Genomic DNA, 135837 nt, shown 5'->3' with positions numbered 1-135837 from the left:
AAAATAAAGCTTGGTGAGTTATAGTAAACTGTAATGTGCACAGTACTAAACGCTAAAAATACACCTTTACGTAGGTCGATTATAATTTGCCTTAGTTGCTCGTTGCAGAGCAAGTTAATCTTAATATTTTGAGTCAGTATTTTAAAATGTTTTATCAGTATTCGTCCTGCATTTTTAAAACAAAGTTTTGGTCATTTATCACGTTGAATACCATATAAAACGAAAACCGTAATAGCGTAGAAATAAAATAAAAATGCAGAGCCGACATAAACCTTTACCAGCAAAATATTACTTCAGGATCTTTAATATGACACGAATTACAAGAAACAACCAGGGCAAATTGCAAAGATGGAATGATTTTCTTAAATTTTGCGAAATTTAAGAATGCGCAATATAATTTATAGTTCTGCAAACGAATAATATTTGAACAGATATGCAAATTTGCTACGGCAATCTGCATGTTCCATGTCCGCAATTTCTAGCCATTGTGGTCAGTGCAGCTCAAGGCTCTTACGCATTACTGCAAGAACTAGGCTAGATCACTACCGGTTAGTATGCTATACAATGTTCCACAATTAGCCTCTTTCAGGCGCAAATGGCAACAGCTACCAACATCATTGAATGAGCTTTAAGTTTAAAAGTGCACTTCAAACGAAAAGTTTATGTAAATTTTGATGGCGAAGTCCCGGTGGTATTGGAGACTTTAAGTAGCGACATTTTTAGCAACACTGGTATCACGCGTACATTAGGGAGGTTAAGATCTACTTCCACTACCAGTACCGATACAAAAATACATGACGTATTACTGTTTGGCAGCGCGGAAACTTTAAAGCGTTCAGATTGTGACTTCCGTAAGAAGTAAATAAACACGGCGGAGAATAGCGGCTATATTCACATCAAAAACTCTAATCACAATCCTTAAGTCTCAACAAACAAAGCAGAAACATTACACAACTAAAAACTAAATAATATTAGAAAAAACTGCAGGAAATGCAATAATACAGTAAATATAATTCGGTACTTCGCCTACCTATCCACTTCCATTTTCAGCCCCAAAACGGTACTCGCGACTTCCGGTGTTATCACATTTTGGACGATTGTTACGTCTGCGCATGCGCGTGACTGAATATTGGTATCGGTACTCGTAGCAGAAGTCGATCTTAACCTCCCTATTATTTGGCGGTAAACTCCCGTGTCAGCTGTTAGCGATTGACTGCATAAAAAAACAGTGTATTATATTTCAAGAAAAAAATATTAGAAAGGTATTTCGATGTGAAAATCAGTGTAAATATGTGTATTTGTTGTATTCCTTAGTATACGTATTAAGTGTGAAACTCTGTCAGTATATAGCACTTTGGAATATCTCAGTTCTTGCTTAACCCATTGTTTCAACGGATTTCTTCAGCTGACATTCTCCAAATATTATTTTGGATGCTCAGAAACGAAGTGTTTCGGTCTTATAAATTATTTCGCGCGAATTCGCTCATATAATACAAACACTGATCATGCAGCCTCGTTCCCAGGCGCTTTAAAAAATAAAATATATAGGAACACTACAGGCTTTTTCATAGATCAGTGGCTAACAGAGCGAGCGCGCAAGGAGTTTTCGGGAGGACACGACGGAGAAATGGAGCGCCTGGCAGAAAATGCAAATATTTTTTTCCAGAAATACGATTTCTGACAAATCGAGCTTTTCGGCGTTTTACTCGTGCATTCTTGCGTTTTTGATGGTTTGTGGCCATATGGATGACCTGGATCAATTGCTGAAGAAGTTCTCATTTGACGGTAATATTTTTTTACAGAATTTGGTTGCATTTTATATAATATTTAGTACGTTTTTAGAGTAGACTGTCAGTGAATCTTTCGTGTTGTTCTTAAATATGCTAATAATAATATCTGTCGACCGTTATCATATTTTGATGATAAAATTATCATTACAATAGCATCTTCAAGTTCTGATGATGATTTGGATTTATCGTCGCTTGGGTGACAAAATGTTCCAAGTAAGTCAATTGGTATAAGCGTTGGAAATTTATTCTCCCTGCTGAATACATTAAGCTGATATATTTTCCATTGACATTAAAAAATATGAATGCGCATGTTTCTATGTTTTAAATGTCATACAGTATGTATATTTCAAATACTTTTTAAGCATGTTAACTGGGCCAGCTCCGCCAATCAAACCTGAAGTTGACATTTACATTGATTTGCCTCACAGTGTGTCTTTCATTCGTATGCCGTCACTATGCCCCAACATGTTCCTGTGTTTAACAATAAATACTGTACACATGTTCACTGTAATATACAAATGTGTAATGTGTAAAATAACTGGACAATCTAGGAGAGCATTTTAACCAAAATGAAAATCCTGCAACAATTGCTATTTTTTGTTTATGACTGTGTGCTAGTTAGAAACTTTCAGCTATTTCATATAGTTATCTCCTGCTGGAGATGTGTGCTTGAATACTCTAAATGTAGTCTAGCAGCCAACTAAAGCTATCTTCTCTTGCAGATGGATGTCTGGGTCAATAAACCACCATAACGCATGGAGATTAAAACTTAATTTATAATATAATTCATATATACACTATATAATAATTATATTAACCATATTACAATTATAATTCATGTATGGTGTTGCACACTGTCATAGAAAGAGAGTAGGGGGTTACAGAGATTGCTAGACAATAATTATATTTAGTGTTCTTTGTGTTATTGCCATCTACATGCAACCTCATGGGTTATGTTCAACAGGTTATGATACAAATTTGTGTTTTTAAAACACCTTTTCAAAGACATCTAGAGCCTGATGCTACTAGTCAGCAGTTAATAAAAGACCAGCAGTTAATAAAGGAAAACATCCGCTGTCTCTGCATGTTGTTGAAATTTTAATCCAAGTCCAATAGGTTTGCATGTAAGTAAGCATTTTGTAATATATGTATTCAACTTGATATATACCTCTTATCACATTTCTAATGAACTTGGGTGTTAACACAAAATATCTTTAGAATCTTTTTTAATGCATTAATGCATTATACCTACTGGCTACTATATTCTAGCATATAATTTGTCAAGTGGCCAATGCAATAAAAGAAGGCACAGATTGGCTGCAGATTAGGAATGAATTGTGGAATATAATATGGATCCAAATGTATATGTAGAACAGTCACTGTTGATGGCTTCCCTCGATTTGTCCAGTGAGGAGAAAAGCATACTATCAAGGGACGTTTCCCAAATTCTAATAAAAATACAAAAATGTTATATTTTAGAACTTCATAAGAGTTAAAATAAATGTATATAGAGGTGCATACCTTTGTTCTACAATAATCAAATATCTTATCCATACATTTTCTTGTTTCTTCATGTAGAATTTTGCAAATTCGAATGGATTCGCCTTTTGCCCCGCTTGAAAATTCTTTATTTGGAAATGATGACAGTGCGATACCTAAACACTCGTGCATAAAATTTTCCCCATGCATATAATTCTGTGTATCGCTCTTAAAAAGTCCGGCAGAATTAATATTTTAACAAGTTCCTCTTTTGCACTTTTGAATAATAAATTAACAGCAGCGAAGTGAACTCATAAATCGTGAGCCGCCATGTTGTATGCATTTTCTGCCAGGCGCTTCTTTCTCTGCGTCCTCCCCAAAATTCCTTGCGCTCTGCTTAGCCACTGATCTATGTAAAAAGCCTGTAGTGTTCCTATATTTTATTTTATTTAAAGCGCCTGGGAACGAGGCTGCTGATCATGCATGTCAGAAACGTTTATAACATGCATCGATAACGTATGCAACAGCAGCGCGTGCATGGAAAAGCATACACGTGAAAGCTAATGGTTTTAGCTAAAGCCGTAAACCCTCAGAAAACTTTGATTATGGTAAAAAACCCGGTGGTAGCTAATCAAGAACAGCCCAGCGATGTTTTTGTAAGAAGGATGCGTTAATAGATTGTACGATTATTGTGCATGGTTGTAACGACACCATGGTTAGCAATAAGTTAATCAACTAGAGGGCACAAAAAAAATTGTGTGCATGTGAGCGCGCGTTTTGACATGCAAATTGCATGGGTTTAATATTACGTTTAAAAAATATCCCCTAAGAGACAGGATAACTTTCAAGACTTGTGGGTTGTACTAGTGAGTTTAGTAATGCTTATTGCGCCTTTGCCTACGCAAAGAAGCCCTATTTTACCTTCCCCTTTGCATTCAGTTATACACTATACTCGATTTTCATTTATTTGGAGAGATGAAATGCCTCATCAATTTCAATATTTATCACTCTACCCTAGCTGAGATGAAATATTCAAAAATAATCAAGTTCTCGTTACATATTTCACAAATTCAATGCTGTATTTTTTGAACAATAACAAACCATTTTCATTTTAGCATCGCAAGCTATTACTGCTACCACATCACGTCCCAAGGAGAATTTTGTTTATTAAAAACTGGTTTTCACATATTATTGTTTGGATAGTTTTATTTCTGAATCCCTTTTCCCTACTCTCAAATAGATCCTTAAAGAACGGAATTCTGAATAGCTTCTTTTAATAGCTGCTTTGCATTCGAATTGTTTTAGAGGAAAACCAAAGTCGTATAAAAATGGCATACGTTCCAAAAATCTATAGTTATGGTCAACTTCCTGACACCAGCGGAAATTCGACTGTATATATCTTCACGACGCAGGCCTCCCTGGCACAGTAAAGGAGGTTCTCGTTTATATGTGGGCCACAACCAAGGGTGATGAGGCATTTCATCGTTATTACTATGAAGTGTCCACCAAAGATGGAACGCAAAAATACAGTCAATACATGAATGTTGCTGCGTCGAGAGATGTTTCTCTTAATTCCGCCAATCTCTGGCTGCCTGTTTTCCCAGGCAACGGTAGGTAACTCGTTAGTTTCTACACCTTGCGATGCTGCGAGCATTGAAATATAAGCACTGCTTGTTCAAAATTTTAGTAACATGATTACGGTAGGTTTTTGACAATGTAGCAAACAAATTCATCATTTGGGTTTTACTTTGAGATGAGAAGTTATTTTAAGATCATTTCCGACAGCCAAATAATAAAGATAATATTCTTGAGATTAAAAAGAAGTAATAGAATTTAAAAAAATAATATAAGTTAGTGGGAGCATTTAAATTAGTAATTTTAATTTTTGATTGCATGTAATTTGTTTTAATAAGTTTGCATGCATAGCTGATTTCGCAAGCTTCAAATATGCAGCCATAAAGCCTGTCGAAAGCTTGGTGGCAGCTAGTTCCGGGCTTGCAACAGAAGTTATACAGAACATTTTTAAGTTGCGTAGGAGAAGTAACAATTTGAATAGATGGTGTGCTGCCGTGTTAAATCTATAAAAGATTGCCTCAAAACCAACCCGAGTTACGAAGGAATCAACATCTCTGCTTTATGTTATTTTAACAATAGTTCACCTGTTGGTAACTGTCCAAAATTATTCTGACTGTTCTTGTTTTGCTTGATTTGAGCAAAGCATTTGACAATATCGACCACGACCGTCTGTTCCACAAGTTGCAGAACTGTGGAATCTCGTCAAATACACCAGAATGGTTTGGCGCTGAAATATAGGACTAACTTCACATAACGAATAGATTTCCCCAAACTGGTATACTGGACCCCTCCCTTATTGTTCAATCTGTTCATCAATGATCTTAAAAAGTAAGCTGGAAAGTTATGTAGATGACTCCAAACTCTTTTTATCATCTTGTACTGGAAACTTGAAGATGTAGCTATAGTAACAACAGTAAATACCGTAAATGATCGATTAAGCGCCGCGGCGCTTATTGCAAATATCGATTTTAAGATGCGGCGCTTATTTGACAGCGGCGCTTATTCGACAGAGGCGCTTATTTCAAAGGGAGCAAATAGATTATTTTCTGAAGGCCGATGAATCGAACAAACGTATGGTAGAGGTTACATGAAAAAGAAAGCGCGATGTTGGGCTGGTGATTCCTGCTAAGTTCACAGCATTTACGGCGAATCGACGACTTGCCCAAGTATTAGACACGGAGTTAATTAGGAAGAAGGAAAATTTTAAACTATCAGAACTGTCATATGAGCCCGTTTGTAAAAGATATTCGACAATAAAACTTTAGTTTTAATACTGGCAGTCGTTCTCAATAGTTTTAATGTTAAGATTAACGCGTTTAAATAAAGAATCGTTTATTTCTACATTTTTTAGCGTTTATTTATATCTTCCTAAATGGTCGCCGCGGCGCTTATTCAACAGCGGCGCTTATTAAATTCTTTTTATTGAGGTGCGGCGCTTATTCGACAGCGGCGCTTATTCGAGTAGCGGCGCTTAATCGATCATTTACGGTAATGATCTTTTCACAGCTGCTACTTATATATTTAAGTAACAATTGCCTTCTTGCTAACCCGGATAAAACAAAGATTATGTTCCTTGGAACACAACAAATGCTGAAACACATTCCGGCCGGTACCTCATTTATGTTTTTTGGGAGACCTATACAACCAGTCCAACATGCCAAAGATCTTAGCCTATAATTATGGACACAAGTCTATCATTTAATAAACACATGTCAAGCAGTCATTATTATGTTGTATGAAGAAACTGCATCAAATAAATAGAATTAAGAACATTTTTAGGCAAATTAACTCTGGAAATGATAATACAAATCTTATGTCTTTTCCATCCTCAACGAGTCAAAAAAACATTTTTAAATATAAGACAGTGCAAAACTTTGCTGCGCCATAATGACCGTATCCCGCAAATATGGCCATATAACACCTGCTTTAAAGCAACTGAAATATCTTAGCTTCCCGTTGAGGACATTTTGTATCTGCGGGACTGCGTTATGACGTATAAATGTATGAACAAGTTCGAACCTGATTACCTATGCCAAAAGTTTGTTACTCATTCTTTGATTAGCAAGAACGAGTTTTTAAAACTTCTAAAGCTCAGAGGTCCTTTTTATATAGGACTTCAACAATTTGAAATAGCCTTGACGACTCACTAAAATCTAGATTGACAGTCCAAAGGTTTAAACTTAATATGTAGAAAATTCCTCTCACGGATTTCTCAGATAAGTAATCCTCTGTAAATGTAAATTTGAGCCAATGTTTAAAACTGGAGTTTTTCGGTATTATCACGGCATATTTGTAAATTAATTCAAACCTTTGTAAATAATGCGATATAGGCTACAGTAGTATAATATGAAGAAGCGTAAATTCGAGCTGAAAAGCTTCGCGAGGAGCTTCTAATGCATGCTCTATAGATGTATATGGATGTATGTCAACCGACCCTTACGCGTTAAACAAATCATACAGCGATTTTCGGCCTAAAAATGGTTTGAACAAAGAATCCGAAATAGGATTTTAGACGGTTCAATTTCACCAACAGGATTGCTTAAAACCTGAGTTAGAAATGTTTTGTTATCCGACGGGAAAATGTCAATTGTAAGGATACCTAAATCGATGTATGTGCAAATTTCCACACTATACGCTCTGATCTTCTTTAGGAGTAGTTACCGTAAAATTGGTGGACGCTGATCCTGCTGCAAAATCAGGTAAATGCATTGCTCACAGATGCGAGAAGAAAAGCGGAAGAAGTGGACAAGGAGAAATGACCTTCAGTGAATTCTTCGTCTTGGGTTATCGCACTTAATTTTAAACTAAAACATCGTCCTAAGCATATTGTTATTTTTTTCCGATATCAGGTGTGATGACGTTGATAAATACATTTGTTTAACTTTCTTTACTGAATTTGTTAAATTTTATTCTCCTGCTCTCCTGCATGGTTAATACTTACATGGCCGATGGTTTTCGGGGTGTGAGAAGCAGAACATTCGTCTTCATAAAGCTTATAACCATGCAGTAAAGCAAAGCATCTTGTATGTCAACCAGTATCATTTATGTACACGAAATGACACACTTGTACGATACGTTATAGATTTGATGTTTTTATAAGAATTATTAGCTGCGAACGAACGAGGTACAGTTTTTCCCCACCAGGACAAAAATCTATAGCTATTTTCCCGCAACAGCAAAAATACTTGACGAAAGTATAAATTTAACATCTTGGAAAAAGTGTCTGGCAAAAAAAGAGAACATGCATGGGTACGCAACGCGCACATCGGGATAAGCTTGAAAAGGAGAACAAAATTATCAATTTATTGAACAACTGACCTGAAATATTTTGACGTAAATAGTTTTATTTTCGATGGAAGTACATATTTAAAGCAAAAGATGTTGTCTAACCGTTTAAATCTAAACGCCTTTCGAACAACCGGCCCCTGGTGGCGATAAAGCTATAAGCCTTGGCAAACTGAAATGGGCAAGTTTTGTTCACTTAATACAACTGTATCATATTATTACAATTAATGCACTAATTTTACACTCCCTAACTCAAATTACATACAGTATTTGCTCCACTGCACCTTAAAATTCGAAAATACTTTTTAATTATATCTCTACTCCTTCCACTGATATTAAAACACATGCAGTAACATAATGCTGATTGTCTTGCACGTAAATCTTGTGAATGTGAATCAAACACTTTAAGTACTTCACGAAAGCTTTGTATCAGAAATATTTAAAGAATTTGAACGGACCGAAAAAGAACTTCGCATTCAACTAGCAATAAAAAAATAGGTTTAACCCTCTTTACGTTAAAGAAACTTGTAAAATCAAAGTGTCATTTCTTGTTTCAAGCTTTATTCATGCTCAGATGCCATGGGCTTGTGTATAAAAACCGGCGTAGTTTTGATGTGTAATTTCAACTAGGCGGCCTGGAATTTGGCCTCAGGGTTCGCGACCAATTATCGTTCCATGCATTCGTTTTAGTGTTCAGTCCGGGACCGGTTGCAACAGACAAATACACTTCAAAATAAACCTGTCCAACATCATAATTTTAGCGGTTCAAATTTAAAAGAGGTTTAAAGAATTTTGAAAAAAAAGAAGTGAAAATAGTGAAGACCTTAACAAGAATCAAACCGGGATGTTCCGTATGCAGGGCAAGCGCCCCTTTCGACCACCGTAACGTTGCTGGATTCGAAAGTATTTAGTTCTATTTACAGTGCTCAACATAGAAAATGGATTAAACAGACATGGTTACAAAGCTAGACAATAACAAGCCGGACTAGATTCCTGTCTTCCGCAGCAAATACCGCTTCGTTTGGACGCCATGCTGTCTTCGCTCTGTAAATAACCGTGGTATCATGCTTCGTTGTGGGACACATTGCATATTAGAATGGGTGAAACTGGTGTGCAATGTTCAATCTGCAAGTACTTTCTGTGCATTATCTTTTTGAGGTTCCCTGTATAACGCGCATGGAAGATTCCACACAGCAAGCGCGACTTGCTTTTTACTCGAGCTAAAGCGAGTCTTAAATTCGATCTGGGTATTTTTCGCCCAAAACTTATTCTCCCACGCGGCCAATCTTCATTTTGGCCAATCAAAATAAATCGTTGTCGCATGTATACGGGCTCAGCCGGTATTATTGGTAGCTGCTGATATATATCCTCGACAATTTGGTTTGAATTGGTTTTATTCTAAGAAACAAATTGCAACATATTACTAATCTTCGCTTATCAAGCTTTACAAAATTGACATATCACATTCAATACTTAGCATATTACAAGACAAACACAGCAAGTTGCATGTTACATACAGTGCATGGGATTTTATTTCACTTAATTAAACGGGATCATCGAAGCAGAATAAAAAAATTTTTAAATAAAAACATTTCGTTTGATTTATTTGATAACAAGGGGAATTTCGTTTTAGACCAATCAGCAAATTTGTTTTTATTTTAAATAACCCAATCAGAATGCATAAATTTTTATAAAAAGTACAATATATACCATTTTACATGAAGTATTTAAAATTTAGGCATTCTGATTGGCTTTGCCTAAAATATGTAAACAAATATGGCGATTAGTTTAAGACGAAATTCCTCCTTGTTTTATTTATACTATCGAAAATAAATACCTGGGACCCGCAGCCTCTCTTTCGGCCCCCCAGAGAAAAACAAAAATTCTCATCTAATTTGTTCCACAGAAGTGCGACATAATTTACATAAACGAGGCGAAGAGCTAAAACATGCTTTCAATATCAGTTTTCCTTGAATCACTACTACACAATTCAGTTTTTTCAATTATTAGATTTCCGTGGTTGCACTTGTTAGCAATTTTATTCCGTTTTTGCTGCAGTTCTCCTCTTGTACTTTGTCCCCAAATCATCCCTCTGAACATATTCTTGAAAGCAATTTTATAGGTCTGGTCAAGACAAGCATATATAAATGGATTACATAGACTATTTACAAGTGGAAGCACTTCTATTACGTAATTCGTGATAACATGACGATGCCATGAGCTTGTTGAATCTTCTTGTTTTGGATCGTAAACGTCGGGGTTATTTAACATGTCAAAAAGACGAACAACAATTGGTATCCAGCAAAGCATGAAGACGCCAACGACGACTAAAAACATTCGTATAACTTTAAGATCTTGGAAGAAGCCATTTCTGTGCCGGAGTTGACTGTTCGCTTGCCCTAATTCACCATTCTGCAGCATTTGTCGTCGCTTATGAACAACATGGAAGATAAGGCAATACATGACCGCCATAAATATGATTGGTAAAAATATCGATATTACAGAAAAAGCAATGTAGGTACTCGACTTCATAGTAAAACAGTCGAGGCCTTTTGTTAATCCGTTGCTTCCTGAATTCGGAGCGGCGGCGTACGAGGCAATGACAGCGGATATAATCCAAATAAAGCAAATTATCTTCAATGACGTGGAAGTCCTCATTCGTGTTCTATACTGAAGTGGTTTGCTGATTTTAAGATACCGGTCGAAACTAATGAATGTTAATGTATAAATGGATGTCACAAGGGAAAATATACTGATCCACACTAGGAAACGACACAGATGGACATTGCGCTCATTAATTTTGAAGTGCGACAGTACTAGCACAGGAGCCACGAATGCGCCCACCAAAAGATCAGCGGCAGCCAGACCAGCGACAAAATATTTATTCGGTTGATGGAGACTCTTCTTTTTCCACGTCACAACTAAAACCAAAGCATTTCCCAGAATTATTAAGATGCCGGTAAACGTCCCAACGAATATCATTACCGATTCTATGGTTTCGTTTCGTTCCATGAAATTGTCTTTTGTTGGACTCATGTAGTTACAATCTGTATAATTACTTTGCATCCTCACTGGCAATCCTGGCCGATTCTAAATAATATCAATATCATTGGTAACTCCTTTTAACATTTACAAATTACATGAACCTAGTCGTTCTTTGTATAAAAATTTTAGCCGAATTATTTCTATTTATTATATAATATGCAGTGTTTTATTGACGAATCCGCCATTTTGAAAAGCGATAATAACACAAGTACGATTATTCATGATAATAACACATGTGCGATTATTCATGATAATAACACATGTGCGATTATCGTGTTTGATCCATCGATCTGGAATCAGGAAGAGGGACAAAAAACTTTTCAAAGGCAATCACCTGCCAAAAAGCCATTTATAAGTAAATCACAAAATCGTTATCAACGTTTCGACTTTAATATCTTCTTCAAGTAAACTAAAAAAACAAGCATCTACTTTTATCCCCGAGCCGTTGGGAGCACCGTGCGAGGGACTAATACCGCTCGGATATTTACACCCACGATGCGCAAAGGATATTTACACCCACAATGGACCTCATGTCATGGGCGGTCCTCTACGTTATGCGCATGCGTCACTGTGAACTTCTACACTTTTCATTTTTCAAACGTGCATAACTGATAGTGGTTGCATAACTGCCATTTCGCAAAATTTTGATGAAATTTTTAAATTTATATTTTCATAAATATGGAACATATATTATATAATTACATTAGAGGGAAACTCGAATGGTCAGGACTTTTTTCGTTTTAACAATTAAGTTAACAAGACCAAATTTTCGACCAAATTTATTGTGTAAAATGAAGTCGGATGATTTTACGCTTGATAATATTTCACCCGGCACAGCTTTAAAAAGTCATCATTCTTTTTTGGTATAAACAAAATTTAATATTCTCAAATGTATTTAACTATAAATCTGAATGTTTTATGTGATAGATTACATTATAATTTGATTTATAAATTCCAATGACAAAAAGAAAATCAAATCAAAATATTTGCGTGCAAAAACCGGTCGAGGCGTAAAATAAAACTTTGGAAGTTGTATGAAACGTCTGATGTGATATTTCATGGTAATTAATAAATAAAATAATTTAACGCTAACTATAAATGAGTAACTTAACATCCAGAAAAAATAAGAATCTTTACATATTTTTGCCATTTTTTTCACAAAAATATGATGTTAACTCATAGGTTACCCGAAAATGTGTTTTTTCATGACATTAATCCACAATTAGCATTTTAATCCGTTATAATTTCCATTACAAGAAGTAGCGCACGCACTCATAATTAAAAAATGTCAATGATCTCTTATGTATAAAATATATACAAGGTTGGCAAGTATATTACTGTATACAAATAATATATCAATAAACAAATACATCAAAAACACTTGATTCGCCCAAGCAGCGCCCACGTCAACACAGTGTCAGCCAATCACAGGGCATAAATCTGTGAAGTTTCGCTAAATTCAGCCTTTTTAAGACAAAAAATTACAGGAAAGATGTTTAAAATTTACTCATGCTCATACTGAGCTGTTTTTTTAACAGATTGAAGTGTTTTTGATGTATTTTTTATTGATATATTATTTGTATACAGTAATATACTTGCCAAGTAATATACAGACCAAACACAATTAACATACCCATCCAAGTAGCAAAATATAGTTTGTTCATCCACTAGCTTTACTTCACCAGATGTTACCTTAAACCCAACTTCTTCTTTTCTTTCACTTTCTTTTTAACAACATCAGTAATATACTCTTTTATAGATAAGAGATCATTGACATTTTTTAATGAGTGCGTGCGCTACTTCATGTAATGCAAATTATAACGGATCAAAATGCTAATTGTGGATTAATGTCATGAAAAACACATTTTCGGGTAACCTATAGTAAACTTTGATTCTTTGAAAATATACCGCCCTTGCGAGTTGCTATGACTACAGTGCTTCCACGCGCAGAAAAACATTTCCATACCTCATTTCCCCAAACCTCCAACCCACAAAATTTTTTTAACTATCATGTTACCATCCCTGGACACCGCAGAAATTGGTGTTGGAAGTCAAATATCTCATCAGTTGCTCACATTTGAATCCTAGTATTCAGAAACTGCTGTCAAAGAAAATACTATCAAAGTTGAAAACAAGTTCAATTTTTTTCCAATATCGGTTTTGGAAACTTTTGAAGGCTCTTCGTATGCATCTGCCACCGTAAAATGGCCATTTTGAGACATTTTCAGACATTTTCAGATGATTTGTTTTTGCCGTGTGCAAGCTTCAAATCTTTTCTGCAAGATATATTTTGTTGAGTATTTATAAATCTTTTAGCTTGCCGAATTTAAAGTCTAAGTATTGAGAATTACGGCTAAGTCTACCAATTTCCGCGGTGTCCCATCCCTGTAGACACGGCGGAAATTGGTAAAATTGAGAAAACTTCTCAACACTTATAGGCTTTAAATTGGTAAAAAAAAAGATTTATAGATACTACACAAAATATGTCTTGCACAAAAGATTTTTAAAAAGCTTGCACACGATAAAAACGAATCATCTGAATTAATAACCTTGGGTATACTTTAACCAACAAAATGGCCATTTCACAGCGGTCAGATGTGTATGATGATCAAGAGCATAATGCGTACTCGGAAGAAAGACCGAATTATTCAATAGTTTTCTCTTTGATAGCGACACAGCAATGCACAATGTGAACCAGTGAACCAATGTGAACCATAAACACCAATTCAGTCTGCGGTATACATATAAGTTAAAATGTAAAGTTATTATCATTCGGTATTTTTCGTGCAAAGCAACACTTTGTTGTAGTTTTAGAGCTCTGAAAGTGTACCGGTTAAGAAAATAGAATATTGCCACCTGCATGTATCCAGTCAATCATGATCTTAAGAAATTAAGGCAATTTATTATTTTCATTCGATATAATAACTCCAGATCGGCTGTTTTTTGCGAACACTTACTCTCCGATTCCTATAGTATATCAGTGGTTTGCTATTTTGAAAAAGAATTCTGTGTCACTCAAAAAGCCACCAAGAAATTTCTTGATCGTGTAAAAGCAGCCAAACCTCTTTAAAGCTTGGTTTTCATATGTCACTGACAGGCGGCAATTAATTGTGTGTGGTGGGTGACGAAGCACATTATTCCATGCACTCTTCGTCGGTGACATTCTCTGAACAGGTTTAATTGAAAGGCAACGGTTAAGCCAATTTTCTATTGCATGTGTCCTGATAAGTCATTTTTAACCGATGTTAAATATAAACTGAGAATGACTTGTATTAAATAAACCATAATATAGCATATAGTTGATTAAGTTTGTTTTTTTAGAGGGTGCATGTGCGCGATCGATTACAGTCAATTACCATTACTTCTAATCGCTTCTTAATTTTGTCTGTTATGCGGGATCTTAATCAGGAATACGCCTCCCAACCCGATATCGATGCTTCCTATTCCACTTCCGTGGAAAGTTATAAGTATAGGTAAACAACGTGCAGTGGCCTTTATCAATAATTTGCAGGGTAGGTAAATAAAAATTAGTAAAAATTAGTAAAAATTAGTAAAAATTAGTAAAAGTAGTAAAAATTTTCTGTACAAGCAGAATCTTAAATGAAAATGCTTTTAACCGCCGTTGAAATCATACCGGCGAGTCAACCTTAATTGATTTGCTATACTCCATTGCTTTCTAAATTGGGCATCAAACCCATAAAATAACTTCGAGATAATGTTGAAATAGATTAAACACGAATAATTAAAAAGCAAGTGCGATACAGTCAGCATGTAGTCATTATCCTCTTTGTAGTTTAATAGTAAGGATAATGTCCCAGAGTCGCAGTTGCGTAAGTTTGATCGATTCTTGCAGGAACGCGTAGTTGCCTTCCTCTCAATGCATGTCCCGCTTTGGCTTTAAAACTTGCAATATTATATAATATATCGTTCTGTCGACAAATATCCCATATTATATAAAGGTAGGGAAGAGTTCTCTCACCTTTGATATATATATGACCCACCCACACTTGGGAATTCCGCTGAACTGTGTACAGAAATCAAGCAATCAAGCTCTGCGTCTTTTATTTCACGAACATGCAGGACTTAACTCTTGGGTTGTTTTAGCATAGGCGGCACCTGATAATTGATAATTAGCAGGTAATTGACGTCACGCGCGGTGTTGACGTTCATATGAAATATCAAGTCAGAGGTATCAAGCCAGATGAATATATATTCATGGCGGGCTAAAGTGTACGTGCGTAATCGATTTTTATCTCAAAATGAAATGATTCAGTCCTTGCAACTTTATATATACGTATACGTCTTATAGTTTTTGATACTAGAAATGACAATGATTATGATTTAGTTTTACCTGCGTGCTCTTATACGACAGTTTATACTGCTGTTTGCAGATCGGAAGGCAAAAAAATATTGATGTTGACATACCATTGTGGATGGCGCACGACTAAAGTTGCGGGAATTCATAAAGAGTTTTATTAACACTGCGGTAAAACGTCAACTCACGCATCAAATCTCCATGTAAAAGGCATTAAAAAATAATTGTTCTGAAAGTTTTTCTTATAAATGGCAACTCTATAACCTAAATGAGTGATATTGCGTGTCTCTCAAACCATATATCGAGCGCATAAATAATATAAACGCTTCTATAGATACTAAGGATATAAACAGAGAGAAAGTTCAAGAAGTTTCATGCGACAAGGACTTTGCTACATGAACTTTAGTTTAAAGTGGAGGTGAATTTCATTAAATATAGCTATTAGATGATACCTCAGCAGAATTTTTTAAAGTGGCCACGATCCGTTTTGCCAAAGTGACTCTGAAAAGCCAGTCTGACTCATGACAGAATTTGTGAAATTGAGCAATCACGAATAAGCGCTTGCAATAAATTCCGCAAATACAATTAGAAAAATTGTTATCAATAATCTGCCTTTCCTCCAGTTTCAATGCATGTTGAAACAGACAAGCTTGCGCACCGAGCAAATATCCCTCATCTTATATATTTTGACAAATTAAATTTCACTCGCGAAAGTTTAGTTGACAAGCGCATTTACATGTTCGTGACAACTTTTTTTCTAGCTCATACCCAATATTAACGACTCGATCGTATATGACCTCCACAATATCGCTGTCTAGTCCAATCCTTTCTGTTTCGAGTGATTATATACATTTGCATATAACTATAAGTCCCCAGCCTCGTTCCCAGGCCCCTTTAAATAAAATAAATATAGGAACACTACAGGTTCTTACATAGATCAGTGGCTAAGCTGAGCGAGCGCGCAAGGAGTTTTGGGGAGGACGCGGGAAAGGAAGCTCCGTCGATTGCTCCGTCGCGTCCTCCCCATTTTCTACACATTTTTGCCTCATTCACGAATATTTTACCTGGTTGCACTATCATAATTAATAAAACACTAAAACAGCGGGGTTTTTACCTGTAATTTATTCTTAGTCCTAATCAACAATCTATAATTATATATTTTTAGAGCCTATTCCACGTCGTCTCGAACGCGCGTGCATCTTTTTCATCTGCTGGCAGATAACTGACTTATATGCAAGTGAGCCTACGGTGGTTAACAAGCGGTATTCATTTGAATGTATTTATGTATTAATAATTGATGTATTTTTGGATGTTGTTATTAAACAAGGTTTTCATTCGTTAATACTATGTTTACTATTTTTCAAACGTATAATAAAACAATTATTGAATTCGGTTTTTGTGATATGCAGAGTTATCAAGGTCTCGCTAAGCTCTGCATATCACAAAACCTCCATCCAATAATTGTTTATTATCATGTAGCAGGAGCCTTCGATCGCTAGTTAATATCGACTATGAAGACTGAAATGTTGGTTCCCCGTCAAGTTATATGCAGTCTGCATGGTGGTGATGTCAATTAAAGATTTTAGCCTAAAACACACAGCTGATGTCGCACGTGTGGGGTTTGCGGACAGAATATCGATTATCGTTATTATATTGGTGATGCATTATACACTGGCAGTCAAAAAGAACTGCTCAAAAGTTATTTTTTACGATGAAATACAGGAATGCATAAAGTCACTCTTTTGAAACTATAAATTAAATGAAATATGTACAATTTTTGTATTTAGTATTTGGTAGGCCTTCCTCTCGCCTTTATGATGGCTTTACACCTGCGAGGCATGCTATCTATCAAGTTCCTTAGGTTATCTTGAGGGAATTCTCTCCAAGCAGTTTGGACACTGTCTCACAGTTAATCGTTATTTTGGGAATTTTTCTCTTGAACCATAGTTTTAACATGTTCCCACAGATTCTCTATCGGGTTGAGATCTGGTGACTGTGCTGGTCAGTCCATGACTGTAATTTCCTCTTCCTCAAACCAATTCCTTGCTACCCTGGAGGTATGGCAGGTGGCATTGTCTTGCTGAAATATCCAGGCATCAGGCAACATGTGAGTTGTGGGAATAATTGCATTCTCCAAGACAGAAATGTACCCAGGCCAGTGAACTCAAAAGAACTGGAAGGCTACCTCCTGCCGGAGATTTGAAGCCAAATTTTGGGGTCATGCCCAGTCTTTTCACGCAACTAAACACGCGGTTTTTTGAGACTTCAAAAATAATACTTCAACATGCAAGCACTAAAAACATCTTTTAGAGATCATAAAGTACGTTTTGCACAGTTTTTTACGATAAAAGCATCCGTGAAAACTACAGAGTAAAGTATACTAAATTTATCTGTATCAAACTCGCAATTAAATTAACACATAACAACAAAATATATATTTTTCGTTTTGTTGCCTGCAAACCTTTTTGAAGTAGTGATCGTTTTCGAACAAACTGTTTACATTTTCCTAATAATTTCACCACGCCGCGGTTCGAGGTATGCTTTAATCAGCATTGATTACAAAATTATAGCCTAAATCAATCCTGAAAAGGCCCTCGCGAGAATGTCTCGCAACATGTACACGCGTGTCTGGAGGTAAAACACGCGTGTCTGGAGGTCAAATTTGGCTTCAATAATTTTGGCTATTTTAATCAGGAGGTAGCCTTCCAGTTCTTTTGAGCTCAATGACCCAGGCCCGTTTAGCCTACCGTTCACCTTAGAGAAACATCTAGTCCCCCTTGAATTCATGCATCCCCATACCATTATTACGCCACCGCCATGCTTTACCGTTGGTTGTACACAATATTCTTTGAGGTCCTTGCCAACCATTCTCCTGACATACACCCGACCATCAGTCCTATGGAGTAGAAATCGTGACTGGTCAATAAAGATTACTTTTGACCAGAGATGAGACGTGGCTTCTTCCTTGGTTTGCAGCCATTGAGACCAGCTTCTTCTAACCTTCGTTGGGTGGTGGAAACAGAGATATTGACTCCATGCTCATTTGACATCTCTGCTTTAATCTCGAGAGCGGTTTTAAAGCGATCAGCTTTGCTTTTTCGAACCACAATGTTGTCTTATCTTCTTGTTGTCTTTCTTTTCCTGCCCGGTATCTTGCAATCTTTAACGCTTCCAGTCAGTCTCTTCTTCCTGAGTATGTCACTGACACTTCCTTGGCTGCAGCCAACTCTGCTAGCAATCTTGCGTTGAAAGTGGCCTTCTTTTGACAATGCTTTACTCGACGTTCAAGATTGATTCTTCTTACCCACTAAATAACTTTTGTTGGAACTGGAATAAACCGACTTTTGATTAACGCTTATCTACGTCAAAAGATTTGGCGAAGAATGTGGGAAATCACGAGATAGCTGTACTATTAAGCGCTCTTGATTTCTATGCTCCAATACTTATGATAAAGCAGCGGTTAAATGTAGTATAACAACTGCACAGACAAAAATACTTTTAATCGTTTCATCGAGAAGTGTTTTATAATACGAAGTTGTCTATTTTAGGGAGTTGATCATACCACATTTGAAGCGAACATGATTTCTATATAAATTAGAGATGATAGTCGATACGGGGTTCGCCCTGATGGACTAATATTTCATAGAAAATTACCTGCATGCATCGTGTGTGCATATAGCTAATTTGTTTCTTCCCCTGCCCCAAGAGGAGCCGTAGCGAAAGTATAGGGAAATCTCACTTATACCCCTTATTATTATATGTGTATAGAGATTCATGCACAGCAGAATGATGAATAAAAATCGTATTTCACCGTGCAAATTAATTTCATGCAATTTGATTGGACGTACGATGTTTTTCACGTGTGAAAAAATGCCATACACGGCTTTTGATTGGACGTACGATATTCTTCACACGTGAAAAATTGTCGTATGTCATTTTGGCGGCAATTTGTTTACATTTCTCTCAAGATGGTGTCGAAATATAGGAGTGAGATTCAAAACATAATTCTCATATTCAAGATATTTTTACATTCAGCATTCTCAAATCTTTCGGAAAGAATGTCTAACTTCTATTGAACAAAATTACAAAGAAACTGAACGATAATAAATATGTTTTCATGCATAAAGTTTCGATTTTGTTGCTCGCTGTGTTTTTGTATATTAAAAGCGTGTCGTTATCAAATTGATCTCTATACACATTTAATAAACAAATTACTTCATGGTTGGCTCGTTTGTACGATTTTTATTATGCACTCGTTGCGACGGATCGCAAACCCACTCGTTCGCTGCGCTCACTCGTTCGTATTGCGATCCTTCACAACTCGTGCATAAAAATCGTACGCACTCGCCAACCATGAAGTAATCTCTATTTAATAAGTGTGATATTATAAAAAATATAACGTCCATAATTATTATGTGTGTTTATTGATAAACCTTTCTTTACAATCAAGTTAATAATAAATAAGTGGAAAATGGCAATCGCAAGAACTAAAGAGAGCACGCACGTCGGAGTACATGCATGCATCGATGCACGTTGGCCGATGAAGGCTTGCATGATAATTGATTCAAAAGAGTCGCAAACATTACATGCGTGTGAAAATAAATGTAGTTGGTCAATGCCAATGTCCATGACAGCAAAGTGATAACATTTGCATTTAACTATGAAATGTGAACTATTGCAGCAATGCGATTAATTACGCATTTTAAACATCATGAATTGCTCGCCTTCAAGTCAGATAACGTGACATTACCCTTCAAAAGGTTAATAGAATACCGTGACACTGAGTTAAATAATTGCGAAAGACAGTGGAGATTCCTATCCTTCCCACGCTTCTGGATCGATATTTCCACACACAATTTCCTTGAGTGCAGACAATACAATAACCTATATCGTAAAATGCCATAGCTTATTTCTGCTCAGGCTTAAGCTTAAGGTTATATTTCAAACGGCAAACGGTAGGCGAGGATTTTATGTCATCCAGACTATAAACGCAGTCCTTTTTTCAGGACTCCAGGCACAATCAATGTTTTCACATGAAAAATAAATTATTAAACGAAGAATCAAAAAATTGGAAACATACATTTTTTTCTATAGGCGGTTTAAAGGCGAAAGGTTGAAACAAATAGGGTCTACTATTATTTCAACACGTAAACAAACCCGTGAATTAGTTCACGCTTCATAAATGAGCGCAAACAGTCGTGACTGTTTGATTACTGCTTATTATCTAAACAGCATCACAATTCTTAAACATTGGGCAATTGAACTCTTTTTTAGACGTTAAATCATTCGCGAAACATTTTTGTGCTCTCTCAAAACATTTTATACGAAGTATATTAACTTGTTATATTTGTAATTTCCCGTATATGTAAAAATTGTTAAAAGAGACAAGCTTGGCCTATAGAGATTAATTATAAATAACCTTATGGTACAGTATATATCCAGGCTACTTATACTATAAATGTTACATTCAACTCATTTTCGTAGACGTAGAATAAGAAATTAACAGAAAAACAACTTTGTCGAGATTGTTTAAGTTTATCGCATGCATTGTGCGGAAAACCACTATTATACTCTCCCATTTTCCCGGGTAATTTCTGACCAGTAAACAACATTACTGAGATACGACCCACCACTGAGTTACTTTTCTGTCAATTTTCTACTCTGTGACATCTCCAACAACCATTTCGAATTAAATTCTAAAATCATTGTACACAACCATATATAGGACATGTATCTACGTAGAATATTGTCCTTATACGCATATTTACTCCTATTGGTCCTTGATGGTCCCTTGGATCGTACGGCCTCTGTGGTTTCAATGGCACTAAACTTGGCACTAAAGATAAAGATGCATCTAATTAACAATTAACCGCCGCATGCGACGCGAATATCGCTGAATTAGAGCCGAGACGAAGTGATAGTATAGCTATAATTACAAAGGTAGTTAATAAAAAACAATCTTTTGCAGAAAATCATTTTTACTAACTTAAGGTAATAATCACATCAAAATTTTTTCGGTCGTTTTTTTCCCGCTGCCATGAAAAGTGATCAAATGTCAAAATGTTTATGCATAATTATGGAATAGTCGAAAATAGAATAGCCTCAGCCGGATGTATGTATGACATAACAGATAAGATTTATGTCGTAAGTACATGACATAACCGAATCGCGAGGAACGAGTTTTCTATAGAAACGTAGCTAATAATTAGTAGTTTTTTATGACGGTTTTTTTATAACTTGAATTCCTCCCGGAGAAAGGTTGAAGACTTTCCTTTAGAGAAGCCCTTCGCCACTGGAATATAGTCGGCCAAGGAAATATATTAAACTAACAAATTAGCTTCAAAGTTTTATTAGATATAATGTACGGAAAATAAAGAAAATGCGTTTTTCGTTTCGCCTGCAACCGCTTAAAGTTTTCCGCATTATATACGAACATACCTATATAAACAATGATATACAATGAAACAATAGAATAAGCAAATAAATAACTTTCGGATTAAATGCCATCTGGTAGTCTTACCATATCCCAAGCCTTGGAGAAACAATCTGAATGCGCCAGCCATCTTGGCTGGTTGCTCCTCCAGCGGAGTTCCACCGCAGTCACTGACCTCCATCAAAGATGAACAGGTCGGATCCATATGAGAATTTGTTAATAACACCTCTTCGAGATGAGGAGAATAATCGCCAGCGACCAGTAAGACCTTAGGAAATAAGAAATCACCATATAAAATCATATAAAATCCTTTCAACGTAAATTACTAACGAGTATATGATCTATACGCGAAGGAGGTAATACGATAACATCAGAACATTGTTCACTAGCTAGGGCTTGCACTGTCTGCGATTGGTCAATCTTATTATTGAGACCTTAATTGTTTATAACCTGTGCATACGAAAACGTTGATTATAGGCAGGTGTTGACTAAATCAGGGATGTTCACGTGGCATCCGTGATCCGTCATTATACAGTGGCGTAACTAGAACGATAATTGGGGGGGGGGGGGGGGCTTTAAATATTCATATATCCAGTTCTGAATATATGACTATTCATCCCCCCCCCTACTTACGCCCCTGCCGCGGTTTCACCTTAGCGGTTTCACGTTGCCGTTGTTGCAAATTTGACGTTTATTTAGCAGTCATTCACCTATACCTTGTTAGAACGATTCAAAATTGGAATATCCAATATGTCTGCTAGGAATGTTTATACGTGAAACGAGACACTATTGATTGCACCGACAAAACGCTAGGTAAATGAACTACGTGAAAATACATCCAGCGCCAGCGTATAAAACCCTGAACCTTAACGATCTCAGGCTAGTTCTATAAAAAAAGCGGGCTTTTCCCCTAGTGGACTGTTTCATAGCTAGAAGCCATAAACAGTGAAACACCAATTGCACGGAAAAGCTTAAAACCCGTATTTTTGTTATTGTTATACATCATGGATCATAAACTATAAATACAAATCGTGAAATGGTGCATGAATTTCAAACCTGGCATTTCAATGAAGGGATATTCGATGCTTCGCCTGGCAAAGGTCGTCTCATGTTGATTTCACTTCGCCTACTGAAGGACTCCACAAACAAACCAAGATTGAAATTATTGAAAGCCGTCTCCAGGCTCTTGCGGTAGGACGCGACCAAGTCACGATTTTCCTCTGTCGATCTTTTACCAAAATGATGCCAAACAAGGTAGTCTTCTGTGAATGCTGTCATGCCTTTACTTTTCAGCTGATGAGAAGATATCTATTAAATAGCAGGCAAATTGATCACATTTTGGCGAAAGATCTTAAATCTCGATGGCAAACGGGCCAAGTTAACCAAGAATTCACTGTCAATATACGGATAAAAATTGATCGTTTTTGAACCAATTGAATTGATATTGCATTTTACCTCCTGTTTGTCGGCTAAATAGATGGAAACAGTGGTGCTAAAATAGGGCAGTGGGGCCAAGCCTATAAAAGGGCAGGGGTGACCCCTTTCTAGTTTCATTTCAGTAAGAGTACTTCGGCGAGCAAAAATATTTTTCCGTTTATGGAACATCATAGAGAACTTTATCAGTGACAACTACGAGGTATTGTCATTTTCGCGCCAAACTTAGTGCTGCTTAGGGCGGATTTTCTTAGCCGTAATTGCCCTAAACATGTTACGTTGGTTTATGTGTTAAAGTAATGCTACCCGTATAAAGGCCATGTTACACGGTGCAATTTTTCTTGCAACTTGCAATGCAATTCCACTTTTACGAGATGTTAATTAGTGAAGAGTCTTCAAAATGTTAAGTGTAAGAAACACCATGGAATGTAATAAGGACAAAAGTTTGGTGGTTGCCAAATTTACATCTCTCAAAAGAAGAATTGCATTGCAAGTCGCAGGAAAAATGCACTGTGTAACAGGGCCTTAAGGCAACTGCGACTGGCAAGTGTTGGTTGCGTGATATTCCCGTCATATTACGTCATTGCTTTCATGCCCTTCGCTATGCGACCTATCCCGCCAATGTTTTAGTTTTATCCCTTAACAAATGTGATGGCGTGTGCATGATTTAAGAATTTGAGAGCACGAAAACTAACTCTAGTTGTACTTTTGGTAGTTTACGTACTCTGTACCGTAGCTGGAGCCTCTTATTATTGCCAAAATTTCCAAACGCCTACCTCGACGCCTACGGTGACAGAAACATGAATTCACGACATCTGCCCGTGTTTTCCAAACAGGCAAATATTTTACGAACAACCTACTTGTGAGGCCGGGCTTAAGTTTTCATATGACGACGATTTATTGTCTGCAATCAATCAAACATTGTCACCGACAATTGGAGTATTGGACACGCCAACGCCGGCGTTATTTGAAAACCAGGCTTAATTGTAAGGGGAAACACAGCCTAATATCTCAAAATATCCGTATGGAGAATTCGCATTGACAAACACCTTTTATATCCTTGTTGACTTTGAATGTCCCATAAAATACGAATGATGTTTGAAATATTCATTTAATATATTTTAAACGAATTCTTCAGGCAGCTGCTAAAAATTGAAATGACATGTTGATATTTATATATCAGCATCATGAGGTATTGGCCTTTCTACAATCAAGTAGCATTTAAAGCAGTATGGAATATTTTTTAAAAAATAACTTTATAAACACGCTAATTCGCATCCGTTCTTTAATATAACCTCGTTTATTAAGGAAGGCAGTTCACCTGTTGTCTTCAACAACATGTCAATTGGATATATATTATATAAAATAAGGCAATACGACAGTTTCCTTGACTTAGTGTCTGTGGTTTTATAGCGAGGATGTATAAAAATCTTCACATAAATTGCTATTTTTGGTATACAGTCAACTGAATTTACATATTGTTATGCGCTTCGCGATTATATTATATTGTTTATTCATTTTCCGTTTTCGTATCAATGACAACGGATATTGAATATTCCATAGAAAGCCAATATAAAACTTAATACATTTCACTCAAAAACATTGCTAGTTCATTCCCACGTAAGCAGAGTGCAACAGAAGAAGAAATTCATATACTTTCTTTTTCTGGCATTATTTGAAACACAAAACATGCAGGCCACCTATAGAACCAAATAGCTAAAACTGTATATATGCATAAGACACTGAAAACTACTGTCTGAACATAGTGTACTTAAATGCTTGTGATCATAAAATAAACTTACTGTAAAAATGATCAATCGCCATTTTTTGCGGTTATTTTAGTTCATAGAGCATTAAATAAATAAATATTAAAATAGCAAACAATTGCAATAACTATCTCACTGCCTGCTTATAACCAATGAGAATTGCACAAATAGCAACAGCAGAGCTTCGGGCATTTTGCACAGTCATGTTGCACGCCCACTGAGCTAACAGAGCTAGCCTTGTCGCTGGGTAGTAAACAACAAATATAAAAACCTAACCAAAATTAGTTGCAAAAATTCTAATACAAATAAATTATCAGCTTCATCCGCATCTGAAATCTAGCCTGTCTTATGCACCTTGAAGTCCATAAGAAACACTGGAGGTCTCCCATCATTAGCCTTCTTAGCCCTGAGATAAATCACCCACATATCCTCCCTTGTTTTAGAAGCCCTGTCCAACCTCACCCACTGAATACAAACTTGGTTCAAATCCTTCCCAATTTTTGCACCTGTAAGGATAGTTCTATGTTTCTAATCTTTCAGCTAAGGGGTAAACATTTGTTTAATAAGACCAGGTTCAAGTGTAGGTACAGTGTAGGTTTGTCAAAACCTCAGTGTCAACTAAACTTTTGGATAAATGACAGATCTTACAATATATTATTATTTTCATTTCAATGTACATAACACTGTCAACAGTAACCTTGGCACATATTGAATTCTTACTTAAACAAAGTTCATACTATTTGTTAAATGACATTTTAAAACATAATAGTCTTCTTTATAAGTTTGCTTTAAGGAAGAAATATCCAATGCAGGCAAAATACCTGTATATCATACATGCACAAGCAATTGAGAGCAAATGAAAGTTAAATTAAAGGCTTCAGCCTTACAGAAAATGTACATGTCTGTCAGTGTTTAAACACTTCTACTGCAGAACCTAAAGCATTTTAGTCTAGAGATATAAATTCTACACAGTGGTGATTGAGAGCCTGAGTCCAGTCAATAATTTTTCTTAAATTACGATAATTAACAATAAATGATATCTTGTAAGACGGATATTGGACATGTTCATTTGAACTTGCTTAGATATAGTAATGCCTCCCATTGATTTCTGGTTAATTCTCATCAGATATTGAAGTTAATAAGAAGTGCTTTTTTCTGAACCAAAGATGGCAAAGAGAGGGCCAACAATAATGGAATGTCTCAAAAAAATGAGAGAAATTGAGATTTACGGTTATATGTGTCAAACGAAAAGTTGGAAACGTTTTGTGAAATCTATGGCCCGAGGCATTACTATCATAAAATACGCAAGTTCAAATCAACATATCCAATCTCCAACTCACAAGATATCATTTATTGCAAATTATCGTAATATAAGAAAAATTATCGACTGGACTCAGACTTTTGATCACCACTGTATGTCATATAAATAACACACTTTCACTAACACTAAATATAACACTTTCACATGGTAGTTTGCATGCATATTCATCTTACTGACTGTGTATGCGAATCCAGAATAATATTCATTGTCTATAACAGTTGCTTTGAAAGTGAAAAACCTGCACATAAATTTATGTTTCTTATTCAACTTTGTACCACGGTATTTTAAAATTCAAGATGGTTTGATCTGTCCAAACTCGCTTCAATTTCTTTCTATTGTCAATTAGATGCAGTTTTTATAGAAAGTAATATGCCCCCATTTAAACTTTCTTAATACTTTTGATCTGTTTTACAATTCACTGCATCTAAAATGCATTGAATACAAATATACAATGGATGCATGATCAGCAAAGTGAAATACTCTATTATCTTTTGCCTCTAAGAGATTTAACAAAAGCAACTTTTGTTCTGGCCTTAGAAGCTAGGTTACTTATGAAGGAAAGTTAAACTAAATTGAGAACATTAAGAACCAAGAATTTAGCTCTCAATGGAACTTTGCCAGTATACGCACAACCAACTGACACTAAATCACAGGCCCTAATAACCACCAATGCCTATTAATTAAAACCGAACAGAATAAAAGCAGTGTAGTTTGGAGTTGGAAATTAAGTTGAAATAAATAAAATACTCTCGATGGCATAGAAAAAAGTTAAATCGCTTCAAGCCTTCAATGGATCTATTCTGTATCAACATTAAAATATTCCTATTTGTCAACATTTAATTGATATTACTACCAATGTATCATGGTCAGTTCTGATATCAGTTGGTTGTTCGATTTCAAACCGGATTAAATTAGTTGGTATATATTGAACAGTGTATCACGGTACCTTCTCGTAGCCCCATTCGACCCAGCCACTTTTCCCCGAGAAGCAATTGATAAGCATCAAACCGTCGACCAATTTCGGATATTTCAAGCCATATCGACAAAGAATGCTAGCTCCAGCGCCAATGCCCAGTCCCACGAAAGATTTCAATTTAAAATGCGCCACTACGTCCGAGATCATTTCGGCCAGGTCGTCCATGGTGGGATACTGAAATGTTTCGGGAAATTGTGAGGCCCCTTCTTGCTGGCCTGGCGCGTCAATATGATAGATTGTGAAATACTGCAATATGGGCGCCATTTCGCCGCAGTTGAGAAAGCTCTGAAAGGCAGAGACATGATTCTGTCCGATATCGTGAAATGTTATTATGGCCGGTTTGCCTTCGGTACCATGTAATGTCACATGTATTTTGCCGTGGTTTGTGTCGACTTCAGCCTTGCGAATGAAAGCTTTCTCTTCGGGCGAATGGAAATTCTGCCCGTCGCCTTGGTCAAGGAGTTTGATATTCTGCAACTGTAGTTCTTCCATCGAATTTTCGTCCTCTTGCCTTGCGACTTCGATATAACCAACTCGGACGAAGTTCGATGCGGTTGGCTGATCTGATCGGTAAATTTCCGCTTTCGCCAACATATTAATAAACAACTTTCCTAAGTTAATATTTAAATTTTGGCGAGAGGAGTTGAAGTGCTGCAATACCACCTGACACCATGTATGATGTAATTCGCGATTCGAACCGTCTCGCGTGGATCCCACGTGAATATTGTTCGGTCGAAGAATAATATCACAGTTTAATAAGGTGGCTGCTAGAATTTGCGCAATGAGAGACAGACGAGCAGCAAATATTAATTTATATTATTCGTCTGTGTCTCAGGGCAATCTCGATCGTGATTTAGCTAAGTTGCTTATGATTTAGCTAGCTGGACTAGAAATACATGCATGCAGCACACCAACCTCGTACCCAGGGTCTTTTACCTACGCTCCTCGGACACGCTGCGGCGAAGACCCTGGTTGCGGCTGGTCACGTGAACCCCTAGAAATTGGGGGTAATTCGAATTGGCGCCTCTTTGCCTCTTAGGGAGGAGTGGTAGAGGGAATTGTTAAAAAGCCAGGAGATTGATCATCAGGTGTGAACCGAAAAAATCTCGGCACTTTGTTGGCCTTGTCGGTTTTGCTTTTATTTTATATGAAATATGTCACCGCACAAAAACTTTTCACACCTCTTTGCTTTAATGTGCGTCGTTGGAGGTATGTTTTGCACCTTGAATTCGGAGCGCATAGTTATAATCGAATACAGACTTAAAAAAACTTCAGTATCGGTTGCTCCCAAGCTATGGCACAGCGAAAGGAAGCTCCAAAGAAACTTTATCCGAAATCTGACTTGTTGTCGGAGTGCAAGTGTCGCCTTTGTGCTGGCGTTTTCGATAAGAAGCACTGCAAAAATTTATTTCTAGTGCGAAATAAAAGCCTTCTTTGTGTCGCAGAATTTGTAAATGGTGGAACTCTTGCGAATGAGGACGGGCTTCCTAAACTTTTATGTCGGCCTTGCGAGAGAAGGCTTGACAATTTTGCCAAGTTTAGGAGAATAGTGACTGAAACCCAAAGTTCTTTGACATCGAAAAAGAGATGCATCAACGAATCATCGCCATCTGTAGCCATGAGCAGCATTAAGAGTTCGAGAACCAGTGAAGCAGATGGAAGTGTGGGCTCTCGCCGCAGCTTGTCTTTTGATACTGCAATTGATTCAACGCTACAAGAAATTGCCCCTTACCAGGTAAATCTTGTAAACAGTAAATTAAAATAGTTTACGGGTAGTACTATAATAATAAATTTCAGTCCTTAACATTATGCAAAATTGTTACATTTTGCTAGGACGCGTCATTCGATGAAATACTAAAAAGGATTAATGATGAATTGCGTGAAGTAGCTAGAAGAGAGACGAATTCAAAGCTTCGCAGCCGTCATTTTGAGGGATTGAGCACCTTTTCACCAGAGCAAATCATAGACGAGTTGCGCACGATATGCCCTGCGACTTACAGAATTTTAGCAGAAATGTTGGAACTCAATATTTCGGAAACGCGGATTGTTCCAATGACATTGATATACGGGGTGATTATGTTCAAAAGATGCCACGAGTTGAGTTATTTCCAGCGTATTAACAGTGTAATTCTGGCGGATAGTGGTGCGAATACCGAGGTAAACATGCACTGTGATATTATTTGTTCTTTTCCTTTAATTGTGGGTATTGAGTATAAGAGTTTTTTTTTCAACTTCTCAAGACTGCCGGTTGATTCGGTGTAAAAAAGTATCTACAGGCCAAGGGAGGATAAACAATAAACAATAGCCTAGTTTCAGTTATAAGTCATATAACTCTATGGACTGCAAATGTTTATTCAGCTGTTTGAGATTTCTCATTAAATAAGCTTGATGTGTCATCCCCATCCGCCGATCCCACTGTTACAAAGTTTTTGTCTTTTTTTTTGAACTCGTTCCAATTATGATAAGTGCAAATTAACTTTGATTCCCAATTCCTTGCAATCGCCAGTAAGACGATTATGCCCTTTATCGATTACGTTTTTTTATATATATTCAGCAATAGGCAAAATATGAGATAGGTTAACATGTGCCTGATGCTTTTCAATATCAAAGGCTTTTATCTTCTCTGCATTCTCTGCGGCACGCATTAGACTTTGTACAGGAAGTTCTCCAGTGCAGATTGCAGATGTTAAAGGTCAAACAGAAGTCTGTTTGAGCATTGTTGCCTGTTAAATAAAATTTTTTGATTAGTTATAAACATGAAATGATACAATACCTACAATATTTTTTAAGGTATATGAAAGGTTTAATAAGTATGGTATATGCCTCGAAAAGACAAAGAAATATACTATTCAAGATGAGATTGGCACACACTTTCTTGACAAAGTGGTTGAAGAAGTGAAGGCTGGGAAAACTTTCTCCTTTGTACTTGATAACATTGACTGGGAGGAAAAGGTCCATGATATGCGATCTGATCATCAAAACAAAAGTGTGCATGCTGTTGCAACATCTGTAGTTTTTGATCGCATATCATCAAGCCATTTGCAAGATGAAGAGCCCCAGCAGTCGTTAGCTCATACTGACATAGCCAAGTTGGTTGGTCTAAGAGATGATGACCTGGCAAAGCAACACCAAGCATACAAAATGATAGCGGCAAAAATCATGTGTGAGAACATCCCTGCATTTGACTTTATAAAGGATTTGGTAACAGCACGACCAGTCTTCCATGTATGGTGACCAAATGAAAGCTAAATAAATTGTTGTGCCATTTCCAGTTCTTTCAAAGGATGAAAAGAAATATGGCGAGATTGTCGATGTTCTGGATCAGCTTGAAACATGGGTCCATAAGAGTTGTGCTAAAGCTGGACACATTCCAGATAGTGACACATACAATGACTGCAGTCAGTCTCATTCTGAAGATGAACAACACCTACTCCTGCCTGCAACTACTTCTAGACCAGATCAACCATTGTCACATGTACATCCTGTGGCTGACCCTAATGACCCTTTGGCAACAGTTAGAGTACCCTGTTATGGTGATCAACTCACTAGAGTACGCCTGGCTGGTGCAAAAGATTTAAGAGCTGGATGTCATACAGCACGAGATCGACTGGATCATATTCATCCAATAAAGGTTGCTGATTGGCATTGTAAAAAAAGTTTTTTGAAGGTACAAATTGTGTCATGATAAAATGGCACCCAGTATATAATAACTGCATAATCTACATCCACCCTATCATTACTAAAAAATGCCTAAATCAAAACAACCAAAAGCTTTTTATTCTCTAACACCTGTTGGACATAGGTGAACCCCTACTCCTCAATCTAGCTATTACTTCCAAAATACTTCCTCAACATATCTCCCTAATCTTCTAAATTAGAATACATCCCTACCAAGATCCTAAAAAGTTACTAAGCTCACACTTAAATTCTTTTTAGGGTCTCTTCTTCCACATAGTTTTTCTACTAAAACTATTATTTCATGATTAATCATTAATGACTCATTTTTTATTGTTTATTTTTTAGCTTATATTCAAGATGCTATATAAAAATTCTACACGAGCAAGGCGTACACTGAGGTATTTCAGAGAGAAATTACAACGCAGAAATGTTACCCAGGATATTAAGCATTATGAGGATTGTGAACAATTATTTCTCACGGTCGGCAGGGCATACACCATTGTAGCATTGCTACAATTTTTTGGAATGGATGATATCAATGACTCTCCACAAATCCATATTCCACCACATGATGTACTGCATGGTGATGGGGAAAAACAACAGTACTTTGATGATGTTCTGGATAAGTTTGTGGATGAGTACTTGTTTCCAGCTCAAAATAACTCTGAGTCGGGTGAGGAGTCAGAAGATGAGGACCACATTGATAGGGTAAGGGAATATTCATTATGCCTTTTAAGATTATTTTTTACCCTTCAATGTGTTAAAGAAGCAGTGAAATTGGGGGACGGTGATTGGCTTGCATCTCTACGAAAGGTGCTTTTGAAACATTTTAAAAGTCACGCAGGTCATAACACTTATGCCATTGAGATGCTAATCAGCATCTTGCAGGATGAAGTGTTTCTGACAAAGAGACAGGCTTATCAAACTCGTTGGGCTTCTACTGTTAACTGGAAGGGTGGTGCAGCAAACAATATTGAAATTGATCTTCGGACCAGTAGACACATCAGATGATGAAGAATTATAAATATTGTTTATGCAAACAAACTGAAACAGCAGTAATTTAATTATAAGACTATAGCACTGAATGATTAACTAGAATATTATAGTATGGAAATATTAACTTTTTGGCCACTGCATAGAATTTTCCAAACCAAACCAAAAGAGCCTTAAGCACATGAGTTAGTGTGCAAATCTTTAACATATTACCTCTTCAGAAAAAAGTCCTTAAGTCGAAACACCAGGTTTTTTGTATATCCATATACACAAAAAACCTGGTGTTTCGACTTAAGGACTGCCTTATTAGTTATAATATAACAATTAAACTATTTAAGATTATTCAGAGACGTTTGTTAAAAAGATTGGTGCAGGAAACTTTAATTGAAATGGCTGTATGGTTACTATGATTATTATATACATCAAAATTTACATTTATTTGTACATATACTGTACTAGTATTAGCAGGTTTATTAAACAGCTAAACCACACTCAATACATAAGCATTGTGTTTTGCAAACACTGCAGCATGAATGTTTTGGTGAAACTGCTTCAGGCTGGCTAATGTCAAGAAATTGCAGCAGTAGAGTACGCAAGCACTGATCATCGCTGAGGCAATACATTCGTACTTCATCCTGGAATCCTGGTTTGTTCTTAGCAATGTCTCTGTTATTGTAATACAGTATGGCTTTGAAGGTTTTCCATCTCGACCTGCTCTGCCAGTTTCTTGGAGATATTCTCTAATGGTTCTTGGTGGCCCAATATGTATAATTTGCCTAATTGAGGGAATGTCCACCCCCATTCCAAAGGCAACTGTAGCTAAAACCACCCTTATTTTTGATGACTGCAGACTCAATTGTTCTAAAATTTCTTGTTTCATCTTGGCTGTCTGTGGAGCATGAAATTGTCCAAATAGTCTGTTTTTTGGTAGGGCTAGGGAATCTGCTGGATAATATTGGTTTATACCAAGTATGGTTTCAAATAGTCGGTATACAAACCCACACCATCGAAGTGGCATATATATAATAGTCAACGGGAAATCGATTTTCATATGTAGCAAATCGACTGCAATTGGTCTGCAAATGTGCTCAAATGCATCAATATCTTGTCCATATCTGAATGTCTTTTCATAGAAGATGTTTTTTCTGTTGGGGTTTGCAATCAATTCAAAACAACTATGCAGGCCAAGTGATTCCTTAATCTGCCTTCGGTCACTTTTATTTGCTGTAGCCGTCATAGCCAGAAGTGGTACTTTTGGAAAGACAGCACACAACACACTTAGCTTTGCATAATCTTGTCTGAAATCATCTCCCCTAAAAAAATTCACATAACATAGTTTTAATGACGAAATATGATCGTTTGTGATACATTATATGATACAACCATTAAGGGAGAATAAATTTAGATTTCAATATAGACCATATAAAGTATAGTTAAGATGGCCTAAAAACTGAATTCAGGACATCGTATAGGAATATTTAAATGTATATAAATATATATGACAAACAATAATAAATACCATTCAAGAATGCAGTGGGCTTCATCGATTACAATAGCGCAAACATGTTTTTGGTATATAGCGCTGTTCACTAGTTCTTTTCCAAACTTGCTTGATATTAGCGCTTCAGGATGAGCAAACAACAAATTATAATATCCTTTGATCAGCTTCGTTTTTTGTTCAAGTTCAGTTACATCACAATCGATTTCATCGTCAATATTTTGTTGTGGCTGAATATTTATCGCCGATGCTCTAAGTCCTATCGCACATAACTTTCGAACTTGATCGTTTATTAAAGCGTTCAATGGAGATATCACAAGCAGCACAGAGGTCACTTCATCCGTACAAAGTTGCTGATTTGTACGTTCTTCCAATGCTCTTTTAGCGAACAGCATCAAAGGCAAAAGCTGGTAAATTAAGGACTTGCCATAACCGGTTGGTAGAATTGCCAATATATCCACGCCAAGGAACAGCTTTTCCAAACAAATAACCTGCTTAGGTTTCAAAATAGCGTTCGAATACAAACTATTCAAAACAGAAAACTGCAGACAAATAAAAAAAAACATACAATTCGAATCTTTTCGCATGGCTCTCCTATTTTATAAAAATTCACTCGTGTCGCTTGTGTCGCTCCTCGCAAACAAAATTTTCACCGGAAGTTGTTTTACAACATATCGTATTTCAACCACCCACCCTCGGGACCTCCGGTGAAGGCTATTTCAGATATGTCAGAGCACCTCGTCACCAGGCCTCCAACTCGTACGCGGCCACAATATCCAATATGGCGACCAGACATGAGGAGTGTATATTTTAAAAATCCTTAAAAATACGTTAAGTGTACATGCAAATTCAGTATATACGAGTAGACTTTGTAGTTTAATTTTTTCCGCAATAAAATTCATTTCAGAATAATTCATACAAGTACATTATTGTATACTTGATAGAATATAAGGATAAACTTACTCTTCCTGCTGTCACTTGCCAGCCTAGCCGCTATGTGTATATCCGCCAGAAATTACTCAGAGGCAATTAACGGAAGCAATCAAGGGCAGACGAGGGATAGCACAGCAGGTAAGGCACCTTTGTTTACCAAGTCTGTCTTTATTCAATTATTGAAAATTATATGAACAAACTGCAACAAACTAGACAATCTTAACTTGGAAAAGTTAGACTGGTAAGATACATTCAATTTCCATGAGCATATATAGGGCAGGCTCCCCCGCTCCCCAGAAATTACTCCGCCTTGAAATTACTTGTTGTGTTAGTTACTCCGAAAGTGATTAATTTGAAATTACTATGTTAAATTTGATTAGAAAGGTCTAACCCCTTTGTCGAGATAACATTGATATTTTGTCAGCAAATCACTAGGTTCAATCAGGGGAAATTTGGCAGTAAAACAATGCAGTAAAATGTGTTTCCAAGAGTCTTGACATTCCAAAATTTTCTCAAAGTGAGCAAGACACTAAACCCTCTAACATGTTTGTGAAAAAAAAATGAAAAATGACATGACACTTCTCTGCTTACCCCTTAGGAAATTCCTAAGCCCCACCCATGAATTTTCAGTAAAAGGCCCCTTTTCCAAAACACTTGGCATTTTGTTCTTGTTCAAATACTAAAGTTTGATCTGATTACAGAGTGTGTTGGTTGTGGTTTGCAAGGTGTGGGTTCTACTAAAAATTTTAAGACCAACTTGCCTGGTAGAGAGTACTTAAAATGAGTGCATGGTCAGGCTACATACATACAACCCTGTATTATCATGGAGTAGCAAATTCACTTAGTGTACATGTTGAGAAGGGCAGAAGAATTAAGGTGCATTCTTTTGCTTGTCTAGTAGTTTGCAATCCCTGATTTAAACATTTGACATGGAAGCTCTGGCAACATTTTTTGCATTTGACTTTGTTGTCACTCATCTGATCTTCAACTCTACATAGTGGAGACTTAGTTGTCTTGAGACTCTCACAAACACATTTTTGCATCATGTTGCCAAATTTCCCCTGATTGAACCTAGTGATTTGCTGACAAAATATCAATGTTATCTCGACAAAGGGGTTAGACCTTTCTAATCAAATTTAACATAGTAATTTCAAATTAATCACTTTCGGAGTAACTAACACAACAAGTAATTTCAAGGCGGAGTAATTTCTGGGGAGCGGGGGAGCCTGCCCTATATATGCTCATGGAAATTGAATGTATCTTACCAGTCTAAGTTTTCCAAGTTAAGATTGTCTAGTTTGTTGCAGTTTGTTCATATAATTTTCAATAATTGAATAAAGACAGACTTGGTAAACAAAGGTGCCTTACCTGCTGTGCTATCCCTCGTCTGCCCTTGATTGCTTCCGTTAATTGCCTCTGAGTAATTTCTGGCGGATATACACATAGCGGCTAGGCTGGCAAGTGACAGCAGGAAGAGTAAGTTTATCCTTATATTCTATCAAGTATACAATAATGTACTTGTATGAATTATTCTGAAATGAATTTTATTGCGGGAAAAAACTAAACTGCAAAGTCTACTCGTATATACAAAATTTGCATGTACGCTTAACGTATTTTTAAGGATTTTTAAAATATACACTCCTCATGTCTGGTCGCCATATTGGATATTGTGGCCGCGTACGAGTTGGAGGCCTGGTGACGAGGTGCTCTGACATATCTGAAATAGCCTTCACCGGGACGTCCTGTTGCGCCAATTTCTAGGGGTTCACGTGACCAGCCGCAACCAGGGTCTTCGCCGCAGCGTGTCCGAGGAGCGTAGGTAAAAGACCCTGGGTACGAGGTTGGCAGCACACCTCGCCATTTCCAACCAATAAAATAATTCCTGGGCCTTAAATATCAGGCGCCATTGTGGAAGTCTGTAGGAAGCGATATGATGCAATTATGACATATTAAATGTGTCTCTAATACTCACCTGATTTTTCTTGTATAAGGCCTGTTTCCACTAAATATAGTCTTTATTCTTTTATAAAATGTCGCAATGGTACGCATAAGCTAAGGTGTATTTCTATTTATGTAATCTGACTTTTTATTATAATATGTATTCATATTAAGGTGGTTCCCTACAGTTTTAAGAATATTGAAAACTTTTGGTTTTGATTTAAAATTTTAGCACGAGATTTCTTGGTAAGGAAAAGAAATTTCCCAGATATATTAACCAACATTCTAACAGTCAGAAATTGCCGATAAGCATGACGTCATTACCGTTGTTATGGTAACAATGGCGATTCAATATGGCCGCCATTTTGCCTATTAACGCATTTTACTCGAAAACAAGTTCGGTTACCCCAATTTTTTATTTTATAAAAAGTTTTCTTACAAAAAAGGAAAATTTGAGCAAGTTTAAAAAAATTCAATAGAGCCAAAAAATCTCTATAACGAAAAATCACGTTTTTTAATTTAATAAATTTGGCTGTATAGAATTTTTTTAACTGGTTCAAATTTTCAATTTTTTTTGTAAGAAAACGTTTCATAAAATAAAAAATTGGGGTAACCGAACTTGTTTTCGAGTAAAATGCGTCAATAGGTAAAATGTCGGCCATATTGAATCGCCATTGTTACCATAACAACGGTAATGACGTCATGCTTATGGGCAATTTCTGACTGTTAGAATGTTGGTTTATATATTTGGGAAATTTCTTTTCCTTAGCAAGAAATCTCGTGCTAAAATTTTAAATCAAAACCACAAGTTTTCAATATTTTAAAAAATTGTAGGGAGCCACCTGTAACGTATTGTTAATATGCAATATCTAATGTTAGGCTAACTTTTAAGGTCCGAACATCATAATACACAATTAAACTAAAGTGAAGTGCACTGAAAAAAATTGCGGCGCCTGCGATGATATGTCAGCAGTTAATTTAAGGAAAGGGATACTTTATGTGAAGCAACACAATAGTGGCCTACTGTGGTAAAATAATACTTTTTAAGACGAGAAGCCTGTTTTAAAATGACCAATTGTTATACATGCACACGTTACTACTTGTATTTTTGTTCATTTTTAAATTGTATTGTTTTTATATCAATTTTGTTACATATGAGAAATTTTCAACCGGTACCTTAGGTACAACATACTTGCCAGCATGCAGTTTATCATGCTGTCATTGATTTATGTGCAAATACTTTAGTCAGCTTAACTTTATTTGCACCAGTAGCTGCCAACCTTGTACAAAGGGCTTTTTGCGCATGACAGAACTCCCCTTGCAAAACTTCTTCAGTTATTGTATGTAGATCAGCTGAAAAAAGGCGAGCGGGGGTTCTTGGGGTGGTTTTGACAAAAGGAAAGGCCTTTAGCAGAAAGTAATTTCAAAATGTAGACATCCAAATTCCAAATGAATTATACAATACAATTCTATTACATGAATTAGACTTCAGGTTTTATAGATACGCCGGTTTTAAAAAATATTATAGGTTGATTAATATTGGACATTTCATGTTACAAATTATATCCGATATTATAGTATCACGTATGGAATCAATTTACTTATAATTTAAAGTTGTTGCAATTTCAAATTGAATTCATCATTAAATTATTAAACCTGTAAACAGAGGAATACGAGTTTATATTTTATGTCATGCATAGAAACCTCTTATGCTCTTAGTTTTTCTCTGTGTAACAATAGCCATGCAATTAGTTTAAAAAAAACAGAAAATAAAAAGATTCAAAAGAACAGACACAAGTTCTGCATGGCTGGATATTAAATTAGGAAGACAGTTCAGACAATAAATTTTTAACACTCTAACATTTTTAACAGACATGTAAAAAAGCAAAAATCTTTGAAATGACGATCAAACGGTGAAATACATCATCGTATACACTTGTATTTTGTGTTGTAATCTAGCGGGCATAATTATTATACCAATACCGAAACCTCATGAAATAACACAAAATCTATATGAATATGATTGGACAGTTTTAATCTAACTAAAATTTTTTCGATATTTCTTAAAAAATTGCCCTTGAGGTTGAAACCAAATCATATTAACTTTTTTGAACAATTCTACATATATCAGTTTGTTGCTATGCTATACGCGGATATGGATTACTGATGTCATCTGTCACCTGTTAAAGGTAATTGACTGTAATGCGAACTTTACAGTCTAACATAAATTTTTGAACTTGCAATTGAACAAAAGCGTTTATCTGAATAAATCAGATAAACGCTTTTGTTCAATTGCAAGTTCAAAAATTTATGTTAGACTGTAAAGTTCGCATTACAGTCAATTACCTTTAACAGGTTCCCCAGTGATGTCATCTCAGCAACTTGCTAGCCATTATAATTTTATTTCAAGGAGCTAACGCGTTGCTGAGATTACATTACTGGGAACCAGCATGTTCAAAGTTTCTGCCCGTCTTATATCGAACTCTGCAATGGCAATATATAAGATAGAAGTTGCTTTCATTTCAAATTTTGTCTCGTGCTTTATATAATTCTATAATAACAAGGCAGCTTTCTTTGATTGCAAAATCTGGCATTATGAACTTTTATGGTAATTAATATCCTGAATTTGTGGTTATGACTCCATTTAGGCTATTCTTTGCTGGTAAATTGAGTGTGGCGTAACGGGGCTTCAGTGTCAAATATAAATTTCAAATGATTATAATAAAGTGGAAACTACACTTCATGCAGTGCAATTATATTTTGTCAATTATATTTTCCATTCGTAACGACGGGCAATGACATGCACAGGTTCGATCTACGCCTTTAATAAAAGTATATAATAAAAAAAATTAAAAGAGATTTAAGTTCAGGCATGTTTTAATGGAACAGCTTTTTAGCAAAATAGGATTAAAAATAAAAATGTTTAACTTCAAATAAGATTAGCGTATCAAAAAAGGGCCTACATATATTAAATACTTTTAGTAAACTACAGTTGAAATGGCGATTTTAAAAATATTGTCAAGCTATATTGGCTTAATTCGTCCAAATGAAACAATTCCGACTGGCCGAGACTTGCTCCACGGTGGCACCATTACGTGGTTTTGTTATCTTCTTTGGCTTTGGTTTTACAAACCTGCCCTTTCATGTCGAGAAACTTACAATTGCGCGAAAGGTCAGGTCACGAAAACTTGGTCTTAGAAGAATAATGTGCATGGGGGCGGAAGTGTCCTCTGGCTGCGATAAGAAATGCACCCTGTTGCGTGATATGCTGTCTTTTTTAAAGTGCTACTGCAACGAAATTTTCGACCCCATTTTTATTAGCCTAAACAAATATTCAGTCTTTTAGAAACAATTTGATGTATATATGACTTTTGTGTGTTAAGTAGAAGTTGACTAATTTTGCCCTCAAACCTCGGTATCAAATGCGAACTTTTATAGCCGCCATGTTTGCTGATGTGACGTCATAACGAGTACCGATGTTTCGAAGCTTATGGTAATATATATAGCTTGTGTGTTGTCTGTTTCGAATTTTCGAGCTTGACGCGGAGAACCAAATCATTTCATTTTGAAATGGAAGTGAAGTCTGTTACCTAACATATATTCAAGGAATGTCTGGTAAAGGGTCTGAAAATATACGCCGATTTGTTAGAAAATTCAAATTAGTCTTAGCCCGTCTGACAGGGATATAATGTAGTAATATATGCCATATATAAGCATGTATATGTTGTGCCGCAAAGTCCTTTATGCCACAAAGTCCTACATAAGACGATCTTGAAGAACTTAAAAAAACTGCTTAGTTTTTCAATAAACGAAGACGAAGGCAATGATATGATGCACCGTATTTTATAGGTGTGATAACTGACACACCAGGCCCGTCCCCACTGGCCCTGGATCGTTAAGCCAGCGGACCGGACAAAATGAGGAGAAGCGATAAACCCCAAGAGCTTTTATTGTGACTGACAACCAAACTTATATACACTTTTTTTTTTTGTTGTTGTTTTTTTGTTTGTTTTATTTAAAACTATAGTCTACGCAACGAGACGAGCTGCTACGCTGTCGATTACACTCGGCGGAGTTCGAATGTACACTTGATACGCGTCGCTTAGCCACCTGCCCATCGTCTTAATCAGATGGTCCGGAACGCCGACCATAGCGGCTGTAGTCGCCGCACCAATGCGGAAGCTGTGGCCCGAAAAATTACCCTCCAAACCTAGGCGTGCGAGAGCATCGCGCGTCCACGAAACGAGGTGATTGCGGGATAGAGGAGTGCCGTTCTCGAACACGAAGAGGGGGCCTGGAGAGCTGCCCCGGAGCTGGAGGAAGTGGACCACAGCATGCACGGCGCAGATCGAAGTGTTCGTACGGCCCAGTCGCAGCGTATGTCCTCGACGAAATTGATCCGTTTTGGAAGCTTTGATGCGTAGAAACAGAACCGACGGATTCACTCGCTGGTCCACCGATATGTCCGCCAACGACAAATGGACTGTAGGGTCGTAGGTACCGGTCGTGGTAAACTCGCCCGAACGCAGAAAACCGAAGAACCCTGTACAGCACGCCGCCCAGAACAATGCGTCCCGATAGTTGCGCAGGTCAAGCAGCGAGTATATCCGGCGAAGAATGGAGGCTGTTATCGGTAAACGCGGCCGACTGGCGAGACCTTGAGTACGTTTTATCCCGCGAAGAACCTGTTCCAATCGGAGACAATTAGAGAGAGGATTCCCGAAGCCGCTTTCGACATGTAAGGAACGAACTCCTGACAGATACACCTTTATCGAGCTCGCCTTGAGGGAGGAAGACAGCGCGGTTACAAACAGGATTAAGGTCCACTCGCTCGCTGGGAGAGGAGAGCCCGATTCGTGAAACTGCCCGCTCCAGTAGCAGAATTCGAGAAAAACGGCGTTGGGCCGCACTGTATGTTCGCCGGGTCGATTTGGCTAAGCCGTTGATAAGCAGGGCGGTAGCTTTCTCCCTCAAAGATTTGAGGTCAGTTTCGCTTGCAATTCTGGTGGAATCGAACGAGGGACCTTGTGCGCTTCGGGGGACAGGCGGAAGAACTCCTGAAAGTGGAATCGAGATAAAGCATCAGCGATTGAATTTTCTTTACCAGGTAAATGCACTGCTGAAATACGAAAATCGTGCGTGGCCGCCACAAGAAAGAGCTCCCGGACTAAGTCCATGATCGTATCGTCTTTGCAGGCACCAGACGTAATGATTTGCACCACACTCTGATTATCGCAGTGGAAGAGCACGCGCTGATGACTCCAGTGGTGACCCCACAGGTGGCATGCGATAACAATTGGGTACAACTCCTTATACGCCATACCGAAATGCAGTTGCCCCGGTAACCACGCTGCCGAGAACCATTCCTGGCGGTAAAACCCGCCGAAGCCTTTGTTACCGGATGCGTCCGTCGCGAGTTCGAAGTCGGGCACCGGGGTCCATTCCGGAAGGTCGAAAAATGAAATGCCATTCCACGATGGTAAAAACGAGTCCCACCATTGCAAGTCCAGGCGCGCTTGTTTGGTTAAACGAATAAACTTTTGGTGTGGCTTAGCTGTGCGAAGCAGACTGATCAGACGTTGGATAAAAGTCCGGCCATGTACGACGACCCCGCATGCATGATTAAACTTACCGACTAGCGATTCCATCTGTTTACGAGTGCAAAACTTCTTCCCCGCCCATTGCGTAATAAGCGTTTGTAGCTCCGATAGTTTTTCGCTTGGGAGGCGCGCGGTCATGTTAACGGAATCTAGCTCAATACCCAGAAAAGTTAAGCACGTAGTTGGCCCCTCGCACTTATCAGGGGCCAGCGGCACACCAAGTTCACGCGCAGCATCCTGAATGGCGCGAATCGAATCTTCACAGGTTGATGTCCCTGCCGGACCGAGAGTAAAATAATCATCAAGGTAGTGGAGCACATCTACTACACCGTATTGATGTTGCAAAAGCCATTCAAAGAGATCCGCTAACGTATTAAAAATCCCGGGTGCAGAACGAAGACCAAAAGGTAAAGCTAAGTCAATGAAATATTTATCGCGCCACCGCATTCCCAAGAAATGACGATCGTCCGGATGAATTGGGACAATACGGTACGCCTTTTGAATATCTACCTTCGCCATTAGCGCCCCCCTGCCGGTTTTAATTATGAACCGAATGGCGTCCCGAACTGAACTATAACTGACCGGAAAATCGAATTTGGATATGCCGTCATTGACACTGTGATCAAGCGGGAACGATAAGTCTAATATTAAACGCCACGAGTCCGGTCTATTTTTCTTGGGAATCACTCCAAACCGACTGACATGCAAATTTGGCAACGGTGGCGCGTCGAAAGGTCCGACCACTCGGTGAGCTTGAATTTCACCCTCGAGGTACTTGTCAATCACCTCCGGGTGTGCCAGTGCTGACCAACAGTTGTCATCCGCTGACCGTAATCGTACAAGTTCCGAATTAAAACCGATCCGGAAACCGTCGCGAAGTCCCGTAACAACGTAATTAACTTTACCTCGATCCGGATGCGCGATTAAAAGCGTGTCAAAAGTGTCAATTTTAAGTGGAAAGTTATTAATCACAGCTGTGGTCAAATAATTGTTCATTTGGCCGCTGTTCAACAAAAAGTTACACAACACAATATTACTAAGCGAGGGGTTGGATTGTTTATCGAGAGAAGGCTCGACGAGAGTCCTTGGGGCGACGTTCGGGGGATCGGTTTCGCTTTGCGGACACATGGCGCTGGTGCTCGAGCAACCGGTGATATCCCTGGCAGTCTGGGAACGAACAGATGTGGCGGAAGCGACATATCTGTTGATTGCTGTTGCAAAACCCGGCATTCCACGAGTGGCAGAGTAGCCGACCGGTGGAACTTCCCCGGGGTTCTTCGCGAAAGCTCCGGTTACCTGACGTATTGGGGGGCGTATCCTTTTTAATCAGGTCCAGCTGTCGAGTATTAGTCACCGCGGTATGGTAATGATACAAGTCGGGCCTCATCATGCTCCAATCGCGACTGTTGCTAGCCGCAGCTTCTCGGCGATATGCGCGATCGTAATGAAACCAGCCCATGCCACCGAACCGCTTCGATGTGCGAATTATTAGCGCCATGTACGCTAACAGGTCGCGAGCGCGCGTCGGGAAAAAGCTGGTGAGGACGGCCGTGTAACTGTTAAAGCATTCCACCCAGGTAAGAATGTCCGAGATGTCCCGTTTTTTCCCCGGTTGTGGTTTAGTAACAATTTGGGCCCCCACTATAGAAAAGGAGGGCAACTCGTTTGGCGGTTCTTCTAGATTCTCAGGAATCAGTTCAGATAAATCAATAAATTCGTGCGACACGATCTTTTTCACCAGCTTGGCCGGGATTGGCGACCGGCCAGGACCGAGGACAAAGGCGCTTTCAGGGCTAGCATTATACAACGCCCCGACCGTGCTAGGGCGATTTAACTGTTCGACAGTTTGGTTATCTACAGCAGAATTTATGTTCGATTGGTTGTTGGCTGGGGGACCCGTGTGTGCACTATCCTGATTAGTTGGGATGAATGACGGGACATTCAACATACCTTGACTTGGATCCGTCGCTGGGTCATTTCGAAAAGTGCGCGCCGGGTCTCCGAGCTGCTCTAGTTGTTGGGCCCGTTCTACAGGCCCTCTTGCCTCGTGAAGCACTTCATTCACTAAGGATTTAAAACCACTGACAAACTCCGCTGATTTGAAAGCGGCTTCCCATGAAATGCCCGTGGTCGCCAGGTTGTCCGAACTAGACGCTTGAGTTTCCTTTGCCTTTGGGTTATCGTTCATAATGATGTGAATACCAGCCAAGTTAACTCACAAACAGAGAAAGAAAGAAATTTACTAATAGCACTTTACCACAAGCTGCTGTTGTTGGCGTTGTCGCTCGTTCGCCGACGGGTTGTTAATGCCCTCTGCGGGCTCTGCTCCGCACCTTGCCTCCACTCGCCCCTCCCATTCGGTCACGTGCTTACCTGACGTCACTGACCGGTTTCCTCGTTGTTAACCTTGGTTATTGCATAACCCCATTATATTCCCGCAAATCATAAACAGTAATATGATACTGCACTATGGTAAATGCCACATTGCCACTGTTTTGCAATAGCGCGTATCGAAATATATCAAAGAAACACTAACACAGGTCCGTTTATCTACATAAATACTCAAGAAACACCATCCTTGCTGATTTAAATTGAACTTCAATGTCTCAAGAAACGACACTGGCCGTGCACATTAAGACACCAAGGCCAACATCACTATAATTCATCATGAATGCATGTGCGCGCGAAGTATCTTCGCATTGATGATAAAATCAGCCTTTGCCTATATATCTGTTAGCTTTCAACTTGTGCTACGATTCTTCAGACATCAAATGTATGCACAGAATCTTCTTTAAATACTCTTTTATTTAAGGGATCTTGCTAAACAAGAGTCATATACGAATCATTGAAATTGACTTAGCCGCGCAAAGAACCGCGAACCATGAAGCAGAAAGTCGAAAAAAAATTCAATATTTTCTTCGACTTTGGCGATCCATCTTTTCGTTAGGAACATATGTATAGATATTTAATAATTTTGATGAATACTGGCTTAGTAGGGACTGTAAGAAACAGAGCTTCTTCGTCGACGAGGCTACTTAACACTAGTATTTTTACGCCATGCTAAGAATCGGTACTCTTTTCTACGTCACAAACCACAATATGGCGGAGCAAAAGTTCGCACAGGAAGTGGCAAAAATCGCGACTTTGGAGAGCTATAAAAATCTTTTGAGAAAGCCAATTTCGATTCTTTTTTCAGAAATGAAATCAGGAAAGTGAATACTTTAAATTGAGCCAATAAAAAAGGGGTCGAAAATTTCGTTGCAGTAGCACTTTAAAAATAAGTATGCAATGCATACATGCATGTGGGTAGCCCCAAACTTGGCAAAGATTTTCAAGTTTTGTTCAATGTCAATAATGGCGCGGGGAAAGGGTCCTACTAATAACCGACAACAACCGACAAGCTAAAAATTACTGACAGAAAGCTTATTATCATCGACAACGATGAAATAGACGCTAATAAATCAACTGCATGATGCTTAGTTTTACGTTCTAATGCCATACGCAAAGGCAAAAATGGGCTAGTTTGCTAGTTGGATACAGTTATAACAAAGTAGATATAGGAATAATTAATTAAATACCAATGAAATACCATTTCGGCGATTAATTTCTCAGAAAGTTTAGGCCAGTTTACATCGATCAGGCTGACAAAATTCCAGCTCCGCCCAGTCTCTTTCGTCGATAAACAAACTCGGCGGACAGATGCATCATCGCTCATCGTTTTTCCGCGTGTAGCATAGTGGTTAACCCGCGAACGGGCTACCCACAAAATCCGTTTGCGATATATCATAGACGAATCTCTTGACTTCGCTGAAGCGAGTTACATTATTCCAAAACTGAGCCTGAGGTAAGTCCTTGCTAATCCGTTAGCCAATTCATTATGATTAGAGACGGAAACTCGTCTTAGATTTATGGGAAACTCATCGAAGACGGGAAACTGTGTGAATCTTTCCCGAACTTTCCCGTCTAACTTTCCCGTCTAAAGACGGGTACTGAGTTGGTCGGGAATCCCGTCTAGACGAGAAACTCGTCTTAAAATTGTATTTTGATGGGTAAATTAGACGAGTTTCTAAAATATCAACGCCAACGGGGTCAAAGACGGAACAACGCTTTGAGAAAAAAACAAAATTATTATCGCGTATATAAGAATTACGATACCTTTTTAGCATTACCCAACCCATGAATTTATCCATCTGGGGCCGGTTGTATCAAGCCCGTTTAGCTTGAACGGGGAATACGTCAAAGTTAAATAACATGCACTCTTACATCTTTCTTGAATGAGTGAACTTGAATATTATTCAATGCATGAATATGTATAGTTGTAAACAGTATCGTTGTATTAAGGTTAAAAACATCTATAGTTTGCTTCAATTGCTTGTTGAATAAAACGGCCCCATGGGGTCGGTTGTATCAAGCCCGTTTAGCTTAAGCGATAAGTTAAGTTCAAAACACGCTGCCGTTTTATTCAACAAGTTAACTAAATGTTTTTGACATTAATACAAAGATACTGTTTACAACTACATATATTCAGTGCATAATATTCAAGTTGACGCATTCAAGAGAGTTGTAAGAGTGTTGTTTCATTTTGACTTATCCACCATTTAAGCTAAACGGGCTTGATACAACCGGCCCCTGATCATATGAATATTGAATGGTCGTATTCAGACGGGTTATTTTTTGTGAATTGTATTCGACCCATGCAAATCACTTGAACTCGAAGACGCACAGACACGGAAGGCCGGGACTAGATTGAGTTCAGAAATATCACCTATCAGACCAACAGCTTTATTAAAACTGTTTGGTTACAGCTTTTTTTACATTGGGCACTTCTGCAATCCGCCAAATTTAATATATATATCGCTCAAGTCTTCGCTGTGTTTTCTCAACGTAGCTATGATATAGAAAGTGCTTATATTTATGAGTAGATTACCCCCCCCATATACGGATGAAAGGGATGCCGCCAATGACGTCACAATGGGTGTGCATGGGGATGCCACGTGAACATTATGTGGGGATACATGATAGTTTCGCGTGAACATCATAGATGATACATTTTGCGTACAATGACGTCATACTAAATGTACACGGGAGTTTCACGTGTACATTATGCGTTTGATGTGTGTAGTGTTTATAGGGTATGATATAGGAATCAGGAACAGATTTTAGTATGAATTATTTATTATTTCGATTTGTTGAAAAATCATGGTACAGTTCGATTTGTTTGTGAAATAATTTTTATTAATATAATTTAGGTACTCTACGACTATTAAATAGATAGTGATTTAGGATACGATTAACTATTGTTCTAAAGGCACTTAAACTTACGGTTCGTTGTATTTTGATGAAATGTGCGATCATCAATAAGTAAAAATTAATGTTTGAGGGAAATAAGAACGAGTTTAGTAGAAACATTTGATCACGTCTTAGCATGCAGTCGGTGACTTCTATCCACCAATTATTATCATAACTCATCGGCCATGACGTTTCGCCAATGTACACGCTGTACCCGATTGGTTCTTTGACGTTCACATAGTAGCCATATTTCTTTTGTCGCATAGGCGGTTTGTTTGAGTATACGCGGAACACTTTACCCTTCCTACCGAAATTATATTCACGTTTTGTACAGAATCCAACTTTGAGACTTGAGGATTTCATCATCTATCAGAAACTCAGTCACCCACATTAGCTTTTCAGTTATTTGTTTTTCAGTGTCAAAGTTATTCTGAGTCTTCGATAACGTTAGGAGTACAGTTTTAACGACGAGATCTTTTAGAGTCTGCACACGCTCCATCGCCAAGGGTTATGTACAACTGAACCGCATTTTATTAAGTGACTGTTGATATTGCACAACATCACATGCGTAATGAATACATTAACATATCATGTGAGCATTGTATACAGGATTTGAATAATTAAACAATGTATACGTATACAGATAGATTAACAATGTACACGTGTACGACGTTGACGCGATGTTCGCGTTAACATTTCACGTGAACATTGTATACGGTATGCGTGTTGTATGCGTATACAGATAAATAGATCATGTATATGTATACGACGCTGATCTGATGTACGCGTTAACATTTCGACGATGCTCGTTTGCAATGGTTTCCTTAAGAAAGGTTTAGTAAACCATTTGGCTAGGTTTAGATTCTAATCCTCATCATCATCATCGTCATCATCATCACTGCCTTTATTTTTTTTCACATCTTCAATCTCGTGGTCGTTTAAAAGCCTTTTAATGAGGAACTTTCTCTTATCAACTGCAGCTTCTATTGCTTCTTCTGGGTCAAAATCATCATTTTGAATAAACGCATCTTTTGTGTGCATTATTTTCTTATGTACTGGATCTTTTTTCATTTGTCTCATCCACAAAAGGCGCTCTAAGTAGATATTTTCTAATTCTTTCTGGAGTCTAGGCATAACATTGAAGTAAGCTTTCTCTTTAGCGGTATGCTGATCGAAACCACTGCTTATAAGACTTTCTTTCATTTCCTCAAAAGCTGTGTTACTTCTTTGTTTTGCTTCTTCTATTAACGGTATCCAGGGATCCATTTCTTCTTCAGATTCTGAGTCAGACACCGTCGAACTTCCAGACTGCTGGGTGGAAGTGGTCGAGACATCATCTTGGAAATCTCTTTCTTGACTGTCCGAGTCTGTTTGAGACATGTTTCTTTCTTGTTCTCGTAGTGGACAGTAATCCCGTTCGTGTCTGCGCTGATTGTAACCGCGGCTAAAGTATCTTCCGCAAAATTGACAGCTCATTCCCTTACCACTGGAGGAGTGGGAATGCCTTGTTATCGAGCAGTAATGCAGTTTTATGAGCAAATGAGCATGTGCTCATGAGCAGTTATGAGCATGTGCTCCTCTGCTCATCGCATAAAACTGTACCCGGTTCATAGAGATTTTTTAGGCCCAAACTCCTATAGTTAAGAATGCGAGAATGTGCTCATAACTGCTCATGAGCACATGCTCATCGGTCCATCGGCCAAAATCATGGGTACCAAATTTTTGAATATATTGATATTGATTCAGTGTCTTTTTCAACCTTTGATATAGCAACTTCAAGTGCTCGAGCTAAACACATTTTGTCAGTGTAATTAATACGAATAATTGATCGCTTGCTGATCAAGTAAATTGATCTCATATCGTTTCTTTCCGGTGCCTCCGTTGGGCATCTCAACGTTTCACAATATTAACATTTACTGAGTCGTTTAATCTGAATCCCCGATTAGATTGAATAACTCGTTCAATTTAAAATGAACTTTAATTTCTCACTAGATATAAAGTGTAAAGGGTAATTATTCACTTATTTTGATAAAGCTCTGGCACAAATTTGCAGAGGAAGGGTCACGCATGCGCAAGCGTTTACCCGGCGTTAACGTTAAGAGTAAAAATGACAAACACAATTTTATCAACAAGATTCCCATCATCAGTGTATTATTTATCGTCAATAAATCCTTGGAATATACACCTGTGCCAAACCTTTTTTATAATTTCTCCATCTGTAAATGCTTGATTATGCTATTTTTTAAAATCATGAGCGTTTATCACTTAGTACATGAATGTCTATCTTGTCGACATAGTGTTTAAAAACCCAATATTTGAGATCAACGTATCCGTGATCTACGCATGCACACCATAACTTTCGAACAAACTCTTTATTTGTAAATGTTTGTCTTTCATCAAAAACAATCTTCCATTCGTTTTCGTCTTTTACCAGCGTGGATAAGATTTTGTTTTCAAAGCTGGATAAGGTCATGTAGATAATTGGGTGCACGGCATCTTCCCCCCAATAAAAGATTAAGTCAGCTACTTTCATTTTTACAGCAAATAAAGCACTCTTTGCCTCAATTCTTGTCTATGATCCGTACGGAACGTGGTTTTCCGATTGATGCGTGTGTACTTGTGCATTTTGATTGCACTAACGCGGGGTTTTATATCGCTGAGACGCCGGGTAAACGCTTGCGCATGCGTGACCCTTCCTCTGCAAATTTGTGCCAGAGCTTTATCAAAATAAGTGAATAATTACCCTTTACACTTTATATCTAGTGAGAAATTAAAGTTCATTTTAAATTGAACGAGTTATTCAATCTAATCGGGGATTCAGATTAAACGACTCAGTAAATGTTAATATTGTGAAACGTTGAGATGCCCAACGGAGGCACCGGAAAGAAACGATATGAGATCAATTTACTTGATCAGCAAGCGATCAATTATTCGTATTAATTACACTGACAAAATGTGTTTAGCTTGAGCACTTGAAGTTGCTATATCAAAGGTTGAAAAAGACACTGAATCAATATCAATATATTCAAAAATCGAGTACCCATGATTTTGGCCGATGGACCGATGAGCATGTGCTCATGAGCAGTTATGAGCACATTCTCGCATTCTTAACTATAGGAGTTTGGGCCTAAAAAATCTCTATGAACCGGGTAAAGTTTTATGCGATGAGCAGATGAGCACATGCTCATAACTGCTCATGAACACATGCTCATTTGCTCATAAAACTGCATTACTGCTCGATAACAAGGCATTCCCACTCCTCCAGTGGTAAGGGAATGAGCTGTCAATTTTGCGGAAGATACTTTAGCCGCGGTTACAATCAGCGCAGACACGAACGGGATTACTGTCCACTACGAGAACAAGAAAGAAACATGTCTCAAACAGACTCGGACAGTCAAGAAAGAGATTTCCAAGATGATGTCTCGACCACTTCCACCCAGCAGTCTGGAAGTTCGAAGACGACTGACTCGGAATGTTATGAAGAAATGGACCCTGGATACCGTTAATAGAAGAAGCAAAACAAAGAAGTAACACAGCTTTTGAGGAAATGGAAGAAAGTCTTATAAGCAGTGGTTTCGATCAGCATACCGCTAAAGAGAAAGCTTACTTCAATGTTATGCCTAGACTCCAGAAAGAATTAGAAAATATCTACTTAGAGCGCCTTTTGTGGATGAGACAAATGAAAAAAGATCCAGTACATAAGAAAATAATGCACACAAAAGATGCGTTTATTCAAAATGATGATTTTGACCCAGAAGAAGCAATAGAAGCTGCAGTTGATAAGAGAAAGTTCCTCATTAAAAGGCTTTTAAACGACCACGAGATTGAAGATGTGAAAAAAAATAAAGGCAGTGATGATGATGACGATGATGATGATGAGATTAGAATCTAAAACCTAGCCAAATGGTTTACTAAACCTTTCTTAAGGAAACCATTGCAAACGAGCATCGTCGAAATGTTAACGCGTACATCAGATCAGCGTCGTATACATATACATGATCTATTTATCTGTATACGCATACAACACGCATACCGTATACAATGTTCACGTGAAATGTTAACGCGAACATCGCGTCAACGTCGTACACGTGTACATTGTTAATCTATCTGTATACGTATACATTGTTTAATTATTCAAATCCTGTATACAATGCTCACATGGTATGTTAATGTATTCATTACGCATGTGATGTTGTGCAATATCAACAGTCACTTAATAAAATGCGGTTCAGTTGTACATAACCCTTGGCGATGGAGCGTGTGCAGACTCTAAAAGATCTCGTCGTTAAAACTGTACTCCTAACGTTATCGAAGACTCAGAATAACTTTGACACTGAAAAACAAATAACTGAAAAGCTAATGTGGGTGACTGAGTTTCTGATAGATGATGAAATCCTCAAGTCTCAAAGTTGGATTCTGTACAAAACGTGAATATAATTTCGGTAGGAAGGGTAAAGTGTTCCGCGTATACTCAAACAAACCGCCTATGCGACAAAAGAAATATGGCTACTATGTGAACGTCAAAGAACCAATCGGGTACAGCGTGTACATTGGCGAAACGTCATGGCCGATGAGTTATGATAATAATTGGTGGATAGAAGTCACCGACTGCATGCTAAGACGTGATCAAATGTTTCTACTAAACTCGTTCTTATTTCCCTCAAACATTAATTTTTACTTATTGATGATCGCACATTTCATCAAAATACAACGAACCGTAAGTTTAAGTGCCTTTAGAACAATAGTTAATCGTATCCTAAATCACTATCTATTTAATAGTCGTAGAGTACCTAAATTATATTAATAAAAATTATTTCACAAACAAATCGAACTGTACCATGATTTTTCAACAAATCGAAATAATAAATAATTCATACTAAAATCTGTTCCTGATTCCTATATCATACCCTATAAACACTACACACATCAAACGCATAATGTACACGTGAAACTCCCGTGTACATTTAGTATGACGTCATTGTACGCAAAATGTATCATCTATGATGTTCACGCGAAACTATCATGTATCCCCACATAATGTTCACGTGGCATCCCCATGCACACCCATTGTGACGTCATTGGCGGCATCCCTTTCATCCGTATATGGGGGGGGTAATCTACTTTTATGGGAGGAATTTCATACCCGGATATGGTTAGCGAATTGTTTCAAAATTCAACAAAGAATTTTAGGAGTCAACAATGTTGTGCTGCACCCACTGACCTTAGTGACCATAATATTACATTATTGACTGAAAGCGCGATCTATTCTAAAGAACTGTTCTAAAGAACACGAACAAGTTTGTTACGTTAAACTCACGAGCGATTGCGTTCGAAGCATTTTTGCCGTTGATAAATATAAACTCGAGCCGAAAAATGAAAAAACAAAACATGAACGGAACGTTTATTTCATTTTTTTAAATACCGAGGTATACAATGACAATAACTGCAGAGCGGCATAGTTATAAACCCGGCTTCATATTAATCATATATCAACGTATTCAAATGCATATAACGACAATTCTTTAGTCAAAATTTTTAATGCTCTATCATGGACACTCAGACAATTGACTAGAATATTTCACAACAAGTAAATATAATGCACAAATTTACAAATATGTAAGCATTTTAAATCGATATTGGGCAGAATTATTTATTCGTTTGCGTACGTGTACTGTCCTTGTTAATATTTTTTGCACGAAGATGTGACAAAACTATTGAAAACACCGCATCTTGAACATCTTGAAAAGCACTCCTCGAATATCAGAAGTAATATCCTTCTTTTTTACAGATCGTCAAATTTGCACAATACACTCACTAAAAACGTTTTTAATAATCTAAGCGCGCCCACAAACTAAAAAAAATCAGTCTGCGGTAATTTTCATCGACGCGTTGACCTATATGACGTGAGCAACGGCGGGGACACATTTAGGCCTCGAGCGGCGAGCGCTTAGTCCATCTAATATAGGTCATTGGCTGCACCCCTGCCACCTCATGGAGCAGTATTGTTAAAAATATTCCTGAGAACAAACCTTGTTGAACATCAATGTTGTTGCGGCCAGTTGTTTTATTGATGGTTCAAAAAGGTTCAACAATGCGGAAACTACTGTGAAACCGTAGTTCTGTTGATCCAGGAGAGGTAGACAAACCGTGGTGGGCATGCAGGGCCTAGGCCAACAGCGACTAAATAGGCTATTTTTATAGTAAAAGTTGAAAGCTATTTTGCATAAATGAAATACAATGATTAGTTAGTATACACAATTATACATGCGATATTCATTACCTCACAAATTGTTCACAAGATGTTCCGGATCGTTGTGGTTTTTGATAAATATCTTTTTGATTTTCGTGCTAAATATCGTGATAAATTATCGTGCTAATATTTCGTGATAAATATCTTTTTGATTTTAGTTTTATAATTCAAAATATCAGTTATGCTGACGCGAACCAAAATTTTAATTTAGCCAATCGCACGCTTGCAAACGTTTGCTGCATGGTTACCAGTTTTAACTCGTCTTAAATTCACACATGCGCATAACTTACAAAAACGCCCAACGTCCATGACATAATGGCGGACAACTTTCATTTCGCATTTGCATTCCCGGGCGTAATCAAAATCTCCGGGCGGAATTAGTACCCTCGCCCGCTCGGGGATTATGCTAGTAGCTCGAGTCGTATATGAGCTGTAGCCGACGAGATGCGTACCACTGAGTTGGCTATCAGCCATATACAACGAGAGTGAGTGGTGTAATTGTTTTATAATATATAAATATAAATAAATATCTTTTTGATTTTCGTGGTTTCTTAAATAGTTTTCATTATATGTTATTTGTTTCAGAATTTAACTGTTGTAAAACGTCACGAAATGGCATACACTCCAATCTCTGAAGACGAGCTGCATAACTATGGTGAATTGCCCGAAATAAGCGGTAATTCAATCATTTATGAACTTTCGGATGCCAAGATCCCTCCGAATGCAAGAGAGATTCTCGTTTATCTCTGGGCCACAACCCAGAGTGACGAGGAATTTCATCGTTATTACTATAGAATCCAAACCACAGATGGCACGCGGTCCTTCACCCAGTACATGAATGTTGCTGCATCCAAGGATGTTTCTCTCAATTCCGCCAACCTTTGGCTTCCTGTTTTTTCAGGATACGGTAGGTAATTTTCAATATTCGCGGTTCTTGTAGAACGTCTGCTCACTAAAAGCTTTTAACATTTTCTTCAGGGCAAGTTACTGTACAATTGATTGACGCTGAAAATCCAGGGGCAAAAGGCAAAAGCATTGCTTGCAGACGCCAGACGAAATGCCAGAAAGTTGGAGAAAAAGTACCTATTTTCAGTGAATTCTTCATCCTGGGTTACAGCTATTAAAGTTTTAAAACTTTCCGGCTAAATATGTTGTACCACCTTTTTTGAAAATACCGTGTGATTACGTTTATAAATAAATTTGCTTCACTTTATTCTGATTTGATCAATTTTACTTCCGATCTAGTACCAAACTATATTCTACTCTTTCTAAGGCTAGTTTCCAGTCAGAAAAATCATATTCTTCGGACCGTATCGGGCAGAAACGTCTCTTTTATCATTTTTTTCTCAACTAATTGTCTTTAGCAGAAAAGAAACCGTACTGGACTGCATGTTTAAACTTTCCTGACTGGAAACCAGGCTTTAGGTGCTGTTTACATGATCCCGTTTAGACGAGCTTCGTCGAAGCGTGAGATTAGCTTGAGGTGTCGAGGTGAGTATATAACATTATCCTATCAGTGATGTAATCATCCTGACAATATCATGTGCTTGTTTGGTTTCGGCATAAAGACTTATTAAAAAAATACCTCAAAATCCACTCACGTTTCTTTGAAACTCGGGTATAACCGCGGGTTCGTGTAAACAGCTTCTTAATGTGGAATGATAGCCTGGACCGGTGGTTATTTTACTAAAGTAATAATAAGTTCGGCGCGGGGTTCGGTAAGTGGGTTTTATAATAAACATGCATGGATACTTGCAGGGAGGTGAAACCTGCAAGTATGTTTAGTTTTTTTCTCATGCCTTTTCGGGAAAAAGAGTTCAGAAAGTTACGCATTGTAAAATTTTTAGTACGTAATTTCTTGTTCAAAAAACGAATATTCTAGTCGCAAACACGGCAACATAAACACTCGCTATTACGCTCGAATTAAAGCAAAAAAAATCTAAAATGCTCCCTTACTTTCGAAGGAGAAAATGCACGTATTCTGCGAAAAAATTGCCATTGTTTGCTGATTTTGCCAAACAATTTTCCGCGGCCATCTTGAAAATCTGGAATTCACCGGTGAGTTCGGAAATATAAAAATATAAATTTCAAGTTGAGTTCGAGAAGGCCATAACGATGAACGATGTATTTTGGCTTTTCTCATGCAGGAGAAAAAAAACCCTTTTTTTCGCAACTGTTTATTTTTCAGTTTTTTAATGTGGCCCTACTCGCAAAACACTAGCTCAACGTATAAAATTTTATAAATGATTTATCATTTTAGTAAGAAGTGCTCGAGCTAACATAGCAAAGGCGTCTGAATCCTTGCTATAGCTTATCTCGTTTTAAAAAATCCATTGAGGTCCCACAGTTTTTAATGTTGTCTACAAATTGCTTTAAAAGTTAACTTTGAAGTGAAATAATTAACAACTAGAAATACATTGCATGCAAAGTCCCCTCGCCTGAAGCGATATTTATATTTCTTATATTTCCATCACTGAAATTCTATAACACTCGTTTCTGCTGAATGATCGAACCCGTGCAAGTAAAATCCTATATCTTGGTACAATTTATAAGTCGACATTCAACTATAATCGTAATTCATTATAAATTGTGCTACGAATAGTTTTAATACTACAATTTTTAGCGAAATTTCAATTCCTTTTTAAACAGATTGACCTTAAAAATATATGCTTTCCCAATCAAAATCATTTTAACGAAATTGACGAATAAATTCAAAGAGGTGTCGTACGTTTGTTCATAAATCTACAAGTTAAACTACGAAATACTTGCATGCTTTAAAATACAAAATCTACCTATTTACCTGTTCAAAAACACTCCAAAAATGCTTTAAAATCGTAGATTTTTCACCATCTATTTGAATCAAAGTTTTTCTATCCGAAAGCATCATCTACTTTACATTTTAATCATTTTTACGAGTGAATTTTTCCGTATATTTTCAAAACCATCCAAATGAAAAATATTTTTAAAAAAGTTTTATAATTCAAAATATCAGTTATGCTGACGCGAACCAAAATTTTAATTTAGCCAATCGCACGCTTGCAAACGTTTGCTGCATGGTTACCAGTTTTAACTCGTCTTAAATTCACACATGCGCATAACTTACAAAAACGCCCAACGTCCATGACATAATGGCGGACAACTTTCATTTCGCATTTGCATTCCCGGGCGTAATCAAAATCTCCCGGGCGTAAGCAAATTCTCGGGGATTCAGTGCTAGTAGCTCGAGTCGTATATGAGCTGTAGCCGACGAGATGCGTACCACCGAGTTGGCTATCAGCCATATACAACGAGAGTGAGTGGTGTAATTGTTTTATAATATAGCTACTATATATGAATTCCATTTCATGAACATTATATGAAATTTAACAATAACAAATTTAACTGCAATAAGAGAGCGTTCATCCTTCTCCGAGGCCTTTTCTTAGCTGTATGTTCGTCAAAATGCATTTTTGTAGTAGCCTACTGTACGATTCGCGCGTAAATTTATAACTAAAACAAATGAACCGATTTGATCACATGATTTAACCGAATTTGAACTTTGAATGTCAAAGGTCTTCTTCCTTTTGAAAATGATAGCGGTAGTGTCGGCAGCTTAGTGATTTTCGTAATCTATGAGCTGATATCTGGTGAGCATCTCCACCAATCAGATTGCAGAACAGCTCATATACAGTAACTAGCGAATCACAACCATGCAATCCAGGCATCCAGAAAACGGTTACTTCGAGAAAAATATAAGATACCGTACACATGTCAAATTCAAGCTAGGAACATGCAGCTGGGAAAATGTGCAACTATCGGTCTTCTGGTAGGAACGAAATAGAACTCCCGAGTTGCTGAGGGCACACCACCAATGCATTGAAGATTCTGGTCTATTTGGTCTATTTTTAGAAAATTCATCAAGTGGGCTGATGTGCAATGAATGAAAACACTGTACTTCTCTCAACCAAAAAGAATAGCCAGTAACTCTGGATCAGGCTAATAGTGAAATAAATTATTTTAAGTGCAGCGCTTACACAAGTGAAAATTGTTGGCAATGTTACTTCGTTAAGGTGGGCAGAAACAGTCTGGTTCGTCCAAAATTAATTTAAGATATCCTAAAACTTCGTGGCTTTGCAACTATTTGATAATCATTTGGACGAAGTATTGCTGCGGGGAAAGAAACCTTAGTGGTTGGTCTTTCCGCTCCATCAGGCAACAAAAAGTTGTAACGATGTAATAAAACTGACGCAAACGTGAACATCATCACCTTTGCCAAGGATGGGCCAGGACATTCTCTACGGCCAACGCCAAAAGGTAAAAAACTGTGTAGTTTGTTCCAGCCTACAAACTTTCCATCACTGTCGAGAAATCGTTTGGGCCTAAACTCATCTGGTTCGACCCATTCCCGTTCATCGTGATGAATTTTTGACAAATTCAGGTAAATGGACGTACCTTTTGGAATGTGATACCCAGCGATTGTTGTGTCACGATATGCATCCGTCGTGACAACAGGGATTACGTTGGATGCTCTTTGAGTTTCACACAAAGTAGCTTGTAAGTATGGCAAGTTCGGTAAATCCGCCCAACGGGGCAAACGATCTCTGCCTACGATCTCGTTAAGTTCTTCCTGAATCCTAGTCTGTACATGGGGATGCAAGACGATGAATAGAAAAAACCAAGTAAGCGAACTTGAGGTTGTTTCTGATCCGCCCATAGCAACATTCAGCATTAGGTATGGTATATCGTCTATAGAGCCAACGTCTTTCGAATTCTCCTTACTAATCTCCTTTTCGTAAGCACTGATGAAGCTATCGGTAAGATCGCGTAGAACACTCGGGCAGTAACTTTCCCGGTGAACTCGATATTCCGGTGGGAATAAAGAGTCCCGGATCTCTTGTGCCCGTTGGACATCTCGAGAAAATGACGTTGGAAGATACGTCAGAAATGGAAAAAGCTGAAATACAGGATTGAGGATAGCTTGTTTTGCAAATAGTTCTGCAAACTCGGCCAGTTTTTTCACTGTTGGATCATTCAAGCTAACATCTTTCGATGTGAGCCACTTCCAAAGCTGGACTAGAATGGCAGATTCCATAAGTTCTTTAGGCGAAAATGCATGTCCGGGCTTCGACTCGATCTCTTCGACCATAGTATCAACAGCATGTCTGGCACGATCGGTCACTTGTTCTATCGCGGGGCCAAAAACATGCAGAGCAGATAACAACACCCTCTTCCGAAAACGAAATTCGGATGAATAATCGGACGTGAGCACATCTTTACCGAACATCTTCCTCCAAGGGTCTGAAATCTTTTCCGATCTTCCTGCAAGGTCCTCTTGCCGTCCTGCTCGTCTTGCGTCGCGCGCAAGCGAAGCAGTGTTCAAAACCACACCATCTCGGCCATCGGGGAGTGTAAGTGTGTAAATATCTCCATATTTTTTTGCTAGTTCGGTAAAGGGCATCACGGGATCTGCAGCGATGATTTGAGGAAGGTTGCCAAGGAACGGATATGGGAACGGTCCAGGAGGCATGTTTCTTCGCTTTGTGTATGTATTGACTGCATACCAAGCGAACCACACCAGAAACAAGGAGAAAACAGTTTCAACAATCATGATCCAGAGGCTCTAACCTGTTTTAATATGAAATATGAGAGCTACAAAATGTATCTTTGATTAATGGAAGAAGGACGGAAAATTAATTAATGTTCTAGCCGTGCAAGAGAGCACAATGCATAGCTCCCCCCGGCCCCCCCCCCTCCCTTCAAAGTTCCCAGTATAAAGCTTGTGATTGTGTTAGGCCTGGTTCAGACCAAGTACCCGGCACCGATGCTCAAAGTCAAAACTGGTTCAATTAACTGTGGTACTGACATGCTGACAACAATGCCTCTGACCTTGTTAAGTACCACTTCTGGAGCTAGTGCTAGTGTTCAATTTCGAATCATCGTGTTCAACCTAGGTTTCAGAAAATTGACGCGCAACAAGCTTTTTGTAATTTGAAATGAAGCTGTAATTTGAAATGTGATTCCAATATATGCTTGATTTATTAGGGGGTACTTTTTCATTCACTCTGTAGTTACGCCACTGCCTGTACACTTTGCTACCGTATAAAAATAGCATATATTTGTCATTTCAATCATATAGAAACAATCACATACGCCACGCTACGCTTCGCTGCCATAGCCCACCCCCTAGCTGATTTTCCTGCGGGCAAAATTTCCCAGGAACAGTCCCAGTGATTGAAACGAAAATTACCCATGATGATTAGATAAATCTCTATTTTGGTATTTGACATCAAGATACAGTTTACCTGTACACTATTGATTTCTATTTAACAAATAGGTGTTCATAATTCCTTCAGTATTCGATCGTACTCAATCGAATGCTAATCGAGGGGAGACGATATTCATATATTCTTTTATGCCAGGCTGGTTTTTATTGAAACTGAAATTGTTTCCAAAAGAAATTATCCATGCAGGCACAGCAGAATATGGTCTCCTTTAATTAACGTTCGATACGATTGACGGCAATGCTTTCAGTCGTATGCAAAGGTGTATAAAAAAATAAGACCTTTAGATCAAACTATTGTTATAATTTAAATGCCTTGTGACGTAATTATAACAATAGTGACGTAACCTTAGCGTAGTGACGTAATTATAACAATAGTTTAATTTCTAAAAGCCTTCTTTTTTTATTCACCCTGTATTGAAAATGTAGAATTTTATTAGAATATACAGAGTGTATAAAAAAAAGGTAATCCAACTTGGCGCACTATTGCACGTGAACTGCTCATTCCATTAACAAAATTTTTTCACATGCGAAAAGTTTAGGCTCTTATCTATCAAATGAGATGTTTATAATACCAAATGGTAAAAAAATGAGAATATATGAGACTGATACAAAGTGTTAGTCAAAATCGCATATTTTCACCTCTGAGAGTTTGACTAAAACCATTGAAAATTAACTCCCTTTGGGACTTAATTGAAGAATTTACCCGCATAAGCATATTAAGTAGGAATAAATCACATCAGGAGAACATTCCAAGCAATGCTGGTCAAGTTGAAGCATCGGCGCATAATCTCTTTTTAAAAACTGTGACTGTAAATAATTGCAATAAACATGTTGAAAAAAAACAGTGCAAGATGAGACATGTTCGTAATTAATTGTTTTTTGGTCGCGTCGCGTAGCGACAGCGACCTATAGTTTCGGCTTAGTTTTTTTATTATTATTATTTTCCTCTCGGGTCGACCCCCAGCGTCGCTAGCTGCAGGCCATATTACCCTAATCGGGAACCTGCGCACAGGTAAGTTGCTAGTTATCATGCATCAAGAAAGGGCTATCTTTAAAACAGGGAACGGGGAATAGGGGAATGGAACGGGGAATGGAACGGGGAATGGAACGGGGAATGGAATGGCTTCGGGGAATGAGCCGGGGAATGAAATGGCTTCGGGGAATGTGCAGCTTGTGCGTCAGTGATTAAAACCTGTAAACGCTTCCATGTCACGAATCATGAGACAGCTACTCACAGTTTGAATTCCTTGAGGTAAAAGACAAAGCGATTACAAGCTCATAGTATAAATGCGATGTTTGCATTGTCATTGTGATGTACATTGATGTACATTAATATATAGATAGAATTTGCATGGGTAGGTGGTTCAATGTAAATCCTCCAAAATCTGAAGGCAATTAGTATAATACTGTAATAGTATTTTTTGCAGAAATCTTTTTAGTTCTTACTATGCCTTATAAAGCTCAATGTGTGTGATTAAAAGGTGAATAAAGATACTGACACAGTGTCACTTGTTTGTTTTTTATTTCAGGCTATGTGAACAAGACCTCTGGACAGTTTTGTTTAATAATTTTCTTGTATGATTGCATGGCGACTTTAGTAATTATAATAACTTGTAGGTACACCACGTAAGTATTAAATACTGCAAAGCTTTCGGTCCGTTAACCCGGACCTTCAATTCAGTTTTGTTTAAGCAGTTTTGTTTAATAAGCAGTTTTGTTTAAGCAGTTTTGTTTAAGCAGGAATAATGGTTGTGGTGGAAATGTGGTGAATGCATTGTTGACAAGTTAATGGGTTTGCTTCCAAGAATACACTGAAACTTGGAGCAACAATGACTTTGAATATAATTATGTAATTAATATATTATTTATTAATCTTAATTTATATGACTTTTTACCTCACATAATTCAAATAATGTTCAGATAAAGAGGTAAATATTTCACTGTTAATGGTGTAATAAATATTTTATATGTTGATTATATTCATAATGAATTATTTGTCCTGCTCCATACTTTGGCAATTCTGTTTAAGAAATCCCACCATAGTAGATCTTTTTTGAAATAGTTACAGTCAAGTTGTTGTCTAGTTTTAGTACAAAATAATACAAGTGCTACAATTAAACAAGGGAAAATAATAAAAATTAATTACATAAGCAAGCACATTTTCTATTTTGAAAAGGTCTATGAATTGAGATGACATGTACTAACAATTTTGTGCATTAATTAAAGACAATTGTATTATTACTGTGGGTTCTTTAATATTGTCCAATACTCCCAGTGACATCCCACTGAATTCCTGCAGGTGTCTCAATCCATCAAACCAGTTTATCTTTTATTTCTATATTAAAGTCAGAATCAATGTATTCAATATCAATATGTTATCTTTTTGGAGACCCCCCAAGAAGAAATCCAGAAATTTTTCAACACCCCCTTCTCATTTTGTACCATAATCATCCTGCCAAGGAAGGGGGTTGGCTTCAAGAACATGGTTCTCAATTCTGATGAAGAGAAAAAATTGCTTTTCTCCTTTAACAGACTTGTCAAAATAATGTTGTAGAACTTAGATATTATTTTTACATATTGATATTGAATACATTGATTCTGACTTAAATATAGAAATAAAAGATAAACTGGTTTGATGGATTGAGACACCTGCAGGAATTCAGTGGGATGTCACTGGGAGTATTGGACAATATTAAAGAACCCACAGTAATAATACAATTGTCTTTAATTAATGCACAAAATTGTTAGTACATGTCATCTCAATTCATAGACCTTTTCAAAATAGAAAATGTGCTTGCTTATGTAATTAATTTTTATTATTTTCCCTTGTTTAATTGTAGCACTTGTATTATTTTGTACTAAAACTAGACAACAACTTGACTGTAACTATTTCAAAAAAGATCTACTATGGTGGGATTTCTTAAACAGAATTGCCAAAGTATGGAGCAGGACAAATAATTCATTATGAATATAATCAACATATAAAATATTTATTACACCATTAACAGTGAAATATTTACCTCTTTATCTGAACATTATTTGAATTATGTGAGGTAAAAAGTCATACAAATTAAGATTAATATAATATATTAATTACATAATTATATTCAAAGTCATTGTTGCTCCAAGTTTCAGTGTATTCTTGGAAGCAAACCCATTAACTTGTCAACAATGCATTCACCACATTTCCACCACAACCATTATTCCTGCTTAAACAAACTGTCCAGAGGTCTTGTTCACATAGCCTGAAATAAAAAACAAACAAGTGACACTGTGTCAGTATCTTTATTCACCTTTTAATCACACACATTGAGCTTTATAAGGCATAGTAAGAACTAAAAAGATTTCTGCAAAAAATACTATTACAGTATTATACTAATTGCCTTCAGATTTTGGAGGATTTACATTGAACCACCTACCCATGCAAATTCTATCTATATATTAATGTACATCAATGTACATCACAATGACAATGCAAACATCGCATTTATACTATGAGCTTGTAATCGCTTTGTCTTTTACCTCAAGGAATTCAAACTGTGAGTAGCTGTCTCATGATTCGTGACATGGAAGCGTTTACAGGTTTTAATCACTGACGCACAAGCTGCACATTCCCCGAAGCCATTTCATTCCCCGGCTCATTCCCCGAAGCCATTCCATTCCCCGTTCCATTCCCCGTTCCATTCCCCGTTCCATTCCCCGTTCCATTCCCCGTTCCATTCCCCGTTCCATTCCCCGTTCCATTCCCCGTTCCATTCCCCTATTCCCCGTTCCCTGTTTTAAAGATAGCCTCAAGAAAGCGATCAAAATGCTAGCAAACGCTTTCCTCATCTTTACGTTCATTAGACATATATACAACCACACACGCCGAGCACAGTAAGCCTACATCGGCTACCCTAAGTAAAAGATGTAGAGTGGTTTTAAAATGGGCTGTTCTGTGTTTCTCCTGCTTTCAACATGCGATCTATAGTTCGGTATATTGTTCATTTTTATTATTAAGAACATTCACGACACAAAATTTGCATAGCTGAGCTGGCTACGCCGCTGTGAACGACGCGACCATAACGCCTAGTAGGCGTCTTGTTTCTTTTGTTATGCACTGCTTTAATCAGGCTCAAGGTGAAAATATGCGATTGTAACTAACGTTTTTTAACAGCTTCGTATGTGCTCATTTTTTCACCATTTGGTATTAAAAGCATGTCATCCGATAGCTATATACATATAAAGCCTGATCTTTCCGAATGTGAAACAATTTTGTTCATAGACTGTGCAGTTCACGTACAATAGCGTGTCGAAGTTGGATTACCTTTTTTTTTATACCCCTATGTTGTCGTCCAGAGGTTATCGTCCAGGGGCGGGTTGTTCAAAAGCCGGCTAACGCTATCCCAGGGCTAAAATGGCCTAACCCAGGAATAAATTTTATCCCTAGGTTAATTTGCGTTGTTCAAAAGTGGGCTAGCGCTAACCCAGGGACAAACGATGGGCTAAATTTAACCCAGCTCAAACAGTGGGTTAACTTTAGCCCAACACTTTTAAAATAAAAAAAACAAAAATAAACAACATGGATGGCCCTCCGTTCAATTTATTCCGTGTTGTTTATCCACGTCAAGAACGAACATATCGTCCACGCAATCTAAACGTGATTGGCTTTAATGACAGCCAGTTAAGAGCAAGATATAGGTTTGGCCGAAATGCCATCAACTACATAACAAATCTGCTTTACGATGACCTTGTCAGGGATACACAACGCGGCCATGCTCTTTCTCCGGATTCACAAGTACTCATCGCACTGAGGTTTTACGCAACAGGCAGCTTCTTACAAGTTGTTGGAGATACGTTTGGTGTTGATAAGGGTACAGTGTCCCGTGTCGTAAGAGATGTGTCCTTGGCACTTAACAGGAGACAGCAAGAGTTTATTAAATGGCCAACAAACGTAGAAATCGCAGACATCAAAAATAATTTTTTTGCACTAGCTGGCTTTCCGTGCGTAATTGGGTGTATCGATTGTACCCACATCCGAATTCAGGCTCCGTACGTGCACGAGAACAATTACGTAAACAGGAAGCGGTATCACTCGATCAATGTACAAGGAATTTGCGATCATGAAGGTATATTCATATTTTCCTGTACACACTGATGGAAATGCTGTTAACTTCAGATCTTGTTCATGACTAATTTTGGGGGTGTGGCACTTTACTGAGGTCTCCCCACCCTACTACAGATTTTTTTTCTAAATTGCATTACTAGCATGGATATGTATTTGAACTGTTCTCTTGGCTTAGTGTTTCTACAGGGAGTGGTTATTGGTTGGTGGATTTTCTAAATATTTCAAAAACGTTTTAGGAAAATTCATCAATATTGTGGCTCGATGGCCAGGAAGTACACATGATAGCCATATACTGCGTACATCAAACATATGCACTCACCTGGAGAACCACCACCATGATCTAGATGATGGTGTTCTGCTTGGTGACAGTGGCTACCCTTTAAAGGCATTTTTAATGACCCCATACAGCACCCCAAACACACCAAATGAGAGGGCATTCAACCGAGCACACAAGAAAACAAGGGTGACGATTGAAAGAACCTTTGGAATGCTTAAACGGAGATTCCATCTACTGCATGGGGAGGTGAGAATGCAACCTGAAAAGGTGTGCCAGCTCATTGGTGCATGTGCAATATTACACAATATTGCACTTGCATTCAATGAGCCCATGTTAGATATTGAGGATGAGGACGACCAACCAGAGGTGGAGGAATATGTTGGACCCCAAAATGGCCATCTAATCAGAGAACATATAACTAACACCTTTTTTTAACTGTTTATAAAGTAGAATTAACTGAGCCTATAATGCAAAAATTGTTACCAAAATAAACAAGTTTGTAAAATAATAATATAATTCAATTATCACAAAAATGTATAATTATTAATTACTAATTCATTAAATTATTTGTATATACAGTACAATAGAAAATTGTTCATTAAAATTTACACTACAGGGTGAGCAGAAAAAAACCTGACACCTTTTAAATTCAAATTAGCTGCAATGTGTCTTTAATCGGCTGTAATATGTTACAGAAGTTGCCTAAAATATCTCATGGGTAAACGAAACATATCAAATAAGTGAACCAATTTATTAGCCTTGAACATAAAGTTTGTTCCCTTTGGGAGTTAAATTTATTCTAAGCTCTGTAATAAAAAAGAGTGTTGAATTAGTTCAATTGGTTTAAACACTTTCGCATTAATTAACCACGTCTTATTGATTGTACACAATGGGAATTGTCAAATTCCAGCCATAAGTTTGCAGCTAATTTGAATTTCAAAAGTGTCATATTTTTTTTACTCACCCTGTATAGTATCCAAAATGTTGTGTGGTTATAATACATGCACTGAAGATCAGATTATAATAAGTTCAAACATTAAAACAAAATAAATAATTGACAATAAATATTTTGAATAAAGAACTACATATTGGGAACTGATTTTTATGATTCCTATATTTTTCATTGTTTAATAAAGTTGATAATTTATAATATATGGCCAGTTACTGCTGGGCAAAGTGAAAACCATTGACATATTATATGTGAATGTGGCAGGCTGGTAGCTGATGCATTAAAACTAATATTTAAACAAATATCTGAAGTAGAAAAGAAAAGAAACAGGGGGAACTGTGACTGAGCCTGAGGGATTATTGTGCAAAAATTAACCTTTCATGTTCTGGATTTGGATTTGAAGTTTTTGCTTTTTCAAAGCCAATACCTCTTTTTGCAGAGTAAGTACCTCTACTTGCAACTGCAATACATCTTGGTTTGTTGTCCTCTTTCGGTTATCACTCTTTTTCGGACCAGGTAGGGCTGCCAACATACGAGATGGTACCGGCAACGAAGGAGGGATGTTCATATTTGTCGGCTCTTCATCCTTTTCATCTTCAGCCAACAATACCGAAGGAGGTATCGGGGAAGGATCTTCGATCAGTTCGATGTCATTGATGCTAGAGTGTGACGATGGCGATGCGAAAGCGGAATTGCTCAGAGCGGTCACCGTTTCATATGCATTATCTGCAGCTAAAAACAAAAAATATATATAAATGTAAACGACTGCAAGGAGATGTAAAATACTGAATGTCATTTTACTCTTGTACAGCTCAAAATACTTATCTTTGTCCTAGTTGCTCATCAACTTTTGTATGTCAACGGTAGTCAACAAAATGAACATACGAAAGACGATTTAATCAACAAAATAAACATTTTCATTGCAATGTAAGACTCTTATATATTCTACAGTAAACGTTTTGACTTTTGATTTAAAAATATTTATATAAACGACTGGGAACTAATAACGTCGTGCCCAAACCTGCCCGAAACACATTACGCAATTTATTTCATATTATTTCATACCTGTCTCAAACCCATCTAGTCCCGTGAACAGAGGCGTGTTTTCAAACAATTTAATTACTCTCTCTTCTACCGGAGATGCTTCTTTTGGCGGGGGGCCACCACCTGTACCCTGTTGTTGTTTCTTTATGAGGGCAAAAGATTTTTTAGCGCCGCTCGTCAGCTTTTTCCACTTCTCTTTTACCTCGTTTACCGTCCTATTTGCCACTCCCGCCGCATTTATCTCGCGTGTGATCGCGTCCCAAACCGTATTTTTGCGTTTATTAGTAATTGCATTGGTCAATTTGGACTGTATAACTTCTAGGTTATCCTCTACTTTGTTCAACAATATATTTACTTCAGAAAGTGTAAAGTTTAACTTTCTTTTTTTTCTTTGTTTGTCCTGTAAAACGTCAGCCATTTTGAAAAAAAATTCGCGCGCTTTTTTAACCCAGGGCTAAGTCTCTTAACCCTGGGTTAACTAACCCTGGCGCTGTCCTTGCTTTGAACAACGCAATTTTAACCCTAGGTTAGTTAACCTAGGGTTAAGCATTTTAACCCAGAGTTAGCACTAACCCAGGGTTAAATTTAGCCTGCTTTTGAACAACCGGCCCCAGGGGCCGGTTGTTCAAAAGCCGGTTAACGCTAACCCAGGGTTAAATTTGCTTAACCCTGGGTTAAATTTTAACTCTGGGTTACTTTGCGTTGTTCAAAACTAGGTTATCTTTAACCCTAGGTTAAAGGAAGGGTTAACTTTAACCCTCCTCGCTAGATGGGTTAACTTACTTAACCCTAGGTTAACGTATCAAGTTTGCAAATAAAACATGGCAGGCTTTCCTCTTAATTTGTTTCGAATAAATCATCCTCGTCGGGAAAGACGATATCGTCCACGTGGCATAAATATTGACGGCCTTTACGACGATGAGCTAAGGGCAAGGTATAGGTTTGGCAGAAACACAATAAATTACATTACAAACCTTCTGCATGAAGATTTAATTCGCAATACGCAGCGAGGCCATGCACTTGAGCCACAACAACAAGTCCTAATTGCCTTGAGATTTTATGCCTCCGGCAGTTTCCTACAAGTTGTTGGAGATAGTTTCGGTGTTGACAAATCAACGGTGTCTCGAACGGTCAGAGATGTATCTTTGGCACTGAATAGAAGACGAAATGATTTCATAAAATGGCCGTCTTCAATAAACGAAATCGAGAAAGTAAAGAACCACTTTTTTGCACAAGCTGGCTTTCCGTCTGTGATTGGTTGTGTTGACTGTACACACATCAGAATTCAGGCGCCACATCATAACGAGAATAATTACGTGAACCGGAAGCGCTATCACTCTATCAACGTACAGGGCATTTGTGATCATGAAGGTACATACTGATACTGTATCATAATTATATATAATCACACTGCTATTACTTGTACTGGGCGTCCCAAAAGATTAGTCCAGTTTAATTAATAACTTTTTGAATCAGTAAAGCCATTACACCACACGTTTAAATGTACTACATTTTTAATATACTCCTCTGATAGGACGGTTTACAAACATTGTGGCTCGATGGCCTGGCAGCACCCATGATAGCCACATTTTCCACACATCTCAAATATGCCAGCAGCTTGAGAACAACCACAACCACTTGGAGCAAGGAATTTTGCTTGGTGACAGTGGCTATGCACTGAAGCCATACCTTATGACACCATATCATGAGCCAGCCACAGCAAATCAAAGGGGGTTTAACCGAGCCCATAGGAGGACCCGGGTCATAATTGAACAAGTATTTGGTAGATGGAAAAGACGATTCCATCTTCTGCACTCAGAAGTGAGAATGCACCCGGAAAAGGTTTGCCAGCTTATTGGTGCATGCGCAATATTGCATAATATTGCAATTGCATTTAATGAGCCAATGGATGATGATGATGATGAAGATGATGAACTGGAAGTACAGGAATATCAAGGGCATGAAACAGGCCATCTTATCAGAGACCATATAGCAAACACTTTTTTTTAAACAGCTATTAATTGGCATGAATTTGTGTATATTAAACCACAGGCTATTATGGTAAGTTGATTGATGTGTTCAAGCTTGTAAATGACTGAGTGTACACTCTACTTTTTCCACATACCCATTTAATTAATATTAAATATTATCATATCAAATATTATAATTTAATATACAGTGTCAATAAAGTATGGTTATAAATTATATTGCAAATATGTAATTGTGATTAGTTTATGAACAGTTTATGAATGCTATAAATAAAATAAATATATAACATTAATATAAATACTTTACACACAAAATTATATACAGCTAAATGAAATTTATATTAATAAGTTTTTCCTTTAACGTTGGAGGAATAAAGAATGATAAGTACTTGAGAGTGTGTATTTACAATCATGAACATGAAAATTTGTTGCACAAGGCAATCTGTCTGCTTTTAATGTGTAAATGCCTAGTACCTTACAACCCCTATTACCACTTGCATGCATAGAATTTGAGGTTCTGAAAGTCCAACCATAATTAAGCTGTATAGAAATAATTAAGTTATCAAAGGAATGAATAGACACAGTACCCTTCAAAGCTTCAGCATACTATTTTGTGCCTCTCTTAAAGCCTGGTTTTTTAGTTTTAGGTTTTCCTTCTTCAATATTAAAACTTCTTTCTGGTGTTGTAGAACTTCAGCTTGCAGCTTTAAAACCTCTTGGTTTGTTATTCTCCTTTTTCGTTCTGTTTTGCTTGGTGGAGGGAGGGCGGGGATAAGGGTGGTGGGCACAGGTAAACAATTAGGAGTAAAGACTTCTTCCTTATTGAAAGATGGTGGTATCGGACGCTGTTTTTCACGATCATAATTATCTTCATCTGAATCATCTGAGTCGAGTTGTCCTACTTCTGTTAATTCTTGAAGGATACCGTCTCTAAGTGCGGGCGTGCTACAACCCTCCAAGGATTGTCTATCCTGTCCGTCTGAAAAATGAAGAGACATAAAATACCCAAATAATAAAACATAATACATATACAATAAACAAATATATGCTTTAAAAAAAGGCGAAACTGCAAAATGCAAAGTGTTGACACAAGCATTTATATATAGCAGAGTCTTGGCAAAGTTAGAATTTCAACTAGAAAGAAAAAAACTTATCTTAGTTTAGGAAGCCGTTTTCACTAATGGAGTTGAACAAATATTAATAGTTGAAAACTTGGCAATTTCTTTGCAAACATGGCCGCGTTCGTGCAAATATGATGATATGAAATGAATATATGATTACAATTTAATTAAGCGTTGCGCTCTGGAAACTAATTTAGAGACTTGCCCAAACTTGTACCACAGTTCAGCGCAACAAATGCAATCACTTCCCACCGGTACCTGTTTCAAAGCCGCTTAATCCGGTAAAAAGAGGAGTATCTTCAAATATTTTGATTATCCTCTCTTGCGCTGCAGTGGGTTCTTTAGGTGGAGGACCACCTCCAGTTTTTCGCATCTGCCTATTCACATCGGCAAACGTTTTCTTAGCGGAGCTGGTCAGGTTCTTCCACTTCTCTTTAATTTCGCTTGTTGTGCGGTTTGCCACCCCTATCGCGTTTATTTCTTTTGTGATATTCTCCCAAATTTTTTTTTTTTCTGATTCGTTACCGCATTGGTTAGTTTTGACTGGATTAGTCCTAAATTTTCTTGCACTCTGCTGGTCAAAGTGTCTATTTCGGTCACCGTAAAGTTGAGCTTTCTTCTTTTCTTTTGTCTCCCTCCTTCAACGTCCGCCATTTTGCAAGAATTCGCGCGCTTTTTAACCTAAGGTTAACTGCCTTAACCCTGGGTTAGTTAACCGCAACTTTCACACTGCTTTGAACAACGGAGTTTTAACCTGGGGTTAGCTAACCTTGGGTTAAGGATTTTAACCCAGGTTTAACGCTAACCCTGGGTTAAATTTAACCCGCTTTTGAACAACCGGCCCCAGGTTTATGCCAAAAATGGTTCCTTATCCGTCACATGTCTATTGTATTTTTGCACAACTAACCAATAGCAATGGCTTGGCGTACCTTCTCAACCGTGACTTAAACAATATGTTAATTCAGAATTTATTATTGGTTTATTTGTTCATAAATCTTCCCCAACATAGTTAACGTCTTAACGAATTCTACTGTACTTTTACGTAGTCTCTAAACCATGTATATTCTATTAACTGTGATTTAATCAGTAGTCTCAATATTTGATGCATTACCTGTTAAATTTCCATTTTCTTTTTTTTAAAGCCCGGCATGGCTAATTGATAATGAAAGGGCATGTCAATTCTTACAGAAGCGAGCCGCTGCGAATTTATATGCGCCCACTTAAACACAGAAACGCTTTGATTTTGGTTTCATTGTATGTAATGACTTAAAGCACTACCTGTTTTGTGCTCGAATAGAAAATGACTAAAGCGAATATTTATAAATATTTTGTGCCGCGTTTTTTTTACACGCTGTATGATTGAAGTATTCCGTAAGATATATTTCTCACATTCATCATTATTAGATAGAAATTCGTACATTAATAGGTTCAGGTAAATATAACTGTGGTTAAATCTAAGTGTAGCTATAGGCTATAGCTATATAAGTTATTTATCTCGATAATAACACCTTTTCAATGGCTATATCCATGGCCTATATCAAGCTGATAATTAATTTAAAGTTGCCCGTCTTCCACATAGATTTTTGTTGTAATTGTCGTGAACATGTCAAGGTGGCTGATGCAATGGAATATTTCTACTTTTGTGCAGTAAACAATGACCTGTTTGAATCACTGGTTTGAATACATTAATATCGACACTGAACTTAAATTCTGACTATATTTCCCATTGGTGAAAATCAATTGTTCACGGGAGTTACGACAAAATGGAAAACACGCTTTTCATTCAGTAGTTTGGTTGCAGTCAAAAAACAAGAATGGTACGTGTCATTGGAAAGAGAAGTGACTGCTCTTTTACACTACGTAAGCGTTAACCAAAGTCCTGTTTATTTTCTTTTCACTACAATGTGTTTGTGACACTTCGACAACAACAATCTGAACAATCATTAATTTTATCCGTAGTGAAATGCAAAGGACTGAAAGGAGAACAACTTAAATTTAGTCTCTTCTCATACTTCAATCAAGCATTTCCTCCTATCGATAGAATAATTAAAAGGAATAATTCGAACAAAGACTGTCAAGCTACCTCAAAATTATATATGCATGCATGCTGGCAAACGCTATTATAAAATCACTGGCACCTTTGTTTTCATATAGGTTTTACTGACTCGCACGATTTCCGATGGGTTTCCGCATTCGAATATGTGCCCAGACGATCAACCGTGGTCTACATAGGTTGAATTCAGTGTCATAAAACTTAAGGCTAACGAACAAAACCGGGATAAGATCTTAGTTTCTTGCAAAGTTGTAACAGACATCTTCAAATATATTAGCTATATTAAAAAGCCATATAACTAATACACTCGTACTATATGAGTCTATATGCATTCTTCTAAAGAAGCACTAACCATTCAGTTTACCAGGAATAATCCAGTAGAATTGGAAGCTGGTCGCTGATGCCTTTTGACAACAGCTGTTGACGTAGAATGTATGGAAGCCCCAAAATAACGTACGATGTATGATGTGTGAGTCGCAACGAGTTTAAGATCGGCTGTGGTTGACTGAGCAAATCAGCGTTTCTATCTTCAAATATGCCAGGCAAGCCAAAGTTGAAGCTTTCGTTCCCAGGTCTAAGAGCTAGTTCTTAATCTACGTATGTCTTGTCGGACAACTAGGGGCTAGGGGCTAGGCAAGCCTATGTGGAGAGCAACGGCGCTAGGCCCTGGGGACGAGGATGCTAGGCAAGGTGAAAACTATGGCGATGGAACGCCATAGAAAACTGCATATAATGAAAGACTGATCAGGTTAAGCCTTTGATGTGATACGCTTTATACCTCCCCTAGCCGGGATAACTCGCCCCATGTAAACAGGCCCTTAGAAGGCCAGTTTTGACTTTTTAATAACCAAATATTCTTTGGTTAATAGCTTGCATGCAGTAAGCCCGTGTGAATGGGGAATTGCTACTAATCTGTCACGAAAAATCATGATCATGATTCATGAAAACTTTTGGCCGCATAAGAATTTTTGGCCGCATAATACCGCATGAACCAGACGGAAATGGCATCGACGGAGAATGGTATTGATAAAACTCTATAAGGGCCGGATTAACCGTATTAACGGAAAGGGCAGTAACTCTGACGTAAGGATTACAAATCTGTCCATCTCTTTGACAAGCATAAGCTTGCAACTATGATAAAATCGTAAAATCGACAGGACATCACACAATCCTATTTTGTCGATTCATTTTTGACGTATGGAATGTAGTCTGTAACTGACAAGCATTACGCAGCTTTTGAGAGATGTAAATTTGGCAACTACGAACTTTTACGTTAATATTACACTACATGAATGTTTCTTCCAGGGCCGGGTCTAGGATTTTTTACGTTAGTCAAAATTTAGTTATGCTTTCCAAGCGTAATGCCAGTCTAGTCTGCTAAATTCCTAGAATAGAATGCCACAAAATATTGTGTTCGCACTGAAATGGAAGGTTTAAAAAGGGACGTTTTGTGGATATGAAATGCCTGGTTTTCATACTAACAATCAAACCAAACAACCTCCAGAACGATCACCACACCTCCACAACAAGCAAACCAAACCCCCCAAAACGATCATGACGTCGTGAACGAATGACGATTTTAAAACTGGACCGTGTTCTATATTTCCACTTATATTACTGCCGAAATTTTTATGCTAGTCTTGTGCAATCTCTTAAAAGTAGAATTGCATTGCAAGTTTTAAGATTGCACCGCGTAATAGAGCCTTTAGAGACTATTTCAATTGAAATATCTTTTACTTTTCTTAATGATTTTTCAACAATATACTCTGTTATTGCTTTGGAAATTTTAGCCGGAACCGTCAAAAGCGTCGTTGCTGACGTCAACGTCAGAGGGCTAGTCCTCCCTGTTACGTTTATAAGGAAAATTTTCAGCCCTACCTGCTCCTCTCAGGCAAACAAAATTGTTCTTTAGTTGGTAGCCCTCCCTGTAGGGCTCATGTAAACAGCCCCTTAATGTCGCAATTATAAAAGGTATTATGCAGTGTCCTTTAATGATGAACTAAAACGATCGCCGTGGAACGACGTTTACGCTACCGATGATGTTGACAGTGCGTGGGATAAATTTTCTTGAGGTCTGTGATCATCATGCTCTATTAATAAATAAAAAGGCGCGTGGCTCGTGTACTCCATGGTTAAATGATAAGGTGTCTAGGATGATACTGACTCGGGACTATTATTTACGGAAAACCCGGAAAGCTAAGCGGTCGGGTCGTAGTCTTATTCGGGATAATTTGGATAAATGATAAACATTGTAAGCAACTCGATTCGAAGACCAAATGAAAAATTCAGAAAAGACTCATGGGATAGCATGACAAAACGTCATGGCATAGTCCGTCTACCATCCAGGGCCGTAACTAGAACGATAATTGGGGGTGGGGGTGGGTGTTTATTCATATATTCAGTTCTGCCCGACGGATTTCTTCTGTAAGTGCAATAGCTCACAATAAAAATCCGTCGGGCAGAACTGAATATATGAATAAACACCACCCCAATTATTGTTCTACAGGGTGTCTCAAAAAAAACGCAACCCACTTAATATTCTAAAATTCATATTGTTCATAAGCTCAATAGATTTTATGCCCCTGGGATTTTAAAATGGCTTCTAATCGTACAGTTCAACTGCTAATAGTCAAATCAGCTTAACTAATAATGGTGCAGCTAACAACCGAACGAGTTTTTATTGTCGTGCATGATAACTTGAATGCTAACTGTCGACCTTGTAAAATAAATTGTAAATAACATTTTACTCGTTAAAATCTTAAATACTTTCAATTCAGCTCGTTGGTGTACGCACCCGACTTTGTTTACCGACGATTGTGCCGCTAGAATATGATTACAAGCTTTCTCGCATTCCAGGGGCCAAACGTCTTTTCTGTTGTAGAACAAAGAGGATATTCATGAATATTAAGTGGTTGCGTTTTTTTTTATACACCCTATAGTTACGGCCCTGCTACCATCGGAATAAAAATAACTTAAGAGAACTACTTTATGAGAGTTCGATTGAATAATTCATTATAATGGTCACGTTCATGCTAAAAAAAAATGTAACAAGTCTTCGCAAAAGTAAACTATTTATTGATTTACCCAAAATAATATTAAAAATCACACGGTTAAAACTAGGTACAATAATCATATATTAGGCACTAAGTAAAGCTAAAACGTTAAGATTTTGAGGTTAAGATCACTCAGTATGAATATCTTTGAGTGACAAGCCTAGCTTGAACATTCAAAAAAGTTTCTATACAACCCGACTGTAAGTATAATGGCCTGTACTGACACAAGGTTCAATGTAACCATTAATATAATAAGGGTAATAGAACAGGTCACAAAAGTGAAAATTCCCCATGTAGTGATATCCCAATCTAAATTAATCAATATGAATTGATGAAGCTTGCATCATTAGCCTATTAAACCCTAAATTACAGTAATAGTATAAAAATCCATTGATAGGTTTGTATACTTAATTAGAGATAAGTTAAAACCAGTTCACTGATGCATTATTCACGCTAGTTGGATATTTTGCTTAAAAATGCTGGAAGACATTGTCAGTTAAATAGGCAGAGTATTGAGTTACTTTCACTTAAGAAAAACTAAATAGCTACCTATAGATTAAGAATAAAATCTCGAAGTACCGGTATATAGATAAAATATGCAGCAAATGTTTCATTTAGAGTTTTCCACCCAAGATGATCATTAGACAGGAAATGAATGCTGACACAAGAGAGTTCAATTTACAAACCATAGCAGAGGACGTGATAGGTTCAAAGTTTCCATTAAAGACACAATTTGAAGCATGGCAGATGCTACTGCATTCAAGGTCACCAATACATGTCTGGTAGCAATTTTTAACTTTGCTGTCACACTTCATGTTACATCCATTTTCACAGCTTAAACGACATTCCTCATACTGATTACCAAGGCAAGTAAGTTGTCTTCCTTTACAGTTTCCTGTGCAGCTTCTTGTACAATTCTTAGTACTTTCATCACAACTGCTAACTTGTTTTGGTTCCTTTTCCAAACCAGTACATTCAGCACCCTCACATGTATTCTCACATTTTGATTTTGCTTTATCACAGGTTAGTTTACAAGTTGAATTTGTTTGACAAACCTGTTTACAAACTTTAGTTTTGGGACCACATTCCATTTCACAGGAACTTCCTTTGCAGGTTTGTAGACAGTTTTTTGAGTTGCAGACCATCTTACTGGTGCAATTCATACAACTTTGAGTGCAACTGTCCGTGTCACACTTAAAAGAGGAGCATGACCTGCCAATACATAATTGTACACACTCCTTTGAATTGCCACAGTCCAATCCATCACATGTTTTATAACAAACTTTCTCACATTTATCATCAGTACATTTGCCACCATACACCACACTGATTAAGCTGATAAGGAATAAAGCTTGTGTAGTTGTCACCACTAAAGTCATCTTTGGATTGTATCTAGGCATAAAAAAGATACCAATTGCAGCACATGTATATATATTGTAAATTATTCACAAAACAACAATCATAATTTATTTATTTTTCTCCAATACAAGCTTGCCAATTTCACACAATGTAATTTTGTTGGATCCAATTCACCTACGATGTTTTATGCTTGGATGATCTACAATGTACATATGCAACAAATCAACTGAAGCCAATTCATCGCTGCTATATCACAAACAGACCACATTCTTTACATCAGAAGCAAATTAGATTTGACAAAATTGGATTCTGTGAGCCGAAGTTTACATTATTATCAGATGTCCAAAGTACTACCATAAGCAAAAAACCATTACCATTTATAATTGTTCTGTTTACGATAACTTTTGCATCAAGATTACAGCATGATTTTAGCATTGATGCAATTATTAAAGAAAGCACTAATGGAAATGCAGTTTGGTCAACCTATCTGATCTTTACTACATAATTAACCTATCAGAAATAGGAATGCACAGATGTGCAGGTTTTTATTTAAGAAGAATTTTGACTTATGTCACTTAGTGGTTTATTTACACTCCACAAAATCAAACCAAACAAAATCCACAAAACATTCATTGATAATGTAGATCAAAATTTAAAAAGGGTGTTGTCTGATAACACAAAATTATTGACTTCTCGTGACAGGACATTTCCTTCAACCCATATCATAAATTCAGGAAACACATTGAGTTGATGCATTATATAATATACTACGAATACCACTTTTAACATAAACTATTTTGTCTTCAAAATAGCTTTTGGCATCCCAGATATATTTTCGAGTTCAGAAAGAATTCACAACAATACAAACCAAACTCTTTCTATTTTATATTTATATTGGCCATGCTGCCATGCCTTCGTTTAAGGACACTCGAATTTAGAGAAATTGTTAATCTAGACATGCACAATAACATTTCTAAATCAATGTAGAATTTAGAATCAAGGATTTGTATCAAATTACTTAGATACAATAAACATTCGAAGTCTTCGTCTCCTTTCGTTTGTGATTAATAAACAATCAAACCCATTAGCAAAGGCATTGTTGACGCACTTCGGCCACCAAACCCGTCCCATTGAAATTCGTTTGTCAATTCGTTAACTCGTTCAACAGAAACTTAGCGAAAGCTTAAAAAAGTTACGATTTTAAATACACGTGCAATATACCAGGTTATCGTCAAAGTGTCGCCATTAAAACGGTGAACGAATTCCGCTCGCCTCTTGAGTTCACAGCTGTTTACAAAACAGAACGTAAATTGCCATTTTCACGGCAAGGTTCGCCTTTTACCACAATCGCTGACATTAGTAACTAGATTATACATAAATCTATAGATGTATACACTAATTTGCCTCAAACGGTACCGCAATATCCCAACAAAGATTACATGCCATTAGACTTCAAGGCAGTGCAATTAGGTTTATAGATCAATATTGATCTATAAACCATTCTTCAAGCACAGAATGATCGCGATATTAGACACAAAATAATTACCTTTTCAACACGCTTTCGATTTAAGAGCAGCAAACTGTAATATTTCCAAACACACTTAGCAGTCGTGTCGAATGTCGAATCACTCAAATGTATGTCCTATTGCGTCGATGAATTAATGTCCACTGAGTACTGACAGGGCGTGACTTTGCAGTTTGTATTGCCACTCGGAGCCCGGAAAACGGAAAAACCAAACATTTAAAAATGCGTCATTAGAAACAGTCCAATGGGCGCTCTCGCAATGAGAAGTTAGCCAAATTACCATTTGGTTTGGGGAGAGTCCTGGGGTAATAACATGTATCTTGTAGCATTACATATCATGTAGCAAACTAGCAATAGTTATTGGTTAAAAGTTAAAACGCACATTTAAGTGAAATAATGGTTTTCAACCGTTTCAAGGCATTCAGGAGTGTTGCGTAGGATTGAAATACACTGGATTGCCAAAAGAATCATTAGGAATTGACTAATGAGACTGGATTTTGGCGTGCTCAGTCACGCGTGCGAACACGCATCTCGCGAGACTTGGGGTTTTTTATTAAAAATATGGAACTAAATTCAAAGGAATTTAGTTCCATATTTTTAATTTTTCATCATTTGTTAACGATAGTATCTTAAGGCCCTATAGGAAAAGATAGCAATCCAATTGAATTTGTGCGATCAATATTAACCCCTAGATTTCAATGTCAGATCAAAAATCTGTGTATCTGGAGGACATGGAATTATTTCGGTGAATTTGCGAAGATTCACTCCAGCGAACTGAGCTATAATATTCAGACAATTGTCGCCGAAATCAGTGATTAGTCAATTTGTACTTGATATAGTCAAAATATTTTTTTGGAATTCTCTCCCCTGCGAAAATAAATCAGGCCAATGTGCCTACAAAAATCAACATCAAGCATTTTTTTTCGGTTAACTTAGACCGAATCAAGTATCAGGAAGTATGAAACAACGTAAGAGTTATAGTATCAACGGAAATATTTTATCTAATAAAATATTTCGCAAGGCATGGTATGGGAAATGCTGCCCCAAGCTGAGGTTCCCGAGGAGTCACAAAACCTCAGTTATAAATTTGACGAATGGAATATACATGATCAGAATCCCTTCGTGCGTTCGTCTCGCATATCAAAAGTAACCAAAATTAAACCCTGCTGACTGCTGTTTAACGTGTTATACGATACCGTGCGTTGCCAAATGCTCGCCTTAAAGGTGTCAACGCTTATCTGTTCTGTCAGCTCCAGAGATTATATTTTTTCAAATTGTAATAGGAGACGGATATATTGATCTGCTATCAGTGGTGAGCATATAGCTTGTAACCAAAAAGGGAAAGCGGAAAAGCCTTACAGTATATGACTGCAATTCTCCTGGAAAAACTTTAGTTTGACTACCTCTAAGAACACCACCATCAATTTTTCAGTCTCTTCTTAAGGTTTACGTTTCTCCTGGCTTCTCCATACAAATTCCAGATACGTCAAGCAGTGATCACGTGTCAGGAAATTTGTGAATAGTTGTCATATATTGGGTCTGATGTTTATACTACTTTCTAAACAGTAAAAATACAACAGAACGTACCTTGAATCTTCGTTCACATCAAGTAAGGTTTACCATGTCAAACGATAAAATGACTGCTTTCTATATTATATTTTTGCCCATGCGCGTAGACACCCTGTCAATTCAGTTGCGCGTGGAAGCTAAGTCGCTTTCATAGCTATGTAAACAAAGGCTTGCCATTTATGAATATCTAACACCATTTTGTTTCCTTATTTTACAATAGTGTTTAAGTTTCATTCACTAATACAAATATATTATATGAGCGGCGAGGATTAAACTATATTCAAAATCTTGATTCGCCTATTTTTTGACTCAGGGACTTAGTAGGGGCTAAGTGGCGACTGTGGCGTAGCCAATCTGACGAATGATCCTGCTATGCTAGTATTTCGATGTTCATTAATTGACTGGGAAATCAATGGATTCAGTCTAAAGAAATGAACAATATAGTATGCTGCAAAATCGACAGGTTGACTACGCCACTGAAATGAAGTCTACATAATTTCTTATAGACGTTTACATAGCATAAACATTTCAAACAGTCGTTTGTTTATTTTCCATTTTCAGTTTAAATTGTTTACATTCTTCGAATTATCTGTACATTTGTTAATGACTTAAGTTCTTGTTCTCAATACGTCCAAACAATAAACATAACAGGACTGTTGCGTAACGCACAATGTTTCCCTTCTCTTAAAAGTTAGTCACTTTCTTGTGTATCGAGGATGCCCTGAATCAGTTCGAAACCCTGCTGCAATCGCCGCGTCTCTGCGTGGGTTCGGGGTGACCTCTGTTGCTGTGGGGTTTAGGATTGTAGGTCAAGGGCGGTCACACGATAAATCTAGATGACTAAGATGTTGTGTCGCCCTTTCTAGGATACCGCTGTTGATTTTGTAAACTCACGCAATAAATATGAATATTTATTGAAACAACAAGAACAGCACGATATTTACAAAACGATAAAGCATGACAAAATAGAAGCGCGCGAACAACGTGTTTCTGCGCATGTCCTAGTTTCCAGTCCTTACACTGCCTTTTCCTAAGAATGAACTGTGTCCCACAGTTTAAATAAATGTTAGTTTCGTATGGAGCAAGCCAGCCCGGTGGTCTTCGCTGTCGTTGAGGCCTTCCTTCAGGTTCCGGCACCGCTGGTTCTGCTTCGTCTTGACGCTGTTGTAACTCGCGTTCGCCGGCGGTATCTGGACCGTCTACAATGACAACGTCATTCCTGTTCTCGACTGTCTTACCGTCCTCAGCTACATGTACGTTGTCTAGGGGTTTGTTCTGGTTTTACGGTTTCTTCCTGCAACCCTGTGGTCTCGTAAAATCGTTTTAACTGATTGTGATGGACAATCCTTCGCTCCAGCTCAACCTTGCTAAAGCCCACGTACTTTATTCTGTATACTACATCCCCTAGGCGTTTAATAATTTCACATGGACCCGTCCAAGGTTTGTTCAGCTTCATACATCTCCCTTTCCTGGTTTTCTGATCTTTCCGCATTACGAAATCTCCTTCTTTGTAAACATTTCCCTTTGCCCACCTGTCGTAATAAGTTTTTGTGGTCTGTGGGAACACTCGAGCGTTTCCCTGCTGCATTCAAACGCTTTAGTAATTCTTTTCTTCAGTTCCGTTGCGTACTCAGTGTGAGATATTTTGTTTACAGTTTGTTGATCATTCATAGCAAGGTCGCATGGTAGACGGAGTTCTCTGCCATATTCGAGGTAACTAGGGTGTAACCGGTGGAGCTGTGAACTGCTGTATTGTATGCAAAACATGTAGACGACACATACAAGTCCCAATTTCGTTGGTCCTCAGCAACAACCTTGGCTAGCATGTTATTCACGGTACGAATGCTCCTTTCTGACGCCCCATCTGACTGTGGATGGAAAGGTGTTGTTTGTGTGTTCCAAATTTCTAAAAACGAACACACTTCATGGATAATTTCAGCTGTTAGATTCTTCCCTTGATCATGGTGGAGTTGTTCGGGTGCTCCATGTCGAGGGATCCAACCATCAAAGAATTTCTTTGCTATTGTTTCGGCCTTCTGATTTCTTAATGGAAATAATTCTAACCACTTTGTAAAGTGATCGACCACTACTAAACAATAACGGTATCCACGCGAACTTTGTGTGTACTCAACGATATCCATAGTAACCAGTTCCCCGGGGCGGCATGTAGAAATTGATTGAAGTGGGGCTCTTTGGGTTGGTACCGGATTTCTTCTACGTTGACACATTTTGCATTTTGTGCACCAATCTTCAATTTCGGATGACATTAGGGGCCAGAAATACTTATCCTTGATCCTTTGCACTGTCTTCTTGAAACCGAAATGTCCCAAATCATTATGCATCATGTGTAGTACTCTAGGAATTAAACTACGGGGGATCACTATTGTACTCTTCCCATCGTTACTGTCATAATGGCACAAAACATTGTCTTTCCGTACATATAAGTTCGGTAGTTCGTCCTCGAATGCCTTTAATTCCATGTCCATGGTATTTATTTGTGGTATTCCTGATTGTAACATGGATTTCACTTGGTTTATCTTTTCACAACCTTCTTGTCGCTGGTGAATGTATTCTAAATTCCAGGGTGTTGGTTCTCGCGTTGTAACATTTCGAATTCTACTCAAGGCATCCGCCACTGTGTTACTTCATCCAGGGATATGCTTAACCAAGAACTGAAACTCACGAATTTTGTCAACCCACCGCCACAGGCGGCCACTATGTTCTTTCGTTCGCGTTAGCAGCCATTTAAGAGATTGGTGATCTGTGTATAAATCGAACTGATTTCCCAAAACATAAGGACGATACGCTTTCAGTGCTTCAACTACTGCCAAGCACTCCTTCTCCGTGGTGGAGTAGTTCATTTCGGCTTTATGTAGTTTTCTTCCGCCGCAACCAGTCGCTTTAGGCCAGATCTATCAGCCTGCTCGAGATAGTAACCAACAGCGTAATCTGAAGCGTCACATGTCACAGAGAAACGACCAACGCGTTATGGAAGTTTCAATGTTACTGAAGAACATAACCGTTCTTTCAGAAGGTCAAACGCAGCCTGGCATTCCCTTGTCCATAGAAATTGTTCTTTGTTTAAAAGGTTGTGGAGTGGAACGGCTATTTTGGCAAAATCTTTCACGAATCTCCTCCAGAATGTGCATACTCCCAGGAACCGTTGCAATTCATCCTCGCTTTCCGGGGCTTTCCGATTCTTGATTATATCCAGTTTCTCAGGTAGTGGTTTAACACCAGTATTGTCGATAACATGACCCAGGAATCTTACGGAACGTTTCGCAAACTGGCATTTCTTGCCAGATAATTTAAAACCCGGTCTTCTTACCATCTCAAGCAATTTCTGAATTCCTTGCAAATGCTTGTCAAAAGATCCGTGGAAACAGATAACATCGTCAAGATATGCCACGATATCCTCAGTCTCCAATACTTGAACCATGTCCTCGACAACAGATTGAAAGGTTGCCGGTGCCCCTGCCAGCCCATAGGGCATCCTACTGTATTGAAATAATCCATATGGAGATACAAACGCCGTTTTTTCTCTGTCCTCTTCCACAATTTCAACTTGGTGGTACCCAGATACCATATATATTGATGTAAAATAGGATGCTCCAGCTAAACGATCAAGTGTTTCAGTTAAGTTAGGTAATGGGTAACTTGGAAACATTGTGGCTTCATTTAACTTTCGATAATCAACACATATCCGCAGGTCTCCTGATGATTTTCGAACTAGGACTAAAGGACTTGCCCATTCCGAACACGATTTCTCAATTATTCCATCTTTCAACATATTTCTCAAATCGTTTATAACCTCTTTCTGGTATACAAACGTCCTTTATGCATACGTCGTAATGGTTGCATGACTGGTACTGTACCTGGTTTCAGGTGTATGTGATGTTTTGTCCCTGACTTGCATGTCAATGAGACCCTAGGTCTCGTTTGTTCTTGGAGAAAACATCTGAGTAGGAAATGAGAAGCTTTTCAAGTTGTTCTTTTTCCTGCGCCTTTAGGTCAGTCTGACTTATTTCAATCCCAATATCTTGCAAAACATTAATATTCTCAGTCTGGATAGAAGAGACAGTTGGATGTTGATCATCCTGAATCTGGTAGTCGTTAGCCGTGTTAAATACCTCTTCAATCTCAGAAAGTTACGCAATTTTTTTATTTTTGAACAATGTAACATCATGAAAATTCAGATTTACTGCCTTTACCATAAAACTGCCATCCTTACTTGGTTGTGCAACAGTTTTAGTTAGAGCAGTACCCCACCAGGGGCCGGTTGTTCGAAAGGCGTTTAGCTTAAACGGTGGGTAAGTTCAAAATGGAAAGCAAAACTATTTATTTATTGAACAGCTGAGCTGAAATATTTCGATGTAAATAGCTTAATTGTCGATAGAAGTTCATATTTAATGCATAAGATGCAGATTTAGTCATTCACAAGATGCATGAGAGTAATTCTAAACTTTGGCTTATCCAACGTTTAAGCTAAACGCCTTTCGAACAACCGGTCCCAGATGTTTTACCTGACTCGAAAATCTCATTTCGACTGGTCTGATCTTTTGCTCGCATTTGGACTGTTGGGCAAGATAATTGTTGAACTTTTCGCTTGCTTGCGCCTCTTTGAACCACTTCGCCGCATCACTTGTAACATGGCCTTAAAATGCTTATGAATTATTAATGAGTTTTTTAAGATCGAATGATGAATGTATCCTACTATAATATGCATGTTTGCACGGGGCACAGGATTACTCCCGCTTGCACCCATAAGCGAAGGGCAGGGGGGGCAATTGCTCCTGCTGCCCCATGGTTTCGGCGCCCCGGCACTCTATTGCATTTCGCTAAAAAATTGTTAATGCAGATTAAGGTCATGTGACACGATGCAATTTTTCTTGCAACTTGCAATGCAATTCCATTTTTTAAGAGATGTAAAATCTAAGTGTAAAAAAGCAATGGATTGTAACAAAGACAAAAGTTCGGTAGTTGCCAAATTTACATCTCTAAAAAGAAGAATTGCATTGCAATTTGCAAGAAATATTGCACCTTGTAACAGGGCCTTTATGCCAAAGTATAAATAATTAGGAATATTGGTGCCGGTCTGGTTTAATCAAGAATTCGGTCTATATATATAAATATATATACGGACAGTGTGGAGATGTTTCCTGCAGGATACCAGATTTGCATCATCACCGGTGTCGAGTTTCTTAAAGCTTATTGCTTAAAGCTCAGTTTCAGCACATAAAACAATTATAACAGTCATATTAACATATCATTAAACAAAAAGAACTGGTAGGAAAGGTTGTAAATTGACAAGCGCGGGATAAGACCTAATGTGCAATCTCATATAAAGGTTCTCTACTAGACAGACATAAAGAAAGGTAAACAATATGATGGAAAGATTTGTGGAGTTAAGTGACAATGAAATTCAAGTCAATATTCTAGTTCGCGCGCGTGGCTTCACGTGGAGGCTATGACGTATATAAAACGGGGGATGGCGACAATGGAGATTGAATAAGGGCGACAAAATTTTGAATGAAACTCAATAATTACTAATTCCAGAGCCGGTGCGGAGCGCCGTGCGGGTACTAATTCCACCCGGAAATAAGGAATTCCACCCGCGTGTATGTGACAAAACATAGTGTAATTCAAAGTCGCCCAAATTCTATCATGAACATTAGCCGTTCAATGCAAGTAAACAATTACCTTGAAAATAATTTTATGCCTAATTTCGTCGCTTCTTTTGTGCTTTCAGGTACAGTATTTTCGTCAAAGTAACGTATTTATATAATTTCTTCATCTGTTTATATATTCCCCTCTTGTTGCCCGGTTTTAAAATTAGTGTAGAATAAATTGGCGTCCAAAAATAAACCGAACAGCTGGGCAGAATTCATTCACGAATGTAAAATCTTCACAACATTTGCAAGTAAAACTCAATGTAAAACTTTCCACGCGAAGACTGAAAACATACAGTTATTTTCATCCGTTCCTTCAATTCCCAAAGTTGAAAAAGAAGAAGTTCCTTGGGTATAGAAAGACTGAGTCATATTCGCAAAAAACACGCCTTCTGCGGCATTTAGAGAGTATTATGAAACAGTAAAAAAATATTTCTATCTGACGCGTATTCAAAATTCATATCATGCAGTCGTGATCATTAATAATATATTGTCTTCCTCTCCGGCAATAGTCATGAACAATGATTAACCAAGTTGTCTGATTCGAATCATTTCATTCATAGTTCTTAATAAATTGTGATGAAAATGAAACGCTTTCGTAAAATGTCTTTATTGTCGGTAAGGCTTGTTTTCTTGATTTTGTTGCCACTGGTTGTTAAAATGGAAGAGCACTGTAGTTTTGAAGATGCAACAAACATTGCCATTCCTTTTCGTATCTTGTACAAAGGTATCGTAACGTAAATTTTTGACATGTAAAAAATGCATGTACTTTTAAAGAACTAGATCTCTAGAGAATCTGTTTCTGTAGTGGTATATGACATTGTGAAATACAAATTTGATATGTTCGCCAAGCAATTAATATAAGTTTGTGTATCGTAGCCATATGAATTTATTATATTAATATAATCTAACTTGTAAGGATCGGAATTTGTTCGGAACAAAAAAATTCGAAAATAGGAATGTATGTCGGGAACAAGTTCTATTACGAAGCAACATGCGTCATGTCGGGATTTCACCGCATCTTTAAATTTCATCAAGTCAGGGGCGGATCTAGGGGTTGTCAGATAAGTCACGCGACTAAGTCAAAAAATACACAAGTCCAGGTCGAAATATTTAAACTTCAGTCAGCGAAAATAGTCATTCGATAAATTAACAGTCCAGTTAAAATTATTAAGCTTCATGCAGTTGCTTTTCACTGACTTTTGAGCCCGCGGCAAATGAGTCACAATAGCGGATACCCACTTGAATTTTGCCTCATCGACTTCTGATTCTAGGCATTTGATTGGCTTAGAATGAGTTTGACTCATCTTTGCGGGGGTCTGACTCATCTGCGCAATTTAAGCGTTTCCGATTGGCTGGTGGAGGGCTAATACTGGTTCTTCATTGGCTTGCCTTATCTTTGCGGGGGTCTGACTCATTCGCCAAATTTAAGCTTTCCGATTGGCTGGTGAAAGAAAAATAATGATTTCTTATTGGTTTGCTTTATTTGACTTCAAGGAAAAAATATATCCTTCTCAAGTAAATAAGGAATATTGAAAATATTCTGGATGTTTGACAGCGGATATTTTTAAAAATCTGTTGGATTCTACTGCTCGCTCTCGCCATTTATACGAATTCGTATATTTATTTTACAAAATGGCATTTCATCGTCATGATTTGAGGTTCCTGCAAGGCCCGATACAGATCTTTGTTAGGAAGTTCACGCTACAAATAGCGAAAATATCGAATAGCTTTCAGTTGTCGTCTCGTCGAGTAATATGGATAATTCCGTTACCTCGTGTGCTCGTCAAAATAAGAAATCTACTGAGATAAGGTAAAGATTCATGTCGATGTTCATATAAACAATACTCCTATAAGTTCGTATAAACTATAGTCCTATAATTTGCTATGTTAACTGTATATTTGAGCGTGGTTCTCTATTAGCATATATTTGCATTCGCCCGTCGTCGTTCGGTCATAAGGTCGATTATTGTATTGTTTATCTGTCAAGTATCAACCAAGATTTACTGTATAAATTTACGTCTAACAAACAGCCAATACATAATACTAGATCTAGGCGCGTAAAGAAGATTTATATATTTGTAAAATCATGTAATGCATGTTTATATCAAAAAGTACAACGAAATCATGATTACCCACCAAACCAATATGGCAATTATGAATTATAGCGCATTATAAACAATATTGCCCAACTGTGATCATTTACTGTAAAGTGTAAGCGGCATTAAGCACATATTATATTTGGCATGTAGCATAGCTTGGAGCAATACTAGCTTATGCTGAGTTATGAATATTATTCAGTCAGTCTTACAAATTGACCGCATTCATGTTTTTATTCCATGCCCATGGGTGTAATTTCCTATGATTGCCCGTTATTTCGACTCACGTGTTTCTGCTATTAAAACTGAAGGCTCAGTAAACATTTAAACGTTAACATTTTTATGCGTACTTTTCGCGTATGATTTTTGTATAAATTTCACGTTCAGAAGTTTTAAAATAATTTTTGAAATGTCATTATTCCGGGCGGGGGGTGCGGAAATTGAACCACCTCCCTGTTTTTACATCCGATATTTTGACTAACGTGCGAAAAATCCTAGATCCGCCCCTGCATCAAGTAATACCAATACATCTAGAATTGTCGATGGTTTATCAATAGATTATTACAGGGATGGCTCATTTGTACAAAAATATCGTATACGTGGAATGAAGTTTAAAAAAAATACGTTTAATCAAGTGCCTTAGTTTTTCGCCTTTGAGAAAAATCGTATTAACAGACGTAAAAATATCGTATTTTAAAACAGGTGTGTTGATACTATTTTTCAGCCAATTATCATGCAGACGGATAATCAGCAAAGCAACCAATGACATCGCTTCTAATAGTTTATACGAATTTGTTATGAAATACTTTCTACAATTCCATCGATAATTCTAGATGTATTGGTATGAATAGATGACTGATTGATTTTGTTTAATATGATGCGCGCTGTTACCGGGATAAAAATGATTACGGTGACAGGTTCGCGCATGGCAGCTCCAGCGTCGGGTATACCAGATGTATAAACAACTGATTTAACTACAGTTAATAGAATATACATGGTCGGGGGACAGTTAATAGAATGTACATGGTCGGGGACAGTTAATAGAATATATATGGTTGGGGAATAACTATATGTCGGGAAACATTTATGCAAAAAATTGTCACGTGTCCATTGTATTTTGAACAAATAAACCAATAGTATAAAGGTCTGAATTAACATGTTGTTCAAGTCACGGTTGAGGGGCTAAGCCAAGCCAAGCTAAGCCATTGCTATTGGTTAGTTGGGCAAAAATACAATAGACATGTCGCCGATAAGGAACAATTTTTGCATAAATCAGGGGCCGGTTATATCAAGCCCGCTTAGCTTAAACGGTGGATAAGTCAAAATTAAATAACACTCTTACATCTCTCTTGAATGAGCCAACTTGAACATTATGCACTGAATATGTAGTTGTAAACAGTATCTTTGTATTAAGGTTAAAAACATTTAGTTCGCTCGTCGAATAAAACGATAGACTTGCTTTCTATTTTGAACTTAACCACCGTTTAAGCTAAACGGGATTGATACAACCGGCCCCAGGACAATAACATAGATAATGAGTTGTATTGTACTTCCATGCATCTAGCCTTCAAACCATGTATATTCTATAATAAATGTGATTTACTTTTCCCTTCTCCCGTGTAAAATAATATTTTAAAGATTTGCCTGTAATAGATTAGAACTATTATTTACAATAGAAATTGTCTCGATTGTTGAGTGTTGTTGTTATGAATATTGCGTTGTGATTTGTCGTAAACAACCGAGAACTTGCACTTCTAAGGTTCTTCGAATAACAACAGACGAACGTCAGTTTATAAATATTATTACGTATCAAGCAAAAGGAAAAAAATACACGCGAGTATAAGATTACTGTTCGTACTTGAGTCAATGTCTAACTTCAACTGTTATTCCCGCTCTTTCTTATTAACATGTCCTACTGATCTCTATCTTATTAACTGTACTGTCGCTAATCCGCGACAAGAAATGAGTCTAGAAGTTATACAGAAATTATAGTACGAATATTAGTTAGTTGACTTAATTCATAGTTCGTGGTGAAAACCTTTTGAACACCCAAACCAGCAAACCGGCTGAATCCGATTTTTTCTTTGACTTTTTCAAGATTGTTCGCGATGTTGTTTTATTTTTTTACATTAAGGTTACCTTTCTCGGGTAAATAAAAAATTCGTAAAATACCCAATTCGCACATTTCTTAACCTCATATTTCCAACTAATTTATAGATGTCTGTTCTCTAACAAAAAACAAGCTCTATGAATCTACGTATGGTCTGAAAAATAGTTGCGCTCACAAATGTTTGCAAGATCCATTCTGTGTTGGATACAACTTCAAAAAGAAGAAAGCGAAGCAAAACTGCCAGTTAACATACACGCTGGAACACAACTTCTCAAACTGCGAAGTAGATGACAAGGGATGGATATTCTATTATCTAATCACGGAAAGAAAGGTAAGGGTTTATCACCGAACCGGCGCGACGTGAGGGTACTAAAAGTTTGTATTTCAATGAGAACGTGAACATGCAATTTCATCTCGTCTACTCCCAGACAGGAAAAGGCACAGTTTGTTCTATTTACATTAAAATATACGTCTAAATACACCTCAGGTGCCGTGCAGTAAAATGAAGAATTGTAAAAATGGTGGAAAAACTATCATTGACCTTCAAAATGGGCCAGGATCTGATCCATATAAGTGTAAATGTCTAGACGAATACAAGGGAGATCACTGTGAAATTAGTGAGTTTAACTATAATATGTCTTAATAATTATTGATCATTGAATGTGGTTGAGCCAGTGGCGGACTACCGAAGGGGTCAAGGGGTATTTGCCCCTGCCCTAGTCGTTTCTCTCCCCAGCTTTCTAAGGTTTCATCAACGATAAGCCACCCACAAATTTTTCATATTATTTTTTGAATGGCCACACAAATTCCAACAGAACAGATTTCAACAGAACAAATTCCAACAGAACAAACTTCGACATCCCCGAGAAACTGTGCTACAGGTAAGCGATCTGGTGTAATTATGAATTGAACACCAATGAATTGGGCAAGTGTTGAGCACAATATGAATTCTGTAAGTGGCTGACATGGCAAGTTGATAAATTTTGTATACTTTTGTATTATGTTACACTATCTTAACTGGGGAGGGGGTGCAATCACAGGTTTTGCCGATGCACACATAGCATGTTTCCAATGGGCAAAACCACGCTCAACACCGTAGAGATTTTCGTAATATTTATTTATATATTCTAAAATGATTGCGTTTGATTAGATTACATTATATTATTGATTGGTGAATAAAGAACTTAACACATTACAAATAAAGATTATAGTACCTGAAGAGTGGGTCTCTACGGCTTGAAACAGCGCTTCATTTCATTTCATACACAAGCTATATGCTCAATATCAAACTCAAATCTCTTTGTTCTTATCCTAATATATATAACTGTCCCGAATCAAATTACAAATCAACACATATCCTATTGCAAGCAAATCAAGTTGAATCAAAGTATAATCAAGATAAATTAAATATGACGTAACAAATATAAATAAGATGTAAAGTTCTGTCCAAAGGTAGACTGTCCGAAACATAGCACTTTAAGTGCGTCTAAAGAAAACATATAGCCTTTTGGTCGGTTTATCAACAGACGAGTGACTTGTCAAATTATAGCTAGCAAGGTGAGCAAAGTTCTACTTTTCACCGACGTTTGTGTGCTGTTACCGACCGACGTCACGTTAAACCGACCACTTTGCTAAAACTGGGGATGTAGCACCCGCCCACACACCAGCTAGCAGGCTGGAATATTTCTCCTATGCTGTAATATAATTATTTTTAAGTGGCGACCTGTGAAGTGAAAACAAGTTTAGGGAAATGCTGTGTTTTCCCGTTTTATTATCGTGGAATGAAGTATAGCGCGTGTACAACAGTGGCCAACAATAATGTATTCTGGTGTGGAATCACAACATACGTCATAGATGATGTATCGACATGGGAGAACTGTGCCACCGGTAAGGGATATGGTACAATATTAACTAAAAAGTCCTTCGCTATTACTCTTCTTGCATGTCTGCACAATTTACTTAGTCAGCACTTGCCAACCATTTGAATCAAGATGCATTGTAGTATACACCAAATTTAAAAGCGTATATACAAAAAATTGTTTCTCTTATACTTTAAAAAAAAAATTAAGAATCTTTTCATGCCATACTGCAAGCTCAATAACTCTAAATGGAAGATGTCGTCAATCACTAAATCCAGTTATACTCGCAAAGATGAAAAATGGCTGATTTTTCAAAACATGATAACTTTCGAAATATAGAATATCAACATGGAATTGCTTTTAATTATAGCCTTAAATATCATTCATGATGAGATGATCTACAACTGTTAAGATTGGTGCAATAGTAATAGTCTAGCAAGCCACAAACATAAAACGTCAATTACTTATATCTTACAAGAACTGTCACCATTTTACTACAACTTAACGAAATACAATTATTTCAGTGCCCCAGTGAGAAAAATGTGTGTATAGTCGGTCCTGAAACTTTTATCTAATTAACTTCAATAACTCATGAGTTATCTTGCTTGAGAATCTAAGAACTGTGGTTTCAATATAAATATGTTAGATGTAAAAGTTAGTAAAACTATGGAGGTTCGATTAGTAGTTTAGTAGTAGTAGATTAGGAGTGCTGGTTAACTGGTTAAGTCCTAATTTTTTTACGACCAACCTTATTTTTAATTTACGACCACCTAATCAGTTAATAAAATAAAAGGGAACTCAATCAATGTAATCAGTGGACGTAATGTGTTAAATGAAAAAAATGATGTAAAATGCCAAATTCCCGTTGATAGTTACAATAGACCTTTTTGGTAATTACGTCACAACATTTATCGTCGCAGCGTTTTAAATTTAGAACCACCTTAAATGAAATGGAGCTATGTGGAAAGATGCAAAACATCCTTCTTCAACACATGCATGAAAAATATTTTTTTACTTTACCAAAAAAATGTAGAAATAAGGGGCTAAGACCGCCAGCCTTCCATACTAATTTGTCCAAATCAAAAATTATTTTTCATGCATGTGCTGAAGAAGGATGTTTTGCATCTTTGCACATAGCTTGTGAGAGTAAAACTTGACACCCATCTCTTTAAAAGGTGGTTCTAAATTTAAAACGACAATGTTGTGACGTAATTACGGATAAGGTCTATTAGTCATACCAATAGTATACTCTTATTTTTAAGGAGCGACTTGCGAAGTTAAAACAACATCGGGAAAATGCTGTGTTTTCCCGTTTTATTATCGTGGAATAAAGTATAGCGCGTGTACAACAGTGGCCAACAATAATGTATTTTGGTGTGGAATCACAACATACGTCGTAGATGTATCGACATGGGAGAACTGTGCCACCGGTAAGGGATATGGTACAATATTAACTAAAAAGTCGTTCGCCATTACTCTTCTTGCCGTCTGCATGATAAACTTAGTCAGCACTTGCCAACCATTTGAATCAAGATGCATTGTAGTATACACCAAATCTAAAAGCGTATATACAAAAAATTGTTTCTCTTATTCTTTGAAAAAAAATTAAGAATCTTTTCATTCCATACTGCAAGCCAAATTACTTTAAATGGAAGATGACGTCAATCACTAAATCCAGTTATACTCCCAACGATGAAAAATGGCTGATTTTTCAAAACATGATAACTTTCGAAATATAGAATATCAACATGGAATTGCTTTTAATTATAGCCTTAAATAACATCCATGATGAGATGATCTACAACTGTTAAGATTGGTGCAATAGTACTAGTCTAGCAAGCCAGTGAAGCCACAAACATAAAACGTGAATTACTTATCTTACAAAAACTGTCACCATTTTACTACAACTTAACGAAATACAATTATTTCCGTGCCCCACTGAGAAAAATGTGTGTATAGTGGGTCCTGAAACTTTTATCTAATTAACTTAAATAACTCATGAGTTATCCTGCTCGAGAATCTAAGAACTGTGATTTTTCGTTTGCTTATAAGAACGAAATACATATGTTAGATGTAAAAGCTAGTAAAACTATGGAGGTTCGATTAAGAAGTATTTCAGGAGTACTGGTTAACTGGTTAAGTCCTAATTATTTTACGACCACCTTATTTTTAATTTACGACCACCTAATCAGTTAATAAAATAAAAGGGAACTCAATCAATGTAATCAGTGGACGTGATGTGGTAAATGAAAAAAATGATGTAAAATGCCAAATTCCCGTTGATAGTTACAATAGACCATTTTGGTAATTACGTCACAACATTTATCGTCGCAGCGTTTTAAATTTAGAACCACCTTAAATGAAATGGAGCTATGTGGAAAGATGCAAAACATCCTTCTTCAACACATGCATGAAAAATATTTTTTACTTTACCCAAAAAATGTAGAAATAAGGGGCTAAGACCGCGAGCCTTCCATACTAATTTGTCCAAATCAAAAATTATTTTTCATGCATGTGCTGAAGAAGGATGTTTTGCATCTTTGCACATAGCTTGTGAGAGTAAAACTTGATACCCATCTCTTTAAAAGGTGGTTCTAAATTTAAAACGACAATGTTGTGACGTAATTACGGATAAGGTCTATTAGTCATACCAATAGTATACTTTTATTTTTAAGGAGCGACTTGCGAAGTGAAAACAACATCGGGAAAATGCTGTGTTTTCCCGTTTTATTATCGTGGAATAAAGTATAGCGCGTGTACAACAGTGGCCAACAATAATGTATTCTGGTGCGGAACCACAACATACGTCATAGATGATGTATCGACATGGGAGAACTGTGCCAGTGGTAAGGGATATGGTACAATATTAAGGAAGGGTAAAACGTCTCACGCAATACGTTAAAGCCCATTACAGAGAGCAAGTTTTCTATGGCAATTGCAGCGTTATTCACAACAAATTTTCTATGAGAAATGTTTTCTTTGACAAGTTTTATTTGTTCGCGTGAACGTGCCAACACGTTTACTTTGACAATTTAGTTTGCAGTTAGCGATGTAATCGTACAGCGGAAAACGTACGCGCGCTAAGAGGCGCCATTTTAAAATTTCATTTTTGAAAAATGTAATAACGGGAGGATTGTACTGTAATTATAACGTAATTCAGTCTTTTTCTTGTTTCTATCTCTATATGATTCCGAATTGATATTGAAGATGGCCTCCCTATTGCTTAAGGGTATTGATTAGGTACTGAAAGTACATGCTGTGTGTTAAGCCCCGTTTACACTACACTCAACTCTATTCGTGCTCAGGCTACCAAAATAAAGGCCAGGCACGGGTACCTATTTTAGCCGTGCCAATAAATCGAGTATAGTGTAAACGGGGCCTTACATGAGTTTAAGATGGCCGCCCATCGAAATTCTTTATAGTAGTGAAGAGTTCAATTTTCTCAATGGGTTTAAAAATTATAACAACATGAAAAGCAAAAAGTGAGAAAGGCTAATTGGCAACGAGCCCCAGGATCAACCGTCCGTAACATATATTTAAACCTCCCAACGGAATTAGTGTCCTCTTGGCATTTCGTTAATTTCCAGCTATGGCTATATGCAAAATTGGATGAACAACTCACTGAATTCATAAAATTTTATCGTAGTTCACGAGTGCTGAAACAATTCAACCTGCATGGTCAGTAGATGATGAGATGAACAATTTGTGTGATATCGTCAACAGATGGAGAGAAGTTTTCATTTGTTATTCAGAAACAGCGAATATTACTGCAGTCATATATTGTATCGTGCATACATAGAAGTAATGTTGATTTTAAGATTGTATCATATATCACATAAATAGCCTGTAATGTAATAAGCATCCGTATAATATCATACGTTAAAATGGTCGTGAGAATTTACCAACAAAGATTTTACTTTCCTGTTTTACCGCTAACGCAGTCCTTATTTAGGTATTCAATACAGTAAAATAAATGTTGCTGGAGTAAGTACTCCTGCAACTGTTTCACCATCTAGGTCAAATAAAACAAATACATCATAAAATACCCCCCCATAAAAAAGACCCTTTTTAAAGACCTGTTCACACGATCCAATTTTGTTGGATCCAATTCCCTTCAGATGGATGTATTATAGTCTGTTGGCTAGCAATAGGAATGAGCGTTATACGAAAAGCAAAGACCCCGGGTACGAGGTTGTTCATTCATGAGCGGCAAAGAAACCAAAACCAACGCAGTACTGCTTTGTTAATAACACATGCAGACTACATTCCATACGTCAGAAGTAAATTGGATCCGATAGAATTGCCTTAAAAGACATTGACAAAAAATTTACTTTAGTCCAAGGTAATAACCCTAGTATAGGTAATTAAGTATTATTATTATATGGCAAGCGCTTGTTTTGGTTAATTCTGCAATTTGATTGGCTGCTGACAGGTCCGGATTTCCCGTATTGCCCACGGGCAATACGCAATTCTTATTGCCCTGTGAAAACAAGGCAAAACTCACGGCAAAAACTGACTAAATTTTAACTGAAAAACAGATTAAATTCTTAAACGGAAAATAATGAATTTGAAATAAAAAAAATAAATTTCTATTTTACAAAATAGAGCGTTTTTTTTTTCACTTTAGGCCGATGTTTTGGTGTCGTGTGCACGGATGAGATTGATCATTAAAATTACTTATAAAGAATTAATCATTACAATGTCTGCATGAATTATGCCATATAATAAAAAACTTACTAACTTCGACTGTTCGGTCTGTACGGTAAAATATCAAACCTCGGTCTTGGTGTATTGACCTCGCTATCGCTCGGTCAATACAGCACGACCTCGGTTTGATATTTTACCGTACAGACCTCACTCTCAGTCAGTAAGTTCTTAGTACTTAAGTAAGTATTAGCACTTTTGTATTCTGTAAAGCCCGTTCTCAGGCTAGGCGAATTTATTTGCGCGAACTGATAAAAGTAGGAAGCGAATAAATTCGCCTAGTGGAAAATGGGCTTAAGTCAACCTTTGTTGAATGTAGAGGTTTAAAGTTTAAACTTAAACGGGTCTTAATTTCGAGTGGAATTATACCCACATCAAATTCAAGCCAGGAACAGTTGATGGAAAAATGAATCTACTATCGGTCCTCCGGCAGGAATCGAACCTATGCTTTTGCGATGTCGGTGCAATGCTCTTGCCACTGAGATACAGAGCCAGAGGTAGCTGACAAGAGCAAGCGTGGTTAATGTGTATAGGATGGTAATGCCGGGAATGTAGTTTCACTAATGTAGTTTTACTAATACCATCTGTCCAAGCATTATTTTGAGTCAACTGATTTAAAATTTTTTCCATATTTTTCTGATGATATGGTCCTAGTGGGATGGCAAATATCTCCGAACTGGCAATCATTTTACGTGGGCTGATGTCACCAAGAGAGATCGAAAAACCTAGCCTCATTCGCAGGCATCTCTTATGCATGTATTAAAAAAATGCATATTTGGCTTGGGCTAATATAACTAATATAAATACATAAGAGGTATGCCTGCGGAGGAGGCTACGGAAAAAAGGAACCACACGATTTTTTTGGGCAATAATAATTTTACTCCTAAGAATTTACGCCTTTTATACAAAACTATAAATATACACATGCACGTTCGAAATAAAACAATCTAGTTATGAACAACACGAGCCAATTTACAAAGGTAACGGTAATGACTTTACTTCAGCAAAGCATTTCTCATATTCGTCTTTGATATCATCGTGACATTGGATCATCACAGTACATGTCGGCCTTTTCGAATTAACAGCTAGTCCAAGATTCTACATACGAGAAAACGACTTTGTTTAGGAAAAAAACCCAAATTATTATTACTATTTGTATGAATATTACAGAATTACACAAAGTTAAACATGTAGAGGAAAGCTATCTTTTCTCTTCTAGCTGTAAATGACACTGAATGCAGGGCACTGATCTGATGCAGGGGCATAACTATAACGGTAATTGGGGGTATATATATGTATATATTTCGACTCTAATTCAATACTCTATTTCTATTTTATTACTCTATTTTCTGAAGTCTATCCCAAGTTTGTCAGATGGAAGAACATTAATCAGCTGAGAAGGAAGAAGAGACAACACAGATTCCACAAACTATTGCTAAATGATGCTATCAACGAGAAGAACGCTGACATTATAGGTTTGACAATGACTTTGAAATAGAGTCGAAATATCACCTTGAATATTGTGTCTTGTTTTTTAATAACTCATGTCTTGAGTTTACAAGATGTTTATTTTCGGAATATGTTTTCTCTTATATTCAGTTCCGACGGTCCGACAGTTCTCTATTGTAGGCTATTGCACTTAAAAAGAAATCCGTCTGAATATATGAATAAACACCCTCCCCCCCATCCCCCTCAACACTGACTGAATGTGGTATTTACTACTTATACCTACCTGTCTTGATGGAACATAACAATATGGTATACTCCGGTTTTCACACATCACTGGCAGATGTGAATACACATCAATGGGGGTCACATCACCAGCCAAAATAACAATTCTATTCAGAAGGGAAAATGTTCAGATAGTGGACATGTATTTATTGCAGTAGCTACATATTCCAAAATTCAAATGGCTTAGGATGCAATATCTTAACTACAGCCCTCTGATGGGAATATCAATTTGCACCAGGCTTTAAATATTTATTCACTTTTCAAAAAGTGACAAATAGTGACAGACACATTAAGACATATTTCAGTTTAAATTATGAACAAATTATCCAAACAGACAATTGAAAACTATAGGTAAAATAAACATGAAAATATTTTCCTATCATTTGGACCAGCAAAGAATGTAGAGTTCAGCAGGATAACCTACCCTTTTTTACCCTTTCTAAGGGCTTTTGTCACCTCTTTGACACCTCTGTTCACTGCTTTAACTTTTACAGCTGAAGTTAAACAATTTAGGAACTTGCTCAACACAATTTTGCTAACAGTAGTTTTTTAAGCAACAACTTCTTGGTCTAAAATTTTAAATTCAGGCCACTGAATACTCAATATATCATTGAAAGGAGGGAAGCATTAAAAAAGCATGAAACCATTAAGGTGGATTGTCTAGATTGTCTCTAAACTTCCAAATACTCTAAAATTACTTATAACTTGGGCACTAATTTTTGTACAAATCCCCTAAATTTGTATTGATACCTAAATTTGCACCCCTCCAGTATATTCATCACTGAATTTTCTGCAATATCTACAGTGTAAAATGGCACTGTTGGTGGATTAACTTATAGTCACAGTCTGGTGTTAATGAATGTGGGTATTAAATGAAGACAAAACATATAGATTGAGAGGGTCCATAAAAAGTATATTGTTATCAATTATTCAACATGTATTTCATGGTAATTGATATCGATTTCATAGCTTGCCAGCAAGATATATCATTGCTGATGTAAGAATAAAACTCAGCAGGGTCCAACTGTCGAATGCTAATTTTTTTGTATTGTTTAAGTAGCTTAGTACATTCAGGGGCAGATCCAGCTCTACTAATTACCCGCTTCAAAAAGTTTTGAGACACAAACCAAATTTTAGTTAATTATTCATAGATTATTTTATGCAATATTGCAAATAAGCAGACTGACCTTTGTTATATTCAATCACTTATAATATAATATAACATAATATCAATGCCTTGTAGCAGTGAAATGATTTCCCAGAGTTTTTAATCTGCTGGTAATGCAGTATTCAAATTGAAAAAATGGTGATCAAAGGGGTGAAGCTAACTTGAAGGCATACAGTATGAATACATTAAGTGGTGACTGGTCGAATAGAACTAGCCAATAAAAATTTGCGACTGGTTTGATGCTTTAACAAATTAACCAATTGATCATAAACCAGGTCTCATCAACAGTTTATCAGGCTAAACCACCGGTCTTGAAAACTCCCTAATTTTGAGCGAATTACAAGCATGGTTATAAAGGATTTTAGCTCTTCTGACCATCACTATAAAACTATTCAATGTGAAGCAAATGTTGTTAAATGTGCAAAATCACTGCAGACCGGTCAAGACTCATGGCAAGCCCCGCTGAATTGACAAATCAATATCGCTCTCTCATGTAATAATGTATGTGTAATAATAATATATGTGGTAATGATATGAGCTATGCTACAACTTGCATGTTTGAAATTAGGAATTATTTTAACCCCATCAAGTGACCTGTACGTTTGATGTACACCGAATCCACCACTACTGACTCACTGAGTACATTACAGATGTTTGGAGGGTATTTATACCATTTTGTGCATTCAAATTTATCAAGCTTTAAACCCATTCTGCCACCAGTTGGGTTTTAGTCAGACCAAATGGCCAAATTGGGGATATGCAGAAAAACAGCAAATTATAATAATAGCTCAGCCACCATGTTACTCAAAATTGATGACTGCACTGCTGTACTCTTTTGAACAGATTGGCAACTTAGGCATATTCATATAAATAGGTACATTAGTAATAATTTCTGGCATGAATCATATAATATTCTACATTTGGAGGACTAAAACAACTCAAAAATGCAGGAAATCATCACGTTTGCTGTCCAGACTTTCTAACATGTTTCCCCCCCTAAACACTGGCTGCGGCCTACGCCACTAATATACATCTACCATGTCCGTTGGTTAAATAAATTGGTCCATTGAGAAAAACGAAGAAGACAGGTTTTTTTAAGCATACGTACCTTTCTTAGCCGTTTTACGTAACGTCTTGGTTAACTTTCTCGCAGCCAAAGGCTTAGCAATTTCATTCACCATTTTGGCAAGTTCGCTGTATGAAAGCCTAGCACTCTCATCTGCCATTGATTCTTCTTCATACCTTCGGTCGAGGTATCCATAACTTTACTTTTACTGTTAAATCTGGTTTCTAATGATTAATCCTCTCCGTCTTCTAAATATTTTTTTTCCTGATTAATAAAACTTGCACGTGCTGCACACATAACACTCGGCTTTACTTCGCCCAAGTTCGGCTTCAATCGGCTCGCCTTCGTATGTTGGCCAATGTTGGCGCGATGACAGAACATTTAAAAGGGGTAACGGGGAATCGGGGAATGGGGGAATCGGGGTATAGAAGGATCGGGAATGGGAGAGCGGGAAATCGGGGAAACCGGGGTACAGGGGAAACCGGGACGCAGGGTAATGGAGGAACTCGGGAGCGGGATATGGATCTGATCACAATTATACATGTGTATAATGTATTGTATAAAACATATTAGAAAGCAAAATGGAAATTATATACACAGAACAGTTTCTTGAGCAATGTTATTACTGCAATATAACATATGTTCTGTTGCATTTTTCATTATATTTTGAATAGATATCACTATTCAATTGAAAATTTGCATGCCAACTAAATGAACACACAAGCTTATAGTTTCCACATGCTTTTAATTAAAAGCCCCACTGAAAGGGATGTATATTATGATGTTTCACTTGGGTAAAATCTAATACAATAAAGCCTAAGTTCACAATAACACTTGCCAGGTTGGCATTATGCAAAATAGTAACAATAAATATATTTCAAATTAGGATCTTAAATGCAGAAAGCGATAATACTGTATACATGTCTATGATGTGGATAGTATATACTAACATAAGAGAATATATATACTAACAGTTGTTCTTTAATTAGGTTCAACAAGTTTAGCTGTTCAACGAGTCAATAGTTCCACCGTTCCACCGGTTTCCCGATTCCCCCTTTTATAGATAAGATAGCCCTCTTATAAATGAGTGACAAGAACATCGTATAAGCGTATAGGTTCGATTCCTGCCGGAGGACCGATAGTTGACTAATTATTTGTCAACTGTTCCTGGCTTGAATTGAGTTGTGTATGATACCACTCGAAATTAAGACCCTTTATAAAAACCTCTTATAAATAATGTTAGAGCTCAGTGGCTCCTATGTGCAGGGCATAGAAATTCACAGATCGAAATCACTAGTTCGAAATGGCTATATTTAAGACGGATGAAGCATGAGGGAATGCGAATTAAGGAATTGAGGTATCCCAAAATTGGGGAGTCGAGATGGTCTGAAAATCACGGAAATCAGAGAAAAATTTTTTTAGGATTGCTAATTAAGATTGCTAATTAGAATTTCTTCTTCTGCGATTTTCTTCTTTTGATAAATGTGAACGAGTAATTAGTTACGAATTATCTAAATGTATGTATAAGAGCTCTTATTTGAACATAACTAATTCACTCGATAGCATCAAAAGAAGAAAATGGCACATAAAATCGGTGAAAACGGGCATAAAGACGAGAAATAAGGAATATATAGTGCTAATCATCTTGTGAGGAACCATCAATGAATGCATCAAATGCATTAATGTAACAACTGACAATTTCAAAATATACATTATACGGATTTCCCACACTCCCTTTTTAGATTACACCAACACCACCCAGTTTAAGCCACAACGGTACGCAACACAGCCACATACAGGAGGGATGGAAACAGTTGAAGCCATCAGTTAAGAATAGTTATCTGGACTTTTAAGTAGCATAGGTGACAATTTCGCCACAATCAGGGCGGGACTGAAGTATGGCCAGGGTGGGACCGAAGTGAAAATAGTGGGGTACTGGGGTAACTGAAAATGTGAATGTATTGGACAAGGTATAACAGAAAGATTAAGGTTCTTCAATAAGTCTTTTTAGCGTTCAAATCTTACAACCAGGGTTTTTCTCGAAATACCAATCATTGAACACGAAATTCGGGAACGCAAAATTTAGCGTTTAATTATCAACGGGATATTTATTTATAATTTCATTACGATCGTGATAGTTCTTCATCAACACAATAAGAATTCTTTAATAATAAAATGGTCAAAAATATAAATTTTCACAAATCACATTTCAAAGTACACGAGGTCTAAGCTATCTACTCATTCGATATCTGAATTTAACAAAAACATTTTTATGCGGTTAAATTTTACCAAATTTCCTGGAATCGATTCCGAAGGTTCTCTAGCTACTTAAATTTTATACTTTGACACATTACAATTTGCGAATAAAAACCAATAATTTGTCACGATTGAATACTACCACCTCTAGTGTTCAGTCTACAAGTCACTCTCCCCGTACAGAGCAGTTGAAAACGACATGTAATCCAAGGCACCGTCCACGCCATCTTCACCTTCATAAGGCGCCATTCTGGCAATACAGTACTCAGCTTGATCGGGCGGCAATTCCCGGCGTAGTTCGTCCGCAGTAATGTATGGCTGAAAGGAAAATAAATTTTGTTACCCGAAGATAAAATATTCATTTCAGCCCTGTTTCCTTTTTGTCATGAACATGTCTATAAAAATATCGTAGTATTATGTCTGGTTTTCATAAAGTCGTAAGGGCCGTGAACCATGGTGGTTGAAGGGATAGTATGGTTCGTGGTGCACTAATAAAGAACATTAATTTCGGACTATTTCGGTTACAATAAGTTAATCAGACCATCGGTTGAAATTACATGTTCACGACAATTACGACTGAATGGAATTACCTTTTGCCTGACCGATTTCTTATCAAGGCAATTGTTTTAAAAGTATGTGAACATGAATGTAGAACAAAAAAAATTAGGCTAATATAGCGCCAATCCCGGTTCTGGAAATGAGTAAACTCTTACCTTATCACCAGCGAGAATTTTGAACGAGTCCATGACTTGTTCGGCCGTGTCAGTGTCTGCCACTTCTTGTGTCATGAAGTCAACAAAAGCTTGGAATGTGACTTTGCCTGTTTCGTTTGGATCCACGATTTGCATAAGACGACCAAACTCTTCCTCTCCCTATGCGAGAAAGCATATTATAAAATAACGTATATAACGCGTGTTCTGATTGGTCGAAGCCCGTATTTGGATCAGACCATCCAAACACGAAAATTTAATTCGCTTTTTGAAATCAAATTGGAACACTACCTTGTTATTTTATAAAACAATAACTGAATGGTTATAACAAGCTAGTTTCGGGCATGCCGTAGATAAGTGCGGGATAAGATTTCCGGTTATTTCTAACAGATTGTATATCACTAAAAGTTATTATGCGAATATTAGCATATCACTAAAAGTTATTATAAACTAGTCAAACATGATTAATCTCCGGATCAGAGATCTTACCACTATCGTCCCATGGCATGCATCATCATTTCACAATTACGACCATGACGCTTAAAGCCAGAACTAAGGCTAATTGCAAGATTTGGCAATTTGGCAATTGTCAAAGTATTCGTGCATGTTTGCAGTTAAATCATTTTTTATACAAAACGTCATAACAGATAAGGTCTATTCTTTAAAAATGAAAAGACCTGAGATTTCCTCGACCGTGTAATTTTTCCGAGTTTCACTTATACATAGTGACAGACCTATAATAGGACTATCCGCCATATTACATTACACCATTCGTCGCCCGCTAAACTTGACATTTTTAGAACGGCAAGGATATGTCACATTTCACTTACCCTTTCACCTTCTTTCAAATTGTATCCCAAACTAATAAGACACATCTTGAACTCATGAGGCTCCAAAGACATCGACTTGTCCTGTAAATTAAAGCAATGTGTCAGTCCTTTCTATCATCCTTTAGCAGAATTCCAGTCCGCTAGCAGAAATTAGTTGTAGTTGATTGACTGCTGTTTACTGCCTACCAAAGTGTCATTGGATGGTTCTACCATGGTCTAAATATAGTCTGAGAGGCTTTGTTCTCCTAACAAAACATAACTATCCACAATTGAAGGATTCCTTACTCTGTCGAAGTGATTGAAAGTGTCTCTAAATTCTTTCATTTGTGCTTCGGTGATTCCCTTTGAGTCTCTGGTCAATATCTAGGACAAGCAAAAGTTTTAATGTTAAGATTCCGTCGTATGCAAAAATAGCCCAGGAAGCGGTAAAGATGATGTGACTTAAGAATTCGCGAGATTTCACTTCAGGATATTGGGGTGCTCGGGGAATAAGATTCTCAGGAAATTTGGACCATCATCACAGAAAAACGGAAATTCTGCTGTGATTGGTTGATGATTGGATATAAATTGGATGTAAATAAAATATTTGCAGTTCGGACAGTTAATATTGCTTTCATTTGAAAATAGAAGAATATATACCTGGTTCTCAACGGCGTTGATATTTCTCGCTATTCCAGTCAGCAGCTGTTCCCAGCCGACGCGAAGTACCTAAAAGGCACCTCGAAATTTTTACAAAATAAGTCCTATAAATAGCATTAGGATTTGCTAATTCCAGGATTCTATGAGGCACTGGTGATGTTGCAGCAACGAAAGCGCTCGTAGGCTGCAAAGTAAAACCGACCTGAAATGAATCCCTATTATGTCTCCATATTAAGTATTTCCTAACGTCTGAAGAAAGACGAATGTGGACCTACAAAACGCTATATAATAGTCTTACTCAAATGCCGTAATTTCAAAACATTTGTAATCATTTTGATAATCATCGTTTGTAACCATTTTGATAATGAATTGTTGACTTACGTCCATTGAATACTGCGTGTGAGGATTTTCAAAGATCAAAGCTTGTTGAACTCCCTAAGGTGGAAGAAAAATAGAGATATCACGCCAAGCATGCGTATAAAAGCTAAAGCTGGGTATTTGAGAGAAGCTAGTTTTGTTCAGTCCGTCTTATGACAGGCAGGCAGGCAGGCAAGCAGGCATAGAGCAAAGAAAACAGATGACAACTTAATTTTTGCTGTCCAATTTCAGTCAGCTGTTAGCATTCTGGAGTATATTTTCTGAAGTGATTGCATGTTAAATACCTGGTGGATGTCTTCAAGCTCATCGATGTTCGGTTTATAAGCAGTACATGTCTTTTCAAAGCTCTGCAGCACTTTGAGATTATCCTAGAGAAAACAAGAGAACATAACATTTAGGAAACATTCTTGCATCTTTATAATTTAGAAACTCTTTTAAGTTGCAAAAATTGCCGTCACCACGTTGATTAATATAGGCGGATTGTTATGATTGACCCCCAAGTATGGGTCATAACCCCCAAACAAGTTGTTCACCCCTCCAAAAATAAATCACCCCCCCCCCAATTTTCCACAAAAATAAAATTTGTCATATACGAAGAATAACGTAAAAGAAAGTGTTCTCACAATAGTACGTCATGAAGTACTTCACTTCCGACTGAAGCGCACGTGGAATGTAAAATTTGTGAATTTCTACAGCATGCATGGTAGTTAAATTTATATAAGTTTATTTAGACTATTAACTGAATCATGAATTTGTGCTAGGCATAACAGAACCAAACAGCAAAAAAGTCAAATAAAAGGTAAATTCTAGTTCTGATTTAGAGTGTAGACAAAATCACTCTCCAATTTTGACGTATAATGCAAGATTATATTTATAGATTTCTAGCACCACCCCAGTAGAAAACATGAAAATTCGTCTATGCTGTTGATACGGGTTATGAGGTATGGTGACAAAAAATATTACCTCCAACGTTTTGTGATTTTGTATGCCAATGTTTCGGAGCTGTTCAGTCTGTGTTTGAATCCAAGGACCGCAAACGTTCGCTTTATTTGCGAAGTTCAGACGTAGTTGTTCGTTAGCTGAACACAGCAGTTAAGAAAATACTACATTCGAAACAGAATCACGTATACAATAGATACTTAAATTATACCACGTAAAAATTAAAGAGTACTAACGTAGAAATGTTGCGTGTTTGAGATTACACTGGTTTGAATTACTATAACACACCCACTCGTCCCACCATCCGACCAATTTAAGACGTCTTTAGTTTGCATTACAAAAACAATGCGAGATACAACTATATTTATTGCAGGTACGAATGATTAAAATATTCTTCCAAAGGATACATTGTTGGTTATGAAGTTCTTTCTTCAAGAGTTCTTCACGTTGCGGAACTAAATCCAAAACTTCGGTCCACCTGTTGTGGATATCCTGTACATAATCAAAAACAAGGCTATGTCATATGCCAGGATAGTTGTATTCGATAACAAAGTTTAAGTATTCAGATCTAATATACGATCCAATATAACCATGGAGAGCGTGTCTTGTCTATTTTAGGCAGTTGTTATACCACATTTGATGCTAAGTTATTCAAATCTAAGTTAAGTTTGGCTTATACACATGAACATATCTTTAAAAACATTTCTCGATCAACAGAGAAACATATTTACTAGCCAATTTAACTTCAGGTCATTTCACTAATCTCAAAATCTCAGCATATGAGAGGAATGTTAAATACAGGTATGCAGAAACTATGCGCAATTGCGTGAAGTTGCAACATTGAATATCTACTGCCAGTGGTTGTACGACATGGATAAATGGCGTTGCATTATCATGTGTAAGATATTTCCTTAGGCCACAAACCTCAGGTGTAAGCGTCGTGTAGGGATTGTCAGTACATCCCAGTGCATTCATTTCAGAGACAAGGGACATAATTGAATCAAATTCGTCGTTGGCAGCTTGCATGTTTGCCTTGAATGCTTCGTGGGCATCCAACAGTTCCTAGAACAAGAATTGCAATCAATCATTACTTCACAAGACTTTAGGGGGATTGTTGGTTGGGGATAGGGTAGTGGTGTTGTAGGGGTGTAGTGGGGGTGAGAAGGAAACCAACATTCTTGAAGTAAGTACATCTCCCGTAGCAACGCACCTGGATTTCATCAATTGTATGAACACTGAACATATCCATGAGATCTTCTTTAGCACCTTCCAACCAGTTATTGAACGGCTATTAGGAGACAAAACAATAAATAAAAAATCTGCATTGAAAGGCAATATAATCTCATATACACCTTTAAAAGTCTACCACGAAACACGTTTTTACAGTACAGTATATAGATACAGGCCAGATTGGCATATTAGGACCAACTGGAACTAATGGATATGAAATTGTTATCCAAGATAATGGAGATCCACACTAAAACACTTACTGCAGCTTTCTTAGCAAACTCCAAACGCAACATATCTATTTGTTCTCGGCGAGCTTTTGCATCCTATGAGGAAACAGGAATTGAAAAAAAAATAAGGATTACGTAGCTAAAATTTCACCTATCGTTGGAGGAATTCGAATATTTCGCATACGAAAACACATTTTATTGTCATTCCTTAGAGAACATGAAGGAATCTAATCGGCAGATTTTTTTACATTTTTCAGGCGAAGCCAATCTCAGAATGCCTAAATTTTTAAAAACTTCATGTAAAATGGTAAAAAATGCACCTGTCTATCGGAGTACGTAAACGTTTACCTCCAATGCCTGCCTTCTGTCGACAGCAAGCTGGCCTAGTGTGTCCCAACCATCGCAAATAGACTAAAAAAAACAATGAAAAATATCTGAGCGTGGGTCGGCCTTCGGTAGATGATAACTATTTTCATCGAGGTATAGATCTGCCCATATACACGCTTTTAAGACGTTACCTGGCAACGCGAGTTCACACCGTCAATCTCACTGTACTTCAGAGCGCTAAATATCAAGGCAAGAAATGAATGGACAGAAATGCCTGCCAGTTATACGAGGATGAGTTAAAATGCCTCGTTATACATTTTTTTCTATCGCATCCGGCAAGTTCGACGTTGAAAATGAATGTGAGAAATTGCGTTCACGCTCATGCAACAATAGAAGAGTCCCTCCACCGGAGTGGAAAAACAGTAACTCCACTCAAAATTTACGCGAGGTCATAAACCTTGCTTTGAGGCTTACTAGATGTCGAAAGCTTGCATGAACTGAATCTGTTTTGATAATTCCAGTTTTACTTTCGTTGACTTGTTTACCAATGAGAAATTGTGGAGTATTTCAATTTTTGTTATATAGAAATGATTCCCAACTCACTTCAGTTCTTGAGCAATAGCGGCAATTTGTTCGACACGATCTTGATGCGCGGCGAGGTCGCTTTCGAATGCTTCGTGTTTCTTCATCAAAGCCTGGAGAAAAAGAAACAAAATATAACATATCTGGAGCTATATTGAGATATACGATTCTGACCGTTGACGTAACTATTGACCGTGGATTTGATCTTTCCTAGATAAACATATATACACGCGTAGACATGCATCCTCGCGTGACACAGAATTACTAAATATGGCGGCATTTTCTTGGGGTTAACATAGGGTTCAATTATGTTTCTATCTTTGGAAAATGATTTAATATATACTCAAGGTACACAGTGTCCAATTTCAGCTTCTGTGTCGTATGTTGTGAAAGACTAAATATTTCATGATCAACCATACCAAAATTTCAGCGAGGCTGGCATCAGAATAGTTATCCAGTTGTAACATTTCTGGTTTTCCCTCTGTCCAGGCTTCGTGGATATCGCATTTGTGCTTGAATTTCGCCGCAAGATGATCTAACCTTTCCATTCTATGTTCAAAAACGAGAAAAGTAAAAATTGCGTTCATGAACACATCCAAGAAGTTTTGTTTTCGCTATTAACTAACGGTTCGATTGCAGATACACTAAGTCTAGTACCATGTGTTTGAAGCAGATGGGATTTACGAATGTTAATGTGAAGACATTTGCATTCACAAACACCTACATTTTAATTTTCCTGTAGTGGAGCTGCCTTTTTCGCAACAACTCCAATTTAGCTACTATCGCTCAAATATTCGACCGACAAATATATATAGATACAGCAACTATACTAGTAAAATCTCAGTGAAGTACTCTTGGTATCTCATTGGTTTGTATATTTCCAGGTTACCTTCGTAATTCTTGTAATAACCAGTCCTGGAATTCTTTCTCCGCTCCTTCAAGCCGGTTCCAGGCGTTGTTGATGTCCTATAAATGAAACGTATCAAAAATGAAACGCTGCGGGACGATACCAATAAAAGCATTGGCAACAAAAACGCGGCCCGAAAATCAGCAGAATGACGACGACCACAAGGACGACTAGAGAAAGTACTGCAGAAAGGATAGCGGGAAAAGAAACGACAGTATAGGTAGAACAACAAAGAGACAACTGGGACGACAGCATCAACACAACATCAGCAACAACTTGGAAGATGCGCAGAAACAACGGTGGAAAAGGTAGCGTTGAAAGAATGGAAAGACGACAGAGAGGACGATGACAACAGAAGAACCACTGAGATGAGAGAAGAAAGTAGAAAAAAAACAACAAACAAAGTAGCGTCAGAGATGCCGATAGCACTAAAGCAAATTAGCAATATCAAAAGTAAACTTACGTTAATCATCTTTCCCTCGCTGGGAAGGTATGCTGGACGATTGTTTAATCGCAGTTTGGTTTGCAGAGTGTTGAACAGTGTTTCCAGGCTAGCTTTGTCTTCAACGCGAGGGGGTTTTTCATTGCCACGATATTTACGATATTCCTCCAACTTTTTCTAGAAAAAACCCAAAAACGAACTATAACTATAAAAATTCACAGAATGAGTTGTAGACTGACATTAAGAATCATTGAATCGCCTGAATCACACACTTGTCATCTTTCAGTGAAGTCAATGAACTCTATTTAAACTGGAACGATAACTAAAGGTTAATTGGTCGCTATCTTTGCAGTCAATTTTAAGCCGATCTTGAGGACTAGTTCTATTCCCAGTTTGAGGACTAGTTCTATTCCCTGCGCGATCATCAAGCGTGAAGAGAAAAAAACTTAGAAAGAGACTGGACACTGGGTACATTAAATCGGCTTCAATCGACTTACATTGAGTTCACTGAGTAAAGTAGATAGATCGTAGAGATCGATAAGACGGCATCAAATGAATTTAAATAAACTCTGAGGAACATGCATGTGTTACAAATTACATCACAAGTATGATTAAAAATTATGACGCGAGGGCTTTCAAGATCTTTTTATCTCTAAAATTTGACATAGTCGGTAATGAAAAAAAAACACAGACACACCTACCTTAACTCCTGGTAAAGTACCGTCAGATGTATGATCTTGAAGCCATGGCATCGTTTTATTAATCCAATCCAACAGCTACAGAATAATATACAAACCAGACTCCATTAGGAATAAGATTATACTGAAATACTGGATAAGTTTCCACTGATTTCAAAAATCTGAATTCATTAACAAAGTTGATCTTAAATCTAATCCTAACCTTAATCCTGAGATTTACTCCTTTCCTTCAACCAAAACCCAGATCCCAACCTTAATCCTAATCCCAACGCTGATCCCCCGGTTAATCAGGAGATTAATATGAAAATTAAGCCAAAATGCCAAATGCGCACTCGAATTACTCACATCACTGGCGAGCTTCTCGTATTCCTCCATTCGTCCTTCATTTTCCCGGTTCACGTCCAAAACTTTGCAAATTCGTTTAGATGCAGTTTCAGCCTGAAAAACACAAAAAGTTCGCTTACTTAACAATACTGAAAACAGCAAACATACACCCAGCCATATCTACAAAGCACTATATTTCATTTTGAATTCATGTATAAAATTAATTAAGGACTCGACTGTTTATATTTGAAATTGTTGTAAAATGAGTCGTCACTCGTTTTCAAGTAGAAATAACCCAAGGGTAAAAGTAAAAATAACAAAAATATCGCTAGCAGAATAATCATGGTTAATGACTGGACGAACGATTTTTCATCGCCGTTCTCGGATTTTGATTGGACGAATGTAATTTTCATTTTGGAAAAAATTTTAGCACCAATAATAGAGAAATTCTTAAGACTTCAAGCATTTTATGGTTTCAACACATGGGAAATTTAAAAGAATTGTATACGTGGTTGTCCAGTAAATTTTTATCTCCAGTGAACTGTTATGTCCAGTTAAGTATAATAGTATATTCAATATAACGGTTGTATATAAAAGTCATGGGAACTTTATAGCATTATCAAAGTCCAAGTTGTAACAATGCCTATGCATTGTAATTGACAGGTTCTTCCTCTGAATGCAATAAACGTAGATTAAATCCCATAAACAGATCTAAAATAAGTAAGCAATGTTCTTAGCTTAGGTGGTCTTAAATTATGTTCTTTCTTTAACGTAGGTCCTAAAATATATTCCTCCTTTAGAAACACTATAAATATAACCCAATCGTTAGTAAAGGTAGAATGGTTCTGTAAATTTGTATCGCTATTGTGAAATATATGCATTAAACGTAAAATTTGATGGTTTTGCTAACTGTCGCTGTGTCGCAGTCAGTTGAATTATACAGTCCTTAGAAATTGTGAGAGTTTCACAACAGTGGTTGATAAAAAACCATACATGAGTCATTTCAACTGATCCTTTTCAGCACAAGAGAAGAGAGAGATTTGAAACGAGCCTACGGCAATACGAAATATTTTACCTGTTGCGAACTTGAGAAAGCGTGGTAATATGAGGAGACATACGTCATCACAGCACGTTCGTCGGGCTTCTCCATGCTTGCCATCTCTAGGATAATAAAGTGGAATATTTTCCAGACTGCCTGTCCTATTTTCCGGAAAGCCTGATGTTACACGAAGTTGGATAGGCTGGTTAGTTTTGCGGAGCCAATCAAACTTATTAATAGGCTTTCGGCGTTTGACGTCATTACGAGAAAGGTCTATCCACTGTGACAATTTGACAGTTATGTTCTCAAAACGTGCTTGGGAAAATGGTTTAGATATGATGGAACTTGTAGCCAACAGTTGAAATCAACACCATCAAGAGAACTAGTGAGCTAAAGGACGAATTTAACTCTGATGAAAATTGTTGGTTAAGTTCATGTTATGAATGCAATATATAGGCTTAAGTCTAATTTATATCAGTCTAACTCGACACACTATGTTCTTTCTATGCTTCATTGTCTACTACGATGATGAAAACCAGACTATATATGCAAATTAACCAGGGTTCCAGCCGGGCTGACCCGAACCCAGATGACTTAGCGGCTGCTTACATGAGCCCGGTTACCCAAGATTCAACGAAGCGTGAGAAGACTTTGAGGTATTGAAATAAGTCTTTATGACACCAAACAAGCACATGTTATTGTAGTGGTGATTATACGACTGCCAGGATCATAATACCTCAAAATCATCTCACGCTTCGTTGAATCTCGGGTAACCGAGCTCATGTAAACAGCCCCTTATATATAAGTCAATCCTATAGCATTAGATTTTGTGCTTCGTTTTACCTTATCATATTAAATTAGATGATGATAGTGTTTTCGGAAAACAAAGTTGATGCGATGGTTTAAACTACCCCAGGTTGGCGTGTTTATATTTTAGATAACTGACCTGGATTGGTATTAATCCTGATCTAAACCGCATAATCCGCATACGAAATCGGTTTAACTAGTTCATTCTCTTACCTTCTGCATCCAACATTTTTGGGATATCAAGGTGTTTCTCAGCAACTTCGAAAGCCAGGTTGAGATTGTGAACGGGGTTATCCTGAAAGGTGGAAGGAAAGGCAATTATTACATGCATATAAACAGTCAAACATAGCAAATACTTGAGCTTAATCAAAATAACTGAACTGCATGTAGAAATGCTAGCTGTCAAAATCCTGCCCCGTTTACGCAGACTACACTTAATTTTATTGTCACGGCACGGCTAAATTTGGCACCTTTGGTAGTTGCTCTTTATTTTACTATGATGTAGAAGGGACTTTAGGTTTTCAAAACAACTTTAGGTTTTCATTTAAAACATAGGCCAATTTTGCCCCGAAAAAAACCAAAAGCTGAATACAGAATACCATATTAAACCATAGTAACGTTTTGGCCTTCATTGTAAGTGGCATTTTGGGCCAAAGGCAGAGTTGAATTGCTCAAATATTGATGTTCTCGAGAATTAAATTCAATCATTCAAGCACTTAGAAAAGGTTTGGTCCAAACATACACGTTTTCAATCACTTCAAATTTCTGTTTTCGCTTTTACCACATGATAACTGACTTGTTTTGTTTTTAAAGGAGAATAAGACATGTTTCGCTGGTTTTTGGACCTCAAATAGAGGAACAAAAAAACTAGACCGACCAATATTCAAGATCTTAGCAGTTGTCTGCGGTCTATATTTAGGCATCCACGGCTCCATTACTAAGACTAAGTACAACAAATTTAACTGCCAGCTTATAATGGACCGTTACTAAATTAAAACCGACCAATCATTCAACCAGGAAAACCGCCCACAGTAATGTACAAAGTCCTCATCCTTTAGCTAAGATATGACAGATCGGTCACACATATTAAACTATAACGGCTCACTGAAACACAAGTATAAGATACTTGTAGGAAGAAGATAAGAAGATTATGTAATACTCAAGAACATTTGAAGATACAACTCCTTCTAGAGTTATTGCAGAACCACAAGGAATGTTTTGCTGTTCTCTGCAGGGCTAGACTAAAATGAAAGCTTATTTCGGCTTGTAAACCAGCTAGCGGGAGAAATAAAGTGCGATTTTCATAAAATGCGTCTGAGGCGATTTATAACAAGGGGCTGGTTTAAACAGCATCCTAATGACAGGAAAAGATTTGGGTTAAAACCATTAGTTCGGGTCTGGAACTCACAATCAGAATTAAGAAACTATATCATTTTGAAATATAAATATTTCAATCACTCTTAAATACAGAGTTGGAGATTTTGGTCTGACAACTCACCATGACATGTTTACGATTAATGTTTGGGTATTCTTAGCAGTGAATTTTCATCCAAAAAATTCCAAAAATTAAGGAATTTGACCTTTTGATTTATACGCGTGAGTTAATTTCACACGTCGCTATTTACTTTCTCTTCTATAAATGGCTTTAAACTGAGAATGTGCATAATAGCCGAATATCTGTCATAAATGCTTGGTAAAAAGCTGGTGGCCCCTATCGTATACATGAAGCGGAGAAGCCCTCAACGGTAGTCTAAAGCATGTTTGAAAATATTTGAATCCTCTCTTCATTAAAGAGCCACTTACACGGCAAAAGTTAAGCTCGTATAAATTAGTGCAATATATTTTTGTCACAGGAAATTCCATTCTCATTGACTTCTTCAGGGTCAACATCAAAAATACCGGATAGGATATCGTTACGAGAATTGCAAAACTAAATTAGTTTCCTTTTGGATTTCCCTGCAAGAAATCAACATGTGACATCTGTGACATCACGTCCGGTGTTTCTAACAATGAAATAATTCATGAAAATAGAATTTCTGAAACAGAGACAGAGTCATATTAAATTTCTTGCTAGAAGACGCGTTCAAGCTTCAATATTTAAAAAATGCAATTTTCTCACCAATATGCTTTCACAATACGTGAAAAAAATGTTGCTACCAACAGTTTTAGCATTTTTAGCATGCATATGGCTCCGGAGAATTTTATGAAAAAAAATAATTCTCTTGTAAAAAATCAAAATTCACGGATTATTGGTAGAAGGAAATGGCATAGGAAATTAGAAAGGCAAATCAAATTCTCACATAAAGCATCAATTATAATCAACTTCTATCTTGAACCTTATTTGGTAATTAATTTTCATGTCATGATTTGGAAATGTACCCAGCAGTTAATTATGAGGGTTTCTGTTAGCAACATGCTAGTAAGTCTTCTGGTCTCATGCAGATTAACTAGCTCTATATTAATTAAGATGCATAAATTTCATTACATTCCTTGTCTATATTTTCATAGATTTTCCCACCAATGTAAAAGTTGTTGCTCTAATAAAAAGGCTAAAAAGCCTTTACTAGCACAATAATTTTAAAATACAGTCAAAAACTGTACATAAGAGCGTTGTTGGCTTGTTTTATTCAAGCGAAAATCTTGAATTTCGAAGATGTTTTTCAAATCTTAGTGCCTACTCATACCCTTGCGGGTTCTAGTAAACCACATTGAACTCATGCATGTTTTAAAACTGGTTGCTTCTACTCCATTCTTTGAGTGTTTTCCTCTCACACAAATGCTGAGCTGCCATAGTACAACATTGTGGCAAAGACATTTTCCACAAATAATACACTCCAAAGACACTGAAAAACTTAGCACCAAATTGGGAACCATTGACATTTTGATCCTCTATGTCATTAGTGCACATCTCAGACCTCAACTTGCATATGAAATTATTGACTTCACATTTTTAATGTGCTTACATTTAAAGCAATTAGTTTACAATTTATACTTCCTAAAGTTCTGGACATTTGCATACCCACAATCTTCTATACTACAACCAGGGCAAAAACTATCAGCTGTAAAAGTCAAATTAATATGTTGTATTTACAACAGTTCTGTATAATATGCTACCTCACTAAAAAGTTTAAAAGCAGTAGCAGTTTTTGACACTGAGGTGTGGTTGCTAATTCGAGAAAACTAAACAATGCTAATTGTCAAATAAGTGTTGAAATTTAAGAAGGTGCATATATGTGAAAAACAACTATATTTCCTTCCAGCCTTTTAGTAAGGTTGCTTTGCTGTGACATAAACATGCCTGCTGTGACATAAACATGGTGAGAATATCTAAGTTTCTGAGTCGAGTGACGTGCTTAGTTCACAAGCCGATCATAATCTTCCAATTTAAGGCCTAAAACATTTACATGTGTGCACGAAAGAGATTTTTATTAATAGAAAACTAACCAAACTTACCCCAGACAAACTACTTAACCTACGTAACTTAGTAATAGAAAACTAACCCAACAGACAAAAATAATTCCTTGAAAAGTTATGGAAACATCAACCCAATTCTCAATTAACCGAAGGTTGTAATATCATCTACACTTGGTCTGACCCAACCCATATTTTGAATGATATGCAACAATCATTTACATGGTTTAAGAGAAACTTTTTGAATCATTTGGCATTCTAATAAGCTCACAATGTCCTTGTTTAATTATGGGGCAAATAATAGATAGCTTTTCACTAAGTCAGCCACATTATCAACAACCTGCCAAGAAGAGGCTGATAACTTGCTAGTACTGACCAGAAGATTGAATTATTCGGTTTCAAGAATCTACCTTATTTTGTTGCACAAACGAAGAGGAAGTAAGTGAAAACTGAAAATGAACACTCTAAGCATTGTCAAAAGCAATGAAATACCTTGCCTCAAATATCATTTCAAACTTGTCACATATTTTAGGACAAAGAAGCTCATTTTGCAAATGTTTAAGTAACTCTTTATGAGCCAATGAATTTCATTATAAATTAATATGAGTCAATAAAAGACTGTTATTTTGGTTGACAAGTAAATCTATTCTCAAACACCAATAGTGCTTTTACTTGATGCGGACAACTTAGATATGTCGCTTTAATTAGCCCAATGAAAGTATTTTGCTAAGCGGTGGGCGGAAGTCGTTTTATAGTATACTGTGCAGATTGTCGCAAATCAAAACAAAAGCTTGGAATAAGACACACCTCTGGGGAACATTATATGCCATATAAGGCAATGTAATGTTCGCGTGCTATGAAATTATCAAAATAATAACTGACCTGTCTGAGCTCCGCATAGTTTAACAACTCAGGCCTGTGACGGTGAATAAGCGCGCAGAATGCCAAACCATCTTTGAAACTAAGGACAAAACCAAAAGCTTTAATATGGGGACTGAATTAACCCCAATAACAACCAATTTAGGTTTATTAGAATATGCAAAACACACGGGGGGAACTAATTACAAGCAGTGCAGTATATGTTACAAAATACCTTCTGTGAAAGTTTTGAACATTGACATTCTTATAGGGTGCTGTCTTCTTCTGACACCACAAGAGAAGGCCGTCCTTTGACGATAACTCTGTTTGCAAAGAGATTCAGAGATTAGGAACACAAACGCCATGCAAAATATGTTCTTACACGCAAAGTTCCCTCTTTCAACACTCGCGTACTGCTAGTAAATACCTTCGAAAGCGACATCTTGAATTGCAAACCGTAGAATGATAGTCCATATCATGCCCAGAGTCATTTTTAAGTTACCATCCACGATTTCTACAAAGCGTACGTGTATATATCAATATAAATTTCTGTCATATCATGAGATACAATGTGTGCTAAGTGAATATGTACATATTACAACCCTACAAACCTTCAGCACCGATAGAAACCAACTTTACTCCCTTCGTGACAACGAAGTCGAGCGCTTTTAAAACGTTGGTAATTTTGTGCACTCTCATCTTGCCCCGTTCAGGTTTCGGCAATCGTTCACCGGAAATCACTTCGAGTAAAATCATAAGCTTGAGGCCATCACGAAAGTCGTCTTCGATAGTTTCTATTTGCACGCCTACTTTTCGTAAATGTGAGTTACACCAAGCCGTAAAAGTCTAAAATCGAAACAAAAACACTGCATAAAGACGACAGCTTGTCGCAGATTACACGATGTACACTTAATTGAGTTTATACCAGTGGGGTTGCACGAATTAAGAGTATATCTATTATTAATAATACACGCTTTTATAATAAAGTCAGACACTGAAGTGGAAGCCAGAGTGGCAGCGATGCAAAGCAACGTACGTACCTTTTTCTGTTGATTCTCCCAAGCGGTATCCAGTAAACCCCGATCTTCATCGTCCCCGTAATAATAGCCATAATATTCGTGCTCTTCGTCCGCCATACTTGAAACAATTCAATTGGTTTCAGCAATATCAAACTGCTTCTTCTCAAACGCGACTAGAGATGCCCAGCAGCTCGATCGAGGGATGGGAGACTGACCACGTGACATCAATAACTATTTAATATTCCAATAGAAGGTAAGATGCGGACGTTTGCACTCGTGGTATTCAAAGATTTTTGTTCTTGTTTGACCACGCTAAATCCAGGCATTGTTTAAGGCAATAAAGTATAATTTAAAGCAGTGGGGGTTGCTCAAGAATTTGAGAGCATTAAGTGCTTAAACTACAAGAAAGTGCGCAGAAAAACAAACAAGTTTGATGCGACTATGCACCCTACTACCAGTAGTGGTACTATGCTATATACAATTTTCGAGGGTTACTCCAGGTCTCCAGCATGGTAGATGGTAAAAGAGTTTTGCACGACAAGGCTGGTTCTTTTCCGATAAAACTTTAAAAAAAATATGTATGGAAGCAGGCCAGAGGGTATTGACCAAGTATATAATACACATAAAAAATTACCACATAAGGTCGGCAGCGAAAGGCACTAGAAATTCTAGATCTGCCATATTTAGCCGTTTGTTGTCTAGCTCACCGGGCTTTATATATCAGTAATCAATATACACCCAGTTCAGCATATAGACAGGTCAGTGGTTCAGCACTTTCCATCCAGGAGGGTGGGAGTCACCTTTGGTGATTTTTTCGAATGCCAATAGGCATGGAGTAAAATTAACCAACACCGAAAGTTAAAACCTCGGAACGAGACGTGGCAAATTCTGTTAGGAAAGGAGCATAGTAATGTCGGAATGTTCATTGAATTCGAAGACTGAAATGAATTTGCTTCAAATTTCATTATTAATAAGTTTTCTCCTGGAATTAAAACATTAGTTATGCAAGGTAAATATTTCAAAACAACTATGGAAATATTTGGCGAACGATTCGCACACAAGTGAAGAGTGTGGGGCGTGGTTTTAGTCAAGCAACTTCATTTGAAGGACACGTAGTGTACTAGACATTACTAGATATTTGCAACATTATTTTATGCATTCTGCACAATTAAGTACAATTCGGTAGAATCAGGTAGAACGGAATGGACATTTTAAGCTCGAGCTCTACGATTGTAATCCTAATGTTTAAATTATTACACTAGTTAATAGTTCTTGTCCAGCTCAGTGCTCCTGTCCTATGATTTTTCTGTAAAATCTAAATAAATCTTGCTACGAGTTCTTGTAACGGGCTCTACGTGACCCGCCGACTCGACGCCGAGGTAATCCGATGTATAGTCTGCTAGCAAGAAAAGCACCAGGCAGGTTCCAGGCAGGTTGACGGGGTAAATTTATCAATATCAGTTTACTGAATCAATGTGACAGGCTCCACGTTTTAGACCTTGTAAACATCGACATTTCAATCACTGATGTCAAAACAAGACTAGATGGACTATGGATATATAGAACATCTGCCGTTTGTAATAACCCCAGTTGCTACTGGAGTCAAAACGATTTATTGGCTGAAAGAACATCATAATTTCAAGTCATTAAGTGCGAAACTGAGCTTTAAAGGGATACGGCAATAAAAATTATCTTTGTCTACTTTAAAAGAACGTCATGATTATGTACAAAATTCGTTTACGGATTTTTGTTAACTTTATTACTTCTCAAGATATGTTTGAATGAAATTATCTTCCATCCGCTATTTTGGATATTATGCATATTATATTCTTGCATTCTTAAAATTTGTTTAATTTCAACTCAAATTAACGATAACTCGAAGTGATAGTTCCATGGTATTACAATCGCACGTTTCTGAAATTATAACGTTTGAATTGAAAGATTTCTAATCTAAACTAAGGCGTAAACATATAATTGTTATTTTTAAGTCGCTAACCCTGCTTTTGACGTCACGTAATTAGATCTCATTATAAAACAAGATGGCGGATATATCTCGATATCCGATGTTTTTGATGGCCAATATCTTGCGAAGTAAAAGTTAGATAAACAAATTTTGTAAAAAGGCTCTATAAGAAGTGTAAATTTTCTTTTTAACAAAACAGAAATAATTCTTATTGCCATACCCCTTTAAGCTGTAAACTGATGTCGCAATGATGCGAAACCAGTATTGTTTAAATGTGTCCTACATGAACAATGGCAGATTCGTGGCAAATAATAGGACATATTGTATAGGCCAATCTAAATTGACAACTCTCTCTCTCGGGAGAGGCATTTTTTTAATACTTTAGTTAATGCTGGAAAAGGATGCATATTGTCTGGAAACTCTGGATCAAAAACGTTTCCTTAACCTAATTTTGCAGCCAAATATTCATTATGCGTGCATAGCGTGAATTAACTGACTAATTTCAACGAAGAGGTATACAATATTGCACAACTGCGATAATATATAGAGGAAGATATTTGCCTCAAGGCATGATTACAAAAAAACGTATTACAACCTGGAGCAAAATTTTACATGCGTAAAATATATTATAATATATATATATAATCGGATCTCTGGCACAAAAAAAATGTGCTAAGTCATCTTTGTTTCGGATCAATACTATGAAACTTGAGTTTGCGGCTATTTTTCTGTTTTGGATTGTTTTTTTTCGTCGGTTCCATGTTTCCAATGAAACAAACGCGAATAATTATACTGATAATGATGCAGCAACCTCGATATTGTCATGAATTGTGGGATGGCTGATATTTTGTACTATCTAAAGTCTGACTAAAGACTGCTAAAAAATCTATGTGAATAATTATGAGTACAATTTTAAAATGACGCCGGTCTGGGTCCGATTATTAAACACAGAGCCTATTTCTCTATGCATGATAACATTACAATTTACGAGCAGGGCGAAACAAAATCATGATTAAAAAAAAAATTATGAAATGAATCTGGGAAAACTGATATAAGAAACTTATATTTGTTGAGGGTTTACTCACACACGATATCGAGGAACAGTATCAAGTTTGTCATTACGAAATAATGAAGAATGATTAATAAGTGTGAGAGTGTAAGCTCCCAAGTTGACAGTTTTACCAGGGCAGATTAGACAGGACCAAACACCCTAACAACCGATGAGTCATAAGTGACAACAAAAAAAGCGAAAGAAAAAGGTTTCATCGCACGTCGTCTAAACCCCGATTATATTATCCTGCTTACTTCTTACCAAAGATTAAAGAAAGCGATATATAATATTGGAACTGACGTTAGCATGTGCCGTGAGCATATGTTATCATGAGTTTCTCTGGTTTCGACCTTAGTTAAACGCACGAGGTTCGCACGGTCACAATATCAATTCAAAGGCCGGTCGTCTGCCGCTTTCGCCTGATCTTACCACATTTTAGATGTATTACTTGTATTCCCTATTTTCTATATATATTGATGCTTGATTCGCTTTCCGACGATGATATTTCATGCCGTGAACCCGGTATCGTGAAATTGGATAGGGAGCACGAAGACGGGTTTAACTTTCTTAGAGAAAAAGCTATTTAAGTTGGCGAGAAAACGCAATGCATTCAGTCTATATATAATCATTTTTTTCATATGGGGAGCATTATCGCATTATAGCAGGTAAATGTTTCCGGCTATGACGTACACGGCAAAACATTATCCAATCAAGCGGGAAGTTGTTTTCACGTTGCGAAAACATTACCAAAACATTACCATGCACGGTCACCAAGACAAGAGGTCTCGCCCACAGCCACTGGGCCCGCCTGCATGTCAACAAGCGAGATCTCCGCATGGGGGATAACTCTTTGTTCCCCATGAACGCAGCATAGCGTTAGCTCGCCGCACACGCGAGCGATTGCCTGAAGGTTCGACCACTGAGCTGTTTGACCATGCATTCTCTTCAGCTCAGCTCTATACATGTCCGCCGCAGACAAGAACTTTCGCCTTTCGGCTGAGCTAAAATGCGCACTGAAGCACAATAAAGCATAAACTATAAATACTACGGATATATTCAACCACGTGAGAAAAAAACGTACCCCTATTGGCTAATATATTAATTGCTGATTAGCGAGTTTTTAAGATGTACCAAATGTAAATTGTCACATGAAAACAGCTGCTAACTCTGTTCTGGAACTATTGTAAAGGCTTGCAGTATTATTTCACGTCCGCGTCGTATATTTTGTGCTTTTTAAACTCACTGATATCACACATAGTACGCATTTCATATTACTAATAAGAAAATTCAAGCCGTAAGGTCGCTAGTTCAACCAAAATCGGACTATATCGTTGTGCTACGGGTTTCGTGATTTGCGGTTAGGAAAGGGTGGGACTGGTTAGGGACTGGGTTCAAAGAGAAAATATTTCGTGCGCCTGACTGCGCCATCCTCGGTTTCCAAATTCGTTGTCGCGTGGGCCTAGCCTACGGTTCAGGACGTCTGCACACAGGCTACGTGGGGCCAAGATTAAAAACACGAAGGTCTTATTTTCAGTCAGTCCATTTAATCAGACGTTCACACCTTTGATATCACTTAATCATATAATAAACTTTTAATTTAATCATTGATCTCTGTAGTGTAAACATAAAGAAAAAAAACAGTGAACAAAATAAAATTCGTGATTTGATTGCTTGAATTCGCTTGCTTATCAAGACGTGTTCGAGACAGCGAGTTTCTTGAGATGATCCATAAAGACTTGCAAGCTGACGTCATCAAGTCGTGCCCACCGGCATCCTGACCCCATGCGTACATGTTGTTGTGTGTTTGAGACGGGTTCACTTTTGATAACAAGAAACGTGCCTATAATAACAACACACAAACAGAGAAAGGTCACGTTAAATCTGATTTAATACAGACGAGCAGCTAAAATTGTATTAAAAATGGCCATTTGCCTTGTGGACTAACGTTGAACGAGAAAAGACACACAAAAATTAAGTTCAAGCTTTGGCTACGAAGTTTGTCAGTGTCACGTGGGTAAATTGTTACCATTTTCAACCCAATTTTGGTAAAAATTTCTGCGTGTAAGTGAAAAGTACAAAAGCAAAATTTGCAAACTTTGCAAGGCCAACATTTCTCGCATTTAACAGAATTTCGTACAATATTTCGTACACAAACTTTGCGGTTTTACCATAAACGTAAATTGAATGATATTTATACAGTACTTTAGTGTAGTTCTTTAGTTAGTATATTAAAGTATATGGGCCAATAGATTTGGACTGTTATTTATTGCATGTCGTGCGAATGAAAGGCGTGGAACGTGATATAAACAGCTTCCAAATACTAATGACTATTTAAGGTAATGAAGACAATGGTCGAGACCAGCGCGCACGAGAACTCTTGGTTTGGTTAACACTTAACAGCCCCCGATGATATGCAGATAACTTAACCCGTAACTCCACAAATTTCGAGGTGCATGAATTACTCTTGATGTTTGAGAGAACTGGCTGAGGTAACGCTTCGTGAGTTTGTTTGCTTAACTAGTAGGTATAGCTATTGTGTTGGACGGGCTGAAAAGCTCATTGTCCTCTAATTAAGATGATAGTATAATAATAAGATTATACTGCGGAAACAGTTTAGGATATTGCCTGTGTCGTAAACAATAGCATTATGACATCATTCTAAAGTCTTTTAACCCAGTCTTGTTGTTTTCCTAGGCAACTCGAAAAATGACATGAAATCACCAGTAATATATATGTAATAATATATATATATATATATATATATATATATATATATATATATTTACCACACACGTATATACACATATATATATATATATATATATATATATATATATATATATATATATATATATATATATATATATATACACCATTTGCAAAAACGTTGGCCGCAGATAGATAGATGGATAGATACTCGAAGTCTAATTAGAATTGCATATGAATACATTTGCATGGGATTTCAATCATATTACACAACATATGCAATTCTAATTAGATTTCGGGTATCTATCTATATATCTATCTGCGGCCAACGTTTTTGCAAACGGGTGTATATATATATATATATATATATATATATATATATATTATTATATATATTGAAATATATATATACGTATATATATATATATATATATATATATATATATATATATATATATATATATATATATATTGAAATATATATATATACGTATATATCAGTCACGTGATTTTACTGCATACGTTAATTTTATGGGAAATCCGTGAAAATCTTTATTAAAAATTTCATAAATATAATAGTAAGGTTAACAATATTGATAATAATAGAGAAACAAGATAAAAATTAGCGAAATAAACAATGTTTAATGCTCACGTGATTGATATTTATATATATATATATACTGATTCGGAGTTGCGCGATATTTTTTGGATGCATGAGTAAATGGAAATAGAAACAGACTGTTTCAGTGTTCTGAAAATGTGTACGTATATTTTAATGGTCGGATCACAAAAGCAGTGCCGTGGCTAGAACCTTAAGTTTGGGGGGGGGGCTTCATATATTAATGTAAAGGAATAATGAATATCCCTTTAATTAGGCGTCTAGCTTCACCCTTAGGCACACCTTGCAATAATTTAAGACGTAAGAAACACTGGGCCGCGAACCTTTGGAGATCACTAGAGACCAGAATACTTTGCAAGTATGATAAATTCGAGTGGTGCGTTTCTACGGCGTAAAATTCTATATTTTGGGTAATGCAGGATGACCCCACGAGACCCCCTGTTGGCTTACACAACTGAATCTATGAGGGTTAATTGAGCATAAATTCACCACGACAATCTCGTGATCCGGCAAAATATTTCCTCACAGTTGAACTTAACTTTGCTGTCTAACAATGTCTGAAATAATCACTGGCGTTTTGAAAGCCGCATTCGGTTTAATATTTGACAAGGCTCGTGCTTATGCCGCCGAGAAACTTAAGGATGGCGGACTCACGGATCAGAAGTTGCGAGGTTTGATCGTTGGTAAATTGGACGATATTCAATCGAAACTTGATGCTAGTTCGAGAAAGGATCTTTTTATGAGCATTAGTTGTCTACAGCGAGGGATCAAGCGCTTGCATTCGTCGTTTGCCGAATCTTCTGAAGATGGAAAAACATGGACGCTAGAATTACCAAGCGGACAGCAATCTCAACAAACATTCAAATCTGAAACAAAGTCAGCGGAACATTCAACGACCGTGCGAGAGGCAGCTGTACTTGCCAATGCCATCAGGAAGTTGAAGATTGAATCGAATGAACGTTTCGTGTCGGCCAAACAATCTTTTAAAAAAGCTGAGGAAAAAGCGAGTGAAGCATTTCATAACACAGCATTGAGTATCGAAGAAAGAGTTTTAGCGAGTAAATTACGGATTGCCAGCGGAATATTGGAACGCGTAGACGACCCGGAAGCCGCAGCAAATGACTGCTTGCATTACCTGGAAGAACTACACGATATGCCTGCGTTACAAGAAATAGTTTCTGTGCACTTCAAAGGAGGAGTGAAAGCCCTTTTCAAGAAGGATACCCGAGAGAAAATCGTTAAAACTCTGGAGATGATGAATTTCATCTTGGCTGATTTTATCTCGAAGTTCACGAAGAAAAGAATGGTTGCTTTCGATTGGCCGATGATAAAGTGCGACAGAAAACGTGTTGTTTACTTTATGGCACTTCATCATGAGGAAATGTGCTCAACAAATATGGAGGCGATGAAAATAACACCACCCTGGGTCATTTTACCGAAATTTCAGAAACACTCATGCTTGATTCCACAGTTGGCTGTAGTGACCAATAATGGAAATCTCGTCTGTTTTGCTAAATGCAGCCGACGCTGTCCTCAGAAACTCGATAGAACTACAGGTCAGATGGAGACATACAGTTGTTCATCAGAAAATGGCATATTTTTTCCTGTTGGCATGGCTGTCGATAAGAACGACGTACTCTATGTTCTGTCGAGCGACAGCACGTTATCCGCGTACAGTGCGGATGGAAAAAATATCCATCGTTGGGTGTTGACATTTCTTGGAAATGTCGTTTATAAGAATGTGGCAATCACTGTCACCGACGATAAAGGAATTGTCATTGCCTGTGGGAGTTGGCTAAAGTGTATCACGGTATATTTATGCACCAAAACAGGGGAGTTGATAAACAGCTTCGACACAGGTCTAAATGACGATGACCGTGAAATAAAAGCATTGTCCATTTCGAGCAATAGTGAAATTATAGTCGCAACGAGCGAGAAGACCGTTTCGAATTTCTCCTACGCGTTTCACATCTTCGCAGAAGAAGAGTTAAGAAAGTCTATAAGAGTTTTTCCAAGTGAGAAGGGAGTTGGCTATAACGGTATATTTTACGACCACGTTTCAAAAAATGTTATTAGCTACGTTTGGCCTTCAAGTGATAAGATATTGATAGAATATTGGTCTGTTGAAACAGGTGAACTTCAGTACTCATATTTACTGGTTCTTCCAACCGTAGCGAAAGATATGGTATTTTATCGTCTTGTCTGCAGCGCAAATGGTGCACTTGTTTTGGTCGGGCCGACACAGGTTATTTTTCTGAATACCTCTACGTATTCTTCTTATGGCTATGCGCTGCAGTAAATATTACAAGCTTTGAAGTTTATTGATAAGTTTCCATGTACTTATTCGCATAAATAGAAAGTTTCTGTGTAAATATAGTAATTCTGAGTATAAAATTGTCTGAATGTTTTGATTATGGTTATCTACACTCCACTTGATCCTTGATGTTAATAATATTATATTATATAATACCCCATTAAATCTAGAGCGTTTAATTGGTTGATGACGATCACGTGATATTGAATAGAAAGTCCCATTTCCCAAGAGTGCAATGGAAAGCGTTCCATTGCACTCTCCAGAGTGCAATTGTACTATACATTTTGTTCCGTTGCACTCTTAATGCTTTCAGTAAATACCATCCATCAAAATGCTTCTCGCACATATGGTGGTTGTTGATCCATACAGTATGTTTTTTAATAAATTATATTTTTGAAACGACACAGTCTATTTTGGTATTATATAAAACAAATAATGAATGTTTTCATTCGTGCAATGGTAAAAATATTTTCACTCGGCTATCGCCTCGTTGAATGGAACATTCCATCTTTCACCTCGTGAAAATATTTTTACCATTGCACTCATAAACATTCATTATTTGTACAATATAATCAAACCGTCACCCGAATGCAAGCCCAAATCTATATAATACGAAGCTTTCGTTTAAGGTGGCCCCAAGAAGATTGAAACATTTGTAAGAAATTTGTGACGACGTATCACGAATTTGAATTTCTGTTTAACATGAAAGGAATTTGCCCCTCAAAATGAAGCTTGAGCTCTCAACTTTAGGAAATAAGCGGCGCTTGAAATTATAGCTTTCGATTCTTTAAAATATAGAACAATAAAACTCGTAAAGGTAAACATTGATAAAAAACGCGCTTTGACTAAACTTTAGTTTTCATCAGAAGAATAAATAAGGTCTTCTTCCGACGATGACTGTAGTTTTTATTGTTTTATATTTTATAAAAAGTTCCTGAACATATATACAGCGCTATCACAACTCAGAACGAACTTGATAAATCAACTACCGTCACACATTGCGCGCTTGAAAGGTAAAAGAAAAGGGTCTATCCTTCTAGGTGTCCCCATTTATCCTTACTTATACCCCGGAATAAAAGACTAATCCCTAATCGTACCTGACTTCCGCCATGTTGTGTATCAATATAACGAGGCATTGGAAAACGTGTTTGTAGAATTTCCTGTGCGTCGTCTTTCGGCGCTTGCAGCAGCTGTCGGAAGTTTTCATGTTGTGGATCGTTGTGGTAACCTTGCTTTTTCCACTGGTCAATTGTCTGAATTGAAATCAAAATAGACTCCAAATTAATACGAACTTGAATAATTATTAACTTAATTTTAATTTGGTAATCTTTTAAATAATTTTTAATTAAACCTGAATTTATAACAGATTGTAGTTCATGCGAGAATGCGTCATTGAAACACTCTTAGTCAGCCTCACCTCTCCATGGTAAATTAACAATTGGAAGAATGTATCAAGTAATAAAATACGATCTCCTTGTATACTGCTGCTGTCCAATAACACAGGCTGAAATAGAAAAAGATTTATATGTAAGCGAGGTTGGCAAGTCAAGAATTTCACTTCAGCTTAAGGCCACAAACAATGGACCACTTGCATTAATAGACCAACTTTTTACAACGTTTTAGCTGACAAAAAGGGAATTGCCGAATTTACTAAACTTAGTAAAATTGCCAAGTTTGGCGGCAAAATTTTGTAAACTTTTGAAGAGCGTAACTAAATTAGTGCTAAAAACTATGCAGGCCGTATAGTTGATAAAACTCCTATACGCAAACCCCACATGCTTACTCCAAGTCATGTATCCGTTCGACGTTCGCTTGAATTGGACGTTTAAATTTCAACTTAAAAACATACCTCAGGTGGTCCATGGAAGGTATAGGAATATAGAATGGGTTGGATCATGATTAGGGAATTCGTAACATCTTCACGGTTGAGAACGTGTCTGAAAAAAATAGAAAATAACTATGAAAATACAGCTTTTTAACAGGCAATATAAAATATTATTTTTTTACAAATCACCTGTAATCTGATTGGGTGTAGCAGCGGGCGGAATTTTACGATATCTTATCACGGTCCAGAATATGAGCGAAAGCGTATGTTTTTGTCGCCATTGCTGAGTCTCAGGATTAGGAAATTGATACCTCGGGAAAATATTTTTCAAACCGGACCTCGCAGCCGGAAAATAACATATATTTCTGAAACAAATAGGTTTTGCACTCGCTTTAAGAGTCAAAAACCTCCGTGAGTATTTTGCCTTGCATTTTCTTAAATTATTTGAGCTAGTCCATAAGACGACTTTACCGGGCTTTCTCTTAATAATTTTGCAAAATTTTCTGCTGAAAAGGTTTCTGGACTATTATTAACCCATGATTCAAATATGAAAAGAGAACTTTGAAAAACATTTTCTTTCGTTAACAGTTAAATGGACCTTTTCGGTAATTACGTCATAAAATTTTAACATCACAACGTTTTAAATTTATACACGAGCCATGTGCGAAAATGCAAAACATCCTTTTTCAACGCATGCATGAAAAAGTTTTTTTTTGACCAATAAATGCGGAAATAAGCCATAACACGTGAACGAGAGGGGCCACGAGCCTCGTTCCCGCGTTCTGGCTTATTTGCATATTAGTCAAAATAAAAAATAATTTTTGATTTACGGGTTGTAGAAGGATGTTTCGAACCTTTAAACATATAGATTGTGGGAGTAAAACTTGAAATCCATCTCATTTAAGTGGTTCTAAATTTAAAACGATAATGTTGTGAGGTGATTACCGAAAAGGTCTATTCTACATGCTGAAAGCAAAATGTTAATGTTAACTGACCTGTAATATGATGTTTCATCCGGACTGTTATTGAAGTATTGTAGAAATTGTGACCGCCTCAAGTGGAACATGAACTGAAAAGTTAACAGAATAAATTTCATGAAAACCTCAATAAACGATTCACTGGCGAAGAGATATTTTATTCGTCAAAAACGTCTATTGATTTGAAAACATCCTCAAAAAATCTAGTCAATTTGTTGGGAACTCGTTCAGTAAGAGCAATTATAGTGGAGGACACGATATCTATAAAAGTCAAAACAAAAAGAGACAAACGAAATCCTTGTACCTGTGGATAAAGTGAAAAATTTTCTGCTAAACGGAATGAACTCGGGTCTTCTTTATTAAACTCTCCAAACTTCTGACAAAGTCTGATTAACATTCTGTCAAGCCACCTGAGCACATCTGGCCCCTCGTCTGTCTCTGCTCTGAATACAGCGATACGACTCATCATTACAGACGATGTTTCTTGGTCAAAACCTGGATAAAGTCGGAATTGGATCTTGTAAATGCATAATTTTTGTTTCTCTGATGGTGCTGCTCTGATTTACCAAACGGGCAAGCTGAAAAATTGGCTTGACCATTGTGGGAATCGTACCCGCGACTATTGTCCAACGCTCTTCCACATGAGCTACCACTAGTTGAAGACATTTCGAATACGTGCATGATATTTCGGACTCAATCTAGTCTCTTCTATATTTGTGGGTTTTATAGGCTAGGCTAGCACGGGACACGACTCTCACACGACTCACGAGTAAGCTGAAAAAGCTGTAAAAAGTAGCCTATATAACAAGCGAACTTGGTGAAGCTAATTTTTAGGCCTGTCTGGTTGGAACTTAGAATAACACAATCACAATTATCCCTGACATGATCAATTTATCTCCCCTTTTATCAATTTATTTCCCCAATCAAATTAAATTTCCAAATATTGCTCTGCAAATCAATTTCGTTTAAAAATTTCCATAAATGCATTTTTCGTATACCAAAAAGCATGCACATGTACCCGGAGCACATATGAACGTCAAGTATACCAGCACTTACCCAGAGACACGTGCGCTAAACCTCCGGCATCTACCCAATTTCGTGCGCATGTTGTAACGCGTATCCTCCGCTGACCACTAGAATGTTGGTACTGTGTTATAAATTGGACGCAACCTCGTGAACCTTGTGGTATCGGTGCTGTGTGCTGAAGTTAAAAAAGTGAAAAATACATTAGAAGAAGTCAATTAAAAACTATTGTGAATAGTGAGCAGCCAGTGCATAATTACTTATTGGGGCTGTAATGACATAAAGAGGTTGATAAAACTTCTAAAGTTGCGACGGGGGCTTTGTAAAGACGATGGATGGCTTAGGGTGGCTCCCTAGAGTTTTGTAAAAATTCTAGATAGCAGGTTTGTTGTACCGAATTAAACACCAATATTGTAGGCTAAAGATCAATAATACTTTTGATTATAATGGACAGGGACCGGTTGTATCAAGCCCGTTGTTGATGGATTAACTATGAAAGCCGTTGCTATGGAAACAATGATGTTTCAAAATGGCCGCTATTTGTAACCTTATTTTTTTGTCTCTTCCAAGTTTATTGTGTAAAAAATTTATCTTAATTGCGAGTATATGAAATACCAGAGAAATCTTCACTCACTTGATTTACTATTTCCAGGAAAACGGCCAATGTCGTGGCTGAATCAAATCCACAAAGTTTCCAAGCCGAAGTACCACCCACTCCAATTTCCTAGAGCATTTCGGAAGGCATAATCATTATTCATTACACTCAAACGACCTAGATTATTTAAGAGATCTTACGAAAAATTGTTATATTAGAATTAACTAACACACAGCGAATATTTATTATACGGTTATGCTTTTAGTCCGCTAAGCCGGGCTTTCATCAGTGTCATTGAGCGATAGCTTTTAGTGGTGTAACTGCAAAGACTGAAACAAAATGTCGTAGGCAACAAACCATGATGCATTTAAATTACCGTTTCAGAAACATTCGGTCCTTTTCTGTCGATAGATATACACGGCCCGATGCAACCTGAGACATTGAGTTCTTTAGAGGTCTAAGACACAGAACAAAAATGAGGTGGAATGAGCAGGTGCGTAATCACATAGCTGTAGTCTTGGGACGTTAGCACCTTAGCATGAGCGTCATGACAGCTCTCAACTCTAAGGAAAAGTGGATCACTAGGGAAGTGTTATTAAGTCATGATGTAGGGGTTAACGAGTATAAATTACCTAACAAAGAAGTCAAATGAAAATCATGCTAGCGAGCAGGATCGCCTACGGCTCGTGCTTTTTCACGCTTTCCCAAAGTTTCGCAATATCCCGCAATCAGTATCAGTGGTTATTGTAGTATAGTTACGTTACCATGTAATTTGAGATAGAGACATACACAGAAGATAGAAAGAAACAATATATATAAGGGGAGCGAGCACATAACACATAGACGGGGATTTGCTAATTTGTATTGGTGATTATTATTAAAGAAGAGGATATTATAGTTACTATCGTATCAGTGGTTATTATTACAAGGGTGTGTTCTCCCCCGTTCAGTAGCTATCCCTTCACAGCCCTACCTTGACTTCAAGCGTTCCTCCAAACGCCATTTTGTATTCGCCACGAACGTCTTTCGAAAACATGCGTTGGAAAGTTTGTTTAAATAGAGCTGTATTGAACGAATCTCCCATCACCATGTGACCGCTGCAAGGAAATGCGATGGATGGAATTATTCTACGATGCTGAACAATAGATGGAGCAATGGTCAAAGAGAGAATAAAGACCACCTAAGGAATTTTATTCTCCAAATATTAAATCGTTTCTTGACAATGGCCTCCATCGGGATTCTCACACCTCGAAGTTAAATTGAAGTTAAATATCAGGAATTGAATTGAGATAAACTCAGTTGTTTAAACAGAGAGAAAGTTTAAGGGCCTCAAGATTAATGTGTCCAATATTTACCCTGTAAGATTAGGACAATATTTCATCTCGTAAAGACCCGTTTGGTCCAAGGCACACGAAAATATATCAATCACGTGACCATTCTCTGCAGCTCTATTGGCGAGGGTTTCAAAGTGCTACATTAAAGAAGGAAAATCACGAATCATTCCTTTTCACTATAGTCACCCGTTAATGTAAGTTAGGCTTGCCGGTAATTTTCTAGAAATCTGTTTGAATAATCAATCTTCAAGCATTGCAGTTAAAAAGCAAAACCTCGCAAAGATTAGAAAACAGCACTAAGATATACTAGAAGTACTGTAGATGCAGGTATAAGGAAAACCAAGGCTATGTTCAGACGAGTGTAATTTTTTGACGTTTTGACGCCTTGTTCACATGGTCCAAAGGAGCAAAATGCCCAACACATTAAATTAGCTCCGATTTCTCAAATGGGGGAATCTGAATTGATATATAATACTTTATGTTCATACGATATTTTACCTTGCACGCCTTTCTCACAAATGGTGCGTTGTCTTTCTCCAAATCATGATGTGATCTGATTGGATTCTTCAATTCGTTATCAACGACCATGCCTGGACCCTGAACAAAAACAAACATGTTGACATGGAACCTTGGAAATTCGTACGCTACCTACGCGGATAAACAATCACATTGATGTATTACATATTGTATAATACAAAAAATATTTTACCTAAAAAAAGGAAAACCATGAAATAATTTTACAAACAATTAAAAACGTCTCCTGAATTCCGGCGCTAATTTTCTCAACTGAAACTAAACTACTGTTTAACGACTCCAACATGATGTAATGTAATAAATATTCTTACCTGAGTACAAGAACCACCAATGAAGGTCATGATTCGTGCACCAGTGTTTGGATAGGTGCACTGAAATTATACAAAGAAACATAATTTGCATGATATGAACAAAGAACAGTACCTATTGTACATGACGCGAAGGAAGCACTGATCAACATATAACAGTAGCCTGAGTATATCTCTACTCCCAATATTTTCCAACAATCACAAACAATGGTCAGAGTCTTCAACAATTTCAAGAGAGGTAAACAAGCTGTATGAACTGATATGGCTAATCACGGGCTCATATTTTAGCAAATCAGCGCCAAAAGGGTTGTCAAAATAGAAATCCATTCTGCAGTTATTAATCGATTATATCTCTCGTTATTCTTTATGAAACTAGGCGAAGTTTTGTGATTATGTTTAACATAAGAACTATAGCACTGAAATCGTAAGAGAACTCAAGTTGTTTCAAACGGGAAATGGATTTTTATTTCACAACTAGTTCCAGTCCTTCCCGCCATTTCAGATCATCACCCTATTGCTCCTATTTTTTTACAATAAAAGTATTTCGTTTAGTCACAAGCGCGTATACATGTATATGTAGATACTGGTGAATATTAGAAATAAAATAGATTAGAATAGATTTTAAGTAAATAAATTAGCATGTAGGAACACCACGTAAGTATTTTTTCTAATACTGCAAAGCTTTCGGTCCGTCAACCCTGGCCTTCATCAGTGCAATTGCTTGAAAACACATTTTACTTATCATTTAAACACACCTCAAAGGAACATGGTGTTTTTCCATCTTTATTTGCCAGTATCACAATGCACGGAACACGAACCATGTTGGGGTAAGATAACAAATTTGGGGGGAATGCAACTGTAGTTGAGTTTTTCAAATTTTGTACGTTAAATAATTCACTGCTTTTATTAGCCAAAATTCAGTAAAGAATTAAAAAGAGTAATTCGTAGCTATTCGCTCATAGAATATACAGAGTTGCAAAAAAGCTGCGGGTATGCGGGTGCCACCCGGAGGAAGGTTTGCTTTGAATTAGGTTTGTGAGGAAGGTTCAAAGTTGAACACTCTAATTGATCACATGCATGTACCAAAAAACCAAACATTTCTTTATGCTGGTTGCCACTTGACTCGGTCACGTAACCTCATTTTGAGGAAGGTTTTCAAAACTTGAAATCCTACCGGAGGAAGGCTGAACTCTTTTTGCAACTCTGAGAATATATGAAGAGATTTTCGCTCATATCAATTTTGAGCCCTTTTCTTTATTTATTTTAAGTGACGTGTAAATGTTTTTTCAAGTAATTGCACTGATGAAGACCAGGGTTAACGGACCGAAAGCTTTGCACTATTAAATACTTACGTGGTGTACCTACAAGCTAATTTACTTATAATTGATGTCACTATGCAAACGTGCAAGAATATAAGAATAGATTTTGCATGGTGAAGCCGTCCCGACATTCAATCCTAGTTCAATATTATTACTTTAAATTTTGCCATGTGTCCCAACCATTCATGCGTATATTGACTGTGATTGTGTTTTTACCTCAAGCAGTCCAACTGCGATAGACATGGCCACGCCAGTTGATCGCAATGGTCGTTTACCAGTGCCCACAGGCCAGGGATCTCGCTGTAGTTCACCCAGCAGATCTGTCAGACTCATGTCGCATTTATGTACCGGTTGCAAAAACCTATAGGGACAAGATTCGCACGTGTTCTCTTTAGAGCAAAAAATTGAATGTCTGAAGGGAATATTTTCGTTCACTGGTGAGGGGTCTCATAAACATTTTACAGTATAATGACAGACTGTATTAAAAAAAACATATATCAAAGACGCAAGGAGCGATCATGCCTACGAGGAGACTTTCGAAGTCAGAAAATGATTTCGTTGGGCCAAAATGAGTGAAATGACACTTGACACTCGGACTTTACAATAGCAGAACTCAACGTTTTAGCTGTGGGTGTACGTGCATGATGCACAACGTGTTCGGGTGATGCACAAGTAACGTGCACGCATGTGTTTGTATTTTACACCAACGTCTAACCTGTTGAAAATATCACTGCCTTGTGACGGCATCTGGCCTCGAGCACCAGGCTGGGCATTCGGTTGGCGGGCACCACCACCTAAACCAAGCATTTGCTACAGAAATACAACGAACGGTGAGGATATTGAATACAATAAACTTTAACTATCGTGAATAACTTCACCATTTTACACTCTGACAGACGCAAACAGAGATTTCACAGGGGGGGGAGGAGGACAGAAGGTTGTCCCGGGCAGGAAAGCACAGCAGAAACCACAGTATAAATCGTTACCGCAGCTCTAAATAGCCTAAATAGCGTGTACTCTCTCTACAGTATTGATACTACTATAGTTTAAGGATATACATGCATGTACTATATACATGTACTACAGGGGTCAGTTGTACTAAAGCCGGATAGTGTGTTTTTTGATCGCTTCAAAATTGCCCGTGGTTAGGTATAACCCAACCTGGTTTAATTCCTAGATTAATAATTCAGTTTAACAATGGCTAGCTCCAAATCTGTAATTTCATTTTTTCTCTGGCATTTTAAAACCGTTGAAAAATTCACTATTTGGTGGATAGCACTATCCGGCTATCGTACAACCGGCCCCAAAAAATTATTTATTGAAGTTTTACGTTGA

General features: G+C 37.3%; 13 protein-coding genes and 1 long non-coding RNA gene across 14 annotated transcripts in view; 5 read left to right on the top strand and 9 right to left on the bottom strand.

Moving 5' to 3' along the window:
- Positions 1-21191: 21191 nt before the first annotated feature.
- LOC114539368 (protein NDRG3-like) lies at positions 21192-28041 on the bottom strand. Its single transcript, XM_028559994.1, has 4 exons — positions 27390-28041; positions 22979-23230; positions 22010-22190; positions 21192-21325 (listed from the first exon to the last, which is right to left on the bottom strand). Exons 1-4 carry the CDS (start codon positions 28011-28013, stop codon positions 21192-21194), a joined length of 1191 nt encoding a protein of 396 aa, XP_028415795.1. The 5' UTR covers positions 28014-28041.
- Positions 28042-28790: 749 nt separating this feature from the next.
- On the top strand, positions 28791-32500 carry LOC114539367. The gene is made up of 6 exons (XM_028559993.1): positions 28791-29154; positions 29253-29576; positions 30210-30582; positions 30692-30933; positions 31443-31805; positions 32429-32500. The coding sequence occupies exons 1-6, from the start codon at positions 29038-29040 to the stop codon at positions 32498-32500; spliced, it is 1491 nt and encodes a 496-aa protein (XP_028415794.1). The 5' UTR covers positions 28791-29037.
- Positions 32501-32571: 71 nt separating this feature from the next.
- On the bottom strand, positions 32572-34195 carry LOC114539366 (ATP-dependent DNA helicase RecQ-like). Its single transcript, XM_028559992.1, has 2 exons — positions 33610-34195; positions 32572-33403 (listed from the first exon to the last, which is right to left on the bottom strand). Exons 1-2 carry the CDS (start codon positions 34173-34175, stop codon positions 32572-32574), a joined length of 1398 nt encoding a protein of 465 aa, XP_028415793.1. The 5' UTR covers positions 34176-34195.
- An 8898-nt stretch (positions 34196-43093) lies between these two features.
- LOC114539351 lies at positions 43094-44486 on the bottom strand. The gene has a single exon (XM_028559980.1). The coding sequence runs from the start codon at positions 44245-44247 to the stop codon at positions 43117-43119; it is 1131 nt and encodes a 376-aa protein (XP_028415781.1). The 5' UTR covers positions 44248-44486; the 3' UTR covers positions 43094-43116.
- Positions 44487-45795: 1309 nt separating this feature from the next.
- LOC114539350 lies at positions 45796-54804 on the top strand. Its single transcript, XR_003688869.1, has 3 exons — positions 45796-45903; positions 54184-54505; positions 54577-54804. It is a non-coding gene; the product is annotated as an uncharacterized LOC114539350 (long non-coding RNA).
- A 2874-nt stretch (positions 54805-57678) lies between these two features.
- LOC114539345 (steroid 17-alpha-hydroxylase/17,20 lyase-like) lies at positions 57679-72957 on the bottom strand. The gene is made up of 2 exons (XM_028559974.1): positions 72752-72957; positions 57679-59202 (listed from the first exon to the last, which is right to left on the bottom strand). The coding sequence occupies exon 2, from the start codon at positions 59183-59185 to the stop codon at positions 57683-57685; it is 1503 nt and encodes a 500-aa protein (XP_028415775.1). The 5' UTR covers positions 59186-59202; positions 72752-72957; the 3' UTR covers positions 57679-57682.
- LOC114539365 (putative nuclease HARBI1) lies at positions 64422-65035 on the top strand. The gene is made up of 2 exons (XM_028559991.1): positions 64422-64968; positions 65019-65035. Exons 1-2 carry the CDS (start codon positions 64422-64424, stop codon positions 65033-65035), a joined length of 564 nt encoding a protein of 187 aa, XP_028415792.1.
- Positions 66157-67761, bottom strand: LOC114539364. Its single transcript, XM_028559990.1, has 2 exons — positions 67259-67761; positions 66157-67018 (listed from the first exon to the last, which is right to left on the bottom strand). The coding sequence occupies exons 1-2, from the start codon at positions 67653-67655 to the stop codon at positions 66564-66566; spliced, it is 852 nt and encodes a 283-aa protein (XP_028415791.1). The 5' UTR covers positions 67656-67761; the 3' UTR covers positions 66157-66563.
- Positions 68059-69395, top strand: LOC114539363 (putative nuclease HARBI1). Its single transcript, XM_028559988.1, has 2 exons — positions 68059-68608; positions 68772-69395. Exons 1-2 carry the CDS (start codon positions 68059-68061, stop codon positions 69245-69247), a joined length of 1026 nt encoding a protein of 341 aa, XP_028415789.1. The 3' UTR covers positions 69248-69395.
- A 2527-nt stretch (positions 72958-75484) lies between the features above and the next one.
- On the bottom strand, positions 75485-78513 carry LOC114539369 (keratin-associated protein 10-2-like). Its single transcript, XM_028559995.1, has 2 exons — positions 78358-78513; positions 75485-76844 (listed from the first exon to the last, which is right to left on the bottom strand). Exon 2 carries the CDS (start codon positions 76829-76831, stop codon positions 76067-76069), a length of 765 nt encoding a protein of 254 aa, XP_028415796.1. The 5' UTR covers positions 76832-76844; positions 78358-78513; the 3' UTR covers positions 75485-76066.
- Positions 78514-91488: 12975 nt separating this feature from the next.
- On the top strand, positions 91489-95714 carry LOC114539347 (72 kDa type IV collagenase-like). The gene is made up of 4 exons (XM_028559977.1): positions 91489-91670; positions 92905-93072; positions 94318-94488; positions 95289-95714. The coding sequence occupies exons 1-4, from the start codon at positions 91565-91567 to the stop codon at positions 95300-95302; spliced, it is 459 nt and encodes a 152-aa protein (XP_028415778.1). The 5' UTR covers positions 91489-91564; the 3' UTR covers positions 95303-95714.
- Positions 95715-96804: 1090 nt separating this feature from the next.
- On the bottom strand, positions 96805-100471 carry LOC114539348 (H/ACA ribonucleoprotein complex subunit 2-like protein). Its single transcript, XM_028559978.1, has 4 exons — positions 100354-100471; positions 98502-98571; positions 98079-98184; positions 96805-97444 (listed from the first exon to the last, which is right to left on the bottom strand). Exons 1-4 carry the CDS (start codon positions 100469-100471, stop codon positions 97319-97321), a joined length of 420 nt encoding a protein of 139 aa, XP_028415779.1. The 3' UTR covers positions 96805-97318.
- A 1981-nt stretch (positions 100472-102452) lies between these two features.
- LOC114539344 (alpha-actinin-like) lies at positions 102453-118153 on the bottom strand. The gene is made up of 27 exons (XM_028559973.1): positions 117956-118153; positions 117527-117761; positions 117343-117429; positions 117151-117238; positions 116940-117018; positions 112860-112941; positions 111876-111961; positions 110822-110914; positions 110480-110554; positions 109800-109955; positions 109319-109395; positions 108849-108978; positions 108451-108542; positions 108039-108084; positions 107869-107931; positions 107554-107616; positions 107274-107351; positions 106988-107125; positions 106471-106555; positions 106088-106203; positions 105409-105492; positions 105128-105181; positions 104747-104815; positions 104393-104470; positions 104108-104188; positions 103281-103439; positions 102453-102885 (listed from the first exon to the last, which is right to left on the bottom strand). The coding sequence occupies exons 1-27, from the start codon at positions 118049-118051 to the stop codon at positions 102727-102729; spliced, it is 2649 nt and encodes an 882-aa protein (XP_028415774.1). The 5' UTR covers positions 118052-118153; the 3' UTR covers positions 102453-102726.
- A 4364-nt stretch (positions 118154-122517) lies between these two features.
- Positions 122518-135837, bottom strand: part of LOC114539346 (protein transport protein Sec23A-like) — a 17828-nt gene continuing 4508 nt past the window's right edge. Inside the window, 16 exon segments of the mRNA XM_028559976.1 lie at positions 122518-122710; positions 122713-122788; positions 127685-127840; positions 128005-128091; positions 128437-128524; positions 129408-129481; positions 129694-129884; positions 130446-130590; positions 131047-131136; positions 131384-131464; positions 131981-132104; positions 132363-132478; positions 132840-132938; positions 133187-133246; positions 134719-134863; positions 135218-135312. Of these exon segments, the coding sequence (XP_028415777.1) occupies positions 122637-122710; positions 122713-122788; positions 127685-127840; positions 128005-128091; positions 128437-128524; positions 129408-129481; positions 129694-129884; positions 130446-130590; positions 131047-131136; positions 131384-131464; positions 131981-132104; positions 132363-132478; positions 132840-132938; positions 133187-133246; positions 134719-134863; positions 135218-135312 (1701 nt within the window). The 3' untranslated portion in view covers positions 122518-122636.

This window comes from Dendronephthya gigantea, unplaced genomic scaffold, assembly GCF_004324835.1.
Source record: "Dendronephthya gigantea isolate DGI-Jeju-01 unplaced genomic scaffold, DenGig_1.0 000200F, whole genome shotgun sequence".
Taxonomy (NCBI): Eukaryota; Metazoa; Cnidaria; class Anthozoa; order Malacalcyonacea; family Nephtheidae; genus Dendronephthya; species Dendronephthya gigantea.
Note: the sequence above shows the minus strand (reverse complement) of the source record. Positions and strands in the feature narration are given on the sequence as shown.

What these genes read in the sequence shown, in the direction of transcription:
- LOC114539368 (XM_028559994.1), bottom strand. Translation starts at nt 28,013, where the DNA reads ATGTTGGCGAAAGCGGAAATTTACCGATCAGATCAGCCAACCGCATCG. An exon ending in TCGAATGGGGCTACGAGAAG is followed by an intron (nt 23,231 to 27,389) that starts GTACCGTGATAC and finishes GCTATTTAATAG; the next exon opens with ATATCTTCTCATCAGCTGAA. An exon ending in TCTCCAAGGCTTGGGATATG is followed by an intron (nt 21,326 to 22,009) that starts GTAAGACTACCA and finishes CTTTATCTTTAG; the next exon opens with TGCCAAGTTTAGTGCCATTG.
- LOC114539367 (XM_028559993.1), top strand. Translation starts at nt 29,038, where the DNA reads ATGAGCAGCATTAAGAGTTCGAGAACCAGTGAAGCAGATGGAAGTGTG. An exon ending in AAGAAATTGCCCCTTACCAG is followed by an intron (nt 29,155 to 29,252) that starts GTAAATCTTGTA and finishes ACATTTTGCTAG; the next exon opens with GACGCGTCATTCGATGAAAT. An exon ending in CTAATGACCCTTTGGCAACA is followed by an intron (nt 30,934 to 31,442) that starts GTTAGAGTACCC and finishes TTTATTTTTTAG; the next exon opens with CTTATATTCAAGATGCTATA.
- LOC114539366 (XM_028559992.1), bottom strand. Translation starts at nt 34,175, where the DNA reads ATGCGAAAAGATTCGAATTGTATGTTTTTTTTTATTTGTCTGCAGTTT. An exon ending in GCCCACTGCATTCTTGAATG is followed by an intron (nt 33,404 to 33,609) that starts GTATTTATTATT and finishes GAATTTTTTTAG; the next exon opens with GGGAGATGATTTCAGACAAG.
- LOC114539351 (XM_028559980.1), bottom strand. Translation starts at nt 44,247, where the DNA reads ATGAACGATAACCCAAAGGCAAAGGAAACTCAAGCGTCTAGTTCGGAC.
- LOC114539345 (XM_028559974.1), bottom strand. Translation starts at nt 59,185, where the DNA reads ATGATTGTTGAAACTGTTTTCTCCTTGTTTCTGGTGTGGTTCGCTTGG.
- LOC114539365 (XM_028559991.1), top strand. Translation starts at nt 64,422, where the DNA reads ATGGATGGCCCTCCGTTCAATTTATTCCGTGTTGTTTATCCACGTCAA.
- LOC114539364 (XM_028559990.1), bottom strand. Translation starts at nt 67,655, where the DNA reads ATGGCTGACGTTTTACAGGACAAACAAAGAAAAAAAAGAAAGTTAAAC. An exon ending in ACTAGATGGGTTTGAGACAG is followed by an intron (nt 67,019 to 67,258) that starts GTATGAAATAAT and finishes ACTAGGACAAAG; the next exon opens with ATAAGTATTTTGAGCTGTAC.
- LOC114539363 (XM_028559988.1), top strand. Translation starts at nt 68,059, where the DNA reads ATGGCAGGCTTTCCTCTTAATTTGTTTCGAATAAATCATCCTCGTCGG. An exon ending in GGGCATTTGTGATCATGAAG is followed by an intron (nt 68,609 to 68,771) that starts GTACATACTGAT and finishes CTCCTCTGATAG; the next exon opens with GACGGTTTACAAACATTGTG.
- LOC114539369 (XM_028559995.1), bottom strand. Translation starts at nt 76,831, where the DNA reads ATGACTTTAGTGGTGACAACTACACAAGCTTTATTCCTTATCAGCTTA.
- LOC114539347 (XM_028559977.1), top strand. Translation starts at nt 91,565, where the DNA reads ATGAAGTATAGCGCGTGTACAACAGTGGCCAACAATAATGTATTCTGG. An exon ending in ATGGGAGAACTGTGCCACCG is followed by an intron (nt 91,671 to 92,904) that starts GTAAGGGATATG and finishes CTTATTTTTAAG; the next exon opens with GAGCGACTTGCGAAGTTAAA. An exon ending in ATGGGAGAACTGTGCCACCG is followed by an intron (nt 93,073 to 94,317) that starts GTAAGGGATATG and finishes TTTATTTTTAAG; the next exon opens with GAGCGACTTGCGAAGTGAAA.
- LOC114539348 (XM_028559978.1), bottom strand. Translation starts at nt 100,471, where the DNA reads ATGGCAGATGAGAGTGCTAGGCTTTCATACAGCGAACTTGCCAAAATG. An exon ending in ACGTAAAACGGCTAAGAAAG is followed by an intron (nt 98,572 to 100,353) that starts GTACGTATGCTT and finishes GTTTAACTTCAG; the next exon opens with CTGTAAAAGTTAAAGCAGTG. An exon ending in CTTAGAAAGGGTAAAAAAGG is followed by an intron (nt 98,185 to 98,501) that starts GTAGGTTATCCT and finishes CCTTCTGAATAG; the next exon opens with AATTGTTATTTTGGCTGGTG.
- LOC114539344 (XM_028559973.1), bottom strand. Translation starts at nt 118,051, where the DNA reads ATGGCGGACGAAGAGCACGAATATTATGGCTATTATTACGGGGACGAT. An exon ending in GTTCAAAACTTTCACAGAAG is followed by an intron (nt 117,019 to 117,150) that starts GTATTTTGTAAC and finishes TTTTGTCCTTAG; the next exon opens with TTTCAAAGATGGTTTGGCAT. An exon ending in ATTTGAAAGAAGGTGAAAGG is followed by an intron (nt 103,440 to 104,107) that starts GTAAGTGAAATG and finishes TTTCTCGCATAG; the next exon opens with GGAGAGGAAGAGTTTGGTCG.